Source organism: Poeciliopsis prolifica, unplaced genomic scaffold (genome assembly GCF_027474105.1).
Source record: "Poeciliopsis prolifica strain line A6 unplaced genomic scaffold, Auburn_PproV2 SCAFFOLD014, whole genome shotgun sequence".
Taxonomy (NCBI): domain Eukaryota; kingdom Metazoa; phylum Chordata; class Actinopteri; order Cyprinodontiformes; family Poeciliidae; genus Poeciliopsis; species Poeciliopsis prolifica.
The window spans coordinates 1,529,917-1,646,918 of record NW_026562389.1 but is presented as its reverse complement, the minus strand read 5'-3'; the positions used below and the strand labels follow the sequence as shown (position 1 = coordinate 1,646,918).

Below are 117,002 nucleotides of genomic sequence, written 5' to 3'. Positions count from 1 at the left end.
ACACTCACACTCCTACACAGGGCATCCCACCTCTTAGCTTTCCTTCCAGTTCATCGGTATGCAGGTAGCGTGGCGATATACTGTGGGCACACTGGGCTGCACTGTTCTCCTCTACATGTCTGCTAAATGACAGTAATTATTTTCCTGGGCTGCAGGCAACTCATGCATGTTTTATTTCCACCTCCACCTCCCCCATCTGCCTTCACGGCGATGCATGGTGCACATTGTGGTGGAATGAAAAGAGTGGAAGGGGAAAAAAGGCAGCAGATTATTTTATTTCTCTCCCTACCATCGTATGGGTCCCCACTGGGTTCTCCAGCCTCGGTTCTCTCGCTGAGGAGGCTCGGTTTTTCATGGTGCCAGGGGAGTTTTTGCAGGGACTGACAGATGCTGTTGGGCTGGTGTCACGATGGTCTGGGCACAGATAAAGGCACCTAATGGTGGTTTGCTTCCACTGGCTCATGTTGTAAGCATTGTGCTTCGAAATGGCTATCGTGTTTCAGTTTAGAGCCTGCCTGCGGCCTGAGTAATGACACTGTTTTTTTAGGGCACAAAATGTGTTTGCATCAAAGACTAAGCCTTTTAGATTACAACCTGCGTTCCCTGTTGGCTGAGTACACAATTTTAAAAACAAAACTATATATAAAGAAAAAATATAATTTCAGGAAATGGAAAAATTGTGCCTTGTTTATGACCTTTGACTAAAATTCAGGAATAATACCAATTTTGTAACAGTTTTTTAAGAAAAATTTTCTCTGGCATTGTCAAAAAGACTTAACTGCAGGGACAATATGCTGGCGAATATTAATTGTTTATAGCATTATAAGACTTTGGTTGACACCCTATTTCTGTGTTTTAAGATTCCTTGTGTTTCTGTTCTGCACTTCAGTATTTCTCACCACTTGTCTCTCAGTCTGCTGTACAGTATTTGTGTTTTGGTGTATTCTTACGTTTTCGTCTCTGTTTACTTCTCTTAGTATGTTGTTCATTTTGTTTCTCAGTGTTGCCTGATTTATGCGGCAGCTTCCTGCAGAGTCTCAGCTGCCTGCACTCCCCAGCTGTCTCCCATCCGCTTGTTAACTCATCTCTCTATTATTCCTCTTATCATGTTGCCGAGCTAAAATGCTACTTGGTTCTCATTCAACGTCACATCCTCTTGGTGTTACCGCCAGGCTGTTCCTTGTATTCCTGAGATTTTCCTTTTTTTTAAAGAAAAATATTTATTTTCATTTGCTTGCTCCCTGGATTTTGGTTCTATTCTTACAAAATGACCCATACATATTTCCCCAGGCAGCCTTATTGTGTATTGAGGTCAAAAACCTCTGATTTTTTTGCATCAGGATACCAAATTCAGGGTACAAACCCTGCCATTAGCAAATAGGATTTGCATGAGTAAGAAGGTTGATGTGAGTGCGGCATAATCCAAAGTCCAGGAAGGTCTTCCAACCAAAATAAAATGCAGCATAAACTCTGTTCAAGGATTTAAAGTGTACTTGATTTGATTTCAACTCACAACAGCCCGTGTGAAACCACGTGACTTTCCAAATGGCCACAATAAATATTCAGCCCTGACAAAGCAGTTGATCATCATCGAAACAATGGAAAACCAACCCTGTCAGAGCTCAGTCAAGGTCTTCTGATGAATGCATCCTATTAAACCAGTGGAGGCTGTGATTTTTTTCACTTCCTCCCCATCATGGCGCCGTGTTGTGTGTCACGGCGTCCTGTGACATGCAGCTCGTTTGGCACCACTCTAGGGATCTCTAATACCCCTGCAGCTTTCATAATGAACATGTGGCTTTTCTCTCTTGGGCACAATTTAGCGTAATTCATAAGCAGAGGACGGGGCATTAGCCAGATGGTGCTGTGGGTGGCATCCTTTCTCTGGCCATCCATTAGGACTGCGTTGGTGACAAGATTCCAATAAGGAAAAGACAGACAAGGTTTCCACTTTCAGAATTCATCCAACTGTGTATATGTGTGTGTGTGTGTGTGTGTGTGTGTGTGTGGTGTGTGTGTGTGTGTGTGTGTGTGTGTGTGTGTGTGTGTGTGTGTGTGTGTGTGTGTGTGTGTGTGTGTGAGTGGCTTGACAACATTAAATGTGGATAACTGGGATGTGTACCGCAAATGCAGTCTTTGGGGACAGATGTAGTGTAATGAATACATGGAGATTTTGTTTTAAAAGAAAAAAAGAAAAAGAAAAAAAAAAAAGAAAATTGGTTGTGCAGCGTCTTCACTAAATGCTATATGTTATGAACACAATTCCTCTGGGATCTGCATATTAGTTAATAGATTCTCTGTTTAACTACAAAATGTCCTCTTTACAACAACTGAACATGTTTGGATTGCTTAACGTTGCCTTCATTCACTGGAACAGCTGCATTCTCAAAGAAAAGCTTGATTTCATTCAGGGGCATCAGAGGAAAAGGAGCTGAACACAAATGCATACCAATTGCTTGAAAAAAAGGAAATTTTATGCAAGCAACAGATCTGAAAGATTTAAAGTAAACATAACATTTTATGTAAATAGTATTATGAGATCAAAGATTGCTATCTTTTGAAACCTCCTACAAATTTTGCATTTTTCACTTTGATCCACTTTCACCGCTTTCAGAGTTTCATGAACAGATGTCAGATATGCAGTGTGAAGAATGCGCAGTTACTGCAGACCCAGGTTCCTAAGGCTGATGACGGTTAATAAATAAAAATTTGATTCAATAAAACTCTTAAGGAATGACAGAAATAGAAAAAAACAGGGACATGGTCACAAAATATCACAACATGAAAATCAGACCAGGAGGAAATTACCAAAATGAGACAAAAAAAAAAAAAAAAAAAACCTGGGATAATCAAGAAACTGTAGACAGTAACCACAAAATCCCATCACACAATTACTGTGCTGCAAAGGTCACAGCTGTGATCCGTGGCGGTTCCTCTACATATGATGCCCTGACTCCACCTTTCCGTCCATCAAAACCCAATACAGTCAGATTTGCTTACTGATGCCAACTGAAAAAGCTATTTTTCATCTAAGGAAGCTGAGCCAACTGCATCATGTCACCGAATCCTTAATTCTGATCAAGAATGTAATGAAAGTGGAAATAAACAACTTCAGTTTGTGCTTTTTAATCCCTGCATAGTTATACTCTTGTGATCAAATGCTTGCCGACATTATGTGGCTTCAGCTGCCTGCTGTCAGTCTGGTATTTAAACGTACTGCTATAATAATGTCAAGATTCAAAATGTGACATCTCTATAAAAAATAATACGTTTCAGTGGGATTTTCATTGATTTTTCTGTTGCATATCATAAAATGTCAAACCTAATTAGTTGTGCTTTAAAACAAAACAGTCTTGAATGACATAATTTGAATAAAGTGGGTTTTGATGAGGCAGTAGCATATTACATTAATGCGTGAAAAATCTGGGTGCGTGAATAAAAAAGGAACAACTGATTCCAGTCTAGTCCAAACTGAGTGACATCTACACACACACACTTCTTCTGAGTGATTGCAACTGACACAAACCCACGTACACTGTCACACACTTTCATACACTTTCTGATCAGCGGCTCTGTCTTGCGTGGCTCTCACTTCGTCAGTGGAGGTGTCAGGGTCCCCATGGCAACAGCATAATGGGCCAGGCCTAATTCAATCCCAGGGGCGAACTGTGGGTCTGGCGGGGGAGATGCAGGAGGAGGAATTGGTCTGGGCCTGAAACCCATTCGAGTCAGGGCTGATGTGTTGTTAGCTGCTGTTATGCTGGGTCACTGAAGAGAAAACATTGTGTCTGCGCTCAACTTTCACATCCACTCTTGATCCGGCCTTTGTCCTCCTCTACGTCCGCTCACGCTCTAATTTATTTTCCACCACGCTCTGCTTCTGTTTATGCACTTACGTTTCAGTTCCCTCTTCTCGGACTCTCGTTCCCCCATCATTTCCTCCTACCTTGGTCCAGCTTTGGTCTCTGCACAATCAATACTCTCTCAGTCTTCACGCTTCTTGGTATCTCTCATTTTCTCCCACATTCAGGAACCCTGCAGGACTTCATTAGGAGCTCTGGATCCTGTTGTATTATCGTTATCCCTCCCCGAAGAAGGCAGGGATTAGTGGCAGAACTGGAGACAACTTAAAGTAATAAGCTTGGATTGGAACGTTGGCAATCACACAAATGCACGCGCTTTTACGGCTGCAGAAGGTGTGCAGGGAAAGGAAAGATCTAAATGTGAGAGGGCGGAGGCAGCAATCCCACAATTCCTGTGTTGTTATTTCCGTGCAAAACCAATCACACGCGGCTTCGCGTGTGCCGCCCAGAGAGAGTCGGGCTTGCAGCTTGTTATGGAAGGAGCAGTTTGTTACCCGGGGAGAACAGTGCATAACTCCTGTCACTGGTTCTGCATATAGAAAGGCCTGGGACTGGCCTGGGGCTATCTGCTTGCAGATGGGGGAAGGCGCGGGTGGGAGGAAGGATGTGGGTAGATTTGCATCCCTTTGACTGTATATCTCTGAGCACCAGAGGAAGAGGAGAGGAAGAGGTGAGGAAAGAGTGTGTGAATGCAGCAGAAAATACACGGAGAAAGCTGCTAGCCGTAGCCGAGGTTCTGCAACTCATGCCATCTATTTAATCCAATCTGATTTACATACTGTAGTGCTCACCACAGTTGCACTTGACATAGAGTGTTTTTCACTGACACAAGCCACAGTCATGAGAGGGAAACTGTTGAGGCAAAGCAGCACTGTTCACACAGCCGTGCACAGGCTCACAGACTGGCCATTACGCTGACTTGAATGGATTTCTTGTGTGCATGAATAGCTCAGTGAGAAGGGGGGGAAAAAAGGACTATGTTTCCTCTCCATGGGTTCATATTGATATTCATAGGGCCTCTCCGCACCGAGAGCACAAATGTCAGTGAAAGCGGCCTTGATATATGCTCTCATTCTCTCCTCTTCCTGTCGCTCCATCCTTCTTTTTTTTCCCCCCGTCCCTCTTCCTCCTTCTTTGTTCCCTTTTTGCTGGACACATGCTGCCAGCTGCTGCCGGATAGAAAGGAAGAAGGAGCGACGAGATGATGGAGTGAGCGGGGGACATTATGTTGCTTCCCATTTAGGCTTTTAATCAACTAGCACTGGAATGTTAAGACTTTCTCTTCCTGTGGAGCCTTCCCACCTTGACCCTGATGGCGATGAATGCTGCAGTAAGCAGTCTCGGGTTATATTAAATATGAAGTTTTGGTCAACAATACAAAAATGAATGTTCTGCAACCAGTTCCACTTATGTTTTGTGTCTAAGGAATATTTTACAGAAGAGGGAAAAAGGAGTCAAGTGGATTTTTCCTCCATTTTTCAGCTTTTAGTGTGACAATATATAAACACCAGCAGATAGATTTAGGGTCTTTGGACAGCAAGATGTCAAAAATATTTTGGGGTTGGAAGCAGGCAAGGTGCATAAATCTTTCCATATTTGTTAATTGTCTTTGGAAACGCTTGGATGTTGAAATTATTGGCACAGTTTTTTTTCTAGGTGCAGGAGAATGTGAAGCTTGACACAAGGGATATTTTTGGATTTTTGACATGAGGTTCTATTAGGTTAACGTCTTACAAGCAAAATTCAAGGCTTCACTTAGTATGACCTGGTAGCGGAGGTCATACTGACTACATCTTCAGACTACAAACTCCGGAAACACGTAACATGAGCAGTCTGATAGGTAAGACATTGTAAAAAAAATTCACTGATGAAACAGAGTATACATAATGTGGCATAGCATTTTTGCTTTTTAAATAAATTTTATATCGGACAGTTTCCATGTTTCACTCTCAGCATGTTTCACAAAGAGTATGTTTGGCTATTCAAAAGTTGAACAACGCAACTTTAAGCTCTGAAATTTCACTTTTTAATATACGTATCTTTAAAACTGTACTCCTCTCCTCCTTCATCTGTTATTACAACAAGAACAAAACTCTCTTAATCAGCCTGAGATTAACCTTGCAATACGGTAGGCTACAAAGGATACACCAGGCGGATTTTTTATATTTAGGGAAAGCATTTGTTGGATGCATTTGGAAGAGCCTTTGAATTTGGACACTTTTTATCACATCTCTTTGATGTCAGCAGCTAATCATCTATATTAAAAGTGCACTTACACTTTTAAATTTGAATAAAGTTACAAAACAGTCACTAAAAAAATGTTCACTCTAAGTTTTCAGCCATTTCGCAAATAGAAATAATTTAGGCAATTCTAAATGACCTAAAACAATAAAAATTTAGTCTGGTTTAATTTCAGACATTAAAAAAATGTGTTTGTCTTTTTTGTTTGGTGTATCTAAATATCTGGTTTCAATCTTATTAATTACATACGGGCTGATATTTTCAAACCTTTACTTTTTAATAATGATGGTTACGACTGTTCTTACTTCACCAGAAAAAAATTGCGATGGAAGGCCGCTGTCTCAATTATTCAGACAGACTTCTCCTGGACAAGAAATTTAATGGCAGTTTATTATTGCACCAAGTGGTATTGTCACTCCTCGTTTTAAAAAAAAAAACCTAAAAATTTTCCCTTAAAGCACTTTCTGAAATGAAGCTTCATTCAAGCTAATTGTGGCTCTTCAATCCAAGCAAAATTCTGTTTGCCTCAAGTTTGACTATAAAAGGAGACAAATTTTGATCATTTAGGAAAGTTGAGCAGAGATAAGACAAGCTGACATGCATTAAACAAAAACTAGATGAGGCTCTTCAGAGTAGCAGCATATTCCAGGCCAAACCTCACAGAATACAAGAGCAGTTCCAGTGACTTTTGGCTGACTTGTCACACAAAGCTCCGTGTATTCCAGTAGCTTATAATAATTACTAACACTGGAACCAGTAAAACATTTGTGGGCCAGAAATTGTGAAAGAATAAAATTAAATGACGTGTGTACGTTTCTTCTGAGATTTTATGTCCCTCTGAGGCTCGTTGTGCTCTGGCTGAAAACGGTGAGAATGTCAAAAGAGGTAAGAAAAAAAAAAAAGAAAAAGATGGCACCTCAGTGTGTGCTCAGGGTGTAAGTTATGGCCGTAACTTTCTCACTCTGTCAGGCGCTTTAACCGTCTGTCCTGGAGGACACATTAACTTGGTATCCTTAAATAAAGTCCTTTAAATAAAGCTGGGGGAGTTAAATAATGAGAAAGCTGCTCCCACTGTCCTTTCTGCTTTTAAATGAACCTCTGCCTTTCTTATTAATGTCCTCTTATCGCTCATCACGGCCACTGACCTGCTGCTGTAACCCCTTCCCACTCGAGCGCGCGAGCAGCTCCAGCAAGTGGTCGGCACAGAAGTAATTGAGGGCAATTTTCAAATTAAAATTTAAACCCCTCGTCCATCTTCGTGCGACGGGTTGGGGCGCAGGGAGAAGGGGCTTGGTGGGGGCTGATGACTTGATCAGGTTTTGCAAGGCGGGCAGGTACTCGGGCTGGGAGAGGTAGGATGATGAACGAGGGGCATTAATCTCTGTGACAGAGAGAGGGGAGTTAGCAGCGGTGATAGCAGCGCTAACGGCTTTAATTAGCATTTAATCAGACGCCTCGGGGCCAATGGAGGGAAGAGAGAGGAGATCAAACTCTAGCGGCCTTCTGCGTGAAGAGAAGCAAAGAGAGACGGTCCCTGTGGTGGCTGAGCCGATGCTGGAGGCTGTGCTGAAGAACACATGTCTGTGATCCTCTTTTTGTACTCCTGTAATGATAGCAAGCTCGAAGCACCGTAAAGGCCCTGGACCTTTTTGTCGACAGAGGCAGAGTTGGATGAACATGGACTGCACTCGCAGACACTGTTCTGGCTGAGAGCTTTTCTTAGCTAGCCTTCAGTAGATCAGTGAATGAGCAGTGATAAGGGTAAAACTCTGGAGGATTTGGTGGTAATAAAGCTTATTCTTAAAGCCTTGTGCTTGAAAATCCCTCTGGTTTTGCATAAACCATTGGATGCTTGTGAAATGAAGTGGGTTATCGGGATCCTGGGGATTTAATCTCACAATGTGCTTATTGTTTTTCTGTATGTCTGTTTTTCGTAGGTTTCTGAACCTCTCTGTTAAAGTGCCATCATCTATCAATTTCTTAACCTGATAATCCTATTGAGCCCTGTGTGGCTATGGAGAATATCCTAGAAGCAATTGCGCAAAAACATGCTATACCCTGTACTGGTCACCAGTCAATGCACATTCATACTCACATTTAAAGTCGATTCAATGTCACAAATTCACCATTAATACCTGCTTCCATAATTGAAAGGAGAGTTTGCACCCATTTGTTTTGAGAAGAGGTATAATTTGTTTCATGCTTTTTGCAGAACCAAACTGTGTTTGGCACAGATAGCATGGCGGTAAACTGCTGGTGAAGACAAGCTTCTCTAATACTCAGCAGACAATGAGAAGGTTGCAGACAGGTGGGGAGTCGTAGCAGAAAAGTCAAAGTTTTCAGCCAAAATCTGTTCAATTTGAAATATTAAGGTTAACAAGTTTTATTTTTGAAATTATCTGAAAGATCTGCAGTTGTAAACACGACAATGCTGCTTGTCCCCTGTTGGTTTGGGGACCCTGAGCACATGAGTTTTTTTGGCTGACCCTGCCTGTACGGCTTTTCTTGGTCAACATTGTATACACCCATCAGGCACCATATTGAACACAGATGTCAATAACCCTGATTAATTCTCCATCAAGCCACCTATTAGATGGCAGGCGGTATATGAAAGGGAGCATTACATTTCCTTTGATTTTATGTGTCAGGAGAAAAATAGCTTGGTAAGAAATGTGATGATTACAAGGTCAAAGCGCTGCAGACATTTAAAGTCTCACTGAACTGGACCTAATATTTTCAGGATTGCAGCTGGTCCGAGGGCTTCCTCTTTAGAATGAATGACTTCCATCCACCTGCAACAACAAACAGCAATTTTGTAACCCTCTGATTTCTGCTGTTTGCTTGCAAGGATGAAAAGTTTGTCAGAGGCAGAAAGCACTTTAGAATCTAAAATCTAAACTGCTTCTCACAGCTGCAGCCTGGAAAATGGACTTAAGGCATGCTTCAGTGAAAAGAGGAAGAAGGAAAGCATCTCGAAGGGCAAAAAAAAAACATCTGAAAACCGAAACTGTTTTCTCTTCTTGTATGATTAGTTGTGTAATGCAAATGCTGAACTTCACCGAGGTGTCCTCTGGGACTCTCTCTCAGTTATGTTTTTTAACTATTTTTTTTAAAACTATTTTTCTGTTTATTACTTTTTTATAAGGAAAAAAATATATTTAACAAGAGGCAGTTTCCTGTTTCCTCAGGTTTATTACAGTGCAGTTTAACTTTGGCACCATAGTAAAAACATTGAGGCTTTTTATGCTTTTCGTGCAGGATCAGACGGTACAAACACTTCAATGTCAAATGTATCAAATACATTTTATGAGCCTTTTTTTTTAAAGCATCTCAAAGAACACTTCACTGTCTTTCCTCTAGAATTTGCTTTTGTCAATTCTGCTTTGAAAAATTGCTAAAGTTCAGCTGGATCAGTTGGATTGGGTGAAGAGTGTCTGTGACCGTCAGTTGTTCAGTCTTGTCACAAATCCTGTAGGTCTTAACAATAAATTTTTAATAGTTCTTTCAACTTTTTTAGATCAATTTTAGTCTCCTTCAGGTTGTCAGTTAGGTTCTCGTTAAGTGTTTTCTTGGTTGCTGTAGTAAGACAGTAAAACTACTGGAATTGAATGAAGCTTTCCAAAAGTTTGCTAATCACAGTAAGCTCGTGATTTAACAAAAGGGACATTTTTTGTTAATTAAAGATAACAAAACTGTACTCCATCCTAACCCACGTTTTACTATTTGCTCGATGACCTCAAACATTTCAATGCAGCAAAAAAGCAAAAGGAAGTTGTAAGGAGCCAAACGCTGTTCCACAGCGCGGCACAGAAACCCTAAACAATGGATGCTTTCTATGTATGGGAGCATGCAACATAAAGGACCTACTATATGAGAAAATGTCAAGACCATGATGTAGAGTCATGGTGCAGTGAGAGTGTACGTCAAAGAGAAGCAACGATGAGTGCTCCAGATAGAGGAAGTTTTGATGGTGATGGTGAGGAAGAGGGCTTTTGTCATGAAAGGGCCCAGTGTGTGATCATGATGTCATTAGAAGTATAGAATAAGACAGACTGGAGGAGGCTGCTGCACTGTGCTGCACCCAGGGGACGTCATTACCAACTGGAAGTGAGCAGGGACCTGAGTACAGGTCAGACACACAGGAAGTAGGCTAAGACACACACACACACACACACAAAGTAAGTGTATGCTTACTCACATCAATACACACAGAGAATTTCTCACAGGCAGGCATCCGTCACATAAGAAATGGACAGTCCTGTCTGGCGTCCGACAGCAGACTCCTGCTTTTGTTACTAAACCTGACAAATTCTTCAATATCTGAGTGGACACCTCTGTAGACAAATGTACCTCATTAATGAGTACCCACAGATGGACAACACACACACACACGCAAACCCACAGTCGCGGGCTCGTGCTGCGCTAAGTTGCAGTGTGTACACCGGTGTAGCCGTCTGCGCTTCATTACTGTTCACACACAGACAGTTGCAGTGTTTTTGTGTCAATGTTTAATGAGGGGCTGGGAGTCTGGGGACCTTGCTGCTGACAGGAGCTCCCTTAGTCTGGAGCTACCACCTGTTCCCATTGGTTCCCTAAAGACCTAAACACACAGACTCACACACACATCATATTAAACCATACGCAGACATACAGAGGCATGCAAACAAGAAAACAGCACACAAAAAGCATGTCTACACAAGCGGGCACACACTTGACAAACTGCATACACTGATTTAGTCATCCTGTGGCACCACTGTCAGAGCTGGAAACGTGTAAACAGGTTATTGTGGTTGGCTGAGCCTGGCTGCCTGACAGAAGCTACAAAGACCAGGGGAATATCAATTGATACATTTCATATTCCTCATGAGCTCGCCTGAGATGACAGTGTGAAAGCTGCTGCCAGAGAGAGTGATCCATCTCTGCCTTTATTTCTGACACGGCTGTGTGATGCAGACCTGACCAGCTCTGGCGTCAGCCTGAACCTGTGGGTTCAAAGGCCGCGTCCCATAATTCTCCGTGACAAACATTCTGAAACAAAATGTTACGGTGTTGATTAGAAATTTATATCTCTTCATTACTTCCACGAATGATGAATAAATGATGCATTTGAATTAAATCTATTGTGGCTTTTGTCTAACCTGCAAAAGTTTTGGAATTATTCCAGAATTTGAGGATATATTCTGTTCCACCCATAATATTTCAAACAAGTCATGCATAATTTAGACGTACACTAGTTTTGTATTAAATACTTGTCCTGGAACAAAATGTGAGAGCAGGAAAATGTGCCCAACATATACCAACAGCACTCAAATAGTCTCTAAAACTGCCCTTTTCTCTATTCTGACTCTTGAGGAAAAAAAAACTGCATGTCAAATAAAACCTGTAAAATAATCTAAAGTATCTCAGGATGGCCAGTCAATCCATCTCTAACTTTTACAAACACTTAAAGAATGTCCCCTCATAGCTTCCATTATTTTCTCAAGGCCTCTGGTTTTTGGTTTGGGGTAGATTTAAACTCATTTTGCACCAAATCGGTTCATCTAGGGACACAGAATTCACCTCCTTCATGAATTTTTGTCTTTCAGTTAATTGTTTGAACAGATGAAGTTGAAAACTTCAGCTGTCTGGAAATTTAACCCAAGGAGGAACCAGAATTGTGGAGGCTCACAATTCTCTCGATTGATCTTTTTACTGCATTTTTTAATAAGTGTCTTAAAACACATGCTAAAGCGCGCCTTCCATTAACTCAAATTTGGTGAATCAGCCCATTGTCACCTGGGCTTAACTACATTATCTTAAGCTATAGCAAATAACCAGTTTCCAGCTGCAGATATGCAAAGCGGCTTACTGCCGGTATTTTAACGTAAATTAGGCATTTTTCTTTTAACAGTGTGCTGACAACATAAAATGCTTTCAAACAATTTACAGTTCAAAAAACTAACTTTTATTAAAACAAAAAACAAATCAATTATTGACTCATTAACAAGATTATAAAACAGTGATTTAGTTACATAAATAAATTGATATCGGTGTATCAAATCTTAATTTCATAAGCATGTATACATGGGTCATTGTAATAAATAAAATGAGAGCGCAGAATGTTCCTACACAAACCAAAAAAGTAGAAAATAAAAAAATAAAATAAAACAGCTAAACGACTCAAGAGGAAACTGTTTCCAAAGAGAACAAGAGACACTGGACGACGTATTTTATTCTTTTTTTCCCATCAAACACGCGTGAGGAATTGCTTTGTTAAAGCATGGAGTTACACAGCCATTCACTTACTAATTAAGGACACTAAAGCTGGGACCAAAAGGTTGGTTGTCTCTCACCTCTTTCGAACGCGTTTGGTTGTTAGATAGATCTTCTGTTTGGTTACTTTAAAGCGTTAAGACAAGGCAAGAGAAAAGGCTGCTTTTTATCTTTAATCAACACAACACAGACAAGACAAAAATGAAAAACAGAAAAGTCAGAAGTACGGTTAATAAGAAAAAAGAAAAAAAAGACTAGTTATGGGACTAGTTACGGCGAACTTTGCAGAGGAGACTGGAAATTCTGCTGCAGCTGAAGGGAGAACTGAGGAGGCTCCGTTTTCTAAAAGCTAGATTTGTGATACTGAAGCTCTGAACCTGTGTACGACTACAGACAGGGATCCTAATACTTTTTCTTTTGACAAAACTGCTCTGGCAACTGTTATATTTTTCCAAAATGAGATGGAGATGAGAAATATTCTGAAATGCATGGACAAAAACATTATGCCATTTTAGTTTTTCCTAAAGCAGTTCATGGTGTAACAGCAAAAAAGCGTCAGTATCTTCACGATCTCTTGGTTGTGCTGACCAGTAATCTGAAGCAGCAGGACTGAAGTACTGTCATCCTCTCTGAGAGAAATCTTACATTTCTGATATAAATCCAGGGTCTCAAACATGAACACTTGTGGCTTTGTAAGTCCAAAAATAAAAAAAATACCTTCAAGGAGGTCATGCTAGTCTTTCTGATATGTTAATTTGAACGAAAAAAAGGAAAACAGAAAAAAAGAGAAGACAACAAAGAGAAAGCGATGGAGAGCCAGAGAGAAAGAGAAAGAGAGCAAACTACAGCGGCTTCAAGTATTTCACATTACATAGAATACTCTGTATAAATTAGTTAACATATACTTTCAGATCCTCCATATTCAGACATATACTATGGCATATATACAGAGTACAATAAATGCTTGCTCATGTCGTGTTTTTTTTTTCTTTCCTTTTTCATCCTCGAAATGAGACGTTCGATTTGTTCCACCTTTTTTTTTTTTTTTTTTTCCTGCGTAGAGAAAATCCCTGAGAACGTTCCGGTTGCTGAATGTTCCACGTGACGAAATATAACAGTAGAAAGTCTAAATGTTTGTGATTCACATGCGCAGAGCGGAGCGGCACTGGCCTCGGCTGAAAACAACCTACAGTGAGGGCTGCGAGGAAGAGGGAGGGGCAGCAGAGCTTAGAAGGGACTTCAGGAGGATTCTGACTGTTTGTTTCCGTTTAACGCCGGATTTCAACATTATTATTATTATTTTTTTTAATTAACACTGTCAGCTATTATAGTAAATAAATATTATGACAGCAAAAACTGGGAGCAGGTTCAATACCGCATCATGAGGTAGTCGTCTCCCCCCAGAAATTCCTTGCGCAAAAATAACCGCAACTGCTTACAAAAGGATTCATACCCTTTGATTCTGAGTCTCAAAAGTGTGGCCTGCATATGTATTCAGCCCCCTCTTTACTCAGTGCTAGAGAACATTGGTGAATAAATAGTTTAGTGAAGACCTAAGAACACATCAGACACGTCAGCAATAAAGTTCTGGAAAATCAAGATTCCAAAGCTTCAAACATTTGAAAAGAGGAAGAAAAAATAAGTGGTGCAGCTGCAGCCCTGCCAAGTTGTCGCCATCCACGTAAACGGACAGGCCAGACAAGGAGAGTGTTACTCAGAGAATCAGTCAAGAAGCCCACGGGAACTCTGGAGGAGATATAGAGATCCACAGCTCATGTGGGAGACAAGACAACTACCATTCTTCCTTATATTTTTGTTCTAATTCAAGTCTCTGCTTTTCGACATGTTTTACAGTTTCCCTGATGTGTCCAGCATACAGTTTCAGTAGTTACATGTCTGACTTTTGAGAAACTTTGGTACAACATTCTTATTTAAATACTTTATATAAAACTGACCTTGACCTAGTTGTGCACTCCAAAAGTAAGGCTTCTAAGGAAGAGTGCCAAGAAGGAAGCCAGTGTTGAAAGAATGGCATACAAACAAAGTCCCAGCTGCAATCTGCCACAAACCATGGAGCAACAACAAAAACATGTGGTCAGATGAGGTCAAAATCAAACATTCAGCTTGCAATCTAAAACTCTATCACTGGCAGAAAACTAACAGAGAACAATATCCTGACTACCACTCTGCTATGATGAAACAAGAGTGTTTGCAGCAACACCGATGGTTCAATTCATATCCAAATTAAAATCCAGACATAAATCGAATTGATAATTTGCTGCAAGACATGCTTCCTTCAATCTGAGTTGGAGATATTTTGCAAAGAAGAAACATATCCAGATGCGTAAATCTGGATCCACACCCTAAAACAACTCTACAAAGTATTGACTCAAGGGGGCTGAATACATGCATATGACTGGCACACTTTTCAGAAATTTGTTTTCGGAAAAAATTTGAAAATCACATATCATTTTCCTTTCACTTCACAAATATACCCAATTTTGTGTTGGGCCAAAAGCCATAAAATCAAGCATTGATGTCTTTGTCTCCGACATTACCCAAATGTGAGAAAGATCGGGAGGTACAAATTCTTTTGAAAAGCACAATTCAGTCACGTATTCAGCAATAAAGAACTCCGCCTGCAACGCGTTGCATTAATGTAGATATAATACTTCACTCTTTGATGTGTCATCACAGGGCGCGTGGGTAAAATTGTATGACAATAATAATAACAGTAATTATAACGACAAGAGTTAGCTAAGAGCATTGTTGTGTGGAAGTGACCCAGAGAAAGCTAATGGCTGCTCAAGTGCTGCTGCTGTGTGGTAGGAAATGCTGATGGTGCCTTTTTTAAGTCAGTGCTAACCCAAGCTGTGCCGAGCTGAGCGAAGCTGTGCAATGCCGCCCAGTGCCCATCAGCAGGGGCCTAGACCAAGGGAGGTGCTCTGTGTCATTTTAAAGCCTTAGTTTCTCTTTGAGGATACCGAGACGTTGAAATTGGTCTGTTTTTTTTTTTTTCTTTCTTGATTTTTTGTTTTTTTTGTTTGTTTTTTAAACATGAGCGCTATTGTACAAAGGCTTCAGCCACTCATTAACATAAAACTCAATATACACTGAGAATGGGGGCAGGGCAGCAAAAAGATGCTTGAAAATCATAAAAATATAGAAAGCAAAAAGCCATTTCACGTTTCATTTTCATCTCGCACACATGTAGAGAAGTACACACAACATTCACAATGTGACAAATTTCCTCTCTCCTTAAAAATAAAAAACGCTTCTGTACACATAGTAGTAATAATAATAATAATAGCAATAATGTTTATAACAATAACAACAGCAAGAACAATAATACCGCATGTGGCTCTTGATTTTTTGTCATCTTTTCCTTTCTCTTTTTGCTTCATTCTACAAGTCACATCCCTCTTACCTGTCTATTAGTCCAAAAGAAGTTCAAAAGGCAGACTCAAGTTAATAGAAAAGTACTAGAGTGGAAGAGGAGCCTCGCCCTCAGCCAAACCGCTCCCGAACTAGCATCATCAGTTTCTTTTTGCCCTTGTAAATCTGTTTCAGGTTGTCTATGAACTGGGTGAACTGGATGTGTCCGTCGTGAGCCATCATGAACGTTTCCCGGGCCTTCCCCAGGAACTCGATGAACTCGCTGTAGTGCCGCGGGCTGATGTGCGTGAGCCTCGAGTGCGTAGTGTTAATGTAGGCCCCGATGGTTGCGTCCAGCAGCTGCCTGAGCGGCGCCTTGTCCAGCGACATCAGCTTCCCAGAGTTCCTGCGGCTGTGCAGCGCCGACACCATGCCCGGGGTGGTCAGCGTGCACCGCCGCAAAATGTCAGACAAAACGGTGGCGCACTTCACACTTTTGACCACCAGCGGGATGACGGCGGCCAGCTCGTTCTTGCCCAGCGAGTGGCTGAGCGCGCAGGCCCAAAGTACGTCGTTAATGGCCGGATGCGTGTCCTGGTTGTAGCTGAGGTTCAAGTGAGCCATGGCTAACGTCGCCAGCTTGTACGCTCGCATCGGATAGCCGCGGTGCTCCATGTAGCGCGCAATGGTGAACAGCTGCGTGTAGCTCATTCCCGTTTCTGCAGCGTCCAGTACAATCTGGTAGGCTGTCTCGAAGGCAATGTGGTCTTTTTCACAGAGTGTGAGAGCGGAGAGGGCGCAGTTCTGGGGGTCCTTCATGGCACACTGCAGGGCGAGCGTACGGGCGGACGAGGCCAGGTTCTCTTGCTGGTGGCAGTCCAGGTGCAGGCGAACTATGGTGCTATTGGACATGACAGTGGTCGCCACAATACTGGTGGCTTCTGTGGGGGTGAAGAGTGTGAACCAGCTCTGCATGATGCTGTCCAGTGCATAGACACCTGGAGGACACATTTTGAGGGAAAAATAAAAATGATAGATGAGGTTAAATATGGAGGACAATGGCAGATCGAGCTCATGACGGATTAAGACTCACCAACTTCAGTGGCACACGTGACCAACCAGCGAACCATCTCCCTCCTCCTCCAGTTCAATGTGGACAAAGTTATTCTCATGACCTAAAGAGGGCAGGAAGTGATGGAGAAGAGAGTGATAGGTGAGTTGTTTCATTTTCTGAAGGGCTGAACTTTTTCTCTTTCCAGTTCATGTTCATTTTGCAGCAGACTGTCGAGCAGATACAGATGGATTTATAAAATGCCAAAACACATAAGAACACTGCATTCAGAAAAACATTTTTGTTACGGTTTGTCCAAACTAATCTCATTAACAACCTTGATTAAGTTCATAGAGGTTAATGTCAGTGATACTGACGTCTGGACTTTGATTTAGATATTGCAACATGTTGCTATGAGCTTTGCTTATTTTTTCAGACATTATTTCATAAATTTTCTTTCAGCAAAACACATGAACGCATTTAAAACAGAACCGACACATAAAAGAAATATTTGAAGAAATCATTACAAAACTAAATTCGTGGTGCAAGAATGCTATTGTTCCTTTGAGGCAGGAATGAAATAATTTACTTGAAACATATTGAGGATAAAGTTTAACAAAATATAAAGGTATTTGCTTAGTTATGATTAGAAGCTTTTGGTCCAGGAAGACTGTGTTGGTAGAATTTCTAGAATAAATGTAATTCCTAAGAGCAAAACAAACCAGTACAGAATTTGCATGATTACATCATTCACAGCAACTGGTGAATATAAAATGCAGCAATGCAACAAATTAATGCTACAAAAAAGAACAGAACCAAATCAACACACATAATTTTAAACAAACATGCAAGAACATGTCCAAACATTGAAAAAATAACCTTTCATAATGTGTGTGTGTGTTCAAATGCATTTTAGTTTTCAGGAGATGGATTTTCCTTTTTCTTTTTTGAGAGAGAGCGAGAGAGAACTACAGGAATCTGAAATTTTTAGGAAGAAATAAACCCTTTCACCTGCTTATCAGTCACTAGCCTCAGGTGCCAAACACAAATGACCCACCAAACGTCTGGTTTGTGATTACTGCTAGAAGCGGGTGGCCATTTCTACCACCAGTGAAGATGTGTTTGCACACCTGCAGTCCGAGCTCCAGAGAAACCTTAAGAAGAGTGATGTCCGGCAGGCTGTCCATGAGAGTGGCGATCTTGAAAGCATCCTGTGCCAGTTTGAAGATGTGAGACGAGGAGTGGATGTTTTTCTGGATGGACTCCAGGACCGTCTCCAACCTGCGACTGTCACCTATCAGGATACAAGCAGAGAAATAAGTTAGAGTAAGGTCACCACTTAATCAACTTAAATCTAAGCTTTAGATGGACTGCTACTTAACTTTCATTTGGTAGGGGACAAAAGATTGAGAAGTAATTGTCAACAAAATTAGCTGTGCCACAATTATTGGTACCGCTAATTTAATTCAGGCATTATTGCAATTTGTGTCTAAATTAAATTGGTTCCGAAGGTGTAGAAGCTTTTAATTAGCAAAGCTTTACTTCCTCTTTTCCTGGGGTATAGTTTTGATTTAACACAGAAGTTCCATATTTCTTAAAACGGGAAAGGCAAGAGAAGTTGGCCTTCAAGTAAGCTAGGTGTATCTTTATCTTAGTAAATAATGAAATGCCTACAAGAAAGTAAGCCTGTTTTTTGAAGCAAGTGAATTTGCACCTTTAGCTGCTGTGAGCATGGTGGAGGCCAGCTCACACTGCTGAGACTCTATATGGCTCAGGGTGAACCAGCGCGGGTAGCGGTTGGGAACTACAGACACAATGTGGTGAGGTCGCGAGAGGTCACCGGACGATGCCGTGGACTCCAACACCGGCAACCTGAGACACATTTTTAAAAAAAGAGAGAAAAGGGTGTTCTTTGTGAGATACTTTTTCCATTTTAAATGTATCACATCACTTTTAAAGTTTTCTGCTACTTTAATAATTAGAAACTTTCACAAAATGATGATGACAAAAAAAACCCACTTTGGATATGAAAAAGCAGAAGAAGGATAAATGAGGGTTGGTGATCAGAGAGAACCACATTAAAGTTGCCCAAATGATCAACATCATAATGAAATCACCTCTTTCTTCCGACTGTAACAAGCAGTCAGACAGGAATACTGCATAGACAGAAAAAGTCTTCATTATGGCGCTCTGAGTGTGACTTCAAAATGAAAATGACTCAAGTCGCCACCGGGGGGATTTCAGTTACCCTATCCCTGCAATTTACTTTCAACCTACCATTTAATCACCTAGAAACTAAAGTATAATTAGTATTTTCTTCACTCTAATTGGTCATAATGAAGTCAGAGTTGTGCAACACCTGCTGGAGGATGGAAGAGCTTCTCAGGTTTCTGTCTCTTATTATAATAATCCAGACGGGGCCGAGGCTTCTGGAGCATCAGGAGCCCCATACGATTACCACTGTGGCCTGCTCATCTCCTATTCTACTTCACTTTTTTTTTTCTTTCCTGTCTCGGCTCCCACCTCAGTTTCAAAGGTCTCCTTTCCTTCAGAAGACGGCACAACCTGGCCTTCTCTCAGCCAATCACAAAGCTAATTGAGTCCGTGGGGAAATTAAGGAATTCACCTTCCAGCCCTGTAAGGCTGGACACACATCAAACAAATACCAACACACACCAGTTAAAAGAGACCCACATCGCATGCGCGCGCACACACACACACACACCTGCCCTTTTGAAAACACATCAAAGCTGCCTGGTAAAAGCAACGTGATGCTAAATGCCAGTTTCAATTTCAGAGCAAAGTGCATGTGATCCTGCTGCCACGTGAGTGAAGGCATGTACAAGAACAAAAAAGAAAACAGTCTTGTCTTTTGCTCACTTTTGCCCACAAGAGCACAAGGGGAGGGCTTAGCTCTCAGACAGCAAAAGCGCTAAAAAAAAACACACACACAAAAAAAACAAAAGTGTGAACACCAGCACTTGCTGCAAAATGGAGATGCTCGCGAGCTCCAGCAACGGCAGAGTTCACGCCACATACAACTGAGGAGCTGCTAAAAGCTTCTACCACACTGGGGCCTTCACAAAGATTCCTGGGGTGTAGAACTGCAAAGCAGAGGTAAAAAAAAAAGAAAAAAAAGAACCTTGAGTAAAGATGGAGGCCTCATCAACATTCCTGTCTTTGTTTTGTTTTCACCAGAGAGCCAGAGGCCTCCATTGGATAAGAACTTGAGAGGACTGAAAAATAGTTTCCTCAAAAGGTTTGGGAGGAAAAAGCTGTACCAGGTTATTATTCAGTAAAAAACAAAATAAAAAATGATTACAAAAAGGACTTGAAAGTCTTTGTGGGCTGCTTGATAAAATAACACAAGGAGAGTTTATTCAGTGATGCATTCTCACTGAGCATGTTGCACCCCCTGCCAAACAGAGCGTACTCGTTTTAAATGCTGGGACATTGCCAAACAAACTCTCAAGTCATTGACAAGTGTGATGAAAACAAATTAAATCCGCTTTTCTTTACAACCATGATGAAAAAGAAATGTGTCATCAATAACTATAAAGACTATGGAAGCAATATTAAAGTGCTATGCCTTTTTGGCAAAGTGAAGTTTGCTAGCACATAACATCATCTGCTGAAATAAGTCCAAGTAAATGGACATATGCTTTAATCCTAAAACTCAAATATTTTAGCAGCAAACAATGCTCACGTTATCATTTGTCTGAGGATTTTTTTTACAAGGTTGAACAAACACCCAAGAAGAAATTATTTAAAATCGCCTGTGTCTATGTTTTAAATACATGTAGAATTGTTACCCTGTTGTGTTGATGAAGTCAGCAAATATCTTTGGTTTGGTCAATAAAACTAAGTTACTGTATTTATCAATCTGTAAGTAAAAAGAAATGAAAGAGTGACATACAAGATAAAAAAGTTTTGGCATCAGAGTTGCCATTGTTACTAAAGGACTGATTTAACGGCAGATTCTTTAAAACCTTCATACATTCCATCTATGAGACACTTATTTTGAAGTACAAAAAGTAGCATTTTTGACTTATATCACTGTTGCGTTGACAAAGTTGTCTAATAAACATGCTGACAATGCTTGATAATAACTTTCTCTGGCAGCATTTGGGTAGTGGGTAAAATAAATTAAAAAGCAACAGAATAAGAAGCAAACTACGAATGAATTGTAGAACACTAAAAATATAGAAATAGTATATAACTATTAGATGCTAACAATGTTAACGTGAGAATCTGCTTCTTAGCTCCAATGAGCAATGACGTGAACTTGACAACCCATATTTTTTTAAAATATCTCAGTTGAGATGATTCAGATCAGTTCAATTCAAAAATACTTTATTGATCCCAGAGAGAATACACATACTACACAATTACCTTTAAAGACAGGGCTTCTGAAGAAGCCTCCGACGGAAGACCAGTGCTGCCTTGACTAATTTTCTTGATTTTATGTAAAACACGTCTTTGCACCATCATCTCCAAAGCTTCCAGTCGTCCCGAGACCAGAACCAGCCTTCTTTATCAGGTTGTTGAGCCATTTTAAGTCCCTGTCTCTGATGCAGCTGCCCCAACGGATAGTGGCAGAAGAGATTACACTCTCCACAAGAGACATGTAGAGTATTTCATAGCAATTTGCTGTAAATCTCGAAGCACATATCCTTTCTCAAGAAGTAAACTGTGCTCAGTTACTTCATGCACATTCAGCTTGTTGTTCAGGTGAGAGAACGAGGCATGTACGCTCCACCACCTCAACTTCTTTTCTTATCATAGAAACAAGATTTGACCCTCGTGTCCGCTGACAATGCTAAATGTTAGCATCTGCTTCAGTGGCTCCCATAGGTGCTAAGCTGAAGAACTATCCTGACACTATGGTTTTAAATTAATGAAGCCTTTATATTATTATTGTTATATATATTATTTATATTGTTATTATTGAATGTGAAATTCAATATTTTATTCACAAGGACCACTTCAGAATTAGAAACAAAACATAGAGTAGCCAAATCTGCACAAGAATATCAAACAGCCATTGTAGGTAGATTTCTTGAAACAAAGTGGAATATTTTCTCTGCCTGCGAGACAAACGGAAATGTTCAACCTCTGGTATTTGTGAGATGGATGTATGATTAGACCCTAGTAAAAACAGAAGCAGCCCATGGACAAGGATACACACATGTAATTAGACATTTCATAAACAGTTCTGCAGGAGAACAGCAGGCAAAATGGTAAGCCTGCTGATGGCCAAAGTTTATTTATGGACACAAACAGGATGAACTATAAAGAAAATCTGTAGCAAAGAGGCTCAAATGAGATGATGAGAAAAAGCAGTCCTCATAGGTTTTACCTAAATCCTGAGGCCCTTCGGGTTTCTGCTCTGCATCACCATGACGACTGACCTCTTTACCTCATGCTGCGTTTCCCCCTCCGACTGTAAACAGCCTTCACTTTCACCATTCATCAAACGCACATCTATCAGCTACATGCGACACATCCGGTGGAAGATCTCGACTGTATACACAAACTCTTTCAAGGGGAGAATTTCAAGAAGGACCAAGTCGTTCGTACATGACCAAACATGGAATATCTTTCTTTCGTTTTTTCAAAGTGTAGGTGATGATCAAAATGACAATTTGCCTACTAAATAAAAACAGCACGACGCAGAAACTATCTGGTTATACATCAGCGTTTTATTCAAAGACTAAAATGTCTTTTCAAAGTTTCTTTAAAAGTGGAAGGACAACACATACAGCATAAGTGGTTATTTCAGCAAGAATGTGCAGAAACTGCTGGCTCCTTCAAATCAGGACTGACCACAACTTTCAGATGATATTTCATCAGATATATAAATTAGCTTAGAAGTTAACATTCCTTCCTTTTTAGGAACTGCTTAAACTTGATGCCATTCTTTCAATGTTTTGCTCTGTTTTAATTGAGTAGAATGAAGTAGAAATACCCTTTTTGTCCCAAAGTGGGAAAATGCCAGTGAAACAGCAGCACATTGACAGGCAATCAAAGCATGTAGAAAAAAATATGAAACACATAAAATCAGGATTAAGAATAACATGCTGTACAGGAAGTGAAAAATTATAACAAAATACTGCAGTTAAATGAAATAACAGCAGAAATGTTATTTGAAATGACAAAAACGGCAAATTTCAGAATTAAACACCTATTGAGTTCGTTGGAAGCAGTGATAGTTATAGAGCCCAACAGCTACTGGGAGGAAGGATCTATGCTAATGCTTCTTTACGCAATGAGGATGCAACAGACATGCTTGGAAGCCTGGGTGGTGAGAGACTGTTGGTGAATTTTAGAGCTCCGTCAGGGACAGACTGCTTCATGAGAGCTGCTGTAACAGGCTGCTATGCTCGCATGCCACTGGACTGCAGTTTTCTTTAACTTTGCTCATTTATTTTTTTGCACAGCACTTTTAAAGAACCTTGTTTATAAATGGTGCAAAACAAACAGACATATCATACATGTAGAAGAGTAAAGGTGGGTGAATACAAATGCATGGAATTAAATGCATGCATCTTATTTTAAATTAAATATATCAATATTTGCAGTTGTAAAGAAAGAAAGTGCAGGATGAAATCATGAAACTGCATGCTCATGTAGCCATAGTTCAGTGGCTATGCTTCTATGCAAGGCAGTGTATGCTTTTAGGATGAACGACAGATTTTGGCAAAGTGTTGATACATTCCTGGCAAACATACAAAAGCACTCTGATTGTTCCATTTAACAGCAAATATTTGGCCAAAACTGGAACAAGATCAAATTATTTAAAATTAGTAAACATTTAAATAGGCCTAAGATATCTGGCTTTAGAATTCTGCCAATTTGTACTAAACATTCCCCCTGCTTAAAGACCATGCATTATGCAGTAAAAATCTAGCACTATCAGATCTGGAAAACTTGCATCTCATTTGGACCTCTCCCACGATAACAGCAGGTCTCTTCTCCTTGGCTCACAAACAGTTAAGATGAGCACAGTCTGAAGAGGCAGTGACTTTTTTCTTCTGTTTCTCTGGCAGAAATCAAATTGCGGGCAGCCTGTGAACCAGCAGGCAGATCCTCTTTTCATTTATTTATTTATTTATTCATTTTAATGCTGGTCACTCGCACCAAGCCATCGGCCAGCATATGCTGGTGTCACACCGACTAATTAACCTCATCCAAGACGCAGCAACACACACAGCGCTTTGAATAATCCGCATACTTTGCCAGTCTGACTTCTCATTTAAAAAGACAGTTACTTGTGGAGCAAGTGCGACGGAGAAGAAAAAATTTTAAAAAGCGAGGAGAAAGGGGGGGGGAAACCAATGTGAGGGAGGAAGAGCTCGACTCTTTTGTCTCCTCTTTTATCAATGATAGTATTATAATAGGTCCATTAAAAGAGACCTGGTTACTTTACCTCCTCCTCTATATTTAACTGTCCGCTGTCCCGTGGGAGTGAGGAGGTATATGCTATCACATTACACTACGCTACATTACACACATTCATTATGTGCTGAGTAGACACCTCTGGTTCCCAGGAGCACCCGTAAGTGGCTGTATTATTCTAAATCGCCGGTTTCACACCAGAGGAGTGAGGATGGAGGAGGCAAGGGGACAAAAAGGAAAAGGTGAGGGGAAGTGGTGAGGATGGAAAGAGAGTGACTGACTCACTAAAAACAGGTTGGGAACTCTGGTTTGGAGGCCAGCAGCTGGATAAAACACAGAGCCTGTCAGCCTGCTATAAGGAGGATGTTATTTTTCTATATACTAACATGTTTAGAAGTGTCTGTCATCCTTCTGCTGTATTTCAAAACACTCACCTCCTGAGCCAGAGTTGCTAATTCCTCAAAAGTCGCTAAATTACACTGTCACGTAATTTGCATAATGTTCAAATTTCATGTAACTGCAGTGATCTTTGCCAAGAGGTGGAGAATGGGGGGGATAATGTTCTTAAGAGTTTTAAAACTTTTTAAAACTACAAAGTAAAAATGACCCAAGAGAAAAATGTTAGCACTTTTTGAACACATTTCTTTTGTGTTCTTTTTAGCTCTTTACTAAATTTTTCTCTCTATTCTAGCTTTGTTTTTAACTCGTTGCAGTAAAACGTCTGTGTTTTTTGGTTCTATGCATTTCACAAAAATAGAAAATTACTGACAATAGCAGTGTGGGAAAGTGACGCCACTGCCTTGAAGGAATGAGCCAGCAGTGATTCAAGCGCTCATTACGTGTGGAGAGGTGAACACCACCTGTCTGCTACCGCTGGGATGGACACGATTTGGCCGGCTGTGAGTCCCTGCTCATTGGGAGGAGCGAGTAGAATGACAAAATAAATTTGCACTAACGTCAGAATCTCCAATCACACCAGAAAAGAGTGTTTTATTTCTCACCACTACCTCCATCGAGTCAGTCTGAAAGACCGTTAAAATGATCGTTTTTTCCCCCCACTAACCTGATCAGCTCAGTTTAGCTTCACAGAAAGACAAACATCCCCCCTCTACACCCACCCTTCTCTCCCCCGTCGCCTCGACGTGTGTACTCGAGTATATGTGCGTGTGATTCCTCCTCATTACAGCTGCGCTAATTACACTCTCATTAATGTAATTAATATTCACGGATCCAGCTCCCACAAGTCACAACATCACAACAGAGCAGCGCAGGGCGATTAGCACGCGCGCGCATGCTCCGCACGTCGTCTACAGCTGAGAATACGCAGGAGCTAAACATGGAGGGATAAGACGGGCAAGGTGTGGACACGTCAGGCAAGAGGGGCGTCCCTGGCTGAACTTAGAACAGACATGGAACCGGAGGAAAGGCTGCTCTGAAGTGAGGAGCTCAACTTAAACATGGGGAGAGAGGTTGCACTTATCTTGATCGTAGCAAGAGTATTAGCGCTGTACCAAGCAACTTTCCTCTTCCCATTTGATCAAACCTATTTGAACAAACAATGCACTTCAAAAAATTAAATACGTTTTTATACTTCTGATACAAAAAACAAAATATGTGTTGTTTAATTTAGGTTTTTGTACGTTTTGTTTTGATTATACAGTATTTTCATTATTTTTCACATTAGGTTTTAAAAACCCCAGCTGGACCCTGTTAAAGGAGTTCACTCCAACTTTGAAGTCTTAATGAACCTTCACAGGGATTAACTTTATTCACAAGAAGACCTACCGCATGGCTCTCAGTGCAATTTTGTACGCCAGTTCAGCGTCATGAGGTAGCAGAGAGGTGAAGAGATAGCGAGCGAAGGTGTGCATGGGGACGCTCTCTCGATGGACGATCTCTCCGAGGCCAGAGTTCGGACCAGCTGTGAAGAAGAACCGACACAACACAACACGCTGATGAACAAATGTGTTTGTGGCAAACCAAGACTAAAGGAATTTAAACTTTTCATGCTGATAAAAAGACTGAGTCATGGTTTCCTGTGGCATGCTGAGGAGTGACGCTCCCTTCCAGACAGGAAGCAGGGGAGCCACGCAGCATTTAAACAAAACCGTGACGTCAAAACACATATGGTCGTGTGTGCGGATTTGGCCTCATGCCCTCTTCCTTCCCTTCGCATCTTCCTACGCCCCCCTCATCTCTGGTGGGTTATTTTAAACCCCCACGGGCCTCTAAGCCGCAGACCACTTCACAGAGCGACGCGGCTGCAGGCCTCCTGGGGCCCCCACAGCGGCCTCAGACCCGAGCTCCTCTATTAGCGAAGGAGCCAGAGGTGGGTGGTCGCGCCACGCCGGGGACGAGGCAGGTCTGGGATTTGGGTGGGGACTGCAGCCGAGTCTGACTCGGTCGGTTCCACCACCACCACCACCTCTGTCCCTCCTTCCTCTTCCCCACAACCCACTCGCTCTCTTCCAACTCCAGCTCCTGTAAACGCACACACACTTTTGTGTGTACCGGCATATGTGTGCTGACACAATATCCCTGGCGTTGCTGTGTAAAGAGCTCATTTTGGTCTGGCCCAGGACGGCTCAGCCTCTATTTGCGCCACAAAATGAAAGGATAATAAATAGTGAGACAGAGTCAAATGTGTTTTTTCTGTTTTAGCAGGAATGCCTTGGCTCTCCGTGAGTGGGTAGGTTATGAAATGACAGGGAGGAGGCGTTGGTGTGTATATATTTGTGTGCATTTATACCAGAGCGGACTGCAGGGAAATTTAGGGAAATAAAAATCAACAGACGGTAAAAGCTGAAAGAATCAATCTGTAGGTCAGCTTACCCTCGAGCAGAAACACAGCCTGTTTACGGAAGATTTTGACCAGGGACTCATCCAGTTCCACTTCCTGCAGCTTGGCCAACAGCTGCTCCTCGTTGCGACACACCTTTTCCTGAGCGTACAGCCCGTCGGGCATCACCCGCTGCTGGCCCAGGCCGATCAGAGCCGTCTCCACCGCCAGAGCCATGTACGACTCGCCATCTCCCAGCAGCCGCTGCACGGGCATCCGCTGAAGATCGGCTCGGCTCACGACGCTGGAGCAATCTGCGAATACAACGCCGTGATGTCTGTGTCACTCTCTGGGGTTTTGGATGAGAGATGACTCTAGTTTACATGAACATTCCCTGCAGATCCTGCGAAAGCAGCTCTAAGTGGGCATCTAAAATGCATATGAACACATTAGGAGGGATTCTGTGCTAACTGCTCCTCTTTAGTGTAGAGGGCTATTTTTGTTAGCAGAGGAGGCAACAAGGGACTGAACAACCACACGCGTAGGAAAAGAGTTTTAGTACCCAGAACAGATATAGAGATGAAACAGCACAGCAACTATTACTACTGTATCACTTATCATTTCTGTGATACATTTCTTAACATGATAAGGATCTAAATTTATTGTTCCCAAGTTAAATTCCAATTAATGCTTTATCTACCAACTGTCTATATTGTTTGTTCAATGAGGGCATTAATACATTTGAGAAAAAAAAATATATATATATATATATATATATATGATATTATATTAACATGTGTTTTGTATTATATTATTAAGTGGTCGAGTACGATCAGGTGTTGTGTAGCCATTGCTCACTTTAAGTAACAAAAAGGCTCATTTTGCTGCTGTTTCAAGTCTCATTCTGATGAAATGAAACAGCGGCTTAGTTAGCATAGTAGCTAACTTTTAGACTAAGTTAGCTGTAAAACTTTGGACATGTGACGATTCCAGAATTAAAACGGCTAAACCAAAAAGATTTAGTTCTATATTTGAAAGTAAACTGACGTTATAAGAGATAAACAAGCGATATTCACGGGAACATTGCCAGCAGACCGTTTACCTCGTTCAAACGGAGCTTCTGACTCCCGCTGCCTCCTCCTGCCGTTCAGCTCTCTGAGCGGTTCAGAGGGGGCGGAAGGAGGAAGCGCTCTGCTGCAGGCGCTGTGGTGCGCCTTCAAAATAAAAGCACGCGACTGGAAGATTTCAAAATTCTTCTCAAATTACCGGGTGTCTCCTCCGGTTCCTACGCCAATGGCCTCCATAATAGCAGATGTATTATGGAAACTAGTCTTTGATTCTGTTCATGTGACTCATCAGTACCTGAGAGGTCTAAGCAGGTGTTGGAGCCTTCCTCACCCGCTCGTCCCGACTCCGTCAGGGTGCTGAACAGGGTGCCGATGGGATCCAGAGGGTGTCCCACCCAGCCCTCCATGTTCGTTATGGAGGTGTGGCCTTTATGGAGCAACTCTGTGAACAGATATTCAAGCAATTGTTGAATGATTGGGATTTATTTTATAGAGTGAAACAAGATCTACTTCGAAATCCATCCACTACAAATTGACACCATCAAGATCATTCTGTTGACGGCCCAAGCCCAGAAGAGAGGGAACAAGGGACTGAACAACCACACGCGTAGGAAAAGAGTTTTAGTACCCAGAACAGATATAGAGATGAAACAGCACAGCAACTATTACTACTGTATCACTTATCATTTCTGTGATACATTTCTTAACATGATAAGGATCTAAATTTATTGTTCCCAAGTTAAATTCCAATTAATGCTTTATTATCTACCAACTGTCTATATTGTTTGTTAAATGAGGGCAGAGGTTGGGATATATCCCTCAACCTCTCTATCCAGAGAGGTTGAGGCCTACAACACCGGGTCTGTTTTTTATTTTTACAGTTGCAAAATCCCTTAACATCCTGATCAGATGCCTGAATCACATCACATGACTCATGTTGATGCCTAGGAGCTTTGCTCTGATGTCCTCACCTTATCTCAAAGAGTAAGTCCAGCCACCCCAGAGTGAAAGCTAATTTCAGCTGCTCTTATCAGGTACCTCGTTCTTTTGGGCATCGAAAGATTGCAGATGAACTGAGAAAACGAGAGCTTAGCTCTTTTTTTTTCAGCTCTTTTTTACACCACCAAAGAGTGAAGTAGCAGCAGAAGAGGGAATTGCGATCCACGTATGCATATCTTTCTCTGTCCTAATAATAACATCAGTTTCAATTCTACTCATCACTTGGTGTTTTAGCATAAAACCACACACAAATCAAAAACAATGCTTTCAGCAAGAGAAGCTTTACATTTCTGCTTAGCTAATTTAGATTCGGATATAAATGTGAATTTTTAGAGCAGCTTTGACTTTTTCAATCTACAAACAAAAGCACCACAGCTACCTTTTTTGTGTCGTCGAAAGTGCTCCAGCTGCCTCTGCTGCTGCCTCCGTAACGTGTTCACCACGGCGATGGCCAGGCGGAGGGCTTCTCTGGGGTAACCGTGTGAGCGCAGGGCGTCCACCCGAGCGCAGGCCGTAGGGACGTGCTCTGAGGAAAAGACAAGTCCCACCTTAATAATCCGGCTCCTGCTGTTGGCGGTCAGAGCCCAATTTCAGTGTTTAAACAAGGCATTTGAAACCTACATATATGTGCAGACTCACCATGCCACAGAGGCCAGCCGCGTGAGTCGAAGAGAGAGCCCTCCTGGTTGTCATGGTAACAGTAGTTGGCATAGAGGTCACTGGCGATGATGTGTTGGAGGTGTCGGTCCTGCCAGTGCAGGTCACAGGCCTCGATGGCTCGCGTGAACACAGTCCGGTGGGGACGCATCTCTGCAGAGGAAGGAGACGGTTTGAGCTCCAACAGCTTCAAAACTATTTTAAAATCTGTGCCGTCATGCATCTATCAATTTCTGGCGAGAATGGCTAAATTAGTATGAGCATAAAATAAAATCTAAATAAAATACCATGTTGACAGACTAGTTTTTCTGCATCACTCTTGGAGAGGATATTTATGGTTTTGGTAAATCATACATTTTTATTATTTTGAGGGTGAAAGAAGAAAATCTCAGAGACCTGTTTAACATGAGATTTAAATGAGTTGGACTATATGTGTGGTTGAACTGAATTGACGCTTCATAAATAAACTGAATTTAAATTCTATAACCTGGTTGATTAACCTCTTATTTCACAATAAAGTGCCACTCTCTGTTGGTACATGACTAAATCCCAAAGTATTATTTTGAAGTTTGTGATAAAATGTGTACCAATCTTGTGACAATGTGACACATGAGATTTCTCACCTTGGTTACCGTGAGCGCCTTGGGGCAGTGAGTGGGTGAGGTTGGGCAGCTCGTTGACGTGGTTGCCGTCCTCCCAGGGACAGACGTCCACGCTGTTCCACCGGCGCAGCTGCCGCAGCCACGACGACTTCTGCTCAGGCTTGCAGTGGGGGTTCAGCACGATGCACATCCACAGGGCGCCTGTACATGCAGCAAACGCACAGACTTAATCTGATGCATATGAGGATGATGTCGGCATAAGTGGGAAAGTGTGACTTTTGAGCTTTAAAACGCAGCTATCGTTTAAGGTCAAAAACTTAAAGCAGTACTTTTTTATTTTTTGTTTTTTTGCTTTTCAGGAAAAAAAACCGTAGATCTGATTCTTTAGAACTCTTTCCCTTTGCTGCCGCCATTTTCTGCTCAGATAGAACGAGACTGGGTTATCCAGAGGCAATGCTGCTTGCACACACATCGTTTTGGAGTAAATTGGAACAAACAGAATGTGAAAAACGGCACAGTCTCAGGGGAAGCAAGAACATTCAGGGATTTTACTCTCAAGAGTGCTGGAGATGCGTACGCTCTGCGGTGGGTGTGTGATTTTGACACAGATGCGCGGGTGAACCGACAGAAACATTTTGGGGAGAAAAACCCCAAACAAGGGCAAAAGAAGGGATGTGAAGGCTGAAACCGACGAAACGGAATGTGCAGACTATGGGGACAGAAAAGAGTGGAAATGATTTGCAACACAAAAAAAAAAAATTATATTTATATGTATATATCACGGAGACATGGGCAAGGACGAGTGGTTGTGGCTTCAGCTGAGACTCAAAAGAAGAGAAAGACAAAAGTGGGGACAGTTGTGCCGAGAGGCATCAAGGGAAGCGATAAGGACTCTGGAAGAAAGGTCTGAAGTTCAGACTTCAGAGTCCAAAAATACATGGCACTGAAACAGACGAGATCACTACGCTGCCTTCACAGAGTGTAGAGGAGGAAAAACACCATCTTCATCATTGACATCGACGGCGACAACAGGAACGGTAGGGGAGAGCAGCAATGATGGGAGGCGTTGAAGGGCTTGGAGGGTTCAAACCGAGTCGGCTTGTGCCGAGTGGCTCTCTGTCACATCTACCACAAATATAATGAGAGATGTTTGAAAACACTGCAGAAGTGAGGCTCTGTGTGCTGCATTAAACAGCTTTTAATTCAAGAAGATCTCATCTAGAGCTGCCAGAGCTACAGTCACAGCGAGGGAGGGAGAGGAACCGGGCTGTCAGCGACGAGTCAGCGCATCGGAGACTGTGGGCTTTCTTGGACATAAAAGCACAAGAAAACAAACAGAAACAAAAACATGCCTGTGTGCCTTTGTGTCAACGTCTGGGTTCGATCACCCATCTTGCTAAATCTGTCAGTTCCTGTGTATACAGGGGGAGAGGTGTGTGTGTGTGTGTGTGTGTGTGTGTGTGTGTGTGTGTGTGTGTGTGTGTGTATGTTGTTGTCGTCTCCCCCTGGTCCCCTCACCGAGCTCGTCCCAGAGCTGTCTGTACTTGTCGGTCATGGTGGTGCCCTGCTGTCTCCATAGCGCCAGCCGAGGATCGGCCATGAACTGCTCTGTGATCAGTGTTAACATCCTCGCTCCGTTGGAGTCGCGCATCTTCAGCATCTCCCTCACCTACACAGGGATGGATGGGACAGAAACACACACACGCACAATTTATACCAGGACATGCACAACAAGCAGCGGATATGATAGCTGAACATGTTCATGCTTCAGCTACAATGACTAAATTCAGAATATGAAAACAATATTGCCACATTTACTTCATTTATTGTCTTTGTAAAGGTTTGCAGCCATTTATAAGCTTCCTCTTCCTCTGAGGTTTCTCTTCTCTGGTGGGGTTGTGGTATAATTTTTGTAAATTTCCAAAGGATAGCAACAACAATACAGACTTTATCCAAAAGTTCAATTAATCCTGATTTACTTTGAGTCTAGATGGGCTGGCATGAGATTATCATGGTGTGATGACATGAAAAAATTGATTATTGTATTCTTAGTTAAAGGGAAGACTTATTATTGGAGGCCTTTTAGTTGTTACAAGAAGCATTTGAATGTTTTAATGCCAAAAAACAGCTATCCTACTAACTATTAAGAAGCATTTTTTTAAATAAAATGTAGATGAAGCTGGATAAGTTATTTTTCTTTACCCCTGAGCTATGCAAGCTTTGGAATGTGCTTTTCTAGCTAGAAACATTTCTTTGCTAAATCAGGTCAGTTAATTTTTAAGACATAGATTCAAATGTTGTCCAAAGACAGGTATATATTTAAAATTAATAAAATGAATAGTCAATTTTCAATTAGCTGAAAGTCAAAAAACAATGAAGTGTAGTTTCAGAATGAAAATAAATTTTGGTGGGGGTATAAAAAACTTAGCTATTTTTATGTACTTTTATATTGGCACGTATACAAAAAATTTTGTAAGTACACTTGACAAATTTCTTTTTTTCTAACGCTCTTGTTAGACGGAATATTTGAAATTTCGAGTGTCACTGGCAATATTTCCAAACAGCCTATTTCAGTCAAATTGTAGCAGGTCTCGTTCAACCAGCTGACTGGCAGTGCGCAACAAGGAGAAGCTGTGTTGCTTCAGATAGCCGGAGGAATCTCCTTGTCAGACACTCTCTCTGTTTTCTGGCTAGTAGGGCATAAATCTACCAGAATGCAGTTTTAAAACTTTTTAAAATCCTAAACATACTGTATGCCTGATGCACGCAAAAAGCATGGACGTATGAAGCTTCATGCGTTAAAAAGTGGTACTTTTGTTTGCTGCTGCTCAGTCATAGAAAATGATTGCTATTTTTTGTGCTTTTTCAAGGCCAACTTGTGAGTCAATTTATTAAATAACCTGACAGATTGAGAAAAACTTTGACTTAATTTTCCAATAGAAAATGTTGAAGCTGTTGAAAACTGCAAACAAACCAATAAAAAATGTTTGCCAGTCTTGAACAAAATCAATGCAAAATTTGCATCAAACACATGCCAGCTTTCATGACCACCACCTTCATGATCAACTCAATAAATTGTTCCACAAAATAAAAAAAACTGTTCAACGAGACTTGTGATGAAATTCTTCTCATTTTATAAAGCTTGGGTTTGCTCTGAAGTATTCATAAGAGCTCTTTCTCCGTGTCCTTGCCTTTTCCTTTCTGCTTTACTTGAATTAAGCTTCAAAAACCTTTTCAACTTTGCCTGAATAGTTGTTTTTTGTTGGGTGTTTTTTTTTTTTTTTTTTTTTGCAATTTCTCAAAAGGTTTGTATATTCTTTAAAGCAAAGAACATACACCAAAAAAAAAGGTCTGGGATAAAAAAAAGAGAGAGAATGGATTCCTAACTTTTGCTAATCACTTATTTGTTTGGGAAGGATTTTATTGAATTACAAGTGTGCAGACGCAGCTTTGTGTGGGCTCCTAAGGATCTGTGCAAGGTGGCTGAGAAAACATGCCTGTCATTGTGTGTGCGTGTGTGTGTTATATTAAAGAAGATAACTTGCTTCAGAGTGCATGAAGCTGAGAGACATTCTAAAAGCCAGGCGAGCTGGATGATAATGGCCTTGGCTTGCGGTCTTTACATAGCACACAGTGCATTAATGCTGGCCTTGCTCAGCCACTGTAATAGCAGGCAACTGAGTGAGGCAAACATCTCTCATGTAAGCGTTTAATATACGGTGTGTAGTGCAAGGCTTCCCACTTTCTATACCTCGTTTTTTTTTCTCCCTTTATCTTCTGTTCCCTCACTCCTACAATTAGCCTGAGCTAAGACACGGCCTGCCCTTTAATGTATGTGCATTATGTGCTTTCTTTTATTCCCATTTCTTGAGGGAGTAAAGGATGATGCAAAATGCACAAGAGAGTGGGAGAAAATGTCTATTGAAAGGACCCAAGAAAGCTCCCACGGAGGGACGTAAACCTACACAGGCTGTGTGTGAGTGTGTTTTCTGTTCTGATTCTGGATGAATCGACATGAACGCGGTTCCAACCTTGCTAAAAAGCAGGTTGAGCTGCTTTCCTGAGCCGTGGTAGCCTCCCTGGGACAGGAAGAGCTTGACTTGTTCCTGAACCTGCTCCTCATCCAGGTGCCAGCAGTTCTCGTCATCTACGCTGGCTCCAGCTGTAGGGTCCGGGGCCCCTATGCGGGCAAAACAAATACACACTTAAAGCACATAGCACTTGTATATCCTCCATAGCCTTCTGTTTTGATGACAAATATAGCTTCAGAGGTGGAGAGTAAGTTATTTCACACCAAGGCAGGATATGTGTTGTATATTTTTTGTTTGATCTTAAAGACAAACAGTCCCCCAACAACCTAGACACAAAATGTTTCCCTGAATGTGCTGTTCTTCACCAGCATTGATCTCTTTGATCTCTATGATCATGCCATCCCTGGTGAAAATGAGTAAAACCTGTAAAATATATTTTTGTTATGGAGACTTGGCGATGTCAAGCTTGTTCATTTCTTTAGAATTTATTTAATCAATTTATTTTTAAAAATGCAACATTCATAAAAAAACAAACAAAAAACATTATCCTAGCCATAAGTACTCTGTCTGAAGTCTAGTTCACGTCTTTGGTGAGTTTTAAAACTACAAATAAAAAGAAACATCTTTCAAAACTAGAAGTACAATACAACTTAAGAATAATACAAACATGTATTGATCTGATTTAAAATGACAACAGCATAAAATAATTCACAAAAGTGTTGCTTCAGTGTCTCTGTTTAAGCCATTTTGTTCACTTGGGATCCTCATATCTGCTGCACTTATCAATGATGAGAATGGTTCATCTATATTTATTTAATAGGAATGTTTAGAGGCACCAATAAATATGGCGCCAGCATTCTTGTAAAAAAAATCAACAAAACAAAACAAAAAGACAAACTAACATGGGACTTTTTTTTTTAACAATGTACTAATTTTAAGAGTTTGATTTCTCTAATTTTATTGAAAATATCTTTAAGCCACTGACTGGACTTTAGTCTTGGCAGAAGAGCCAAGTGTTGGTAGTTTCCCCTATGTGAATTTGTAGAATGCTAATAAAGTGTTTTGTTTAAGAAGTTAATATGTACAGTGCAGTGCTAGATTGTAGATATTGAAGCAATTAAAAGTACGTACTGCAAAGCATCGTGTGGGATCCTGCATTTTCTTCTGACGAGAAGACAGACTGTTTCTTGCTTGCAGAATGCATTTGAACTAAACAATCTCCTAATCCCTTGCACATGTGTGACAGGGCAGCTCAGAAACTGATTCTCCAGACTGTGAAAATGCCTTTGGTTTACATTTGCAGAGATTTTCTCAGAAGGTTAAAAGGTTTCTTTGGTCTCGCTGATCTCTTTGCTCATGTTGTCTCTTCCTCTCACAACTCTTTTCTTCATGGCCCCCTCCCTCGGTTTCCTCATATTTCCTTCCTCCAAGTCAGTTTCCTGTGTCTTTATTTCTGATGTCTCTTTTTTCTCGTCAGAGCTACTCAGCAGTAGCTCATCTTCTTTCTTAGTAGTCTTATGTTTCCTGCCCCAGTGGGTTTCTCTTTCTATCTTTTGCTTTGCTTTTATTTTCCTCATCTTCCTCTAAGACCTAAATTGGTCTACAGTGTTGATTACAGTCTCTGCTCTGCTACATGGATCTCATTAATAAGTAACATTGATCCTGTCATACTTTACCTTCATCCGACAATCAATATCTATGACTGTAGGGGCAGGAAAGTACACGTCAACTGCAGACGGGCATGTTATCCTTACTACCCTCTAACACACACTGGTTTCCTCACCATGAACCTGGTTGATCTCAGAGTTCTGCGACAGGATCTCGTCGGCCAGTTTCTGCGCCGTGGGCAACACCTCGGTGTGGTGGACCGATATCAGGTACTGGACGAACTTCTGCAGCTGGTCTCTGCTCATCTGGAACAGCGTTTCCGAGATGGGCAGGTGCAGCTTGACCTGCTCAGGCTTGCGCACCCTGTAAAGTGACAGCGCCACGACGTGGGCACAGTAGAAGATGTCCTTGTTGCCACAAGTGCACGTCACGGCGGTGATTTTGCAGCGGTCGAAGCTGACGCTGACGCTGCAGACGAGCTCCGGGGACGAAGGCGTGGCGGGATCTGTCACCGTGCCGCTCAGGTGGAAACCTGGAGAAAAATCGGAAAAGGGAGAGGAATTTTTATAGAAATACTTTTCTTTCAATAGATGTGGGTTGTTATCATTATTATTGTTGTTATTAGAAGTGATTTTCAGTACTAGTTTATACTCCTACTGCTGCCTTTGCTGCTTGAACCAATCATTTCTAAGCAGAAGCTCGATAATGTCAGGAGCTCTGTGTCCGCACAGCATCCAGAATCAGTTACCTGCAAATTGAATTGCTTGATCAACTCAATGAATGTGTTCTTTTTTAAGTGACATTATTGAAGACCAAACACTCTCCGGATGTTAATACAGGTGCAGCTCAACAATGTAGAATACACTGAAAAGTAATGACATTTCTGATATTTGAGTCTTTATTTTGATTCATTGTGATGATTAATGACCAAAACATTTAATGAGAAAATTAGAATATTGCATAATATTACAGATTTTTAAGATAGGAATGTCTTGCTGTGAGAATATGAAAGCACATGATATATGGACTGCTAGCTGTCCAGATGTTCAGCAGACAGTTATTGACACTCTGCCCAATGGGAGCAAATCACTAAAGTGCATTTCTAAGGAAGCTAACTTTTCTCAAACTATTACATCCTTAGTCTTGGATGGAAAGTAAGATGGAAGAAAAAAGTTCACAAGCAGCAAGTGTGACATAAAGTGATTGTATAGTAAAGCCATTCAAAAGTTTGGGGAGCTTTACAAAGTGTGGACTGGGCAGGAATCAGAGCTTCAAAGCCACCACACACATTTGTATCCCATTAATTTTTTGTTAAAAAGCTCCTGAACTAGAGACATCAGCAACATCCCATTTGAAAAAAAAGGTCCTTTGTTCAGTGGTCCAAAGTCTTGTTTTTAGCTTCGTCTAATGTTTGCAATTAATTTGGAAACTAAAACTTCCTTATACTTATAGAAGAGGCACACAGTCTATGTTGCATTAGACTCAATGTGAATTTTCCACAATCAGTGATAATTTTTGGAGCCATTTTATCTCCTGATGTTGGTCCAATGTGTTTTATCAAGCTCTGTGCCCATTAATCGCAGCTTGGAAAAATGTGCGCTATTAGTTAATCTTTTGAACTAATAGCTCAACTTTTTGTTAATATTTTGATTGTAATATGATCCACCTGAATATGATTATCAGGATTCATCTGACAGAAATCCACCCAGATGGATGGAACTTCCGATGAACGACATGCGGAATTGGGAAAAGAAAGGAAGCGGTGAGCACGCCTATAGCAGCATGAATTATACAGACTCTTGTTCGAAAATGTTGTTTGATCTCATTTTGACTGTGTTTCCGAAGGCGTGGCTACTCATTATGCAGGGATGAATATGAATGAGCCAGGTGGGGTCCCCCGGCTGTAAAACACACACTCGTGAGCACATGAAAGATTGAGGCGTGCGCCCAAGTGCCGGGACGCAGTGTGAGATCATGACTTATTAATAATGGGAGGGGTTTGGTGCGGCTTTATGAATGCATTTATGTACTCAGGAGAAACATGTGCAATTCATGTGCACCAGGAAAAGACACACATATCTTTAATGTGTTTATCAAAGGGCTGAGCGCTGACTAGCCTCGATGTAAAGCATGTGTTAATGCATCTACATCAAAGTGGGGTTTTTTTCTGGTGAGAGAGGGGAGGAGCAAGGGTTGAATTTTTCATGGGTTATAGATGGAAATGATCGCACAAGCAAGCTAAACGGAGGTCAGGTCAACGTGGCTCTCCATCCTCTGTGCTTTAGAGATGCAGCCAGAACGCAGGTGGATGTGAAGAATACAAAAAAGCCTGGTAAACAAAAGATCATAACCCTTGCTTATGCCCTCAGGACACATGTAAAAATAAAGCACGGCGTTAAGAGACCTTATATAGTGCTTTGGAAACATCTGCACATATTGTAATCATAAAAACCAAAACCTTTAACATATTTTCTTGCTAGAAGGAAAAAACATACATGGATATTTTATGAACAGAAACTCCACCAAACCTCCCCAAAAGTGGGTGTATGCTTATTTTATCCCATTTTAGTCTGATTTGACCCTGAAATCCACCAGTGCTTAGATGAGCCACTTGTCAGCAATTCAATTTGAGTTTAAATGCAGGTGTCCTATTAAGAATGTCCACGTTTTCAGAAACCATTAGTGAACCAACAATGTCATAACGACCAAGGAACAACCAAGCAGACAGGCCTGGGATAACCTTCAGGAGAAGTTTAACCAAGGTTAGGTTATAAAACAGCTTCTCATGGAGCACTGTTCCATCCACCATCTGAAAGACCTGGCTTTCAGTCCAAAGCAACAGGCCATGCAAGAAGACTGTTAATGTGGGAAGAAGCAATTGCATGAAAATTGTGGAGGCTCTGTACAGAGCCCCGTGTTAGGTATGAGAATATGTTGACAGGGAAACTATTAGGGGTAGATTTCATAGATTTGGCCTTTATGGGAAAATGATTAGAAGAAAGCCTTGGTTGATAGACCAAAAGAAGTTCCACTGGCGGTTTGCAACAAGACAGCAAAAATGTGGAACATGGTATTCTGGTTGGAGCCTACATTCAAAGTACTATCAATAGAAATTCTAGGAATGTATATCTAGATGTATAAAGCTGATAAAAATAAACTAAAATAAAATGATAGACAATAGGAACAATAAAAAAAAGTGGTTAGACAAAATATCCATCTCGGGATGGTCACTAGCAAAACCACACCACAACTGTCTGACTTGTAATAATAAAAAAAACTAAAATTTTCTTTGACTTCAAAAGTACATTCTCCTTTGTGTTGGTTTCACATAAAATGATCCCAGAATAGAAGCTTTTAGCAACAAAATGTGGTCAAGGATCCCAATTACTTTTGTAAGATTTTGTGTATCTTTTGAACGTTCTGAGTTTTCTACTAAGCAGTAAAAAAAAGAATGACAATACACTGCTGGAGCAGAGTTTGTATGTCTCTCTGGGCACCCATCCATCTTCTCTGGATACTCCAGCTTCCTCCCCAAGTCCCATAATGGATCTCTTCAGTTATCTGCTCCAAGCATATCTGGAGAGTAAACTCCCTCTAGTTCCCTGTGCTAGAACTGCAAGGACTTAGTGCCTATTGAAAATATGGCTGAATTTATGGATGGGTTGTATATAAATTGCACTGTCACAGAATATGCCAGTTAGCCCGGTTGTTAATTCTTTATCCGCAGAACTATAAAGTGTTGGCTGCAAATATGATGCAAGGCAGAGCTGCAAAACATTGCCACAGAGATATGCATTCCCCTTCTGAAAGCCAGCTGGCAGAGGAAGCACATGTTCGTTAACAATATCCACACAAGAGGGGTGTGGATCGAATATGGCAGCTCCTCGCATGTGCTGTGATCAAAGCCTGGATGTCTACAGCTGCGGGAGACGGAGGGAAACAAGGAGCCGCACTGAAACAATCCTAAACGAGACAAAAAGGTTCACATGCCGCAGCTGGCCCATGGAGGAGAGAGAGAGAAAAGAAAACAACTTATTTTACTGCGATGCGACTCACAAATGGGAAAATGAGCGTTTGATAATCAGTGATACCTTTCGCATGTATAAGTGTGTGTTTGCAAGTGCGTGTTTGTTTGTGTGAAGAGAATTTCAAGAGTGGCCCCTGGTTGAGAGGAAAAAAGAAACAGAGAACATCAAAAACATGTGGGAGCTGAGAGAGCTCAAAGAAAAATCACCCTCAGATGCAAGCAAACACACACGCACACATTCTGAGCAGAAGGTTACAAAGGCAGCTGCACTTTCTTTTGCAAATGTTTTCTTTCTCAAAGGGAAAATTAACGGCGATGCACTGTAAAATTCAAAACACATGGAAACTAACTGGTGATAAAAGACTTGCAGGTTTGAAGCTGGAGGTGGTTGTGGGGGTGATTCTGTCATATTTCCCTCTGCTTTATCGGACGTTCTCACTCTTTCACCTTCCAAGCCCTTTTTTATCTGCCCCTCTCTGCTCCATCCCTCCCTCCATCAGTCCACATTCCCACAGCTCTTTCACTCTCACTCTCTGACAGATGGGTAGGTAATGAGTTTCGCCTTTCCCCGTCCAATCGTCTGGGCACCAAAAAATGCCCCTTGTGCCAGAAATGCCCTTTTAATTTAGCCAAGCGCTGAGTACAGGGATATTACTGCTTAGGCACACACACACACACATGCACACACCTCCCATAACTCCTGGATGGGTGGGTATGAAACCTTCAGTGTCTCATGTGCTAGCTATTAGAGAGCCTGGTTTCCCCCTTACCCAATCCACCCAGATCCCTTCCCAGAGTGGCGCTCTCGGCTCTTTTCAGCACATGTTCAAGAGGCCAGAGTTGGCTTTCAAAGTAACCATGGTGGCCATTTTTAGAACGAGGCCTCTGTGAGGTTGCCCTAGAAACCCCTTCTGACCGCCCTGGTGAAATCACACTTGGCACAAAGCACAGTGCAAGGTTGCAAGAACAGCATGTGGCCGAGTGAGCGAGATGGAGAAGATGGGGACTATACATTGCGATGCTAAGGTTTTGAGTCATGCCACATCATTTTGTGTTTTTAGTTAAGAGATCCATACTTCTCTTATTTTCATGTTTCTTCAAACCCTCAGAAGATCTACCTGAAAAATTATTATTGAAATCTGGCTGCCTTTTGACCCAATATGAAAAGTTGGAGCTTAAATCCTGGTCAATTTGTGACATTTGTCACCCATAAAATATTGTTCGCCATTTGGTATAGCTTAATTTCTCTCGGTAGTTCAAAGTTTTAAATATAACAGGGGATAAAAGTGTGCACATAAAAAAAGAATGTATTTTAAATGGCTTTTTTTGAGAGAGATTCTTATATTGTTTTAAATTTCAATCAATGGTGACTTTTATGACCTGATCAATCTAAAAAAGACTGAAATTAATATCCCACTGCAAAATGCCAATGGATTCACAATGACATCCCTAACTGGGAGTTAATTGTAGTAAATCTGGGAAAAATGACACATTCAAGTTGAGTGGCTTCTAGTTCCGGTGCAAACTGCTGTTATCAATGCAACTCAAAGACATTATATTTTGTCAATTTTATCCATTCAAAAAAAACCAAAAAAACAATATGCACATAAATAAATACAAAACAGTTGGTGTGTCACTCGTGTAAAAAGATGCGCAAACAGTCAAAAGTGCTCATAAATACTTTATACAGTGTTTTATTTGAGTAGCAGTTATAAGAGATATTAAGGTTGAAGCAGAGACCTCTACAACTTCAGGCCATGTTTTCACTCCTTTTCAAATTTGGAGCACACACAAAAAAAAAACCTGACTTCCAAGTACAAGTAATAAATAACACAAAAAACTGATTTTCAAGGCCTGTAAGAAATGTTCCTTTGCAAACTGCTTCTTTTTGCACTCAAAGAAAAGAGGCACAAGACAACCAGAAGTACAAAAGTTCAAATTCTCAGGGAGATGAAATGACTCGCACCAGGTAATACTTTTTTTCCTCCCCAAATTCTGTATATGGAACTTTTTTCAAAAGTACCACAGCTTGACAGAGAGAAACAAATATATTCTCTCCAATAAGATCATTCCCAAACTTGGCATACAGTTGACAACAGGCATGATGAATCTCTTCAGTGTTGTCTCAAGTCTTTGTTGTATTATTTATTATTTATTTATTTCATGAACATGAAATGAGTTATTTGTTCAAAACACTGTGAAAAACTCTGAAAGACCTAAAGAAGGCCTGGAGAATTATTGCTTAGACTACTTCAAAAGATTACAAGAAAGCCAGACACCTCTAAAGCAAAGTATTAAAATGTTAGGGGTGGCCTAATTATTTTGCACAGTATTTTGTGTGTCCGTGTGCAGATTCCACAAATACCAGTGGCCCACCTACTTCTTAAGGGACCCTCAAGAGAGAAATCTTACAAATGAGTGTTTACTGCAGTTTTGTACTGCACCCACGAACTGCTTAAAGCACTTGAGTTCATTCAGCACATAAAGCACTAGAAATGTTGGATTCCTCATATTGTTAAAAGGAAAAGAAGGACCCGAAACCTGCAAGTTCAACACCGGTATCAGAGTATGACTTTCATAATACCCCTATAAAACAAGATTATGCTTCCCACATGAAGGCAGACGGCAGGGATCAGGGTCTGGCTTCAGAGGTTTCCCCACCAGTGCAGCAAAATCACCGAACTAAATTAGATTCTGCAACACACATATATTTCTTGGAATCACATTGAGATTCCAAGTCAATGGAGAAAATTCAGCCCTAACAGTGGGAAGGTCATTTAGTTTATTGGCTGTATTGGTTTATGAGTAACTGTCACCTAAATCTAATATGGCACCCTGTGTCTCAAACAGCATTCATTTACTGGATTTGTGCTTGATAGAATAAAAATACACAATGGTTATCTGTGAAACTAAGAAATTGAGACAAAAAGCCTGTTTTAAAAGCAAGTCAAGAAAAATGGAAAGAGGTTATCGGAGAAAATACACTCAATGGCCAATTTGTCAGTAATGGGTCAGTCCTCCTTCAGAACTTCTTTGACACATACATTCAGAAAGGTGCCTAATGAAATCCTCACAGATTTTGGTCCTTATTAACATGACGGCATTAAAGAGTTGCTGCTTTTGTACTCATGACTGTGGAGGTCACGGTGAACCCATCACAGTGTTTTGGAAACCACTTTGAGATGATTTCAGCATTGTGTCATGGTGCATTATCCTGCTGGAAGTCGCCATCAGAAGGTGGGTACACTGTGGTCATAAAGAAACAGACATGGTCAGCAACAATTCTGAGGAAGAGCGAAAACAATGTTCAGTTGGTACAAAGCACTCTTCATGGTCGGGCAGAAGGGCCAAAAATCGATTGTCACATCTTTGCAGCTGCGTGACAAATTTTGCATCATTTTGTTCTCAGCCTCATGTCGTCGTCCCCCTTCTGATCTTAAACCGCTGGCAAACTTTTCACCTCCTTCGTGCAAAACTATTGAGTGATTGGTGAGATGTTTAAAAACAGTCCCAATTACTCGACTTCAAGAAGTCGGTTTTTCAGCATGGATAGTTTTGAGAAATAATTGTCCGAGGCCATGAGGAAGTACACACTGTTAGATCAAAACACTGAACAGTCTCCACTCAATTCTCCTACGAAATAGCAAGCGAAGAGCCAACAACTTTCTGTTCTTTTTGTGTAGGTTTGCCAAAAAAACAAAAACAAAAAACAGAATCATTATTTCGTTCGAAGTTGAGAACCCATCATAGTCGTTCCTCTCTGCTGTTTACAATACTGTTGTAAATTGCATATATGGCAAAACACCATGACATATACTGGAGCAGGAACAGGTATGTCTTATGAACTTTGAAGAGTGTGGATGTAAACAAATGTTCTGCAACAATAACTTCCAGATAGTTACTGTTCAACTATGGTGAGTTAATGTCAATTGCAGTTTTGATTTCTTGTTTTTAACTAACAGAATTTACACCCGGTGTGGATTTCTGCTGCTGTGGCCCATCAAGATTTAATACGTTCTATATTCGGAGATGGCATTCTGCATAACTTAGTTGTAATCAGTGGTTATTTGTGCAAGTGCAATTCTATCAAAGTAAACAAATCTGTCCATTCTTCTCTGACTTCTCAACTGAATGAGGCACTTACATCTAAACAACTTCATTCCAGTTGATAGTTTTTTTTGGTCCAATTTCTGTAAACTGTGCATGAAAATCAAAGTACATGAACAGTTTCTGAAATACTAAAAGCAGCCAGTCTGGCACCAACAATGATGCTATTTGAAGTCAGTCCCTTTTCTTCTCAATTTTGCTGCTTGGTCTATCAATCCAAGTTGCCTTCTTGGATAGATAGCTAAATGTATTTGCTGCCATGTGATTGCCTGATTTTAATTTTTAGATTTGACTAAATAAACAACTATTCCCAATATACTAACTGGCAAGTGTTTATATTTAGGACTTATTCACCTGCAAGGATTAAATGTAACTTTCTACCTAAATCAAGTTACCCTTTGAGCTTCAGAAAAACAGATCGACATCTCAATCTGACTGATTCCCTGATCCAAAGGGGACCACCTGCTGAAAGCTGGAGTGTTAACATTGGATCCCACTCTCTGTTGACCAAAGACAGCCTGCTAAAACCTCACAGAGGGAAGACTACTGGACTGGAATCCAATCCATTTGGCTGGATTGAACTGAGAGGCCCCAGTGAAAGCCGATCTGAACCACAATTGAAGAAAAGCAAGGCTCCAGTGTAGGTCGAGGAAGGGTCAAGAACTGTTTGGCAGCCCAACACTCACCCCCAATAACCACCTCCAAAGCTCCATCCCACCCACAGCTAAAGAGAGCATTTCCTGCATGGCGGCTCCTTGAACTGTCCCAATTATTAAGAGTACAAAGGCAAGACAAGGCCTTTCAGCATCTTGGAGGGTAGGCCTGTATGAGCAACAATACATGCATGCGTGTGTGGTCCTATAAGGAAGAACTCATACAGAGACCATAAACAGAGATCAGTGCTTTTCCGCAGGAGACCTTGCTTCGGGCATATGTGTGCATGTGTCCTAGGTGTGGGACAGGCTGGAATAACACCGGCAAGCTCCAGGGGCTGCTGTATTTATGCCGTGAACCCACTGGTGGAGCGATACGTTTTTTTCCCCTCTGTGGGTGCGTTCTTATCACCCACACATACACACACACACACACACACACACACACCCTCACAGTTATCCTGACAGACAGAGGCAAGCATAAATTAATGTTTTGAGATATTCTATGAATTTCAATGCTTTTACTTCCGCTTGAGATTCTGACAGCAAAAAAATGAATGCAATTCACAGAGATGGCAGGGAATTTTCGAATGTGTGTATGTGTCTGTGTGTGCACTGATGGATGTGTGGGTGATTGGAGTTGTCATCAGCTGGCGGTTAAAATGACAGTCAACTGCTTGGCTGCTGCCACTTAGTTGCCATGCAGTGCATGAGGAATGACTTGCAATTTTCACAACTATCACTTTCAAAATAGACTCTAATTTTGCTGGATTGGGCTTGTCAGGCAGGGGCGGTGTTACTGCTTGGCTGATGGATCACAAAGCCTGTCGAAAGCTGACCAGTATAAGAAGTCAATAACAACAGGGACTTGGGCTATTGAAAAACCTGTAAGCTGTTTAACAATTTCATCCCATTTTACCATTTAGGTCAAAGTGGCTTTGGCTTGTGTCGCTCTTGGTTGCAGCTCAACAAATTTCTGACACTGGAGAAGCCAGATGCCTGCTAATTCCATCTCCTGCATGTGCATTAACTATACATTATGCCCGTCTGTGTCCAAGGTTCATTAGTGTGAATGAAATTTTAGCTGGCTGGAAATAAACGCGTGCAAATAGGCAAGGTCGGTCCCAGTAGAGCTACGCATCCTATACGCCGCGGTAATGGGATCCATCGAAAAGCCATTGTCTGCTACTTCAGTGCTAAGTTATGCATTTAATGACAAAACGTATGCAGCTGATGACGCGCAGAGAAGAACTCATCTGGTCCAAATGCAAAATACAGCATACAAATATTTCATTTCAAACCTGATAAAATTTTACATCACGTCTTGTAAGTCCTTCTGATTACATGCGACCAGAAAAGACCAAACTCACCACATCTTTCTCCAGTTTTTTGAAATCCATGTAAGCTTCTCTGCTGAAAGTAGTTAGCTGACATGCTAACATTGCCCGACACCCCAATGTTAACATGCTTGGTAACAATAACAAGTAAGATGCTGTGACAATGGTAGATGAATTAAATCAGCATTAACTAGCATGCTAATATCACCACTGTAACATAGCATATGCCGTTTTTAGCAGAGCGGACTGTGTTAGCTAGTTAGCTGTGAAGGTACCGATATATAGTCAAAGATAGAGATAGTGTCTTAAGAAAGTAAAGACTAAGCAAGAAAAAAATCTGGTAATTATTATACTAAAAATATATTATGACCCTCAATTATTTATACAGTAATCAAGTTTATTGTTGTCAAAGTATACTAATGAAACAACATTTTTTGGTGATGATCTTGCTTTCAAATGTTTGGACCAAAGTGAAAGTAGTCCTTGTCAGTTGATTGAAGACCTTTCATCCTGTCTGCTTTGACTTCAGTTTCTGCCATTTTTGGATTTCTACTGCCCCTGCTATTGACCAGGCTTTGGCTATGCTTATTTAAAACATTTCTTGAAAGATTTATTTTCCTTTTATTCCTACATTGAGTCTCTGCTTCAATTTAGCTTCTTCATCATGTTTCTGGTTCAATTTCTTCTCAGCTGGATATTTTGCCAACATATTTCTTTTTTTTTTTTTTTTTCCATTTTCTTTCCTGAATATCTCTGCTAATGTCTACTCTTCAAGAAGTGTTTTGGCGCCGGCTCAGCTCCTCCAGAACATCAGCTTACAGCATTAATATTACATTTACAAGGTAAATCCATGTTTTAGCAAGTGAGAGTGGTATCATTACACCAACCCCTTTCCTTGTATTCTCCAGATATCAAATAAAAACAAAAAACAAAAAATGTAACATTATTATAGCAGTAAAAAAAAGTTATTTTAAAAGCTTTACGCATACAACCTCATGCCAGAGATCTATAAAATGTCACAGCATGACAAGATCTAGTAAAATACATCATTTAAGTTAACACAGCACACAAAAGGGCACTAAAGGTAAACAGTAGCTTACTGCATAATAACATGCCAGGCCACTAACAACAATGCTCTTATGCACATATGAAATACTGTGCACTTTTTCACGTCTACTTTTCCATGCCGGGGAAATAACCTTACACTCTTTACCCTTCCCATTTCATTTGGAAAGTCACTCGACACACTCCACCAGACAGAGACACACACATGGCTCCACCCTTTGATACACACTCATGGTGCCTTCATGCATGCACACATACTGGCCTCAGTGACTCCCTGCAGTCAGCCTCCTTCTGCGCACAAACAGTGCCACCTCTTTCCTTTTTCTCTCTCCAGTAACATACTCCCCCACCCCAACGAAACCCCCATGACACACACACACGCACACACACACACAGAATGCTGCCTAGCCCTAAGCTGACCCGTTGTGTGTACTGACGTCACACAGTAGACAAGGGGAGGCATCATTCCAGACAGACACACACACACAAATGCAAGGCCCCAGCCGAGGGGGAAGCTGCATTCCTGCACAGGCACACAGACACACAAACACACATCACCACGCCTGGCGGTGGGAAGCATGGGGAGCGCTCAGCTGTAGCGAGGAGGCGGGGAGGACGTGGGGGAGGGTGGTTGTGCGGTGGGGACGAGGGGAGTTTCAGAGTAGGGAGGGAGGGATGGCTCTGAGCCAGTGTTCCTCTGAGCTCAGCACTTCCCCTTTCAGCTCCAGCCAGCCGCCAGTTTGCGTAACGCAGCGATGCCGACTCGTGTTTAACCCTTCCCTCACTGGAGTCAACGGGGTCACACTTACTGTTGTTTGTTCTTAACGTTCAGAAAAAGGCAAAGGTAGTATCACCACCTCTTTTTATAATACTATGGCAAACCAAGGGGGTAAATGTTAAGTAATGAGGTTTGCCTGTACATATTTTAGGTTTGCTTCGACATCTGACGTCAATTTTGCCCAATTTCACCTTTTTCCCAGGTCTGTCTTTCAGATGCTCGGGTTAGCGAGCTACAAATCGCACTCAGCTGGTCCTGTGTTGATTTACTGTAGACTGAATTGTCCCTTCCACAAAGGCGTGAGGCCTTGTGCATCGGATGTGGCACCTCTTTCCCTGAAAAGCCCCAGTGAAAAGTGTCATAGCTCACACTAACCATGGCAGACATGGCGAGAGGACGGAGTGGGGGTGCAGGAGCATTCAATGAGGGAGGAGGGAAGATTTAATATCGTTTGACATGCGTCATCCAGCATCTCACAGCGAGCCGCTCAGCCTTGTTTCAAAGCCATGGTAGCCCGGTCAGAAATCCCTCGCACGTGTATGCCGGACGCACCTCACCAGAACAAGTCAGCAAACAACAGAAAAGCCGAGTCGTCAAGCAGAAAACAGGATGATGAAGAAGACGAGTGAGGCTTGGAAAAGAGGGGTGGCAAGGGGAAACGGGCAAAAGGTTGAACGTGTCTCTGCTGAATGGAGGTGGTCGATTTGCTTGCCTGCGGGCGATTCCTGTAAATATTGACGTTGATGTTAGCATCACTCTCCGAAGGATAAGTTATAAAGCAAGAGGGTTAGATTCACTCAGTGCAAACAGCAAGCGCCTGAAATCACACGCAATGCCTGGCCCCTCTTCCAGTGCATGGAAGGGAAACAATGAGAGACTTTCAGAGCAGCAGACGCACAAGGGAAGCAAGCCGTTTCAGTAGGTTTACAGCTCTTACTCCTCTCCTTCACTGGATGGTTAGGGTTTCCACTCTCAAGCTAAAAGCAGGCACCTGACATCAAAACCTTCAGAGAGACCTCGATTTCCCAGAAACAGCTCTCGTTTCATGTAAATAGCTGCCTTTCATGGGCTACATTAAGATAAATTGCACCCTGCTGGACAAGAGGGAGACAATAATTCCCCGTCCCCTCTTTTGTTATCATCCGTACTTGTTACCATGACGACACATATCTGCCTGGGGTGATTCTGTATATACATGAGTTTGTTTGCATTCATATGTTTTTATTTGTTGATGCTCTCCTATTGTGCATAAATGTCGGGAGTACAAAGCAGAGCAGGCAGGTCCATGCTGAGTGAAAAATTCAAATTCTTCTTTTTGGACACAGAGCTGGTTAGGAAGAAACGACCTCTGTTTAAGTGAAAGAGATTTGGGCTCCCTTGTTTTTGAAAAAAACCTATACAATCTCTGGGATTGTAGTCAGAAATTGTGCAACACTTATCTTGCGCTGACAAGAAGCAGTGATGCTAATATGAAATACATCGTGATAACAAACAGCTGAAACAGAGTTAGGTCGCCCTGAGTCAACTCTCCCCATCATCTATTTTTAATTTGCACCGATCTTGCCGCTTCCCTTTCTCACTTGTGCACAAACCCTTTCACATCAATATTTTTAAACCACAGTTTATCATCTTTTTTATACACAATTATTTTCATGAATCTTAGATGTAATTTGATAAAATGAAATGCTAATATCTTGTATATAATTTAGATATACAAAATACACTGAATCCGAATTGCTATCTTAGAATTCAGCTTATTAGGCAGGATTCAGCTACTTTAAAAGACGTACCTTATGTCTCATGTTATACATTTAAACAGCTTGCAAATAGTGAATTTTGTTAGCTGTCTTTTATGGCCGCAATTAGTAAAGGTGACAAAGATACTGAAACTCTTTGACACTGGTTATTGTTAGTTCAGTGTGGATTAATTCCAGATTACATTGCTATCCAGTAGGCATTAAGAACACCTCAGTGTTTTTATTTTCTTTGTGAAATAAAAGCACATCAAGACCTTATTTTACAGTCAACCATGTAGTTTTTCTTCAGCAGCATAACAACTTCACTGTTGGTATGGATTCCAGCACAGTAAGCAATAGTGGGAAGGTTTAGGGCTTTGGGTTGTATTCCATTATTATTCAATGGGATATTTTTATGGGATTAATATAAAAAAGCAGGGGTTGCTCCATCTGCTTTTTTAAGTTTTCTTATTTTTCAACAAAAATAAGAAAACCTCAGAAATTTAACATGTCCATTCTACTGGGAATTGAGATGAAATTACCCACAAATTAATTTTTAAGCGGTTAAAAAGATGATCCTCCAATGGGATTACTATGTCTGATAGATAGTCTTTACACTTCCAACTTCATAAAAGAATTACCTCAATGGTAACTGTACCCTCGAATGCTCTCAAGACTGTTTCATTAAATTTGTTCAAATTAGCATTTGCACAGATGACCGGTGAATAATCACATCCTTGCACAATTATGCTGATTATGTCTCATGGGTGACTCATGAAGTGAAGGACTATGTCACCTCTGAGACCATCCGAAACAAAAGTCAAATACGTTCTTTATTTTTATGATGTGCTTGGACTTTTAGATCCTCATTACATCCATTTGGGAAGGCAGATTGCTCAGGGAACAGTGCAGATGAAATTTGAACAGGAGGGTGTGTTTAAGCACACAAATTGCCCTGTACAAGAGCATTCGCAACAGGAGGTTGAGGGGCCGCATGATAATCATGAGGATGGAGAATAGTACGTGTGAATGTGGGTGATGGAATCACCTCCCGCTGCAAGTCAGCATTCACCCATGAAGTAGGTCAGTCAAATTTGCCCAAATTAGGTCAGCGGCAGTCAATGGGTACCATCCTGAGCAAAAGACAGCATAAAAAGGGAAGACAGAGGGAAAGTCTATAAGGTTAGAAGAGCGTGACCAAGCAGCTTAGTTCATGTTGGCTTTTACACCAAGGTAATTAATGTTCCACTGGTCCATAAAACATCCTTGGCATCAGAATAGGAGCACATCTGAAGCCAATGAGAAAGTTTGCATTCCCCTGTCTGATTTGGGCTGTTAGGAATTCAACATCTTATCATAGAAAAATTACACAATATTTTTCCTTAGACGGCATTATCCAGTTGTTGTCAACATAAAAGTTTGCCTATGTATCTAGCATATGAGTTGCTCAAAGCCTATTGCTCAAATATTCTCACACATATTTGAGCCTTATGAAACCTTTATCATACTTGTTTAAATGCAAGAAGTTAGTATTTCCAATTGCTTTTATCTGGACTCAATAGCTCCAGATTCTCAACCTCTTGGTTGAACTAAAGCCTTATTACTTTCAGTGACCACCACCAACCAAAAAGATGAGCTAATCAAGCACACCAATCTTTGTTTTGTGTGAAACCTTTTTAAAGAGATATTGAGAACTTTCAAAATGAACTAAAGTTAATCACAGCAGACCAAAAACAAGTGATATTGGCTGTTTATGCAGCATTTTATTTACTTCATAATGTCTCAATTTGATAATTACATTGTAATCTTATTCTAGTGTCAAGTATGAAGACCATACTATTTACTCATCTCAGCAGTCCAACTATCTACCGCAACATAAGGTCCTAAAAAGCACTATTTCTCAGAATTTTTACAACTTTAAACTTGAAAATTTTAAGATCACATTAACTATTCCCAGTTTCTCCACCCCGCAGAAAAATGATTAAAATTCTGCAATGTCTACATGTATTGTTACACCTCAGATTGTTCCATCCTGATTAACAAATGTTGAAACATAGGAATGTTTGAAGTCAGTGTCATGCTGCGGTTTGCTTTCATTTTCCCATATTTGTCAGTTGAAGAGAAAAAAAGGTGACACCAAAGGAAAATTTTCTTTTACTACTTCCAAGTTTCTTCTCCACAAACCTACTGTATGCAGCACCAAAACACAGCAACAAAAAGTCGCAACACGGGTGAAGAAAAGCCGTGCCAGGCATTAGACAGATGGGAAGAAGCTGAGCTCCAATCTGTGAATAGCCGAGAGGTTTTCAATGGAAGATTCTGATGAGGTTCAGCTTGTGCCAACTGACTGTATCTTTTTGCATGAGCTCGGCTGTCCCACTTTCAATCAAAGGGAACGTGCATCCCAGCGTAGCTAAAGGGGCTTACTCTGAACCTCAGTCTGTCAACCCTCAGTCAGTCATTTCAGAGCAGTTGGACGTCAGAGAGAAGGAAGGACTCTGACATGTGTCTTTCATCCAACGTGTCTGTTCGCAAGCATGATGGCAGAACCTGGGCCTGCACCTAATCACACGCGCCTGCTCCGTTTGCTCTGACAGCCGCAGAGGTTGGGAAGGAGGGACAAAGGCTCGCTTCCCAGGGCAGCGATCAAACTCAAGCCCGCGGCTCGTCTGGAGAAGTGACAAGGCCCATTTCCCCTTTTCACTGCTCGTCCCCGTCCTCCCCCTGCTGCCAATCATGTGTCATATGCTTTGCACTCTCGCTGGATACACGCTTCTGTGCCTGTGCCGGGGCCGAGCCTGTCTGCTCGAGTTAAAGAGACGCAGAGAAACAAGATCGGAGAAAACAAAGAGATGTGTAGAGAGTCGGGAAGCTCTGCAGGATAATGCCGAGCCAGAATTAACCAAATGCGCAAGCTGAGTGTTGCTTAGAGCAAAGCAACGAGCTACAGTGGTTAGCCAGAGAGAGAAAGATGCTTGGCTACAGTGGCTAACTGTTGGAGCCAGAGAAGTGAACTGCTGCCAGCCTGGAGGAGGCCTAGGTCCAGATATGTTGGGACAGTACCAGGGGCCCAGCTACAGCCTGTCAGAGCAGGAAGCAGAGGGTAGGGAGAGCAAATGAAGTACAAAAAAGTAGGAAGTGGGGACAAAAATGAGGGCAGGGTCAAAAGATAAAGGGTTTTGAGGTTTCTTAGCCACAAGGTGGGACAGAGGGGGCTGGTTGGAGGGAACTGCTGAGAGCTGGAGTCGAAGCCCAGAGGCAGGGCCAGGGCTGAGCTGGGGCTGCTGAGAGGAGCCAGGGCTGTAGGCCAGAGGTGGAGGGGGAGTGGAGCTGGGGCCGGAGCCCAGTTCAGAGCCCGGGGCCCGAGCTTTAGATTTAGTCAGCTGTTCCCCTGGCCAACAGCTGGACAGACGCAAAAAGAGGCTGAACGGGAGGGGAGGCAGCACATAGACTGCATGCGAGAATTCAAGCTGGCAAAGGAGATGGGGAGGAATAAGGAAGAAAGCAGTCCAGCACTAGAAAAAGGAGGAGGAGAAGAGAGAGGTGGAGGTTTGGAAAGGGGACAGTGGAAAAGCCATTAGATTCCTATGAGAGAGAAAACAGCACTGAGAGCAGACAGGCTGACAGAAGGTGGTTAGGGCTCAGTGGCTTTGCAACCGCTCTTCTCTTTCCTCTGTGATTCTCTGGTTCCCTCATTCCTTTCCTCCCTTTCTGCATCCAGCCTCCTCCTCTTCCTCCTCACGTTCCATCACTAGTGAGCTATTCTCTGGCTGCTGCCTTTTCAGCCAGTTGTGCTTCAACAACAGCCCTGCTATTCATTACGCATGACCCGCAGGCATGACCCTTAACACACACATACACACTAAGATCTCAAACAGGTGCCTGCGTTCAAACACATGTGCACAAGCCAGCAGAGGGACGATTGAAAGGGGCGTGCAGAATGAAGACGTGAGAAGAGACATCTCCATGTGGGCGATTGGGATGCAGCACAGGAAAACGAACGGGAATGGAAAAGTGCAAACAACAAATGTCATTACAACAGAAAAAATATGCACCGCGCTTCCATAAATGTGATAAAATGAGGTTTGGAGCAGGGCTCAAGAGAGTGAAAGTCGAGGGTTAGCCATGAGGCGAGCAGTCACTGCTTACAAAGCACTTTACAGCCTATTACATTCCATTGAGATGGACCATGCATCTGGCAGAGAAGCATTAAGTCTTTGCCTTCGTAAGTGACTCAGCACTTAGAGCCCTCGCAGGTGGATCCTCTGATAACTGCACAATGCATATCACCCAAGTGGCCCACTCATTGCATACAGTCCATGCACTCCTGCTCTTCTCTGCCTCAGTTTTTTTCCATCTCCTGGTCCAACTCCACCTTCCTTGTTCCGCCTCCATCTTTATAGTATCCACTTGTAAATGCCAAGTGCTCCTTTTAGTTTCCAGGCTGGCTGTCACACCTGGAATCACTTCCATAACATAATTCAATAACAGGTGTCACACCCTATTATTGAGTGTTGAATTGAAATGTGTATGAGGGTTCTTGTGGTGTCCCAGTATCACCCTTTATTTATGCAGAAATGTTAAAACAAAGATGTTAAAGTTGACCTTGGCTTTAGCTAGAAATACTCCTTGTAACATTAAAACATTATAACATATTCATTCATGCGGCATCAATAATATTCAGTTGTTATTTTGACACATTGACTTCTGCAAAACAAAAAAAAAAAGTCACCAGCTAAATTTAGAAGTAGATTTTCCACTCATGGAACTGAGGTGGCCAACTCCAGCCCTCAAGGGCCTGGGCCAACATTCTGCTTGTTTTATGTTTTCCTGCTCCAACAAAGGCAATTGAAATGACTGAATTGCCCTTTAACATGTCTTCAGATTCTGCAGGAGCCTGCTAATAAGCTATTCAATTGATACAGATGTGTTGGACAAGAAAAGCAAAATCATGCAGCCTACTGGATCTCGAGGATTGGAGTTGGCCACCGTGTGCATGGAATATTATCCTTCTTTTATTCTATAAAAGAAGCATGACAAGCAAATTACAGTTTTTAAATTAGTCACGCAATCTGCTGAGGTAGTCGGCTTGCAGTCAAGCATGCTGTTTGTAGCTTGCCAACTGTAGTTTCAAACAAATAGCCAGCAATCAATGAGCCAGATGTCAGAATCAGGCAATTTTCCTTAGATTGTCTCTGCGCCATTAAGATCAAACACCAAAAAAAGATTTATCTCATGCCTCAGAACATAGAATTCCTAACATTTTCACATAATAAACAAATCAACTAACAGGATGTGATTTGATGCAATTTCTTTTGAGTTACATTTTTTTTTAACAGATTAGGGAGATGAAAAGGCTAATAAGCTTGTATTTCCTTCATTTTCTACTGGATTCAAATCTACTTCCTGAATCAAAAAACCTAAAAACAGGTTTTCTTTTATATCTGATATTCCCAGGAACCAAAACATGGGAATTGGTCAAAATAAAAATAAAAAATAAATAAATAAAAATAAATTTGTTTTGCCCTGATTTTATTGAAAACCCTGATGTACTCTGTATGTTATAATTAGAAAGAAACATGTGAAGAAGTCACATAAAATGGTCAACTGTAATGAACTCAAGCATGGCACCAGTTAGGTTAGAATGAATGATGGAATGTGTTGCTTTGGTTTGCATACCTCAACTACCCATGTTCTTTGGGGCCGACAGTATTTCTATCATGTCTTGACTTACTTATGTGTGAGACAAATGTGCAAGAACCTTTTTTCCTGGTGGCAGGGGCAATGTCATGTTACTCTACGTCCCATACAGTCTGAAAAACTTCCTTCCTTTCTCTGGCTTCTCACTACATCTGAGGAGCAGCATAACACATAATTGCAATGGTTTAGAAAAATAACTCTTTCATATCTTTGAATGATTGGATAAAGGTAACCAGACCATGCCTAAAAAAGACGTAAGATAGGCTTCAGGTTGTAATTTCACCTGCTCCTTCGTACACAATGAGGCAGCATTACCTCCCAGGCTGGAAATAGGATTTTAATGCTTTAAAAATGTAAGTGAGTACACTATTTTTGCACAGACATGTCCTTAATATTAGGAGTAAAGGTTTTCACCACAACTGGAATAGCTTTTTCTTCTCATTTAGTGTTGAGATGGAAGACAGCTCCCCTCCTCCTTCTATAGTTTCCTCTCCATCACTCTCTTGTCTCTCTGCAGCTCTACCTCCACCCATCTCTGCCCTTTCCTCTGTGCTCTACCTCTCTGCGGCTCCATCTTCCCCCTCGGTGGTGGTTAATGGCACAGGGATCCAGCGAGGAATATAGATCAGTGCGAGATGGATGGGGCACCAGGAGCTCCGGCCAGTCCCGTAGGTCCCAGACCAAAGATTAACTAAATATTAGCTGACAGGAAGGGAGGCAGAGAGGGGCAGGGACACAGCTGCAGCTGCTAGTGCCACTGCTGGCTGAACAAACGGCGGAGGCTGTTTTTAACCCCCTTCGCTCTTGGGATGAGAGACAGACACATGTGATAAACTCACGAGAGATGTAAAAATACACAAAACACATCGGGGCAAACGTACTGCTGCAGATGCACACGCTATCAGAGGCACCCTGGGAGAAGAAGTCCACTAATCACATTCTCTCCTCCCCCTCTCAGCCCTGCCAAGGCGAATGGCGAGGGGGACAAAAAGAAATAAATCTTTATTAGGCAATGTGTCCCTGCTTTATCGATCGCTTGGATCCTTCCCTCCCCTTCTTCCCACTCAACCCCCCCTTTTTCCTTCCTCTCCTTTTGTTATTTTAGGCGTGTGTCTGCCATCCAGTTCAATTGAGTCAGGGTGTACATCAGAGAGGACCATTACCCATGTCTCCCTGGGCTGAAGCTGTCACTGCTGTGGAGGAGGGTTTGGGATGGTGGGGGGGGGGTAAATTATGTAGCCACCCAGGAGGGACAGAAGCAAGCCACCTCATGGCCAGAAAGACAGCCAGGCCAGGATAGTGAGGTTTGGGCAAAAAATGCAGACAAAGTGGTAATGACACATTGTGGCAGACAGTCTTTCTTTCCAAAGCCAAGCTAAAACATCAGTTTATTCCACCATAATGGGAATTACTTACTCTTCAGACCATGGCACAGATTCAACTTGATGTATTTCCACATGAGCCACTGAGGGGAGAAAGTGGCCTCCGCCCTTTTTTTGGTTACGTGTACCTCAAATTTTAAGCAACTACTATATTATAATATTATAATTCACGGAAAAAGTAGCTGAACTATGCACTTGAGGAAAAAATAAATAAATAAATAAAGAACTTCAGGAAAGCGAGGGAGGCTCCAGCGAAATATGCTGGTGACAGGAACTGGGAGGTTTTGTTGATTAGCTGGTTTGAAACTCAAACATTTGAGTATTTTCCAACCAGTGAACACATTACAACTGCTATATCAATCAAATCCCAATCATCATCAGAATCTCAGTGCATATTAAATTGCAATCTCAAAAGGCTGCTTGGACACAGTTTTTCATAGGATATTGAATTACAATTCACGCTTGAATGCATGTTGATGATATGTTTGGTTCGTTGAAGTGGCTTTGACTGTCTAACACTCCAACCTGACGTCTATCTTAATGGAGATGCTAAAACAGAAGCAGATGCTGTGAAACAACGAACAAAGGAGAGTCTCAATAAAATGTTGGTCATTCATAATCAATATTATAATTTGCATTTTCAGCACTAATACTGCAATTAAATATTTTTTCTGTGTGCATGCAGCCCTTGACCCTACCATACTTGTAGCCTACCAGGCAGCACTGAGGACAACCCTATTAGGTATGGAAGTTCTTGCTGATGGAAGAAGACTGGAAATTATTTATTTTCAGTCTAAATGAGGTATTTTAAAATGAAGTTAGAGGAATCACAAATTCTAAGAAGAAATTTAAAATGATGAAAATTAGTGCATGCACAATAGATAAGCTCTGCCAGATGACAACATGTTAGTGTTGAAGTTGTGACAGATAGAAGACTCAAACGTACCTTTTTAACTATCAATGAACTATGTAAAAAGTGAGTCAGCGGTGGCATCCACCCTACTGCTCTATCTCTATTTCTACACTGTCATACCTGTCATGTAGAGAGAACTTGATTAGTGGCTTGTAAGCTGTTTATTGTTTCGATATTAACTGCATTGTTATATCCTGATTTGTGAGTCAATGGGCATAAGAGCGTCTGGGAAATCCATAAACATAAAGATAAAAACATTTATTTTCATGTGTAAGAAACCATTTAAAAGGAAACCACATTTTCTACAAGCTGTTATGAAAGAAAGCTGGATTCATGTAAGTTCTAGTCATTTTGCTCTTTTGTGATTTTGATTGTTTCATATGCCACTTTTTGGTGTACTAAAAGTTTGTTCATTTTGTAGAACTATCAAAGGAGCAAACTCACCCATAGCCAATTTCAGCAGATAGCAGAAAGTCTGAACGTTTTACAGTACAAGGTTGTATTCAGTTAAAAAATCAAACCCTTTTTCCAATCTTTGTAACCACCACACCTAAACACGACTAGGTCACACTGATAACACTCTTCCATATGGACGCTAATAAATGCCTTTTTCAATCAGGCCTTTAAAAACTAAGTCATAGAAAGCACAAATGGGATTTAAAACTGTTAATTGGGAAGATTTACTTTCTATGGCACAACAAGGCAGCTGACAGGAAGAGAGGTGGTTCATTCAGGATGGGAGAGACCGAGAGCAAAATCTGTAACAAGTAACATGAAGGGTGAACAACTACTCTGTTTCTCTCTCACACACACAGACACAGTAGGACCTCATTTTTGCTCCTAAAAATTGATGACTTACAACAGGAAGACTAGACAGATATATTTTTTTATGCAATGAATGATACTCCCTGAACAGAAACCAAAATCCTTGGACTATCTGTATTGGCATGTTCAAGAAACTCAGCTACAAATTTTAAAGGAAAACAGTAATTTCAGGATTATTAAGTAAAGTTGGAGAAATAATAATAATAATAAACACCATACAAGCCTAAGTATGTTTATCTCATAAGTGTACCCACTGCTAAGTCTAACTTCTGAATTAAATAACAGAAGCAGCTTCTGATGTCTGGATACAGACCAGCACTGAGAGCAGGAGTTAACGAGGCCACAAACCTGGTTTGGGGAGTGCAGACAGAAGACAGAGTGTGGAAACATGCTCTGTCTAGATGGAGGCCATGCTAACACACTGAGTTTTTGTTTCACAGTTTCGGAAATGAAAGTGGAAAATCAAAAAGGAGGATGAACAGCAAACATGAGAACTTGTAAACACAAGGAGGCAATGCAAGAGAGTGCGGTAGGAAGGGTGGGAATGGAGTAATCAGGAGGAGAAGAAAAGGCAGGAACATGACAAGAGGATTAAAGAGCCCCAGAAAAATCCAAGTACGAAAGCAAATGACTAAAGAATTTTTTTTGTAGAAGGTCCTTAAAGACGAAACTCTTCAGAAAGGCAAACTAAGTTCCCTCATCAGTTGAAATCCTAGACCTCATTCTTGTTGAATCCCTCTCTTTCTTTTTGTCTCCATTGCTCTCATGCCTGGAGAGCCTTTCCAGCTCTATTCAGCCTGGCTCTGCGATGGGGTAATGAATGCATGTCTCACATGCCACACAGCCACGACATCATTGGACCAGGCACAGCCAGAGGCACCTTTCACTCCCAGGACCGCCTCCTTTTCAGTCTACAGTACATAGCTCACATGGCACTTGAGTTTGCTGAGCAAAAAAGGGAAGGGGGGTGAAACACCCTTTACTCTCTCTCTCCACTTCGATCTGGCTTAGATTCCAGAGTGCTCCACAAACGGAGAGGCCATACTCATTGTCCTTTGCCGGACTGAACTCTCAGGTGAAGAACTGCTTATTGGGATGTGCAAAGCAAAACATTCAATCATGCAAGTGATCTTTGCCTTCGGTCATGTGCTATTCATTGGAAAACAATAATGGAAGCACAGGCCTGTCTTTCAAGCAGAGTAATCAGCCACTGGAGGGACAGTCTGACCAGCTTGACCTTTGACTTCAGTAAATCCCTATGGGTCAAGTGAGGAGGTCAGCACTGGGCCAGCTCAATAATCGGGGGAGAGGCCAGTCAATGAGTGAACACCTCCATCAAAGAGTGAGGGTCAGTGGCAGGTAAACCCATGGCCTCAGCCGGTGTTTATTCTGAGGCGCCTCGGTGGTGTGTGTCTTAAGGCCTTTTGGCACAAGAGTGTGCACACAAGGGTGGAAATGAGATAGGGTGGGAATGATGACAGACGGGAATGTCATCCACCCTCTTCTCATTAACATGCTTCACCTTTATTCAGGCTGACACACTCACGGCCATAAACACCTCCACCGAGCCATTAACACGGACTCATACACTCATGCTCGTATTCAGGTAAAATAAACAGTAAGAGTCTAACTTTACTCAGCTGGGTGAGTCTTTGAAAGAGTTTATTTGGGTTCAAAATGAATTCACCCACATATATAAACGTTGGTATTTTGTATGAAGATATTACTTTACTTATGAAATTATTGTCCTAAATGGGAAAAAAACCTTTAAATTCCAGCACTTCTGGACTGTTTCACACTGAAATAGTTCAGAGGAATAGTTTTGATAGCCAGGAATGATTGCCAAAAAATGTCATGCCTTCATTTGTTTTGGTTCACTTTGTCACTGCACTTTTGAAAGGGACCAAACTGCCTGGATGGTTTAATGCAGTTAAAACTGAAAGTTTCTCCTTTTAATAATTCAGTGTCAGATAATTACAAATACTAATTCTTGAGGTAAGCCGAAATAGTCATTGGGCATCAGAAGAAAACAATTCTGAAAATATCAAATGTTGATTTCCACCACCAGAAAAAAAGAATAATAGATAACCTTCCAACCCATGAAATGTTAAAATCACTGAGCAACTATTTATTTTTTCCAGCTCATATATAAGTTCAAAAAGCATACTGCATGTCTAGGAGACGTCACCTACTCGAAGCAAATTACGTCACGGTTTTGGTTCAAGTGAAATGCGACCAATTTTCAGGTGGACTAGAGTTCATTAGTTTTTGTCTAAACCAGAGTTCAGATGAGCTTTGATCCTAACCCACAATAACCAAATGCTCTGGTATAACAGTGGTAAGCAAAGCATTTCTAATTAATTTTCTTATTGTGTATTTTTATGAGTGTTTTGTGATTTCAGAAGATCATAAACATACTGGAATCTCTTCCATCCAGTCACCCTTTATAACAACTTATCCATGCAGGGTCGTGAGGGGGACGGGTGAGGGGTTTGAACAGTAGTTATCTCAAACAGTAATTGAACTTGAGGCAGAATACACCCTGGGCATGTTGCCAGTGCTCAAATCTCATGTAAAACTGAATTAGATTTAATGTTATTTTTGTAAGCTTAATATTTCACATTCCCTTTCACTGATGTTTGGGCCAATTGACGTTTATGAAATATGAAAGATTATAGCCCCCGATCACAAAAATGACCTCCTGATAGATATTTATTGGAATCAAAAGCCTGCATTTCCTTACAATAAACCATAAGCACATTTTTTTAAACATTATTTTAAATCATCGATTGTCAAACTTGGTACAAAAAGTCCCTCTGGCAGATTTGAACTGATGCATTAATAGTCTCAGAGTAGAAGGATACATTTCACACAGATGTAGATGGAAACATAACAATAGAGGTTATGGGATCCCTATAAATATTATCTACCAGCAAGAGGTTGTCAAAGGTATTTTGATTTGATTAGGTTTAATTTGAGTTCAGTGAGTCAAGCACATTACTAAAAGGACGTACTTCAGATATGTACAATTAATAATATCCCAAAAAATAAAGTCCCATGCAATTGCCAAGTAAATGTGCACAAAATGGTTTACCTATGGACAAGAAAAGCAAAGAAATTGGAATGTAATTTAAAAATATAGGTAAAAAATTCAAGCAACATTTATAACCTTTGGGGGAGTTTTCTGAAGGTTTTTTGCCTCCTCAGGTAAAATAGCTAACCGACGTAGAGAGGATGTTTATTGGTAAAGGTTGAAGAATATGAGGTGTTTACTGTTGGACTTATACTGTCATCATGTGCATACATATAAAGTTTTTAAAAATGCAAGAATCCTCCGCTGCAGTGAGTAGAGTATTGGGCGTTTGTGCTTATTTCAGCATCCCATTGGTGCAAAGAGGAATTCATTAAAATAAAATAAAAGCAAACGGCAGAATCAGATAGGAGAATGCTTAGAGCTGCATTCCCCTGTTGTTATTATTGCCAAATCGAAGAGAGAGGGGCGGCGAGTAATAAAAGTCATTAAATGAAATAGAAAAAACGTCTTTTAATAGGGCCCTTGTCATTGTGAATTTAGTAGCCTTTCTATCCTCTGTTCCCTGTGCCTCAATGCCTGGTGGAGACTAGAGGGGCAGCAGCTCTGTGGAAGCAGGACTGGATTCCTAGACAGACTCAGCCAGCCAAAGAGCTGTGCTGATGCACACCCAGCAGCCACAGTCTGGGACAGGAGACAAGTCGGGCTGGATTGGGGTAGGGGACGTGGGCAGACATTACAGAGATCAGGCTGAAACTTTATTACTTTAGCTGGTTTAGTTAAATAGGGCCTAATGCATGCAACTCATGTAGTGTGTGTTTGAAGAGGTCCTTAAGCATTGGTTGCAAAAGCGCTGCAGTGTGGCAGATTCAAGGAAGATGGGCTTGGTCTTTGGTGTGATGATTTAAGAGGGAAAGGGAGGCAATAACTATGTCTGGGACCAGGAATAGTGCTGGGACAGAGGTTGGCTCCAGTCAGGTAGACAGGCTGGGAAAATAAGGGAACCAGACGTTGGTCCCTGTGGACGATGCCAGGGCTGTCTAAATGTATGTCTTGGGTAGAGTATTGCTGAAAATACAAACAGGAGGAAAAGATTGTATAACAGTGAATAAGGCACTCTACAGGACAATACATTTTGCCATAGGAAGGATATTTCCAAGTTTCTAATCTTTGCTTTTTGTAAAGCAAGCCATCCATCCATCCATCCATCCATCCATCCATCTATCCACCCACCCACCCACCCATCCATCCATCCATCCATCCATCCATCCATCCATCCATCCATCCACCACCACCCACCATCCATCCATCCATCCATCCATCCATCCATCCATCCATCCATCCATCCATCCATCCATCCATCCATCCATCCATCCATCCATCATCCATCCATCCATCCATCCATCCATCCATCCATCCATCCATCCATCCATCCATCCATCATTGAGAGAGAGGCAATAATTGATGGATCCATCATTGGCTTTCTCCTGGACAGATTACCAGTTTATCACAGCTGCCTAAACCAATTTTAGTGCATTCTGATCAGTTATTTAGAAATATCACATAATATATTTGTCACAATATTTTTGTCTTTCTTTTTTTAAATTGTATTTGGCACCTTATATTGGCAATAGCATGGCAAGAACAATTAAACTCCACTCTGTGTGTAAATATTTAAAGTTGAGATTTCCAAACAACTGCCAGCATTTCAAGTTCAAAAAGATTAAACAGGAACACTTTGCTGCACGCTGTTCAGGCTTCATGTTTTCTACTGTTTCTAGCATGTTTCTGAAACTCATGCTCTCTCTTGCATACCTGTAGTTCAGCCTGGCTGAACTACAGGATACTTATTGCGGATCAGTGTTTACCAATTTACATATGAAGTTCCTCACTGATACTGAAAATAGCTCCTCCAGAGTTTCTGACCAGTGAGTCAACAGTTAGGGTTCACTGAGTTTAAAGTCTCTTGATCATGAGGCAGTAATCTCTAATGTATGTATTTTGAGGTTCTTGGATGTGGGGAGAAAGCAAAAGAAAGCTTAGTATGTTCTGGAAAATTGATCCTCTATATATGCAATATGGCATTGTCATAAAAGAAGGATAGCCAAACTGATTTTATGCAACAGAACTAAATTTTCAGCAAACATTTCTAGATTTATAATCGCTCCTAGATTGTTTTTGGATTAGAAATATTTAATTTCCTTTTGAATGAAATAAATACTTTCTTACATGTAAGATATTTGTGCAATGTTTTCTAAACAATAATTATGTTGAACTAGAACTAAATACTAAAAACTCAGTACTAACTCACAGATAGCATACACAGGACATACTTTGTTTAACATTTACACAGCCACATGTGCGGGATCCGACAGGCTGACACAAAGCCAGGCTGGGCTAATGTGTTTCCATTACACAACAGCTGAAAGGTATCCCCTCGTCTTTCCATTCAGCCAACCCAAGGGGACAAAGGCCTGGAATCTGTTTCTCCCGTCCACTAAGACACACACAGCCAGACAGAGGGGACATTTTCTCTAAAGAACCTTTGCTTGCATTTATTTGCTGCCCCTTGCTATTAGATGGCCAGATGTTTATAGTTGCTCTGGGCTAAGGCATGTTTCCATGATGATACAAGCTCAGGGTCAGTCACATGCCTAAGGGAAGACCAGAGGTGCCAGATCCTGGACCAAATTGCTACGTCCACAGGCTCGCCATAGACTTGTTATATCTGTTCTCGTGTCGACAGGATATTTAAGATCCAATTAGGGTTGTCAATATTTTTCCGAACCATACGTCATAGCATGCCAGTATTTCTTTAGCTCCAAAGTCACAAGTTTTGTCCCTGAAAAACATGCTTTCCACATGACCACGGCATGTTTTAAAGCATTTTGCATCCTTGTCGTCAGTGGTAAGCATGTGGGCTCATTCTCAATGGGCATTGTAAAAAGATAAAGGAACTGCTCCTATCCAACAGCAAAACAAAACCAGATCCACCCACTTACAAAGAAACAGCCCACACACAAACAGGGAGAATAGGCCCTCACACACCAAAAAAATAAAAAATACAAAAAAATCTCTGCAGAGCCTGCCCATGTTTTGTAGAAGACATGTTCATGCAAGATTCAAGTTTTGGATCTCAAATTCTGCACCTTCGTGAGCAAAATGCTTCAGAAGTCAATATGGGTCCTCAAGAAGCCCTTTGAAAGCCTTGCTGGGGAAATTGAGTGTGTTATTTCACAAACGAGCTCAATGTTGCTCTAACTTTGGAAGCCAAATTTCTCCTTGCCATTTGGCTCAGAGCTTTTTCACACAAACAATAACCAACTAGTTTGCGCAGTGTTCTTTATCACTCCTTTGTTTTGTTGTCTTTCTTTAATGCTGTATTACAATGTCAGAAACTGTCATATATCCAGAAGAATGCTGACTGCCACAGCTGGCATGTGTTCTTACAGCTTTCCTTTGAGATAAATACAAGTTTTATGTTGAATCCCGTTTCACCCACTGTCCGTCATTCTTAGTCTGCAACTCTACATTTCTTTGAGGCATTCTGTTGCAATTGTCTCTGCAAAGAGGGAGGATAGATGGAAATATCTTTGTTGGCCCTAAACAAGGATTTTCAGAAGAAAAAGCTGTATTCACAAACATCCTTTCAAATATGAATATTTTCTCATTTAACTTTTAAGTGACAAAATAACTTATTTGGTGTCACAGTTATTTACTGTTAATCAGTAAAAACACACAAAAAAAACCAAACTGACTATACCTTAGTATAAAATATTTTATTGTCATAACAGCCATGATTATCATTTCAGTTCTTCTTAGAAACAATAAAACTGAAAATAAATAAAAAAAATAAATAAATAAAACCATATTTCTCCATCTCAAATATCTTGTTGGGAGGCCAGGGCAACTTGTTGCTGCACCCCAGCCATTAAGTGAGCTGAAAGAAGGCTACAAAACGTTTTCTATGCTTTTGCCCACAACGCTGATGCGCAATCGACTTGCATTTTAAATGCAGAGTTACGTTATTTCAATTTTATTACGACTGTGTAACTGACGGTATGACCTACTTTCTAGATGTTCCATAAAGTCCCTTTCATTTCCTTACATTTAGACTCACGGAACATGGCAAGATACAAAGCAGTGGTACAGCACCTTTACAAAGCATACTCTTTTGTTTTTGATCAAGAAAAACATGACTGGCCATGTTCAAAAAAACAAAAAGAGCACAACCCATCACTCTTATTATGATAACACTGTCTAGTTAGTTGTTAAAGATGGCTCCCCAAGCAGACAGCCCAACAAAACAACTACTTAATATCATCCCATTTACTCAAGCAAAACAACAAAAAAACACACAATATTCTGCTCAGCAAGACGTTGAATGGATTTTTCTTCTACATTTTTGCATGCAATCAAATTAATGATAAATACATGTAATAAATAAGTATTGTTATACCTGCAAGTTATGCAACTTTTGCACCAGAAAGAAAAAAAAAAGCTGCTTTCCGGTTTTAACTAGAAGCAATTAAATACCATAAAACTGCCAGAGAGGGAAATTGTGGTATTTTTACCTAACGGAATCGTACGACGAGAAGCTCATGCAGGTTTGTGCCATGTTTATATAACATATCTACTATCCTCTTGCAGTAATCAAAGAGATCAAATAATGTATCTGTGTCTTTAAGGGCAGTGCCTTTTCTAGGTGAAGCACTTTATATTTATTGTAATTTAGGCATACCTGATTTAAATGCCATAGGATACGTGGAGGAGGGCTGAGATGAGGAAAACTTTAAGAAATGAAATCCAACCAAAGAGAAGTCTATGTGATGATCGACTTTAGAAACAAACTGTCTGAAAACAAACAAACAAACAAAAAAAAGCATCCTTGTGCTTGTTATTTCACAATCCCGTTGACATCATGATGAAAAGGGGGTGAACTGGAGTAGATGACGCTGAAACCTAATTAAGATTCTCCAGAGCGTGAACAAATTAACCTGAGTTATGAGCATGCAGACGCAAAAGACAGATCTGCTCACACACAACACACACACACACACACACACCAATTTGTCTCTGAAATAGGTGGAGCAGAGGAGGACGACATTCACACTCAAACAGGCATGACCGCCATGGACATCCAGCGATATTTTAGGCAAGGGAGAAGCAAATTATTACAGGCTATCTTTTCCAGCAACACCACCGTGGAAAACACACCCAAAATAGTCGACAGGATATGCGACTCTGCTCTCCGTTCTACTTGAATTTAAAGCAGCCTCAAAGTGTCCACCTCATCACTCTGATTTGGGGCAGCGGCGTGAAAAAAATGACATGCAGCCTCATGTGAAAAATTAGCTTAACGGGGGAAACTGGATAAATAGGCTGTAGCATGTAGCCTATGCTAATGATATAGCAGAGAGAGACATATGCCAGGCATCAGTATGTCACTCCTTGGGGACATGGGGCTTACCGTAACAGGATAGTAAGGGTGTGTGTGCGTGCGTGTGTATGCGTGAGTGTGTGTGTGATGCTTGGCATTATGTTTTTTTTTTTTTTTAACCTCTTAGAACAAAGAAGGTGGGAGGGGGTTAGGGATATGAAGATGAAGGGTCAAAAGGAGGCGGAGCGGGGTTGTCTATGTTCTGAATAAATGAGACAAGAGGAGATGAACTTGACCCTGACTGGAGGGCTGAAACAGGAAGGAAGGTAATGAAGTGCAAACATGCTTTGTCATGCCATGCTAGAGCCATAGGATTAGAATTCTATAATTAGAGGACGGGGCTCCGTAATGCTAGCCTTTCTTTTCAAGCAACGATGAGCCGATGACTCTAAACTGCACAAAAGAAGAGGAGAACAGATGCTACAATCTGAACAGGAAGGTCTTGAGGTTTTTCTTTAACAGTGGGGTTGACGCTCTGCTGCCAGAGTGATCAGACTGACTGATAAGTTCAAAGACGGTGAAATGGTAGCATATTTCTGATCACCTCATCACAATTCCTCCTACAAGGTGGCTTGGTAGGCCCAGGTACCATGTGGGTCACTGGTGTTAAAGTACATGAAAAAGTTTTAAAGTTACTCACTCAAAAATGTTCAAAAGCTTACATGGCAACGTGCGAGAGAAAGTGCAGGAGCGATCATTTTCTTTAGTTGTGTAGAGCTTAGAATAATGGATCACTGCCCCTCCCTCTTCCATTGCTGTGCGTTGCTGGTCAGCTGGCTGAAAGAAGAATACTAAACTTTTTCCCCGCTGAGAAGATATGCTACTTTGGCTTTTTGAAAATGTTTCACGTCACAAAACGTGAAACATTTTGCAGTAAAGCGTTCCTTATTCATCACTCCAACGGATGTAACACTGCTGCAAAAATACAACTCGCAACTGCTGGGTGAGCAAATAACAAGCCAAAGAAGAGTGATTCTCTTAACCAGTGAACTGGACACAATAACAGCATTTCATCGTATCTTCTTGTTTTTCAAAATAATCATATTTATTTATGCTCACGTGGAATCAACAGTGGAGAAAATGGTAAAAGTAACAGTCCCGACAACACCGACAGTATTGGGGACTTCAGACATGTATTTGAAGTTCTCACGATGATGATAAATGCCCAATACTATTGAACTCCATACATGTACATACTGGTATAAATAAGTGTTGCTAAAAGTAGCTTAGCTCTGGTTTCCAACTAGCTCATACTAGGTAGGTTGGGTATTTGGTGACAATTGTGAGGTAAATAAGTTGTCACCATCACTTGCTCCTTGTTTACTGTTATCTCTACTGAGAGATCTGGGAATATTGTCCCCCGCAGCTCTCTTTTGAGAAGTTTCTCTTTGAAGAAAAGGTGAATGTGCTGCACAAATCATCTTTTTGGCTTTTAATTACATTCGATTTATCTAAATTTCTTCTGATTATAGCTAAAGACTACTCAAGTTCCTCAGTTCGATAATCATGGGTGTAATGCATGCCTTTCTCTCTATAAAAGAAGGCTCATGCCCGAAGCATCCAAACTGCAAGTTATGCCTGCACCGTATTTGTAATTGTTCTGTGTGGGAGCCTGCTGCTGACAGGGAGACAGAGAGTGAGTCAAGCTGTAAGTTTGCAGAAGCTAGCACAGGAACAAACCTGCACTTTAACGCATTCATATTCCTCTGGGTTTTCTCTCTGACAATCGCACAAGTAAATAAGGGCCAAAGAAAAAAAAAAATACCTCAGATGTTGCTGTGAACATTTTGTCAGCTTGTTAAAAGGCAATCAGGACTCTATTTAAGAGGAGCACCAACCTTGTAGTGCTTTACGGTACGCTGCAAATAGTCTGATCTGCCAATAGTATACTATAATTTTAGACTTAATGTGGTATGACTTAACACCACAAATGTAAACATGAGAATGAGAAACATGAGAATCTGCCCAAATTAATACAGTTTCAGTGAGGACGGAGAGCAGGAGAAAGGTGAGCAGAAAAAATAAACTGAAAAGGCCCAGCATTCAGATGCAAGCTGTCAGTTTTATGCATGTACATTTGCAAACAACAAATGTGGATCAAAGTGCTTTGCAGTCAAAGTCTAAAGACTTATTAAACATTCTATTAAGTGATTAACATATGTTTGTAAGGGAAAGAAAACAGGAATAAACATGAATTATGTTATGTTTGGGCTCCAGAAATGTTTGGCTGGTGAACTATGAACAAGAGTTAAATCGGTTTTAGAACCAGGTCTTGGTAAGGTTCCTCAACTCGGCACTCGCCAGGTGACAAATTCATCAGCGATCTGACAGTCGGAAGAGTGGGTTGGAGGTGCGGGCTGAAGGCTGGCTTGCATGAGCCCGTTATAAACGAGGAGCGGCGGATTGCTAGATAACACTTTGCATTCATATATGAATATTTATCCCGAAGGCTGGCACTGGAACCGATGAGCTCGCATGGGAGAAAGAACAAGCTATCTATCTCACTCTCTCCCCATTTCTGAGCCTCATTCTTTACTTTCATACATTCCCTTCACTTGCAATCACCATTTCAATGCCTCTCTTTCCTCTTTTGCATTTTCCACCCACATTTTCCCTCTAGGCTTCCCCTCTTTTTCTTGATATCACCCGATCTATTGCTCTTCTCCTTAAAAAAAGAAGAAGAAAAAAAAAACTACCCCCTCCAATCTCTTCTCTTCACGGCACTGATGCATGGAAAGAGATGGAGCAAAAGAAAAGGGGAGGAAAAAAAAAAGAAAAAGCATGTGATTAATGTCGTTGAGAAAAAAGATAAATAATCACAGGAGACTGGGGGCTGGTAGTTGGCCTTAGGGGAGTAAATATGGAGAGTTTTATAGCTGCTCACTTGGGAGTAAAGGGAGGCGAAGGAGGAGGAGACTGGAGAGGAAGGAGAGGAATACGGCGACAGCAGATCCATTCAAGTATATTAGTTCCCCCCTCCCATCTCCGTACACAATAACCTCTTCGTCTATCCTATTGCGCTACTGTCTTTCATCATCAGTGCTGAACCCCATCCCAGTGACAGCACAAACACACAGAGGGAACCGCACAAAGCCACGCATGCACCAACGCTCGCCTGCACACACCCTTGCAATCAGCCCAGGCTTCTTTTACAGGCCAGACCCACTGGATGTGTTTGATGGGGCCAATACATGTGGTGTGTGATGTGGCTGACATCCACACACACACGCAGCCCTCACCCCCGCCAAGCCCCCAGTCCCCACCCTCCTGCGCTCGTCCTGCTTTTAAGCCCTCATCCTCCAGTGGCTGCCTGTCCCCTGGAGTAGATTGCATCTTTTATTTATCATTTGCTCTTCCTTGGCTGTATCTTTCCCCAGCTAGTAAAAAAATAAAAATAAAAAATAGGAGAGAGAGAGTGTAAGAAATTCTGGGGCAAAAATCGCAATCAGCATAACATGCCCTCCTCCCTGCTGCGTTCTCGCCTGTCATTCTCCACTCTCTGTGAGCATGCGGGATGAGACTGACAGCCCGCACAGATGAAGACAAACACGTGCGTGTGTGTGAGTGTGTGCACAACCTCTTTCTGTGTTTTTTTTTAAACCCCCTACACCAAAAATATATTTAAAAAAAGAAGAATCACACAGACGTCCACAGAAAACAGAGTTGCACCGATCCGACTCCTCCTGGCCGATATGGATGTTCTCTTCGATCTGACCTGCTGACCCTGGTTACTGATAGATGCCTGTTAACTGTAGTTTTGAATCAAACTGATAATTACGATATAATAATTCATGATTTAAAGCACATATCTCCCTAACCCTTATCGGCTTTTGTTGACCTCAGAAACAGGGTGTCAACAACAATGCTACGACTTGATGAGATTATCAACCAAAAACAGTGAGAGTTTCTAGTTCTGAAGGGAAAAAAGTCTGATTTTTCAGCCTTTTATCTGCCAATCACCAATTAAAGCTGAAATGGGGGCTGAGGGGGTTGACTCCAGTCTCTGGACGATCAAACGGAGAGTCGCCAATGTTTTTTCCTCTCTTGTGACAAATACTGGTGGCAGGACTGGCTCTGAATTGAAAAAGGTCAAAGGAAAGAAAAATACATCCAAACGCCAAACTGAGAACTCATTGAGACGCAATGATAAAACTTACAATTACCAAAATGAGCCGCTGAGATTCTTTTTTGTTTTTCCCATTTAGATTCATAATCCTAAAGAAGCGACAAAAACAATGTGTAGACGACGACGCAGGACCGATCAGGATGGTTTTCTTTGACTTATCTATTCCGATTTTATCTGTTTCTTCTTCATCTGAAGACTATAACACCTGGGCAAAGAGGTGGTAGTTCTGAAACCAACAGAAAATAAAGGAATTAGAAAATTCTCCCCCTGTGAATATATCATCAGTCTTCACCAGGTTTTATTTTACTAAAAAAAAAGTGTATCCACAAACAGACGTGGTCGGTGCATTTAAAGAGCACCATATGTGGGAATTCTTAGCTTTGATGCATTAATTAGAAACCATAAATATGTTGTTGTTGTTGATGGGGATTTTTTCCAACATTTTACCTGCCAAACAGGAAAAACTTGGCTGATTCCGACCTCGGGACGACGCTTCGGTGGATCTCTGGTTGCAAATGATCTCGTTCCCCTCTTTCTGACTACTTAACCCAAAGCACACACACTTATCTACTTAGTGATGCCTCATACTTTTTTATTTCACCCCGGGCTGAGTGTTCAGCTTCCTCAAGCCCCAAAAAGAGTGAGCACATAAATGAGCCTAATGCTGGGGAATCTGGTAAACAGGCCAGCGAGAGAAAGGGAGAGGGAGAGAGAGAGGAGGGAGAGCTGCCTGCCTGTCTGTCTGCTCCATGGCTACTATTGTGCACTGCACATTCTCTGAGCCCACAAGAGCTGAAGCCATCTCCACAGATTCTTTAGGGGGGAGATAGTAAGCCAAGAAGTGAGATAGGAAGGGACGGGGGGGAGCAAGGGGAGAGAGAGAGAGAGATGGTGAGAGAGGCAGGGAGGGAGGAAGATCATGCATAAAATCTTGTTTACAGAATGCATTAAGATTCAGATGAACTGGGGAGGGTAATGGGATTAGAATCCTGAACCGCTTCCAAGGGTGGGGAGTCAGATTGACAGCTGAGTCTATTGCACTGACGAATCTAGTGAAATATTCGGTGCTCTGGCAAAGACAAGCCAGCCAGCCAAGAGGGGCAGGGAATCAGAGGGGGTTTGCTGAGCCTGGAGCACCTCTGTTTACTCCCAGCTGTACCACAAATAATGCAGCTGGAAGACAAAAACAACAACAACAACAACATATCGTTGTCTGTGTAGGTGCATGCAGCTTGGGCTTCAGATACATGTTGGAGAAGCTGGGGGAGAAGAAGAAGAAGAAGAAGGGAAAAAAAAGCTTCAGTGTGTCTCACAAAGATGTTTGGCAAACAAAATAGAAGCACTGTGGCTTTAAATCGCCGTCCCTCCCCAGCCTTTCTAAATATCGTCTATTTAGCCAGCGGTGAAAAGATATAGGGGGCTTTTGTCTGCGTACCCATTGGTGGGGGCATGGAGAGCTGGAAAGACACAAAAATAGGAACAAAGTCCTGAGCTTCCAATTGGAATTGCTCGGGGGCCATTCAATGCGCACAGCTCAGTGGTTAGAAACAAGGAGAAGTGGGCTAAAATTACGGGCTTATCTGAAAATAGGCTTTTCTCACACAGCTATAGGGTGGACTGGTGTGGAAATACCCTGCATTGTTTATAATAGGCACGGCTGTGGAAAAGAAACACAAGACCCCGTGGAAGGTCCACGGGAAAAAAGCAAACAGGGCGAGTGAGACGTGTTTTCTTTCTTACAGTCTGTTTTTTTTCCTGCATTATTGTGACGCTTTGGTCCACTCACCGACTTGCAAAACGTTGTCCACCCAGCCGCCCTCCAGCAGAGTGACACCCCGCAGAAAAGGCAGCTGGGTCTCGTCATTATTGTCCCCGCTAGATCCACTTTCCTCTCCCCCGGCGTTGAAAGAAGAGTACATACAGATCTCCTTCTCGCTTCTCGGGAATGACCAGTAAACGATCCTCCGCTGGACGGGCTCCGGGATCCTCTCGAACCGCTCCTCCACCCGCTGGAACGGCCACTTTTCCGCGACTCTGCGCGCCGCGATGTCGAGCAGCGACTCGGGGTTGTGCGTTTTCCCGTTCCCGGACCCTCCCGGAGCGGACCCCGCGCCGCCGCACGGGACTCCTCCAGCCCGCTGCCCCTGCCTGCATGCCGGGTTGTAGCCGGGCCGGCAGCAGAGCCGCTTGGCTGGGGGCTGCTGGACTCGCTCGGCCATGATCGCACCGCTTCCAACCTGAAGCGCAGTTCCTCTCCGATCATATAAACGGGATAAGGAAGAGAAAAGGGCAATCTCGAACCGATTGTTTGCCGTACATGGAGAGGCTGCCCTTATTTGGAGAAGTGGGCGGGCCTTGCGAGTTCCGTGAAGTCCTTTGTGTTGTCAAAGTAACGAGGATGGGCGGGGCCCTGGAAGGCAGCCAGCGCACGAGTGGCGCTATAAAAGGAACTGGAGGCGGAATTCCCGAACGTCGGCAAATCCTTTGTGAAGCCGTCCGGGAGCGCGAGGGCGGAGCCCCGGCGGCCGACGGCCTTTGAAGTTCCCTTTTTATTTGAGTTTAAAGGCGGGGACTTAATCCAGGGGCGGCCTCGCAGTTTCCCACAGGGGTAAGAGGGGCCAAGAAAACTGACTTTCTTTCCCCCGTCTTTGGAGGATAAGCTATCACCCAGAGCTCCAGTTTCTTCAGTGACTGATGGTTGATTTTGTGGCTTAGGTTGAAAAGGACTTTCAGCTGTCAGAGATAGAAGGAGGAGGAGGAGGAACATTAAGATATGAGGCGGACATGCCTGTCCACTTTGGTCACATCGCTCACATATAGGTCAGCTATAACACTGTTATTTCCATTTGCAACAAGTTCAAGTTAAAAAGTTAAAGCCAAGAAACCAAGAAAGACACAGATTCTTATTGCCACTACTTTAAAACAGTGACTCAAATAAGTTCAGTAGATACTCTTCATGCGAGAACGTGAAAATACAGTTTTAAAGATCGGTGCATATATATGAAAATTCACGCACCTTAACATTTTTCCACATTTCATTCTGTTTCAACCACAATCTTCAATATATTTTGTTTGGATATCATTTCTTAAACAAGCATAAAGTATTAAATACATGTGAAGTGAAAGAAAAAGGCGATGTCCCTAAATGAAGTGTCAACTGGCTTTCACAAATCTCCTTATTCAGAAATAGAGATACTGAATCTCAGTGAATCTCAGCGACATCTATTCCAAGAACACCTTAGAGGTTTGCTGGAGAACATCAGTGAACAAGCAGCGTTGTTAAAACGAAGGAACGGGACAGGCCAGGAAGAAAGCTCTAGAGAACGACAAAGTAAAGCTATAAAGGTTAGAAAACAATATCACTTTAAGCAGGTCAAAAAACACAGTTTGATCCAGTATTTGAAAATGAAGGAAATATTTCAAACCATTCCATTCCAAAGCCATTCGACTGAACTGACAAGGCAAGCAGGAGAAGTACTTATCAGAATAACCACTAAGAGACTCATAGTAACTCTGCAAGGTCAGGAGAGACAATATGTTGATAAAGGTCATCATTATTTATGCATAAATCTGCCTGTTATGAAAGAGATTGGAAAAGACAGCCATGGTCCCAAAATAAGTTGCATTCACACAAGTCATGTACGGGACTATTGGTAAAAATGGAGTTCTGGGTTAATAAGACCAAAACGTACATGCAAAGTGCGACATGTAGTGGAGGAAAACTAACACAGTACAGTACTCTAAATAAAGTATCCCCATAATAAAGCCTGGTGGTGGCAGCACCATCCTGTGGAATGATTGTCCTTAGTAAAATCGATGCGTCTACCCAGGAGGCAAACCTGTTTGAGGCAGGAAAAGACTTAAGACAGAGGTTCAGCTTACAGGTCAGCAGCAACCCTATAGCCAGAACTACAAAGGAACGATTCAGATCAAGGCATTCGTTCTTCAGAATGGAAAAATTCAGGCCTGAATCCAATTGTGATTCTTTTGGGGGAAGAAATTTAAGTTCAACAAATCTCTCCATCCAATCTGAGTAATATATAGGAAATGTGCAAAGAACATGGGTGAAGATAGGAGTTTATAGATGAAGATCTGTTGTTGCAATTGCCATGAAAGGTGGTCTTCAAAATCTTGACTAAGAAAGGCAAAACACAGGTGAATGAACAACTTGTTTCTACTCAAGATGTCCACGAGTAGAAACCATCTTTCAGTTTTCTACTCATGAAAAACTTAGTAAATAACAAACTGTTTTCCTTTAACGTCTGAATCAATTACCTCTTTATGTTAGTCAATTTCAGTTATTCAATCTATCGGTTTATTTGACGAGGAGATTGTACAATAACAATGATTTCTGCAAATAATATTTTGACAGGGGTTTAAGTTCTCTTTGCAAGGCAGTATAAATGCATTATGTTTTGCAATTCAAAGTGCAGCATTTCTACTTACTCATACATTAGATCCATTGATTCAAACATGATCAACTCATTTTAATTATTAGAATAATGTTGATAGTGTAAAGAGCCTTGCTTTTGTTTGAATAACACACTAACTACCATAGGGAGGGGCGGCTTTGCACTGCTTACCTTCTGGATCTTACTGTGTGGTTAGACATGTGAAGCTAAAAGGAATGCAGCTTTAAAAAAAAAAAAAAAAAAGTAACCACCTTGGGGATGTTTTTCTAAATTGTCTATAAACTCGGCCAAAACTATGCTGGTAAACCAGGATGTGTGCATGCAGAGCCACTATCTGGTGCATGTGTTCTCAGCTGCCCCTCTCCATCCTCTGTGAGTAAGTCTAAAAAGGCTGGCCTTTGAACTGCTCTGAAAGTGATCCATGCCTTATGGACAGAGCAGATGTGGCCTAACCTGATTTGGTTTCAATACTTCCCCACAGGAAGTTCACAAAGCCAACAGGTCCTCCTTTGTTATGTTAGTAATTTTTCTCAGAGGGCCACTGGAGCCTTATGGTCTTTTTCCCTTACAGTTGTTGCTATATAATTAGCTTTTTTCGACTTTGCCAAAACTATTTCACAGATTATTCAGTGTTGCAGCAGCAGATAAATGTCATCCTGTTCAGTATCTTTCAGGACAATTCACTTGTCTGTTATTCAAGTTCTGGCTGTAATCATACTGTTTTTGAAGCAATTTTGTCACACTTATGGTCTATATAATGAAGCATATTGACTCACTAAAAAAAACACAATTTGTGTCTTAGTTCACAGATGTTCAAATTCTTCATTTATTCCTAAAAATGAAATAAACACAACACTTTTGATTTCCTTTATTCATGGCCTTGTGGTTCTAAAATTCAGAAGTGAGATGCTGTTCCAGTGACTGCTAGTAAATCAGAGCTGCTGATGTTCTATATCGACAAAAACAAAAAATAACAACAACAACAAAGAACCTCTGAGTCTTACATTTACCATCTTCTGAAAAAGCTGATTTTATTGGACCCGGGGTTTATTGCTAACTTATAATATTGGAAGTGGGCGTAAAAGTTGTCCTTTATAAGCTCTGAAATAAATGAACGTTTTATTTCCAGGCAGGTAAACTATTGGTTCGACAGAATGTGATGATGAAAGGCTAAAACGCTGAAAAAAGACAAAATTAGGGTTACTTGTTAAAAGTTTTGGTTTTCAAAACTAAAGGACTACATTGCCCATCAGCCAAGGTCTACGTCATATCCTTTCACGAGTGAAGACTTGTGGTGCATTTAGGGCCTCTATGGGACGGATTCCCCAAAATTGAAGTCGTTCACTAAAGTTTGACACTGGCGCACCACCTCTGTTAAAGCTCACACTATTTTCATTGATACATGTCACAAAGTTATTCAAGACATACGTAAGTGCACATTATCAAACAAAATACAAGAACCGAGCATAATTAAGAAAAAAAGTAAAGACGAATTGCTTTTTCCCCTTTCTGGGGAAATGTCTTGAACGCATCAAATGTTGAAACGGTTCAAGCGAAACAGGGAGGAGCTGGTGGTTATTATCGTGGATGTGAACACATATTTATGCACTTTGGTGAGTTGATTTATTTCTTGTATTGTATTTTAAGCAATTATCGCCATTATGAAATCTTAAATAGACAATATTTTCTCCTGTTGCAATGCTTCTTGACCGAAAGTCAGTGATTTTGCTTTCGAAAGATGAGGCCTTGCAGATTGGCCTTATTAGCTTCGATAGTAGCCGCAGTGCAAATGTTAAACAAATTTTCATCAAATCAGTAAAATCTATAGTCAGTCTTTATAACGGAAATTATGTTTTTTTTTCGGTTTTGGGGTGTTGGTTGGAGATTAAATCCAGTGTAATAGAACCGCTCGGATTTCGATAAGTGAATGCTAGCAGCCACGGAGGATAATGCTAGTTAGCAAATGGCTATCATGTTTTCTGAACATTAGCCGGAAGCTGGTGGATAAAAATAACAGTATTTTTCATACATTATTTTAAGCCCCAGTCAGGTTCAATAAGCAAAGTTATTCAACTCCTCTTGAGCAAGGCGAGTAACACCGGACTTTGCATTGTAACACGACTTTTTCTTGATTTTACGGCAGTTTCACGACAATAAAAACTATTGGCTTTGCATTCTTCTTTAGTATGTAATGGAATAAGCTGCAAATAAAAGAGAAGTAAAAGAAAATTGCTTTGAGGTTCAGTTGTTATCCAGTCCAACTGAATTTACGTTGTTAGACTGACGAGAGAAGGTAAGCCACAGAATACATACAGTAATGATCATTAATAAGGTAAAATAATAATAATAAAAAAACAGAATATGAACAAGGCGTGATTTTAAAATAGACAGTGAAGTAGCCTGTTCGATGTGCAGTTTTAAGTCATTCCGCGTTTTAAAAGCGCTAGCCTCCGCTTGTTTCAGGCTGATCAGCTGACATGAATGAGCAGGAGGGAGTGGAAGAGTTCAGCAGCTCGGAAAGCAAGCCAGGGCAAGACCACGGAGAGCTTGAAAAACAAATACAACAACTTTAAAATGTAGGAGTGAGGCAAACATGAGAGAAATATTCTTATATCAGCGCCACCAAATAATAATAATGATAAAATATCCCACAGCAATTTGTACTCGCTGTAGTTGGGTAACATAAGAATCACTAACCCACACATAAAGTGCCTGTAAAGTAATCCAATCAGATTACTGTCTCAAAGTCCTTCCTTTATGGCTTTCTGTATTTTGGCCAACTCCCTTAACTGATCAAAACTGGACTTCACCACCATCCTCATCTGACCGTCAAATTCAAGGTCAGCCTCCACTTCAACCCCAAGTTTACTAATCTACTGTTGCACCTTGACTTCCTTAGCGAAACTGCTTTCTAAATGTTAGGTTAGGTGTGACAGATATCTCTGTTCAGTACACCTGCACCACTCTGTAAACCTGTAAGCAAACTTCTAATTACTACTAATTCTAGGTTAAAAACAGACATTCTTTCAAATTGGATATTTTAAATTTTTTGTAAAATCATAGTCTGGAAGCAGTAAGGCTTCATTGCTCTTTTTATCACATCATATTATATTATTGGTCAAATTTACTGACTGCCTCTCATTGAGGATTAGAACAAAGAACCTGTTAATCCTCATTTCTTTCTTTTTCTTTCACAAACAAAGACGTTTCTCAAATCTAAATTCACTTAAACTGGTTACGAAAAATGTGTAACTTTGCCGCTTGATTCTCAGGTGAAACCAAACATTTGAGCACAAAGAATGAAACTATTTAATTTGCAGTTAATCTCAACAAGATTTCTAGCATACACATTTCTAGTCATGCTTTGTGTGTAGATTTCCTGTTGATGAATTAATCACAGTTCTGATTATCGATAAACTGCTTTTCATTTATTTTGTTGAGTAGATTTGGTCATAATACAGAGTCCTGGAAAAAAAGTTTCCATAAAACATGTTTAGATTTTTGTCATGACATGATTGACTTCAGTGTGTTTTACTGGAATTTAATGTGTCAAACCAGCACAAAGCAGCGCATAATGGTGAAGCAAAAGGTTCCATGGTTTTCAAACATTACAGCAAAACAGTCTGAAAAGCGAGGCTTGCATTTGTTCTGTGAATGAACAGCTGCAAGTCTTTAGAGATATGTCTTGTAATAGTTTTGCATATCTAAAGAGTGATATTTTTGCATATTTTTTTTTTTTTTTTGCAAAACAGCTTTAAGCTCAGCCAGTCTGAATGGACACGCTCACACACAAATCAGGGCTTTCCAACTCCAATCTCCTCGGAAGCTGCTGTGTGAAAACTTTTAGATGCTTCCCTGCTCCAGTGCTTAATTGATTACTGTGGAGGCTGGATAATGAGTCAGTCATTTAATTCAGGTGGATTGGGACAGGGATGCATCTGGAAATTGTATTCAGTGTTAAATTTGGTGTCATCTAAGATTACCTTCTTCCACATGCTTGTACAACCGAACTCAGCTCTGAGGTTTTTAAAGCTCGGCATATTGCTTTGTAATATAATTCTGCTTTAAACTTCATTTGTACACAAATTATATATTTATATATAATTGTTTTTTTTTCTTCTCAATTTTAGATTTTAGTCCTCTTCTTAGCGATGTGCTACTTCATATTTGTCTATTAATGAAATCCTAGTAAAATATATAAAAGTTTGTCGTGGAAAGCTGATTATATGTATCTGTTGCTCTCAGCTGCTGACGGTCGTTTTCTTTTCAGGTTTGAGTTGAGGCTGGCCGTAGCTGAGCAGGATGATTGATGTGCGAGGATGGGCAGAGTACGTTGTGGAGTGGGCTGCCAAAGACCCCTACGGTTTCCTCACCACCGTCATATTGGCTCTGACGCCTCTGTTCATCGCCAGCGCGCTGCTGTCCTGGAAACTGGCCAAGATGATTGAGGCACGTGACCGCGAACAAAAGAGAAAGCAGAAGCGCCAGGAAAACATAAACAAGGCCAAGAGGAAGAAAGAGTGAAGCTGCCGGAGGAACGGGGGTCGCGATGGGGGGATGAAGGAACCGAGCGAGCGAACTCGTCCCAGCCCTACTGTCAACACCGGGCCTCTATGCCTCTTGTCCAAGAGGAAGGACGCTGGCCCCTTGGACTTGACAGTGGACAGTGCTGTCCCTGTGGGACTCTCCTCTGGTCAGCAGGAGCCCGGTGGTCCTCTGGTTCACTTTTTCTATAGAGATCTCTGGTTTGATCTGTGCAGCAGCTAAAACGTTGCATTCCATATTAACATCCCTGGTCTCCTGAATTAACCTGATAATAATAATAATAATGATGATGATGATGACAATTATGGGAAGATGCCTTGTATCAGTGACTTGCTATCAAAACTCAAACTTTCTGATGAATAAAATGTTCATGATTAATAGAATTAAATGCCTTTAATAATTGATTATTTTGATCCTGTACATCACAGATATGAATGAAGATATACTTTGAAAAATATTTCTAAATAAATCCAGGTGGAGATAAAATCGAGTGGAGCTTCCTGTATGTGTTTGATGACAAAGATAATTTTATTTCCGACTTTTTAAGGTTCTTATACTGGGATTGCGTTAACTGCCCTGACCACTCTAACTTGATTTTTTTTTTAAGGGAGAATATAAAAAGAAAACCGTTTTGTATCAAAGGCTAATGAATGAATTAACAGATTATCCCCATTTCTGCATCAAAATAAATATCTTTAACCTTTATCTGAATATCAAACTAAAAAGGTTTTTACTTAAAAGCTGTGTAAGGGTTTGACAGAAAACGATGGTAATTTTTAGCTTTGATATATGAATAAGGAAAGAGCATACATTTTGTGTTTAACTTGTGGAACGGCAATTAACAGAAAAGATTTTGATCTCTGATTTTTGATCTGATTGTGTTCTGCTGGTGACTCAGTACGGCTGTTTTTGGTAATAAAGCCTGAGTGGCAAATATTTGTATGACAACAGCTTTTGTGTCTAAAGTGTAAACGAGAAGACATCTTGAAGATTGAATTTGAAAAAATTTGAAAGTTAAATGTACTTAATTTTAACCCATCATATCTTGATACAAGCAATTATTAAAACATTGAGGTTTTTATAAACTGAGTTGTCCATTTTATGCTTTTAGCACATTCATTTTGCACATCAGCTGCTTTATTTTCTTGATATCATTTATTTGTATTAATTGCCCCTGTCCTCTTTATTATAGCACATAAGCCTATCCCCTAAAAGGGGAAGCCAGACAATGTTTAAAACAATTTATTTTAAAATTCCAAGTCTTTTTTTAAAGTAATTATTTCTTGCACTTGTCTTTAGAAACCAAAACAGCGAGGTGTGTATCTGTTGTCAATTTTTAAGTTGGGAAACTTTATTTTTGTATCTTCAGGCAACATTTATAAAAGAATACATTCATCTCCAACTGATTATTCTTCCAATTGGATTCTTTGTTGAAATTTGACAGAAATCTGCTAGAATGAAGGAAAGGACTGGTTATGAAATTATAATGAAATATTATTGTGTTCTGGTAGTAGAAATGTTGTGTATCTGACAACAGATACACACCTCGCTGTTTTGGTAGTAGAACACACAATAGTATTTTATTATAATTATAATTATACAACTGCACTTGCCCTGATTTGATCACTTTGATAAATCTCATTGTGTCTGTTGTGGCTCTACAAATAAAGTAAATTCATACTACTTTTTTTCAGGCTTTATTTAAACTTAAAAACAGATCATTCTATATTTAGTTCAAGTCTTCAATTTGACAACAGAAACTCTTCCACAGAAGAGTTTCAATCCTAAACAAAGTACTCACTGCTAACGTTTGGACTTTATTTCACTTTGCACTGCCTCATGTCTCAGTCTCTGTGGAGGTCTCGAGCTACTTTTTTGATGTGGGCGTCCAGGAACCGGGCTGGAACTTGTTAGCAGTGCTGGTTGGCTCCTCACTGAGCTCCTCCTTGCCAAAGACGGTGGCGGATGCGTGGCCCTTGGCCACCGTCCTGCCGGGAGTCGCCACCAGGCCTTCCTCGTAGTCTTTAGCCTGTAGTGCCAGATCTTTCTCCTCCATCTCCTTCGCCTTCAGCTTGACCTCGTTCATCTGGGACTCATGCATCATCAACTCCTGCGTAACAAACCACATATGTTTACGTTCTTTACACTGATTATCTGGAAGGTTTACACACTTCTAAAGTCTTAAACAAATAGAAAGCGGCGAAAAATCACTTTCGCCGTCTCGGAATGTAATGACGTCTCAGCTGATAATGACAGGTCAGGCAAAACATTACGAACAGACTGACGTGTGAAATAAATTAGACCAATTCATCTCGACACCTGTTAGTGGATACAATTTATAGGTCAGTAATGTTGTGCTCAAAGTTTCTGTGTTAGAAGGTAAAACAGGGAATGGAAGGAAGGAGAGTGGAGAGTTCGCAGTCTGCAGCGATTTGTTTCTATGGACAGTTAAGTCCAAACCTTGGGAGGTCTGGGCTGCTTTGGCAGCAAACCTGGGACCAATATACCACAAAGTCATAATGTCATGCTTCGTATGTGCATAATAAATGCATTCAGACTGATTAAATAAGGAAATTATGAAGTAACTTTGATTTATCTCTTTTAGTCTGTTTCCAGTTGCTGCAGTTCGTGGGCAGAAGCAATTCCAATTACTTACAACGCTACTGCTTTAAATAGGACACAAGGCTATCCAAGAAGATATTCTAGGAACACACCTGAAGTTTAATAATCTAAACATTAAAAAAAAATCTTATAACTTTTTGTTGTATGACTTGGAAAAAAATTATTCAAAATAAGATGCAAAAATAACACATTATAAAATAAATGTAATGTGCCTTGAAATGTTCTTTTGACTTGACTAAACGAGTGCTACTGTTTTTTGTTTTTTTTTTGGCTTTAATTTCCATTATCATTCTTAGTATAATAGCAAAACAGAAAACTCAAACATGTGGTATATGAAAGTGATACTATTCATTCATTTTCATCATAAAACAAATACCTGTGTTGGTTAAAGTGCTGTTTCCCACTCCTAAGATAATGAGAGCACAAAAACGCTGCAGAAAACCAGGATAGTGACCACAACATAACTGGCCGGAACATTCAAATGAAAGCAATGATAGTTTCCCTCCTTCACCAAGAACCTCTCTTTGCCGTTGGAGCGTCTGATTCGCACTCGTCCAACTCTGAAGAGAAATCAAGTTGTAATCCAGTCCTTGCATGAACAGCTGTTTCTGTTGAGCCAGAAGTGTAACTTTCCATTAACCTGCAGCAACATAATAACCGTTGCTTAAAAATGTAGCACTTGGAACAGACTGGTAAACTGAAAGGACAGGAGGCATTTATACTGCATTATTGGAAACCAATTTAAATTCTGGAAACGCTTAGAAACTGAACAGTCCACTGGTGGAATAGTTACCCACTTGAGCCCTGCATCTAGTGTTCACAGAGATGTTAGCCTTGCCCTGGCTGCGGCAGCCAAAGAGGAAGGGAGGATTGGGCATGATGCTGTTGTGTGCTGGCAATACTGAAAGACTGAAAAAAACAAAAAAAAAAAAACAGGGAGATCTATGGCCAAAAAGTCCTGCTTTGGGGAGGGAGACAAACATACTGAGCTGCTTTTCCAGCCTGTTAATGACAGGATTTAATCCAATCAATTTATGTCGATTTGGACCAGGAAAAGAGGGAGCCTGACAAGGGGCAGGGTAATGTGCTGGGAGTGGAGCCTTGGCCACATCGCCGCCGTCCAGCTGTCGATGGCAGCTATTGGGCAGAAGTAAGGCAGAAAATTGGAAGAGAATGTTCTGGCAAAAAGAAAGGCAGGAGATGGCACCGGCTACTGGCAGGGACAGAGGACGGGGGGGGGACAGAGAGAGTGCCTGAGCACCGGCCTTCCAAGGGATTTCCTATAGGCCCACATTTTCCCAGCCAAATAATTTCCAGCATTCTCGCTTTTAAAGAGCAATAAACCCAGAGAGAGGAGCAGGAGTGTGGGGGAGAGGAGGGGGCACAAAAACTGCACGCTTTCACCATTCCCGTCTCGGAGAGTGCCAGAAATAAAACACAAAAAGCCGAGATGGAGGCTTCTGTTGGAAAAAGAGAACGTAAACTGGGACACGGTGTCAGTGAGCCTCCTTGTTCGGAGGCTGTTTCTGCTCTCAGTCTCACCATCAAGGCACTTCAGCTGCTGTTTATTTTAACACCTGTCCCCTAAAGTTCCTGGATTCAATACGATAAAACAAATCAAAGCTTTTTCTTTCCAGCTTTGCTTCTTTCGTTCCCTTGGAACTAGTCCCCCAGAGTCCAACCATCAGCACAGCGGGGAAACTGTGGGGTGGGGGAGAGTGGGGAGAGTGTACCTCGATGGAGGGAGGCTCCTTCCGTCTACCTCGCATCCAAGCTGCAAGGAGAGAAGAGAGGAAGAAGATGAAGAAAAAAAAAAAACATGAGAGTGAGAACACCCACACGAACATACGCTGCACAAACAAAACCTGCAGTCATATTTAAAGGCTTGCAGCTCCAGCATCACCGAGGAAGCCTCCATGCTTGCTGGGGACTGATACGCAGCTTTTGATTCACTTGGTCTTGTTTTATCTGATTTTGTAAACCGGAAGCGCCCAGAACTACTGTGCCTTGCAACAGGATTCTTCTTATCGCCTGAATGTTTTTTTTTTTTGTCACATTTAGAGGACAAAAATGAAACGCAACAAAAGCCTGCGTTTCATTGGGATTAGATGAGACGTTCCAACACAAAGCGGCTCATAATTGTGAAATGGAGGGGAATTTATAAGCTTAAACTTTTACAAATAAAAATCGGAAGTGTGATGTGCAATCACATTCAGCCTTCTTTGAATGAACACTTTGGAGAATCATCTTTTGTTGTAATTTACATAATGCTCTCCTGTCCTAGCAGGCTAGTTTAGGGTGGCCATGTCTTGTTAGGTTTGACGTTGTACTCTTTTGGATGATGAACTGATCAAACCTTTGAAACAAGTTCAAAGTTGAACATTTATAACATATTCCTGCCTTAGACATCACCTTAGCTTCCTCCCTGACCAGGCTGCTCCTGTTTCTCCACATTGCTGTTCACTAACATTCTATGAAGCCTTCACAGAACAAATGGATTTCCATTGAAATTATTCACAAATGGACTTTATGTGTTATGAAGGTGATTTTTGAATGCAGTTGGTTGAACTGTTTTTTTTTTTATTCAGCTGCATAAGAGTAAAAGAGAAGTGAACACAAATACATACCACTCTGTCCAGATCTCTAAAAAAATAAATAAATCATGTTTGTCATCCACAAAAATTTCCCAACCTAAAACATGAACATTTGTAGATGTGAAATGGTGTAACGTGGAAAATTATTCAACTTTTTAAAGAAGTTTATAATGCATGATAAACACAAGACATCCGTTCGGATTTTGTGTTGGCAGAACCGGGTCAGCGAGACACGTCCATCGTCCTTGATCTTCAGTTCTTAAAGCACATGCTCTGTCACTCCTCATACACACCTCCATCCCTCCCTCGACTCCTCGGCAGAACTCTCTCCATCACATCTCTTTTCCCTCCCTCTGTTGAGGAAGCTCTATTCGGGCTGAGCTGGCCGCACAGCAGAGCAGGTTAAAGGAAGCCAGAAAAAGAGAGAGAGAGATTTTGCAACTCTTGCTCCAGCTAGCATGGGGATTCTGGGCCTCTTTTATCCGTTTCTTATTTGCATCCTGATGAAAATGCATGAGGGATGGGGCGAGGCAGGATGAGGGGGTTTAAGGTGGATAAAGCCAGTCTGAGACACAGGGAACAGTTTGTATCCAGTTGTAAGAAACACTTTTTTATGGTGCGGTTGTATAACGCCGGCAGAAGGCATCTTTGATAAACTCATTCCCAGCCCCCATTCCATCTTGCAAGATGAAGGGAGAGAAAAAAAGAAAGAAAAAAAAAAACTAAATCATTGGATTAGCCAAGGTCCCAGAAGATGAAGCCATGGATCTGTCATTCTCTTTTATTTGAGCTCTTTTTTTTTGTTTAAAATTAGTGATAAGTACAATATGCGGCACAGATTCTGCAGCCCAAACGTACCTTCCCACTCTATCGGAATGCTGCCCTCCATATATTCATACTCTGCAGAATTGGCTGCCTCCACCATCCGCCTGGCACGGATCTGCCTCCCTGGAAAGGGAAAAAAATATATATATAAAAAATAAAAAGACAGCAAGTGTGATTTGATGGAGGTGCTCGCCAATGTTGCACACCAAATGCAAAGGGAAATAAACACAAAGTAGTCCAGACACAATGTTCTCCAGACACACAGACAAATCCACGCGGGGATGACAGCGCTGTGACAGGCCATGGATGATTACCTCGTGGCCCTCGGGCCCTTCTCCTCAGATCTCGCTGAGTGGCTCCAAATCTGGGCTAAGCCTTTATGCAAATGGGCTTTTCCTTTAACCCAACCAACCACGGCCCCCCCTCCACCGGCTACCTCTTCCAATCACAGCGCCCTGGCTAACAATGCCCTCCAAAATCAACATCAAGCCCAGCAGGAGACAAAAGAGGTCAGATATCAGAGGGAACAGGAGAGGCATGAGCTGCTTGGAATATTAAGCGTTCCTTCTCCCTATCTGTATACAGCACGACGCTCGCTGGCAGCAAGGCCACTGCCAATTATTTTGGTCAAAATCTGCTGATTAGACAAGTTTGGCTGGCACACAGTGACATGGAGACGGCGACCGAAGGAGGGGAGTGGGAACAACAGAGAGAGCCCACTTTTTGCCGTGTCGTCTTCACATGAGTCATGTTCAAAAATAACAAGTTCTGTGTTTCCATAGTTTCTCTCCTCACAGGTAGTCAGATGTCTATCTGAGAAAGGATGGGGCGACGAGGGAGAAAGAAGAAGCAGGGAGGCAGGAAGAGTGAGAGAGAGAGACAGAGAGAGAGAGAGAGAGAGAGAGAGAGCGTGATGATGCATGGCAAACATGGCTTGAAGAAGAAAAATGTATGGGCAAAGAAAACAACACGCTCCAAAACACAGACAATCTGTCAGGATTCCATCACAGTCTCTCCGCAGCTCACTGGACACGGACAAATGGATGCAAGCAGCGCCATGCGCACTGCAGACTGATGGCCTTAATGTTTACTTCAGCCATAACAGATAGCTCTGGCACTGGGATGGATAAACGATGGCCCTCCAAAGTGACAAAGCGAGTTCTGTTCACGGCCCTTGGTTCCCCATCGAAAATCAGTGCCTGTGTGCTGTTCTGTAATTATGTCTTGTGAGGATGATTCTTTTCCACACTCCATCCAGTCCGTACAGTAATCAGGTCAGCTAATTAGGCTAGTAATGCTTTAGTTCTGCCTTGGTTCCCACTAGGTTGTCACAAAAGGCCCCTTGCAGGCTCCGGCTCAGCACGCAGATGGATTTCGCCGATATCCAAACACCAGATTGCACCTGTTCTGCTAAACCACAGCTAAAAAGGAGAAAAATGAACAATGTGATCCTTCAATTAGCTACCAAAAACCAATCTTTGATGTCTCTCTGGAAAATGCTTCCTTGAAATTCTCCCAAGATGGCATGGTAAAGACAACTGCCTGCAAACAAAAGGCTGCGATTCTCTAGGCAATACTAACTAAGGCGTTTAACAGGTATGCTAATTATAAACAGATCATATCCATATTTGCATCAGGAGTGGGTGGCAGCAGAATGAAATGGAAAATTGCATTAAAGTCCCCACATGCAATGTGCTTAGCGAGCTAATGCCTAAATAATAAGCATAAAGAGAGGAGCTTACCTTTCTCTGTCTCCTCTGTGTTTCTCCCTGCCCTCCCACTCCCCCCTTCCTGTTTGACGCCGACATGCTTCCACTCCTGTAACGATGATTTTGCAGCATGACTAAACCCCACTTCCAGAACAGGTTTTATCCCTGGATTTTAGTGACAAATACTGTTTGTACATGCATTCTGGATCCTCCCAGCATGTTTGTGATGGACAAACAGTATTGTACAAACAGTATTGTACAAACAGTATTTATTTGGATTTGCATTCTCCCAACCACAAACCTGTGAGTTGGGAATGGCTTAATACATAATTGGGTTTATAAAACAATATTGGGTGCTTTCATATCCTGAGCTCAACCAGCAGTGTCTATAGTTGATAATAAACTGGAAAAGGCTTTCATTAAAAGTAGCCACAAGTTGTGAAAGGGACACAGCAAACATATGGGAGACGGTTCTCTAATCAGATGAGACCAAAACTGCTCTTTTTGTCCTTTCATGCAAGAAAACAAACAAACAAACAAACGAAAAAACACTATACATCAACCTGAAAAATTTGTCACAATGGGACATGGTGGAGGATGCTGTGTAAAAGGTAGGCATAGTTTAAGCGAATATAAGTGGAGCTAAACTGGATTGGAGGGCTAAACTGTCTTGCTGGATTACCTTCCAGCAAGACAGTTTGCTGGAAGTTTACTGTACGGACTGGATGGACTGGCCAAAACATCCTGAGAATCTTTGCGAAGTCGTAAAACGTATGCTCCAAGAAGCTCACCATTCAACCTGACTAACCTTGACACGTTCTGCAAAAGAATTTGCAAAAAACTTTGTTTCCAGATATGCAACACACCTGAAAAGACTTGCAGTTGTAACTGCAGCCAAAGGTGGTTCTACAAAAGTAATGACCCAGGGGACTGAATACAAATGTACACTTGTTTCAGATTTATTTGAGCTTAAAATTGTTGAAACCTTCTTTTTCAAAACTAAGAACTCCTTTACATTGGTTTGTCACATTAAATCCCAGTGAAATACACCGCTATAGCTTGTAAAGTGAATAAGTAAAAGGGTTTTGCACATCTTTTCAACATATTACAGATTTCATTTTAAATGCAATTACACAGGAAGTTGTGCCCAGGTTCTTTGAATGATGCTCACTGAGTTTTGCCTCTTCATTTTTCTGGATCAAATCTGATTCATCAAGAATCCAAAATCTAATAAATGAATAAATCTTAATACCTGAATATTAATATTGCATGTTTTGATGGTAGAATAACTTCTTCCTGCCACATCCAGCCATCAGTATGTAGCCTGTCTGCTCCACAGTTCTTTCTCCACCTTGAGTAAGAGACCCAGAGAGGTATGAAGGGTGTTAGGAGCTCACAATCTCAGCGGGCCCCCCTGTGACACGTCTGCCTTCTCATCACTCACTAGGGGGAAGCCTATTTACTAGTCAAATACACACAGGTACACGCACACACCAACACACAACTGGCTCGAGAGCAAGGCAGATTAACCTGAGGGACAGGAGCGAGGACTCTGCCTCTTTACCGTGAAGGACAAACGCAGCACCGCCTTGGAGAGGAGGGGGAGGGTCCAGCGGCAGGGAGGAATGAAATCCCACAGCATAAATATTCATGAGCCATCTCACCTGTCTGAGCACAACTCATCTGTGAGGCTGCCTGTGAATCCTGGGGGAGGGGAGAGGAAAAGGATGGCAGGGAGGCAGGAAAGAAGGAAGGATGGAAGCGGAGGAGTAGGATGGGTGAGGGGGTTGCCGTGGCAGCCGTACCTCAATCCTTCCCATTCGTTAAAATAAGACAGGATGCGCTCCGAGGGCTGCTCTTTGAACCCTGAACACACCCCACTAAACTCCATCACCTGCTACAACACGCAAGCCCCTCTCTCCCCTTTTCTCCCCCCCAACAATCTCACACATCAGCTCCCAGGTGAGTACCGCTGGGGGCGGCCCGAAAGGTTGTTCACCACCACAATGTCATCCCCGGCATCTTCATGCCATCTCTTTTGCTGCGTCTTGTTTTTTGCAGAGAAAGATGTCAGGGGAAAAGCGCATCGCTCAACAACGGCGGAAGACATTCCTTAAAACACACTCTGCACCAGACCACAACAGGTGGACCCTGTCACACCCTCCCTTTATCGCCGCACTGACATCTACAGCTTAAAAACACCGTGTTCATTTGTGTTGTACCAGAATGCATCATCCCACACCAATCAGGCCATGCTCACCTAGCCTTTACCCTTGTCATCGTCCAACTGCCATGGCTCTCAGACATAACCTTTACCAGATACATAAATTTCTTTTTAGATGCAAATGACCACTTCTACAGAGGAGCACAAACAGCTTGATAAAAATTTTTCTTGCAGGACAGAAAATTTCCTGCAACAATTAATCAGTGCAAGACTTTTCAGTGTCTTTCACTAAAAAGTGGAAGACAGAAAATTTCTTGCAGGGGCAATTCCTGCAAGAAATTTATGTGTAGGAATTTACACAGCTGGAATTCCGTGCAAATTCTGGTATAGCTCACAGGGAGAAAAATATGACAAAAAAAAAAAAAAAAAGCTACAATAAAGTGGTTGTTTTTTAAGGAAACTGAAACTAACTTTTTGTCTACATGTTTTTTGTTGTAACTACAGGGGTTCACGATGCTTCACAAAAGCGTGGTTTGTTCCTGTTGCTTCTTCTTAACCATAAAGCCCATCAGTGCGGCCCCTTTGGTGTTTCATAGACAGGTGTGATAGTTTCAATACTAAATGGAGATATGAGCGGTCCTTTCCAATTTATCCAAAATAAAAAAATAAAAAATAAATTAAGGAGAAAACATTGGTGGGGCTAAAACACTTTGGGATAAAAGAACAAAAAGTTACTACTCGGCGAGTTGCATCAAATTAACAGAAACTTTCCGTGATGAAGGGGGCAAGATCAGTGACAAAACTAGAAACAAGCAGCATGATTGGCAAGCAGTGCATACATGACTGTCATTCTGTCACAAACTTGGGATGTTATGTGTTAACATTTTAAAGTCAAAAGATTCTTGTCCAAACTTTATGACATCTGAAACTGTCTAAAAACCTTAAATTTCCCTTAATAAATGTAGTAGCTTTGTATAACTTTGGGGATTTTTTTGTTCCCTAAGATTTGCTATGACTTTTATAAGCTGCTTCCTTAATAAATGTTTGTTTATTTTGTAATTTGTCATTAAACACAGAGTAGTTTTGACTGATATAATATTGTGCTTTCATACATTTGTCTTAAAATTATGTTTCCACTTTTTTTCAGTTGTGTAATCTACAGAGCCCCCTAGGGGACACAGGGACATTTTTTTTCTTTTGCGGTACATTGCAAAAGTATTGAGTTCCCTCGCAAAACTGTACTGATCAGTTATGCGGCATAATTGAATACTGTAAGCCTTTCTTTCGCTGGCCGCCGTACTTTCTGCTTTAATATAAGGTTATCTGAGGTTTTTCCATGAATGTTAATACCTCGTTGTGAAATATCCGAAGTTATATGTGAAATATCTTATCAGTACAGTATTGTGAGGGAAGGCAAAAGTTTTGCGAACCCAAAAGGTTTTGCGAGGTAACCCAAAAAGTTTTGCGAGGTAACCCAAAAGATTTTACGGGGTAACCCAAAAGGTTTTACGGGGTAACCCAAAAGGTTTTACGGGGTAACCCAAAAGGTTTTACGGGGTAACCCAAAAGGTTTTACGGGGTAACCCAAAAGGTTTTGCGAGGTAACCCAAAAAGTTTTGTGAGGGAATGCAAAAGAAAAAATTTTTTCCCCATGTTCCCAAGGAGGCTCTGTACTGACTCACCCCGTCTCGTGTCCGCTCACTTTTCTCGGACCCTGGTTAGCTGAAATGGCGCTGTTTATAACCTTGGTGAAGAGGTGCAGGCCAAGGAGAACTGAGGAGAATTGGATAAGTCCAATGTCTGTCAATGAAATCAACCAATGCGCTGTCGCGGTCGATAAAAACTGTATTTGAAATATTTTTTGTTAAATTGTAACAGGTTAGGTTCTTACTATATACAGCATCTGCACCACTCAGCCTCTCCTACCCTGGACAGAAGTTTAAACTGAATGCAGCTTTTTTAGTTGTTGTTCAAATTGTCAACCCACACAGTGGTGAGTTGCCCCAATTTACACGCCACTTCATTCTTTACCCGCATTTGGCCAGTGGCGGGTGCTAATTTCCACTCCTGGAATAAAGGCCTGTCCAAACCAAACTCCTGGGATGAATTTCAACCCCAGCTTGCCCTTTACTAAGTATAATTTCTGGATCTAGACTCCTCTGAATTATCAACCGATAGTTATTTTGACCATTTGGATTTCCTGAAACTGTAAGCAGCAATTTCAAAGTGAAGAGTGAGGCAGCATCGGTTGTGATAAACCCACATTTTTCTCACTCTTAATGAGAGTTGGCTCCAATAGACTCAATATACCCTAGTGGTATGCCGAGCGTGAATATATTAAATTGCTTGCTGGTTGTGATTACTAATGGACAAGGTGATCTAGAGATGAGCACTGATTTTAAACATTTTTAAAAAAGGGGAGAAAAGTCTATATTAGAACTTTTAGTGTTAAAAGCAGCCAACTGCAATGTCACAATCTCTCAATAGAGAGCAGCATTCTCAGCCAGACGGGGAAGGTTTTGGACTCACAGTGTTCGGACAAAAAGAAAAGCAAAAATACAAATAAGCCTCCTTGATAGGGCGGGCCTGTCAGGTGGTATTCAGCCAAGTTTGCTTATCTCCTTCTGAGTCTTGTGTGGGGAATGGGTGAATGCCTGCATCATAACAGACTGCCTTATGAAGATGGAGAGAGCCAATGAGTATCACTGATACATAGGGGTGACGATGCACCGACGATGCACTTTTCTCCCTCCCAATCTCTTTTTCAGGAGGGAAAAATAATAATCATGGAGGGCATGTGTGAAGCCTGTAGCCATGGTTACCCATTATATTAAAACCTAGCGATGTGGGATGAGGTTTAGAAGAAAAATGCCAGTCATTGTTTTCTGTCAGTTCTACAGAGGAGGAGCTTGTGCGTAAAGTAATGACCAGTTTAATTTATTAGTCCCTTTCCTGTTCCCAAAAAGGTTTGAACAATTTATGATAGAATGTAGAATTATTGATTTAAAATACAAACCCCAAATTAATGTGTTACCGTATACCCAAAGATGGGCAGACATAAAGGTGGCAGTGATCCTTTGGCCCGCTCTGTCTGAGACCACCCATCCTTACAAAGTTACTCACCAACCCCTAAATGGCTTGTAAAAGGAACTACAGTAAGGCAGGAAGTCAGAATCCTTTGTGAGGCTTTGGAGCGGTCTGGAACCCCCTTTCCTTTCCTTCCTCCACACCTCCTCTGAGGCCCGTGTGCATGTTGTTCACAAACCTAGATGTCCACCCCTTTCTGTTCACCTCCAATCCTCCATGCTCCCTCCATCCCTTTCCCTCCATTACATCTTCAAAAACCACCACTCTCTCACCATTAACCTATCGCTACCCTCTCTCTTTCCCCCTTCATATATCCACCTACTCATTTTACCCTGTCAGAAACCCTCCTTTCACTTTTACTCCATCCATTCTTTCCTCCACTCCACTCTATAATTTCACCCCAATATGTCAGCACCTTCTTTGTTCTTTGTCACTCATTCCATGTACGCCACCTTCTCTCTACCACCCTCCAATAGTTTCCCCTGGTCTTATCTTTTCTCCTTTCCTTTGCCACTTTGCCTGATTTCTCTCTGCCTGTCTGCTTTATTAAAATATTCTGACTTGAATAAGCAGTGGCAGGCTCCAGGAGCCGTCTGCTGCTGTACCTTACCTGTCTGTCAGTCTTCCAGGTTGAGTTTCTGACCGACTAAGAGTCCTCGGGTGTCAAAACACATCTAGGCTAGCTGAATATGATTATTTTTACATTAACGCTCTGGTTCTTTTTCTTTGTAAACCATACAGTAAACTTAGGCTAGAAAAAAGGAACAAAGAAAAAAACTTAATAAATCACATTTCTGAGTATCTTATCAGTATTTTATGATATACTGACAAAAGTACTTTATATGTCAGTATATATCATAGATCAGAGTAGGCTAAGTTCAAGCTCAGTCAGCCTAATTGGAGAGCATATGTAAATATCAATTTTCAATTGGCTTTACGTTCATCAGTATTAAACTTGCTGTTGCTTTTAAAGGTTTTCTTTGTAACTGCTATGTATTCACCTTTATCTGTTTTCTCAACAACCATGATTAATTTCCCTGATTCCGCTGAATAAATTCACCCGCACACCATGTTGCTACACCTGCCATGTTTCACAGTCAAGATGGCGATGTCAAGGTGTAGAGTTTTTTTTTTATATATAAATAGCATTTTGCTTCAAGGTTAAGTGTTGGTGTAGGAAAACTGGACAGTGGCACAGTTGGTAGCGGGGCTGTATTGCCGGGATTCGAATCCCGGTCTTTCTGTAAAGAGTTTTCATGTCCAGGTACTCGGGCCTCCCCCCACAGTCCACTGGTCTCTCTAAATTGCCCTTAGGTAATCAATCAGAGGAAGCCTGAAGGCAGGTTGTTGCACTGGATTTTATTTAGAATTTCTAAGAGTAAATAGGGCTTAATTTATTTATGTTTTTTTACTTTTTTTGTGGGGAAAATAATTTTTGAAAGCCATGCAGTTTTACATTAACCTCACCCTTTTTCACAACTTTATGCTGATTCTATTACATGGAATCTTAATAAGTTCCATCGATATTTGTCGGATTCGTTGGGTGAGAAAATGTAGAAGAGTTCCAACGAGAATGGAAACTCCTGTAAGGCACTGTACATCTCCAGCTGCTTTGCAGATAGGCAGCAGTTAATGGACCTCCAAAACACTTGAACCCCCATTGCTGGATCACAGCCCACTTGGGTTGCTCCGCCATTGAAAATAAATGCGGCCACTCTCTCATTTTCAGCATCTATTTCTTCAAATGCCTTTTTAATGAACAAGCGGAGTCACTCCATGATGAGCCACAAGACACGCATGCAAATGCGCTCTTGGCAGGGCGCACAGAGCTAGATGAGCTAGACCCTATAATGATTAAAGAACCTTCATTAATACCCCCGCGCATTGCATCGCCGCTGATCAATTAGCATGATTTACAGTGGCGGTTCTGGACACTGACGCTCCTGTAAACACTGAATCGGTGTCCTATGGTGGGATAGACCTTCCTTCATCACACCCAGGGGATGACTTGTGGCAGAATGAACAGCCATTTGGACCCTCTTCTCTTTCCGCTGTGAGTCTTTGGGTGGAAATATGAGGCTTGAATCAACGCTCTGATGACACGCAGCCATCTGTTGTTGTGTTAAGTGTGTTAGGGCATGAAGTGGAGAGAAAACACACAACTAATATTTCTCCCCTTCCTCCTCTCTACTTTCTTTAAAAATACAAATTTGAGGTGTGCAGCTGTCATGGTGCATTAACAGATGCACTAATGCAAAAGAACACACCTCCTTCCTCTGCCCCCAAGACGAGTGGCCCCGTCCTGAAAATAGCAGAACTGAGTACTTTTTCACTTCATAGAACCAAGCTGGGGATACTAATAAATAATAGACAAAGAGAGAGAGAGTGGAGATGGCGATAGGACGACAAGTCAATGCTTCTTTTCTCTCCAGCCTGCGTGGCACACCTCTGAAGAACCTCTGAATCTCTTCCATTCTCCACACAGCAAAAGAGGGCCAATAGATTAAAACTGCATGGCACACTCAAATACACACACAGCTAAAACGAACAGCGCTAAAAATACATCCCTTTCACTGAGACATGAAAGGAAACTGCCTTTCCCCTGTCCGGTATTGAGCAGCCATTGATTCCAAGACAAAGGCTACACCTCCTCAAAGAGGTAAGAAAAAATAGCAATCATACAGGCAATTATTTTCAAATGTGCCTGCAGCAGCCGATAATGTCAGCGTGCTTCTCACTTCCCTAAAAAAAAAAAAGGGAAGGCGGGCGTCGGGGCTCCGGGTCTGGCTGCTGAAGACGAATGAGCCCATCCAGTCCAGAGAGCGCTCAGGCTTTCACACGGTGCCCCCTTGCAGAGTGAGGCAGAGCCGGGCCTGGGGGACGCGCACGTAAAAAAGACAGGGGAGAATATAGATTCTCAGCTCAGCACAGTGAAAACAGCGACGAGGCAAAAACCTTCTAAGACCAGTGGCCACATTGTCAGCAGCTCTCTTCTAGGCGAGACTCACAGCACCCCGCAGCCTGCAGAGCATCTCTTTCTGTGAGCTCTTTAAAGCTGTTGGACCAGAAGTTGAGATTCACTTTCGTTCACTCTCCCTCTATAAGTCCCTGTTATACCCATGCCTTTCATTTTGATGAGGAGCAACATCTGAGGATAGGGATTTAGAAGGCTCTCTGCTGGGTCTATCTCGCTATGCTAGTGTTTTGAATAAAATCTTCATTGGACTTACTTCAAAGGAGGGAAAAAAATGTAGAGGCAGAAGTACAAGGGGAAGGGCAAAAAAAAAAAAAAAAGCACGACCCAAATAGAAGTTGTTGAAATCAAATCAGACAAATGGACATAAAACAGAAAGAAAAACATTTTTCTATCATGACAGCCATTATAGCCCTAACACCCAGTCTACCTCTGGCTCATAGAACTGCTTACGCCCCAGTTTTCAAAAGTTAACGGATGGAGAGAGGTAGAAAATGGAAGCAGCTAAGCATGGATAAATGTAGAGAGATGGACAAATGGGTAGACAGGGCAGGGAGACAAAAGAGAGAGAAACTCCTCACCTATTTCGAGCAAAACTTATGCGCTTGAGTGAAAAGCCCTGCGGTCTGTGCCTCCAGGCCCTGAGCCCATGCTTGGCCTATCAGTTTGAGATCAAAAGCTAGCTTCTGCAAGACATATGGACTGAATAATGCATATGATTTAGTTCCACAAGGTTGAATGGAGACAAAAGGATGCAACACTTGCTTTCTATGTTTATTATAAATGCAAATACAAGCATTTATTTGTGCCCGCCTGCTGCTTAGGCTTGTGTTTATCTCAACAGTTTTTTTTTAAAAATTTTACATAGACCAGCTAGCCCATCAGCAGTTGTGAGTCTTAGCAATGGGACAGTGCATACATTACCTTGTAAGCATGCTAGAGAGCAGCTTTTGTGATGTCTCATTTGAATAGGTTGACAGGCAGGGGTGGAGGAGCTGCCTTGTAATGAATTATAAATACGATGCGGGTGAAAGATTCCCCCGCAAAAACTGCTGAGAAAAGGTGAACCGAAAAAATAAATAAATTAAAATTAAGTCACGTTCAAGGCAGAAAAAAAAAAACACAGCAGAAGCTTAACCTGGAAGAGGTGGATCCTTCCACAGCAAAACAGAGGACGCTTCAATTCTTCTGCTGGGAATGCAATAATGTCATAAACTGACAACAGAGCAAACTCCACTCTGTCATTAATTATGGCAAAAATATTTTCTTCTGAACTGGCTAGAAATGGGGAAAGATACAAAAGCCCTGCTCTTTCACTTGATTTCAAGTGTATGTACAGTGCCTTGCAAAACCTTGATAGAACAGCTGTATTTATGCAGCTGCATCTATAATGATACGCTAATTGAGTGACTTCCTTAAGGCCAATGGTGGTGCTGGATTTTATCTAAAGCAAAATGAAGTGGATTGCAATTGTATACTACTTTTAACATTCTTCCTTTATGGTTTGTTTTGATGACCACATAACATTGTCCTTCCATTTCACGAATTTAGCACAACTTTGTGCTGGTTAGTCACATGATATTTCAATAAAATTTGTTTTCAAGAGGAGTGAATAGTTTTGCAGCCACAGTGGATTTGCAATTACATTTAATTGGCATCGTCTCGTTTTTGAAAATAATATAACAGTCTAAGCTGCAACATATGTCAAACAAAGAACTCTATTAATGCCAACAAACATTCAACCACTGTGTTGTGGTTGTCATGATCAGTGTCTCCACCCTATGAGACAATTAGAGCCTCAACTCAATTTCAGTTTAGAAAGATTCACCCTACTTCTCGCAATAGAGTTTGGAAGCTCTGTTATATTTCAATTAAAACAGTTCTGATTGGAGTGAGTGACACCACGTTTCAGCAGGGCCTCGTTATAAATAATAATCAGAAGCAGAGCTGCCGCTTGGTTGCTATTTAGACTGTTCCACCATCTAGCGGCCATAATCGAGTACTACAACTGTAAAAGGGTCAGGACAGAACGATTCAGGGCAAGGGTAATGTCGTAATTTATAGTAAACAAGAAAACAATGTCACATTAATGCGAATGGAGAACTTAAGATATCTACAATTGTCGTTTCTAACTTCGTAAGAAGTAATTGAAAGTTGTATAATAAAAATGGAGCAGAAACTACATTCTTGCTGCTCTGTTTTAGGTAACAGAGCAAGCCCTACATTGTCTGATTCAGTGTCGTCAGGGCGTATTAAAAAATTCACCGAACGGTTTCCGAACTTGACTTCATGTGACTGCATGTGTAAGTGTTCTATTTGAAAACAGAAAAAGCTAATTTGAACAAAAGTGTTGATACCTGTCCAAGTCTTCTGTTCGGGAATAGAGTAATATTTATTCCCCAAGTGATCTGTCCCGACGTGTTCACGTACTATTCCAAAGGTTCGCCGCAGGAGGCCAGCAATCTTGTTCATTTTTTGGAGGACACCCCGAGAATTCTGGAGAGCAATGGTTTATCTGGTGAGTTTTCTATTTTCTGCTACCGCTTCACTTTACGGCGAGCATCCCGTTTCGAGATTGGTCAGCCACATTGCTCCATCCAATCACAGCCGTTATTGTTTTTTCTGCGTCACTAAGCAATATGGCGGCTCATTGTTTGGAACCGATGAGATGCTAGTTAGGATTCGTTCAAAATAACAATTAAAATGCAATAATAGTACAGTACTTAGACGTTTGTTTAAATGCATAAAATGGTTTAACGCAAATCGTTTTGCTGTAAAATGCTTTATATAATTCGCATATACTCCGCATGGATTGTAAACTCACCGTAGCTTCGGTGACATGCTAGCCTTTAAGCTATTTTAGATAGAACTGGTGGAAATAAATTTGAGCTTTTCTTTCTACAACCAAATTTCTTCAAGTTGATACAATGTTGGGATTCTTGTCAGCAAGACAGGCCGGTGTGGATGACCCTTTGCGACTTAAACGCGCTGAGTCAACGAGAAGGTGAGTGAAAATATCCGATGGATATTACATATGCTAATGTATTCTCTGGTAGATTTGTTTATAGCTGGTAAAAGGCAAGTGGTTTGCGACACTGTTGTACGGGAAAGTTCTGATGACTCAAGATTAATATAAATTAGATTTTCTAATTCAAGTATCTGCCGTGATATTTAGTAGGTATTTAAACATCTTGTTAATCATCATGCTGAATACATTTTTATTTACTAATATTTCAAAGGAAGAGTACCTAAATGGTATATTTAAATTCTTTTTTGTTATTTCATTGAATTATTTTTTTCTCTTTTGTCCTCGGGGGTCATGACCCTGATACATCTTTTTCATTTTGTAGGTCAGAAACAGTCAGGTGAGGGAACCCCTTGTCTAAAGAGTTAGACTGTAATGTTCAAAGTTGAATTCAGTTCAAAAATACTTTCTTCATCTTGAAGGAAAATTAAATGAGATCTTCAAAAGGTCGTTGTGGAAAGTGATGATGTCAATAGGCCTGTCACGATAACAAATTTTGCTGAACTATTAATTGTCTCAAAAATTATTGCGATAAATGATAATATTGTTTGAAGACCTTTTCACACTGTTTTAATAAAAATGACATAATGATGCAGGCGATTTCCTGCCAAATATAAATGCACTTTATTTTCAAAAGAGCACTTCACACTGGTTCCCTTGGTTAACAAAATAAAACAACCATAAATAAAATTAAAATGGACTCTCAGTTTCTGTTAACAAAAATGCACTTGAATGAAAACTAAACACAATATAAAACCGCAGTAGAAATAAAAACTTAATTCAACCAAAAGAATATAAATTATGAAGTCTGTATATCATTAGATTGAAATAAAGTTGTCTGTTACAATCCTCTGTCTGCTAAAGCAGATTTCAGGTTTTCTCCCAGGGTGTCATCTGGGACATATCTGGTTTCTAAACACTGGTCCAGTAAGCAGCTATATAATGAATGGCCAAGCTCATATAAGGAGTCATATTTGAACTTGAACACATATCCGACGTAGCAGAGTAAAATGAAATGTCTTTTATATTCTTCAGTATGTCCTCTTTAATACTGCTGTACAGTTGTGGAATTGCCATGTGTTTGCAACATTTTTCAAAATGCCGGCTTTTCAACTATTTTAAATAAGAGCTATTTTAAATAAGAGCTTTCCAACCCCCCATATGAGATAGTGTTTCTTTACCTTGCTAACTCCTCACAGGGCTCTAAATCTACAGAAATATAAAGTGATGCGCGCTGACTACCTGATGCAATAGTCCACTCCTCGTCCCTTCCTCATTTTTTTTCTTCTTAAAAAATTAGGAAGGGAGGGGTCAGTGGATAGCATTGGAGTTAAGCCTTCTCATCCAGCTTCATCAAGAGAAAGAGAAAAATACAGACAGAGACGATATAGCCGATAAATTAAATGACGTTGATAGTTTTTATTTATCGTGCGATTAATTGATTTATCGTTTATCGCGACAGGCCTAGATGTGAATCAGATATCTAGCAGATGATTAGATTATTATAATTATCTTGCTTTACAACTATAATGGGTACTATTAGTACATGTGTAAAGAATACTAAGACGCAGGCATGGACCAGAATTGCACGTCTTGTGGCAAATATTTATAGCTTTGCCTTTAAGCTGATAACTTTGTAGCGTTGTGCCCTGTACACTACTGTTTCTGTAGCAGGTTGTTTTCAAAATCTGTCACCTTAAAATCAGGTTTCATGCGATTTCTCTCTTTCTGTATCTGTCAGAGTCCTCAGTCTGAAGCTAAATCCCGACAGAGATGTGGACCGGATCCATGGAAATGGGATTAATACCATTGACATTGATGCAATTGAAGGCAGATAGTAAGTTTACTTAGTCATCATTTTACTACAGTTATACTGTACACATTTAATGAGATTGTAGTTCAAGGTTTTGTTTTGTCATTATACTGTTAGACCTGCACATATTACTACTACTTGGATTTGTAGTTAAGCAGAGCTATCCACTAACATAATTGAAAAAAAATTATTGGAAGAAGTGAAAATATCTCAATAGGGCATCATGCTTCCAGTATTCTATTTTTAAATGTCAATTTAAAAGCAGTAAATTATGTAGAAGAATGGGAGTCATGTAAAAATCATACATATTTAGACAAAGTAATTTGTTTTGAGAATTAAAATTTTATCATTTGTTAGTATGTTATCTGGAGGGGCAGATGGAGTTATTGTCATCTATGACCTGGAGAACCACAGTGGGAAACAACAGTACACCTGCCGACCCGTCCGGACTATTGGAAGGTAAATGTCAGCATATTTATTCCATCCGCTAGAGGGCAGCAATTTATTATTGTTCTGTTTTCAAGTTGCTCACGAAAGTTTTGCAAGGATGTAACACAACACAGTAATTAATTTTCATTTCCTGCCAATACTAAAACATAAACAAAAAACACTATTTAGTGTATTTATGTCAGGAGGGTTTGACTATGATTTTTGTTTTCCCAGGTCAAGTCGACATGTCCACAAATTCAGTGTGGAGACGGTTCAGTGGTATCCTTATGACACAGGAATGTTTGTCTCTAGTTCCTTTGACAAGACCATGAAAGTGTGGGACACAGAGACTTTAAAGGTAAGCCATGATGTTTACAAACCTTATTTACTACAACACTCATAGCATTTGCTATGGTCTGCACAAAGCTTCCAATGCATCAAATGTAAATGTAACAGTCCACAGAAGAGCTCAAGCCAATCCCGATTCTGTCACTTACTACTTAGCTGGATCGGAGCTTTTTTGGATATATAAAAAAGCTCCCCAGACTCAGTTGTCTGGGTTATAGATCACACACATTTTCTGAGTGGATTTCTTTTGCTATGTCACAAATGTTTTTCTTATAGGGTTTATGAGCTTTTTATATTCACATGCATCTCTACCTCTGAAGTTAATAACTTAAGCAAATTGCGTCCCCCTTTTGGCTCTTTCCTCGACCTCTCAATCTGTCTTTCTTCTTTTCTGCTTCACGCATCCCACCGTTCTCCGTCCCATATGGCAGGCCCAGTGCTGTGCTAGAATTACGCTGGCACCAGGGTTGCCTCTAAAGGTCGCAGAAGGGACAGAAAAGAACCCATTAACCTTTTAAGTAGTTTACTCTATTTGTGTGTGAGTGCCACACAAATGCACGCTCTCTCTTTTTTCAAATGTGTTGTGTGTTTTGCATTGTTGTTCTCTTTGTCTTCTTTTATTTTTGTGTGTGACATTTGTATGCAAACAGATCCTCCTCTGTATGTGTGTGACTGAGTGTTTGTGCAACCCCCCCCCCTCTTCTCCTCCCACTGGCACAGCCCATGCTTGTGCTGGCACTCACTGACAGATGGAGCACAGAGAAGCTTTTTATGTTTGCAGAAGAATTTGCATTGTAACCACCAGTGGCTGCCTGAGTGAGCGCTGAGCTGTTGTGCCGTCTCTCTTTTCCCTCTTATAATCATTTTTTTCAATGATGTTTTATTTTTTTAAATCTTTTTCTGCTGACATTTATCCACACTAAACCATAAGGCTTCTGTTGTTCAATTAATCATTATATTTCCACTCGACATACTTCTCTAAATATACACAGGTCCGATTATAAATAGCTCCTTTGTTGTTTTTTTTAGCCAGCTGAAGTGTTTGAGTTTGAGGGGAATGTCTACAATCACCACCTGTCGCCTATTGCCAGGAAGCACAGTCTCATCGCAGGTGTGTTTTCTCTCACTGTGACTTGTTGCTCATCCTATTAACACAAAACATCCTCAGAATTTTCTTGCACTTTTTGCATTGTGTTCAAACACAAAGCCAAGGGCAGGAATCCCATTAGTTTATCTGTCTCTCCAGTTTTTGTGCTGCATGGTGCTCCACAACGCACCTCAGGTTGTAAAGTGACATCAACCTTGAGGGGACAGAATAGGATCAGAAACTGATTACATATGAACACACTTCAGCAAAGAAGCATTGTCGGAATCTTGGTGTTCACGGGTAACGAAGCAGGACCAGCAGGTTCGTCGGGCCTGCTGAGTCTGTGCTCTCACAAACACACCGATAAGTTCCTTGTCTCATACAGAAACCAGCTCCTTCAGCCTGCCTCCTGCTTTAAGACCAACGGTGTTCTTTCTCAAACAGGCCTGTCAAACAGGTTTCATGCATCCCCCACAATGCGACTTTGTTTCCATGGAAGCAAAGGCTTTTAAGGGAAACGTCCTGAAAATAAATTTGATCTCACATATTTAATGTTTTGTATCAAGTCATATTTTAACCACCATCTGAAGCAATAGTTGGTTTTGTGAATGATGTATATCTTTTTCCGTTTTTCATGACTTCAAAGGAAGAGGGCATGTGAGTCTGTCGCTTATCATCAGTTGTTTTAACCCAATCTTATCTGAAAGATTCTAGAATTTTAATGTTGTGAAAAATATTCTGACATAATTTGCATGAGGGTAATTGCTGGATGCTAATCGGAGGAAATGTTATTTTGAAACTATGCAAATAAACTTTGATTGGTATCAAATACTTTGAGGGTTGTGCTTATCACCTGTTTCTCTTTTATCACTGTTGTAATTTAAGACAAACCTGTGTGTGTCTGTGCTTCCAGTTGGTACCAAAAACCCTAAAATTCAACTTTGTGACCTGAAGTCTGGCTCACGGATCCACGTTCTTCAGGGTTTGTATTCTTTGGTGCAATAACTTTTGACAATTTAAAAATGTTTTAAATAAGGTTCATCTTTCTGTGCAAAAAACAAAGTCATAGCTATAACATAGGATATAATTGTTTTGTTAAAACTGATGTTATCATCTGGGCTTCCTTAAATAGATAACTTTTACTTTTACCTATTGGCATTAAATCATCAAATGACTTTGACTTCACCATTATATTTGGGATCAAATGAGACTAAATGTAGTTGGACCGAAATCAGACTAAATATTTGGAGTGATTGGAACTGAATGTGGACTGGACTGGACTGTAGACATCTGGTTATGGTTTTAATTTGTATGTTCTGTGAATAGCCTTGAAATAAAACATTTTTGTGACTTTGCTTTGTGTCAATAAGCAGAACTGTATTAAAACTGATTTAACAGTCAGAATTGGTCAAATGTTATATTTTGTGAACTCTTGCAGTAGAAATCCAAGAAAGCTTGCAAATAGTTGATAGTCCTGAATAATATGCATTCTTAAGGTTGAGTGATGATTGTTCTTCTCAGAGTTGACATTCTTTTACATAGAGTGACTTAGACTAAATTCAGGAGAATAAAGAAAGTGCTTTCATTTTTATTGGACCTTGAAGAAGTTGTATTAGACACAAATTTACGTTTCAGAAAGGCAGAAGAACCAGTCTTGCTCAAACTCCAAAGGGAGGAACCACTAGAGAAACTGAGGCTGTCGTCATCAGCAGAGCTTTAACCAGGCACGCGGCTAAAGGTTTATCTAAATGCATTCACAAAAAAGGGCTGCATCTATTAGATTTTTCCTGACCAGTTCAAATTTCCCTTTTTTAAAATAGTTTTTTTCCAGTTTTGACTGATTCCGAGTCTTCTTTTCCAAAAACCTGTTCACGCATAAAAGATAAAAAATATATGCACTGCAAATTCTTTGATACAGGAAGCAGTTTTGAAATAATAAATAAAATTTATACCCATTAATGCACCAAAGGTTATGTGTCTTATCTGTTATCTGATTTACAGTGAACCCAGAAACCATTTATCAAAGTATACCATTGATTGGTTATTGATTTAGAAACTCAAAATGGTTGGAGTTTGTTTTGATGTATTTGATAAATAAAGTTTAAAATCAGTATGAAACTTGGTCAAGATAAGTTGACATGGAGGAAATTCACCATCATTTCAAATCTCTGAAGAAACGATCGAGGCGTCTCTAATGAAAATTTTCTAAAGCTTCATAAGCTGTCTATTTGCACAGTATGTGTGGTTGCGTCTATGTGTTAACCAGTATAATATTTGCATAACCAGGTCACAGAGCAGAAGTACTGGCCGTGCGGTGGTCACCAAGATACGAGAACATCTTAGCAACTGCCAGGTAATCTCTGCTTTTGTATATATATATTTTTTTTTAACTGAACCTAGTTTGCAGTCTGAATGTCGCATAAAGACAATGCTAATTTAAATTGTCGCAATCTCCTCTATGTTGTGGCCCAGCTGATTGTGGCATATGACATCCCAGCCATCTGGCCACATTTAGAGTCAAGGATAATGGTAACATATCCCTACCAGACAGGCAATGCGGTGGTTTAGTGGCGCTGTCAGTTTAGCATATGGTGGATACAGTCTCCACCTATTTTCATGCCACATTAGACCTGCTGATTAACCCACTGGGATCGGTGCACCACTCTGCCTTTGGATTGTAAGTGATTTTGAAAACTACTGGCACAGCGAGGAGCCTAGAGTAATGTACGGTTGTTATAATGAGCCATCATGCTAATTCCCAACTGAAAATTGACCTTTAAAAACAAGAATTGGGTTACAAACACTTTTGTAAATGAACAATATTGAACTTCTTCTCTTTCTTGCAGCTGAAATTAAAACACACTGACTTCTGTCATGTATTAACAAGGAAAACGTAAATGTGCAAATAATGTCTTTTATTCCTTCCTCTAAGTGCAGACAGCAAAGTGAACATTTGGGATGTGCGGCGGGCTTCAGGTAGTCTTTTCACTTTGGATCAGCACAACGGAGAGAAGTCGAAAGTGTCATCACAAGCAGGTTTGTTTCCCAACTATTCAGACCTTTATAGTAAATTATCATGAGATTAGACACCTTCATGAATTATCGTACCAATTTTCACTGTCCTGTGATTTTTGACCATAAATGTTATAAAAATATAGCACAAATAATGGGAAAATGGCTGGATAGTTGTAATTTTGAAAGGTCTGTGGATGCACACATGACTGAACCCATAAAAATACCTAAAGGCCTTGACTCCTTTCTGTGTTTGAAGTCCATTAACTTGCTGGTTCCTTGTGTTAATTTCTGTTAAGCAGAATTTCTACATAATTTAGATTTAATTTATTAGTATTTTTGTAATTCTGGATAAATATGGAAGAGAAATAAATTGTAATATGTAGAAAGATAATTTTTTTCTTTGTCATTTTTTTAAAGATACATTTTGTAAAAAATAAAACTAAATAGCATAAAACTAAATAGCATCTAAATAGCATCATTTTAGCATCAAAGTCTTTATTTCTGAATTTCACATCAGCTGAAATTCAACTTTCAACTGATGTTTTTGATAGCATTTTTTATGTTTTTTTTTTAGGTATTCAGATTAGAACAGCTTGAACATGATCCATAAATATGTTGAAAACTTGTTGGAAATGCTTTTAGTGAGACAAAAAATTTACCTAAAGACTGCCAAAAAAATCTGAAAATCTTTAACTCTTTGAAAGTTAATAATTAAAAATAAATAAATGCTAAAGGAGCACCATGTATTGTGTGTGGTGTTTTTGTATATTTTTTAATCTCTATTGTTTGCATATTAATATTTAATGTGTTTAATCTTCAAAACTAAATTGAAATTAGGTTTATAGATTTTATTTTCAAGCTGACTTTCTGTTTTCAAATTTTAATTTCACCTTGCAGATATACATTTTTTCTATATATACATGTCTCAGCTGTGACTCGTCTATTGAGTCTCCCAACAAAATTTGATTTCATTAGTTCTCTATGGAAACATGTTTATGTATACTAATACCTTTTGAAATAACACTAACTTTGTTGTAAATGTCCTGTAGAAAATGTTAAGATCTAAATATTTTGCATGTTTCTGATCAGAAAACACAGCCCATAATGGCAGAGTGAATGGTCTGTGTTTTACTTCTGATGGCCTTTACCTCCTAACCACCGGCACAGATGACCGTATGAGGCTATGGAATAGCGCCACAGGGGAAAACACACTGGTAAGGTTCATGCAACCTGATTTTGTCCTCATAGCCAATCTTGATTCACATTATGAAAGAAACAGCTGCAGAAAAAAAACTGTTTCACTGGCTGAACATCTCGAAACATGTACAAATGGCAAGTAAATATATATCAAACATACTGCATACCTTTTCTTTTTCTGAGAACCTGACTATTAAATGCTAAAATGTAAAATAAAAGTATGTATTATATAGACACCACAGTTAATAAGCTTATGAAACTGAGGCATAGTCTTTACTTAGAGTAAAAAAAAACATAATTGGGTTCATATGTCAAACTTCTGTAACAATTATGTAATAGGACACCTTGAACCACCTTAGCCATATGTCAAAGGAGTGAATCAGAGCTACAGTAAGAATCTGAGAAAAGGCGATTATATAATATGCCCATTTGTATATATTTTTCTAGTTTATGCTTGATGACATTTTTAACCATTTAGCAATGAGAATTATTTCCTTTCATAATCAGTGTATAATATTTCAAGCATCCCACACATCCAGTTTCTTTTCTTGTTTCTCTCAGGTGAATTATGGGAAGGTTTGCAATGAGAGCCGTAAACGCCTGCAGTTCTCCGTGTCTCACGGCTGCAGCCCAGAGTTTGTGTTTGTGCCATGCGGCAGCTCGGTGGCAGTGTACGCGCTGCACACAGGAGAACTGATCACTATGCTGCGGGGTCACTACAACAACGTGGACTGCTGCGAGTTTCACCCAGACTACCAGGTGAGACTCTTCAAAACACCAGGCGACTTGTGGCCTCGTATCAGCAGCACTGTTTTGTTCCTCATCGGTCCTAGGTTTCTCTTCTATATGCTTGGAAAATTTATGTCAGGTTGTCTGTCTTCTTATTTCATAAACCCATCAACTCAGCTCTCAATGTGACTGCCACTCCCATTGACAGATAAGATTGCCGTGTCAACATTTGCATCCATAAATTCAAATGCAGGTGTCCCTGTGGAGCTGAAGAAGCAGTTACTCCCAGGCTGCTTGTCGTTTGTTCCCATTTATTCATAATTCCCACAGTTTGACCATTTCTACACACATTAAGTTTAGTGCTTCATTTTTAATAAGTCAGGACAGTGAGGACTGTTTTATTTTTAGATCTGCAACTGACATCTGCTTGAACTGGCTGACTCTTCAGGATTGTACAGCAGAATAAATGGAGCATCGAAGTGACTGATACTTCATCATCGTTTTCTTGATTGTGTTATTTTAAAATTCCCATTGTGCCACTTAAAAATAAATGGACGCAGTTATGGACTTATAGCCAAAAATATACCTTATCAATTATTTTCAGCTTTTAGCTCAGCTGCGAAACACCAAATGAAATAGAAACAAAAAGCTCAGATTCACATCTGTCCATTTGAAATGATTCATTTTTATTTTAAACTGGAACTTGATATTTTGACCCTTCTGGTACAGAAAGTACTGGTTTGTGATGGATGCATTATTTCAGGCTGTTGTGGTTCAAAATAAATGCTTATGTGCTTTCACAAGCTTTATTTTCTGTTAAATAGCCCCGAAATTGTTTACTTTATTTTTCCCTTCCTCACTCTGTCAATTCCTTTCGACATTTCTATCTTGTCCTTTTTTATTTTTCTTTCTTCTCCTTTCTTTTATTTCCATCTGTTTTTTGTGCTCCACATTTAAAGTCTTTTAATTGTAGAAATATCTCCAATGAATTTTTTTGAAATTTTCTGTTTGGAGCTAAATATATTTTAACAATAAAGTCAGATGATAGTTATCTGACTTTACTTTTCTGTTTACATAATACAGACAGACTTATTAATTGTCTTCAAGGAGGGGCGCAGAGCGTCATGCCAGCCTTATTTGGTAGTTTGTGCATCCGGTGACACAAACACATTTTCAGCGTGTGACGAATAATAAGAATGTTGTTTGGCAGCTTGTCATCCCAGAGTTCCAGGAAAAGACATTTACTCCTGAAAACATACTTTTTTTTTTTTGCTTCCTGTTCAATCACATCGAACTCAATCATTCCCAAAGCTAACGCAAGGTCTCTGAGGAGACGTCTTGCTTGAATGAATGTTTGTAGGTCCTTTAATTACTGTACACTTGGCCCCAAACACTGAATTCAAGAGTGGTGCCATTGGGAAGTTGTGGTGGGCCCTTTAAGGTGACACAGAGAGATGCTGTTTGTGTGCAGGAGCTGTACAGTGGAGGTAAAGACGGAAACCTGCTGGCGTGGGTACCCGTTGTCCGTACCGCAGACGTGGAAGAAGAGCCCAATGGTGAAAATAAGGTACAGGCAGTTAAAAAGTGAAAATACCACCAGACGAAAGAATTTGGAAAATTAAGGAAATGTCTAAGTTAGAGCAGACGTTAATGACTGCGTTTGTTTTCACTATTTACAAGAAGAGAGATTTGAGCTCAATGGAAAATCTCCACCCTTTTATGGGATAGGCTGTAGGTCTGCTGTCAAAGCTCAGATGAGAATACTCAAACAGGTTTTTCCTTCTTTACAATGCTCTCCCTCTTCATATTTGTCCTTGAACAGGTCTTTCCAAATCAGCTTCCAGTATGCGTGATTAAAAAACAAACCCCTTAACATTTCACGTGTATTTAGGACGCAACTTGCCTGAATCAGATTGTGTAACTTTGATACTATACGGTTGGCATTTGTTTGCCATTTATTCAGTGCCTAAGCAGTAACTACATTTCAACTCAAAACATCAACAGATTCAACACTGTGATGTTTGCCTATTTCCAATATTTTAATTAAAAAAAAAAAAAAAGTATTTAAGAAAAGCCTATGAGTCTCAGTACTCTGGATTTAATTCTACAGTTGTCCTAATTTATCTTTTAAATGGCATTTCCAGTTTGATATTTCAAAGATTTTTATTATATCCATTATTTTCAACCATTATTAACCATTATTGTGTGAAGAGTGGTGATAAAGGCAGAAAATAGAGCCTCCTATGAAGTTCAGAAACGTGCTGGAGTGGTTTTGTTATTCCAGTAACAGGAATGAAACCACAGATGTTATCCTGGGAATTTGAATTATGTCAAGTCAGCATTATCTGGAACACAGTGACACTTGTTAGTTGTAATATATCACTAATATCTGATGTGTTAATGTAAGTTACATATATAGAATGCAGAGAAATGCGTCGTCTTCACATGTGAAGCTTATGTAGATATGTTAATTCCTCGCAGGTTGCTGCCAGCCTCTCTGCTGTGAACCCTGCCTTTCAAGACAATTGGAGCAGTGATGAAGATTAATAAGAAGGATCGGAATGTGTGGATAGCTGAGGCATGCCAAATAATCTTGCACTTAATTAAAAGCTAGTGTAAGGAATTTTCTTTTTTGGGTTTGTGTAAACTGCTGCTGACAGATCTTTGACAGCAGAGACGACAGCCTTCAAAACTTGTAGAAATATGTAAATATTTGTTTGTGTAGAACTATAATCAATGTTATGTTGCTGTGCTATTTGAAAGTGGCACCAAAGCGACCTTTTACAAGTAGAGCCCATTTTATAGTCCCATATTTTTAAACTTTTTTTTTACATCAATAAAATGTTGTTTTCAAAAGTAATTTGATTTTGTTTTCGGTGTTGCATCTATATGTATATTGAAAACCAGTGGTGCTTTGTAACAGCATTCAAAAGCCTTAAACTTTTTCCCATTTTATCATGTTAAACTACCAATCTAAATGTATTTTTTGATCATTTTTGGTGATACACCAACACAAAGCAGTTTTGAATATAGAGAAGAATGTTTAAGTTTAGTATCAAATCACCAGAGAACTTTTTTTTTTTTCGTTTACATATTTGGAGTATTTCCGACATGGCTTGGAACAAACTGCAAACAAGACTTCTTTCAATAATGGTTACTTTTGCCATTTTTACTAAAAAGCTGTGCAATTTTGGCAGCAATTAGACACAGAAACATCCACTTATTTTATCAGTAAATGTTGAAAACCATGTATCATTTGCCTTCCTCTTCACAATTAAGCTCTAATTTTTATTGATCTCACATAAAATCCCTAATAAACATGATAAAATGTGAAAAAGTTAAAGGCGCACATGCTGGGTAAAGTAAATTCATCTTTCTTGTATTTATTTTTTCCCAAGTGGGACAGGTATGTATGTATTTTGTTGGGTGATTATCTCCAGTGAATGGGGAAGAGGATGCACTGAGACTATCTGGACAGGTCAATAGTTCATGGGAAGAAACCATGAACCATCTGATGATGTCACACCAAAGGGCAAAATAGTGTGTTCAATACTCCGGAGGTCTTTTCAGATCATGACTTTTTTGCGGGTGATTTTTGAAAAGACTCACCATTCATTAAAAGCACATATTCTTCCTTTATTCTTCTAAGAGAAATGTACATCTGTTTATAAGACTTTCGTTAACCCCTCTAGAAACTCGGAGCAAGGAGGGACACTGAAACCTCTCATTTGGGCAACATGCCTTTCAGTCCTACACTTTGTCTTAAGTGACTGTGTAAACATCTAACGCAAACTGCTGATAGGAATATTTGCTCTGATCAGATATTGTGACTTTTTAGTCTACAGGCTCATCTTGTCATCTTGCTGTGACAAAAAGAAGGGAGTGGAAAATACCTGCACTAAGCACTCCACTCGCCCTCTCACTCTCTCTTTCCTTCCTTTTCTCACGTTTTCTCAAGCCAGAATTGACGTGTTTTGAAGACGTATTGTTCTTTCACTAAATCGTACATAGTTTTCTATGAGACATCATTCAGGAATGATGTCTCAGAAACATTCTTGAGACCCTGAACTTCAAGGGGTTGTAGTCCAAACCCTGTTGGACTACAAATTGGCCAATCGACGAAAATAAGGGGCGTCGCTTAACAGGTAGCCCCGCCCCTTTCCGCCAGATCAAAAGGCCCGTGCAGCCGGACTGTGACGCAGAGCAGCACATTCGCCAGGAGGCAACAGGTGGGAAGATAACGCGACGGGATTCAGCGTCGGTTCAACACGAGCGACACTAAAGGTGTGTACTTTTGATTAACTTTTTTTTTTTTTTCTCTCTATTTATGAAAATTAAAAAGTGTGTGTTCCTGAGTCGCGACGTCATAGGAATACCGTACCGTTTTTTTCTTTAAATGGACGCGTGTCGCTGCAGTACCGTAGAAACGTGAGGAGCGACGAGTGAATTCATTGTTTGGATGCTCATCACATGTTTCCATGTTGTGCCGTTCATATCTCGGTTGGACACCGTTTCACTCTGTTTTGCAGACTTTCTCCACTAAGTTGAAATGTTTTCTTGTCCTGGTGAACTTTGTACACATCTTAGTTATTAGGCGCGCCATGGCAGCAGGAGCATTTTGCATCATCATCATCATCACCATCATCCATGAAAAGAAAAGGAGGGGGGGAAACGTGAATTGGCGTGTCGCGACATGTCATTGGGTTCGTTAAGGATGAGACTCAATCTGGGAGGCACACCTTGAGAAACCTGTCCAGAAGGGTGTTGCATATGGGATGTTTTTTTTTTTTCAGTGATTTACAGTTTCCCCAACCGCTGACAAACACACACATACACACTTCATTAGACCAGAGTAAATAAGTTGCTATTGAGTTCCTTTTAACCCCACTGCTGTGGCACTGACCTGTCTTGGCACAAGTTCAGTGTTGGCACAATATCTGTAATTTATTATTGCAATAATGTATAAATCTGACAGGATAAACTTGAAGTACAGTTTGCCTCACTGACCCTGCTCTTTATGCCTGGCTGCTGACACTCATGAAAACTATTTTTCTTACTGCGACTGTCCTACTTGACAGAATTGTATTCATGGATATAAAAATCCACACAAACTAGTGGATATTTACTTAAGGCTATAATTCACTTGACTTATAAAGAAGTACTACAAATAAATTTTTCTCTGTAAATGAATTGTTTCCTAATTGGAAAGAAGAAGGACATCCCCTTCCTACGGATTAATTGCTTGTATTTTTCCATTCCTTTATGTGTGACTAATGGGGTACTAAACAGAATTCAGGTCTTACCAGATTCCTAAAATACTTCCTGAAACGTCTTCGATGCATTAAACGGAAGAAAGTTTTCGATATATGTCTGACTACAAAAAGTCAGATATATACCGAAAACTTTATATGTATATGTCTGACTATAAGAAGTCAGACATATACATATAAAGCTATGTTCAGCATAGCTTTGCATTTCTGTCAGTGTAGCTGTCTTTTTTTCCTCACTTGCAGAGATGTCCTTACATCTTCTAATGCTGTGAAATGAAAATGCTTTCTTTTTTTAGATGGGTGGAAGAAACATTTCACTAGCATATGCTGTACCCTTTCTCTAAATGTCAGTGAACTTGAGGGAAACAAACTGACACTGTAACCTTTTGCCTTTCCACCCCTTAGGTTGAACTGCTGGGGTCTTGCCTGAAATGGAGTTTTTTAATCTTAAGACGTCTGTTGCACGCATTTATGATGAGTTCATCCAAAATGCAGGTGAAACTTTCTGATAAATGTTTCCCTTTTCTCCATAATCTAATCTTCAGTCTGCTAGTTGCTGATCTCTCTGTTCTGTTGCAGATTCACGGACAGAGCAATGGCTGCTCATGTCGTCTCCTCTTCCCCAAACCATCATCATCGCAGCTTACATCTACTTCGTCACGTCACTGGGCCCTCGATTGATGGAGAACCGGAAAGGCTTTGACCTGAAAGGAGTCCTTATTGTCTACAACTTCAGTGTGGTGGCTTTGTCACTCTACATGTGCTATGAGGTGTGTTTGGGCTTGTGTTTCTCTTCACGTGGCGTGACCCGGGAACTTGACTGCTACTAAATTGCTCTTGAGTCTTGGATGTCAAGTCAGAGTTTGTAGTACTGGTCTGAAAGATGAGTAAACATGAGTATTTCCTCATCTCAGATTTCTGAGTCATTGATGGACTGTTGGGGAGTTGGTTTTAACTGTTAACCAGATAAGGTAGTGCTTTTGTCTGTCTTGAAAGTGCTGCTCTGCAACCTATCAGTTTTTGTCTTGGGTAATTTTTTTTGTCACATTGTTTTTCTAGGAACTTCTTTTTTTGTTTTTTTTTAAATGAGTTTTACATATTTCTTAGCTCATCTATTGCTGTTTCTCTTTCCTCTAGTTTGTGATGTCAGGTTGGGGAACAGGATATTCATTTCACTGCGACCTTGTTGACTACACTGAATCGCCGCAGGCTATGAGGGTAAGCCTTTTTTTTTTTACACAGGCTAGTTTTAACACCTTTTTAAAAAAAAAAAAAAATTCTAAGCGCCTCATCAATTTAAGTCCGTATAAATGCAATGAGTGTTTAAATCTGGACTTTTTTCTCCAGATGGCAGCAACATGCTGGCTTTACTACTTCTCAAAGTTCATCGAGATGCTTGACACGGTAAACGAGACAACTGTTCACTGCAGAGCAAGATTCATGTTGCTTTACGCTGTTATTAAACCGAATCCCGTTCTGCAGATCTTCTTTGTGCTCAGGAAAAAGAACAGCCAGGTGACATTTCTTCATGTCTATCATCACTCCATCATGCCCTTCACCTGGTGGTTTGGTGTTCGTTTTGCTCCAGGTAAAACTTGTTCCCCTGTGATTTCACAGTAAGAGTATTTGTGATGTTAATCCAGACACACTCCTTGTTTCAGGTGGATTGGGAACTTTCCACGCCCTTCTGAACTGTGTTGTCCATGTCATCATGTATACATACTACGGGCTGACTGCCATGGGCCCCAACTACCAGAAGTACCTCTGGTGGAAGAAGTACCTCACTACCATTCAGCTGGTGTGTACGCTGAACTTTTGTTAAAGTATTCAGTTCAATTCTCTTTAACCAGTTTCCTGATGCCAACTTTATTTTCTTTGCTTTTCCTCAGATCCAGTTTGTCATGGTTACCACCCACATCTCCCAGTACTTCTTCATGAAAGACTGCCCTTACCAGTTCCCCATCTTCATCTACATCATCGGCCTGTACGGCCTGATTTTCCTGTTCCTTTTCCTCAACTTCTGGTACCACGCCTACACAAAGGGCAAGAGGCTGCCTAAAGTGCTGCAGGCTCAGACCTGGGCTCACCACACCAACGGAGTCATGAATGGAAATGTAGATCATGACAAATACCAGTGATTCATTCTTCTGGTGATTTTTGGGGTTGACATCCTTCACACAATCCAACCACAGTGGTGAAGTGGGATGCCACCCAATTTTTGTTCTTGTTTTTGGACTATTTATGTTGGCTGTTTTCTATATCTGTTGTTATAGACAATCTTTAAATTATAGCCAAACCTGACCTTTACCTACAATATTGAAAGGCTAAAAGCTTTTACTTGACCTCAGTTTATATTGAACGTGATATTTTGCTACAGAGACTTAAATACATGTTTTTTTTCTGTTAGTCTCAAACTAACCATAGAGCTGCTGAAGGTGAAATTGGATGACCCTCAGTTGTATAGACTAACTGGAGTTTGTTGAAATTTCATTCCCATCTTTTCTTCTCAGAATTCAATTATCTTTCTTCGTAAGTGGTGCACTGAGATGTTAAAGTTTGTTTATTTCACTTGCTCTGACAACAATGTCAGCATGCTAACACACTGTTTACTTTTGGTAATGCACGTATGGTCACTTCTCCACAGCAGCTGCCGATGGTACAGACATGCAGTGAAAAGCCAAGTCTGATTGGAGTGGCATCGGTTTTCATTCCTGTCTCCGTTCTCCTATGAAGCAACGTTGTGAATCCCCAGTGTAAACCTATTGGACTGCCGTGGTTCTTATAGGATCCAGAACCGACCTATCAAACCACAGCCGCAGTCTTTATCAAGGCATACTGCACAATAACAATGAATTTTTAGGCCGAGCATTCTTACTTTTGAGCGGTGTGCTAATGAGGTTTTCCATAGTTGGTACCTTTGACTGTCAGTTTTATATCTACTGATCTTAACTGTGATCATGAATGTAACACTATGGTGACTGAGGACACAGGATTGAGCTTTGTGTGGAAGGAGTTCCACCTTTTAATGAAGCACAAACCATCCCAAAAGGTTTACAGATGAGTCTTTTTTTTTTTGTTTTTCAAATCAGTTTATACCAATGAACAATACTGTAAAGAAACTTGTTTATATTGTATTTTATATGTATTTATGTAAAAATAAACAATGATTGTACTTGAAAGCTGTTTCTGATTTCATATATTCAAATTTTACATTACTTGAAGTGCCTTGCAGAAGTCCTGCCATTTGTTAAATTTTGCCACATTTTAGGTTGCAACATTTAACAACTTTAAAGTTTAAGTTTGACTTTCTATCTAGTGTAGAACAGTGAAGTTGCACATATCCGTTTTATCAATCGGTCCAAATAATCTTTTCCAAAGTGCCTTAATTTCATGAGAAAAAGAACTCATGACGATTTCAGTTTCGAACCGATCATACACTAAAATTATTTATTTATTTTTTATTTAATTTTTTTCTTGGCTAATCATGGATCTAACCTATGTCCTGAAAAGGTAAATGTATGGTTTCTATGTGCATAAAGATTTCCTGCAATACCTTCTGCTCTCTGAGGGGAAAAGTCTGGAAGAATTTAGCCTCTGGGCCTTTGCCTGACAAAGTCCTGGAGATTGGGTGTACAGATCCACAGTTCAGGTGTGAAAAATTTACCTTTATGGCAAAAACAAAGTAATTGTTGAGGGAAAATTTATTAAAAGTTCACTCATGCTCTTTAGGGGACACAATGAATGGAAGGTGCTCTCATCAGATGAGTCCAAAGCTGTGCCCTTTCAGCTCTACACTAAACATTGTCACAACATTAATAAGTGCATTACCCTGAAAACAAAATTACCTAAATGACACGGAGTGGTGGCAGCATCATTTCTAGAAACTTTTGTAAATCATTTATTTTTCTTCCTTGAAAATAAACAATTTCTGTTAAATCTCCATGACATCTATTGCAGTCTGTGACAACGTTCTGGCAAAATGTGTAAAAGTCAAGAGATAAAAACTGCTTAAAGTTAAAACTGACTCGGTAAATTTTGAAATGTTTGCTTTCCACAAATGCAGCTCAGTTGTCACTGTAATAAACTCTCGTCACCAGTAGGGGGTGATGTAAGC

General features: G+C 40.8%; 5 protein-coding genes across 7 annotated transcripts; 3 read left to right on the top strand and 2 right to left on the bottom strand.

The window, feature by feature from the left end:
* Positions 1-12,025: 12,025 nt before the first annotated feature.
* Positions 12,026-73,335, bottom strand: LOC129365827 (zinc finger SWIM domain-containing protein 6). 2 transcript variants are annotated; one of them, XM_055039338.1, is made up of 14 exons: positions 72,830-73,335; positions 36,099-36,455; positions 34,316-34,464; positions 31,803-31,953; positions 30,306-30,485; positions 29,665-29,835; positions 29,405-29,551; positions 28,322-28,468; positions 27,013-27,273; positions 25,966-26,101; positions 18,497-18,654; positions 17,913-18,076; positions 16,825-16,906; positions 12,026-16,729 (listed from the first exon to the last, which is right to left on the bottom strand). In XM_055039338.1, the coding sequence occupies exons 1-14, from the start codon at positions 73,260-73,262 to the stop codon at positions 15,864-15,866; spliced, it is 3,402 nt and encodes a 1,133-aa protein (XP_054895313.1). In that variant the 5' UTR covers positions 73,263-73,335; the 3' UTR covers positions 12,026-15,863. The 2 variants fall into 2 exon arrangements, with proteins under 2 accessions (XP_054895313.1, XP_054895314.1); XM_055039339.1 differs by having other exon boundaries at positions 28,358-28,468.
* A 3,622-nt stretch (positions 73,336-76,957) lies between these two features.
* Positions 76,958-81,085, top strand: smim15 (small integral membrane protein 15). The gene is made up of 2 exons (XM_055039350.1): positions 76,958-77,068; positions 79,726-81,085. Exon 2 carries the CDS (start codon positions 79,758-79,760, stop codon positions 79,977-79,979), a length of 222 nt encoding a protein of 73 aa, XP_054895325.1. The 5' UTR covers positions 76,958-77,068; positions 79,726-79,757; the 3' UTR covers positions 79,980-81,085.
* Positions 81,086-81,226: 141 nt separating this feature from the next.
* Positions 81,227-98,544, bottom strand: ndufaf2 (NADH:ubiquinone oxidoreductase complex assembly factor 2). 2 transcript variants are annotated; one of them, XM_055039348.1, is made up of 4 exons: positions 98,333-98,542; positions 86,075-86,164; positions 84,356-84,396; positions 81,227-82,110 (listed from the first exon to the last, which is right to left on the bottom strand). In XM_055039348.1, exons 1-4 carry the CDS (start codon positions 98,445-98,447, stop codon positions 81,868-81,870), a joined length of 489 nt encoding a protein of 162 aa, XP_054895323.1. In that variant the 5' UTR covers positions 98,448-98,542; the 3' UTR covers positions 81,227-81,867. The 2 variants fall into 2 exon arrangements, with proteins under 2 accessions (XP_054895323.1, XP_054895324.1); XM_055039349.1 differs by lacking the exon at positions 86,075-86,164 and having other exon boundaries at positions 98,333-98,544.
* Positions 98,545-98,627: 83 nt separating this feature from the next.
* On the top strand, positions 98,628-110,478 carry ercc8 (excision repair cross-complementation group 8). The gene is made up of 12 exons (XM_055039343.1): positions 98,628-98,979; positions 100,742-100,837; positions 101,171-101,272; positions 101,477-101,600; positions 102,620-102,701; positions 103,591-103,659; positions 104,964-105,030; positions 105,610-105,713; positions 106,782-106,906; positions 107,451-107,648; positions 109,090-109,185; positions 110,100-110,478. Exons 1-12 carry the CDS (start codon positions 98,903-98,905, stop codon positions 110,163-110,165), a joined length of 1,206 nt encoding a protein of 401 aa, XP_054895318.1. The 5' UTR covers positions 98,628-98,902; the 3' UTR covers positions 110,166-110,478.
* Positions 110,479-110,572: 94 nt separating this feature from the next.
* elovl7a (ELOVL fatty acid elongase 7a) lies at positions 110,573-116,067 on the top strand. The gene is made up of 8 exons (XM_055039345.1): positions 110,573-111,902; positions 113,294-113,383; positions 113,468-113,658; positions 114,026-114,106; positions 114,236-114,292; positions 114,371-114,476; positions 114,550-114,686; positions 114,778-116,067. The coding sequence occupies exons 2-8, from the start codon at positions 113,320-113,322 to the stop codon at positions 115,024-115,026; spliced, it is 885 nt and encodes a 294-aa protein (XP_054895320.1). The 5' UTR covers positions 110,573-111,902; positions 113,294-113,319; the 3' UTR covers positions 115,027-116,067.
* The last annotated feature ends 935 nt before the right edge of the window (positions 116,068-117,002 follow it).

Coding starts and splice junctions, on each gene's coding strand:
- LOC129365827 (XM_055039338.1), bottom strand. CDS start 73,262: ATGGCCGAGCGAGTCCAGCAGCCCCCAGCCAAGCGGCTCTGCTGCCGG. Junction 28,469..29,404: donor CTTTCGACGACACAAAAAAG/GTAGCTGTGGTG, acceptor ATCTGTTCACAG/AGTTGCTCCATAAAGGCCAC. Junction 16,907..17,912: donor CTCTGGAGCTCGGACTGCAG/GTGTGCAAACAC, acceptor TGCCCTCTTTAG/GTCATGAGAATAACTTTGTC.
- smim15 (XM_055039350.1), top strand. CDS start 79,758: ATGATTGATGTGCGAGGATGGGCAGAGTACGTTGTGGAGTGGGCTGCC.
- ndufaf2 (XM_055039348.1), bottom strand. CDS start 98,447: ATGAACAAGATTGCTGGCCTCCTGCGGCGAACCTTTGGAATAGTACGT. Junction 86,165..98,332: donor CGAACAGAAGACTTGGACAG/GTATCAACACTT, acceptor TTCCCTTTCCAG/GGAGGCAGATCCGTGCCAGG. Junction 84,397..86,074: donor CATTCCGATAGAGTGGGAAG/GTACGTTTGGGC, acceptor CTCTCCTTGCAG/CTTGGATGCGAGGTAGACGG.
- ercc8 (XM_055039343.1), top strand. CDS start 98,903: ATGTTGGGATTCTTGTCAGCAAGACAGGCCGGTGTGGATGACCCTTTG. Junction 103,660..104,963: donor ACGGATCCACGTTCTTCAGG/GTTTGTATTCTT, acceptor TTGCATAACCAG/GTCACAGAGCAGAAGTACTG. Junction 105,031..105,609: donor AACATCTTAGCAACTGCCAG/GTAATCTCTGCT, acceptor CCTTCCTCTAAG/TGCAGACAGCAAAGTGAACA.
- elovl7a (XM_055039345.1), top strand. CDS start 113,320: ATGGAGTTTTTTAATCTTAAGACGTCTGTTGCACGCATTTATGATGAG. Junction 114,293..114,370: donor TCATCGAGATGCTTGACACG/GTAAACGAGACA, acceptor CCCGTTCTGCAG/ATCTTCTTTGTGCTCAGGAA. Junction 114,477..114,549: donor TGGTGTTCGTTTTGCTCCAG/GTAAAACTTGTT, acceptor TCCTTGTTTCAG/GTGGATTGGGAACTTTCCAC.